Source organism: Oncorhynchus nerka, unplaced genomic scaffold (genome assembly GCF_034236695.1).
Source record: "Oncorhynchus nerka isolate Pitt River unplaced genomic scaffold, Oner_Uvic_2.0 unplaced_scaffold_1458, whole genome shotgun sequence".
Taxonomy (NCBI): Eukaryota; Metazoa; Chordata; class Actinopteri; order Salmoniformes; family Salmonidae; genus Oncorhynchus; species Oncorhynchus nerka.
Window position 1 is genome coordinate 1 of NW_027039857.1, and position 112290 is coordinate 112290.

The window sequence follows — 112290 nt, forward strand, 5'->3', positions numbered from 1 at the left end:
AACAGAGATCCAGCATGTTGGTTGTGTTTAACACAGTGACAACTAAACAGAGATCCAACATGTTGGTTGTGTTTAACACAGTGACAACTAAACAGAGATCCAACATGTTGGTTGTGGTTAACACAGTGACAACTAAACAGAGATCCAGCATGTTGGTTGTGGTTAACACAGTGACAACTAAACAGAGATCCAACATGTTGGTTGTGGTTAACACAGTGACAACTAAACAGAGATCCAACAGTAATTCTTGAAGATCAATTGTTTTCATTTATTCATTAACTGTTTGAGAAATAAAACGTTTACTAACAGACATAGAAACAGTCAGGTGATTTAATGCATCACATGAATATGTAGTTGTGACATTTCATCTCCATGGTAACTGTCTGTAATAATAATAAGTCACAATTTGTTAAGGTAGTTATAGACAGTACAGCAACAACAATAATAATAATAAGTCACTGTTTGTTAAGGTAGTTATAGACAGTACAGCAACAATAATAATAATAATAATAATAATAATAATAAGTCACTGTTTGTTAAGGTAGTTATAGACAGTACAGCAACAATAATAATAATAATAATAATAATAATAATAATAATAAGTCACTGTTTGTTAAGGTAGTTATAGACAGTACAGCAACAATAATAATAATAATAATAATAATAAGTCACTGTTTATTAAGGTAGTTATAGACAGTACAGCAACACAAGGCCATGTCTCACACTTGTTTTTATTCACTAACAGTAGGCTATTTATTGTCTTTCAATCTGTTATTTTCTAAATGTATCTGAGAATGTAGACAGAAGGGCTAAAACTGACATGATTGATTTGAGGGGGAAATCATTGATCCATTCAGAAAGGTTTCATATGTAAAGTAGACTAGGTTATAATGTATAGTAGTGGATTGTTAGTGATATGTAGATGTTATATTATGTAAAGTAGACTAGGTTATAATGTATAGTAGTGGGTTGTTAGTGATATGTAGATGTTATATTATGTAAAGTAGACTAGGTTATAATGTATAGTAGTGGGTTGTTAGTGATATGTTATATTATGTAAAGTGGACTAGGTTATAATGTATAGTAGTGGGTTGTTAGTCATATGTAGATGTTATATTATGTAAAGTAGACTAGGTTATAATGTATAGTAGTGGGTTGTTAGTGATATGTTATATTATGTAAAGTGGACTAGGTTATAATGTATAGTAGTGGGTTGTTAGTCATATGTAGATGTTATATTATGTAAAGTAGACTAGGTTATAATGTATAGTAGTGGGTTGTTAGTGATATGTAGATGTTATATTATGTAAAGTAGTCTAGGTTATAATGTATAGTAGTGGGTGGTTAGTGATATGTTATATTATGTAAAGTAGACTAGGTTATAATGTATAGTAGTGGGTGGTTAGTGATATATAGATGTTATATTATGTAAAGTAGACTAGGTTATAATGTATAGTAGTGGGTTGTTAGTGATATGTAGATGTTATATTATGTAAAGTAGATTAGGTTATAATGTATAGTAGTGGGTTGTTAGTGATATGTTATATTATGTAAAGTAGACTAGGTTATAATGTATAGTAGTGGGTTGTTAGTGATATGTAGATGTTATATTATGTAAAGTAGACTAGGTTATAATGTATAGTAGTGGGTTGTTAGTGATATGTAGATGTTATATTATGTAAAGTAGACTAGGTTATAATGTATAGTAGTGGGTTGTTAGTGATATGTAGATATTATGTAAAGTAGACTAGGTTATAATGTATAGTAGTGGGTTGTTAGCGATGTGGAGCGGCAGGGTAGCCTAGTGGTTAGAGCGTTGGACTAGTAACCGCAAGGTTGCAAGTTCAAATCCCTGAGCTGACAAAGTACAAATCTGTCATTCTGCCCCTGAACAGGCAGTTAACCCACTGTTCCTAGGCCGTCATTGAAAATAAGAATTTCTTCTTAACTAGTTAAATAAAGGTAAAATATAAAAATAAAAAATGTGTAGATGTTATATTATGTAAAGTAGCCTGAATTCACAACCAGAACATGTCAAGACATTGAGATATTTTCTGTTCTGTTCTGTATATTCTGATGGATGAGGCCTGAGCTGGAATGTGAAGCTAACTGAAGCTGGCTAACTTTAGAAAACCAGTATATCTAGCTAGTATCATAGTTTACCCCTCAGGCTACATTCAGGTTTCAGCATCAGGCAGGTATCAACATGCAGAGTCGTAGGCAACAACCTGGGTTGTAGTCATTAGTTTACTCCACAGCCAACAGTTTTAAAATGTTGCTGTCACGCCCTGACCACAGAGAGCCCTTGGTTCTCTATGGTGTTGTAGATCAGGGCATGACTAGGGGGGTGTTCTAGTTTTCCTATTTCTATGTTGGTGTGCTTGGTATGGTTCCCAATTAGAGGCAGCTGATTATTGTTGTCTCTAATTGGGGATCAGCTTCAGTTCTCCATTGTTGTTTTGTGTCTGTGTGTGTTGCACCACGTCGTCACGTTTTGTTGCTTGGTTATTGTTTTGTGAAGTAGTTTCACTTTAAATAAATATGTGGAACTCAACACACGCTGTGCCTTGGTCCGTCCATTACAACGACCGTGACAGTTGTAAACGCTGTACAATGAAAATGACCTAAATGACCTAAATGGGTTCTGTTGCCAGGTAGAACCCTTCAATGTGACCTAAACGGGTTCTGTTGCCAGGTAGAACCCTTCAATGTGACCTAAACGGGTTCTGTTGCCAGGTAGAACCCTTCAATGTGACCTAAACGGGTTCTGTTGTCAGGTAGAACCCTTCAATGTGACCTAAACGGGTTCTGTTGCCAGGTAGAACCCTTCAATGTGACCTAAACGGGTTCTGTTGCCAGGTAGAACCCTTCAATGTGACCTAAACGGGTTCTGTTGCCAGGTAGAACCCTTCAATGTGACCTAAACGGGTTCTGTTGCCAGGTAGAACCCTTCAATGTGACCTAAACGGGTTCTGTTGCCAGGTAGAACCCTTCAATGTGACCTAAACAGGTTCTGTTGCCAGGTAGAACCCTTCAATGTGACCTAAACGGGTTCTGTTGCCAGGTAGAACCCTTCTGGCTTCCATATAGAACCCTCTGTGGAAAGGATTCTTCATGGAACCCAAAAGGTACCAAAAAGGGTTCTACAAAGGGTTCTCCCTTGGGGACAGCCAAAGAACCCTTTTAGATTCTAGATAGTGTAGGAGTGATCACCTTGGGAAACACAGATGGGCACAGAACAAATTCACCCCACGCATCTAATTAATATAAAAAACATTTTAAGGAGAGTAGGACTATTATAACACTGTCCACCAGAAATATCATCAACTATATGAATACACATAACAATATCATCAACTATATGAATACACATAACAATATCATCAACTATATGAATACACATAACAATATCATCAACTATATGAATACACATAACAATATCATCAACTATATGAATATAACAATATCATCAACTATATGAATACACATAACAATCGTCGTCTTACCTTTTATCTCTCAATAGAAACAGAGTCTGAATGATCATCAGGTCGTCAAAAGTTACTTTCATTTGCTCTGCTCATTTACATATCAGGTTCTGCCTGTTCTCTCTCCCTCCCTCTCTCTTTATAGCTCTTACAATGTGTCTTGGAATACATTCTACAACTGTCTGGAACTCTATTCTTCTGTCTCTCTCCATCACTTTCTCTGTGTCGTCTGTTGCTGTCTCCGTGTCTTGTCTGGTGTCTCTCTCCATCACATCCTATTCCTCTGTTGCTGTCTGTGTCTTGTCTGTGTCTCACTCCATCACCAGAAAATGTTGAGGGTTAGGCCTGCTAGAATACAACATTCACAACATGACAACACAACTACATAACACCATTAAATACAGTTGAGGGTTACTACAATACAACATGACAACACAACTACATAACACCATTAAATACAGTTGAGGGTTACTACAATACAACATGACAACACAACTACATAACACCATTAAATACAGTTGGAATGTAGTTAGAACTCAAACTGTTTCCATCAAACAGAAAAACAACAATAAATCTGGATCAGCACATTTAGATTTCTAGATGCTGCACTTTGCTGTTTCATTACCCAGACAGCTGTTTAAGGTCAGACCAAGGCAGAGTGTAGTATCAGTACTTAGGGGTCATAGGTCAGACCAAGGCAGAGAGGTCAGACCAAGGCAGAGTGTAGTATCAGTACTTAGGGGTCATAGGTCATACCAAGGCAGAGTGCAGTATCAGTACTTAGGGGTCATAGGTCAGACCAAGGCAGAGAGGTCAGACCAAGGCAGAGTGTAGTATCAGTACTTAGGGGTCATAGGTCATACCAAGGCAGAGTGCAGTATCAGTACTTAGGGGTCATAGGTCATACCAAGGCAGAGTGCAGTATCAGTACTTAGGGGTCATAGGTCAGACCAAGGCAGAGTGTAGTATCAGTACTTAGGGGTCATAGGTCATACCAAGGCAGAGTGCAGTATCAGTACGTAGGGGTCATAGGTCAGACCAAGGCAGAGTGTAGTATCAGTACTTAGGGGTCATAGGTCATACCAAGGCAGAGTGTAGTATCAGTACTTAGGGGTCATAGGTCAGACCAAAGCAGAGTGTAGTGTCAGTACTTAGGGGTCATAGGTCATACCAAAGCAGAGTGTAGTATCAGTACTTAGGTGTCATAGGTCATACCAAGGCAGAGTGTAGTATCAGTACTTAGGGGTCACAGGTCAGACCAAGGCAGAGTGTAGTATCAGTACTTAGGGGTCATAGGTCATAACAAGGCAGAGTGCAGTATCAGTACTTAGGGGTCATAGGTCAGATCAGTGGTCATGGTTGATATGCATGGACTAGAAAACAAACTTTAAAGCCATTATTCTCAGATTCACTGTTTGTGTAGATGCTGTTTGTCTCTGTAGGACAGTAGTTCAGGTGGCTGTTTGTCTTTGTAGGACAGTAGTTCAGGTGGCTGATTGTCTTTGTAGGACAGTAGTTCAGGTGGCTGTTTGTGTAGATGCTGTTTGTCTTTGTAGGACAGTAGTTCAGGTGGCTGTTTGTGTAGATGCTGTTTGTCTTTGTAGGACAGTAGTTCCGGTGGCTGTTTGTGTAGATGCTGTTTTTCTTTGTAGGACAGTAGTTCAGGTGGCTGTTTGTGTAGATGCTGTTTGTCTTTTAGGACAGTAGTTCAGGTGGCTGTTTGTCTTTGTAAGACAGTAGTTCAGGTGGCTGTTTGTCTTTGTAAGACAGTAGTTCAGCTGGCTGTTTGTCTTTGTAGGACAGTAGTTCAGGTGGCTGTTTGTCTTTGTAGGACAGTAGTTCAGGTGGCTGTTTGTCTTTATAGGACAGTAGTTCAGGTGGCTTTTTGTCTTTGTAGGACAGTAGTTCAGGTGGCTTTTTGTCTTTGTAGGACAGTAGTTCAGGTGGCTGTTTGTGTAGATGCTGTTTGTCTTTGTCGGACTGTAGTTCAGGTGGCTGTTTGTGTAGATGCTGTTTGTCTTTTAGGACAGTAGTTCAGGTGGCTGTTTGTCTTTGTAGGGCAGTAGTTCAGGTGGCTGTTTGTCTTTGTAGGACAGTAGTTCAGGTTGCTGTTTGTCTTTGTAGGACAGTAGTTCAGGTGGCTTTTTGTCTTTGTAGGACAGTAGTTCAGGTGGCTGTTTGTGTAGATGCTGTTTGTCTTTGTTGGACAGTAGTTCAGGTGGCTGTTTTTGTCTTTGTAGGACAGTAGTTCAGGTGGCTGTTTGTGTAGAGGCTGTTTGTCTTTGTAGAACAGTAGTTCAGGTGGCTGTTTGTGTAGATGCTGTTTGTCTTTGTAGGACAGTAGTTCAGGTGGCTGTTTGTATAGATGCTGTTTGTTTTTGTAGGACAGTAGTTCATGTGGCTGTTTGTATAGATGCTGGTTGTCTCTGTAGGACAGTAGTTCAGGTGGCTGGTTGTCTTTGTAGGACAGTAGTTCAGGTGGCTGTTTGTCTTTGTAGAACAGTAGTTCAGGTGGCTGTTTGTCTTTGTAGGACAGTAGTTCATGTGGCTGTTTGTGTAGATGCTGTTTGTCTTTGTAGGACAGTAGTTCAGGTGGCTGTTTGTGTAGATGCTGTTTGTCTTTGTAGGACAGTAGTTCAGGTGGATTTTTGTCTTTGTAGGACAGTAGTTCAGGTGGCTGATTGTCTTTGTAGGACAGTAGTTCAGGTGGCTGTTTGTGTAGATGCTGTTTGTCTTTGTAGGACAGTAGTTCAGGTGGCTGTTTGTGTAGATGCTGTTTGTCTTTGTAGGACAGTAGTTCCGGTGGCTGTTTGTGTAGATGCTGTTTGTCTTTGTAGGGCAGTAGTTCAGGTGGCTGTTTGTCTTTGTAAGACAGTAGTTCAGGTGGCTGTTTGTCTTTGTAAGACAGTAGTTCAGCTGGCTGTTTGTCTTTGTAGGACAGTAGTTCAGGTGGCTGTTTGTCTTTGTAGGACAGTAGTTCAGGTGGTTTTTTGTCTTTGTAGGACAGTAGTTCAGGTGGCTTTTTGTCTTTGTAGGACAGTAGTTCAGGTGGCTGTTTGTGTAGATGCTGTTTGTCTTTGTAGGACTGTAGTTCAGGTGGCTGTTTGTCTTTGTAGGGCAGTAGTTCAGGTGGCTGTTTGTCTTTGTAGGACAGTAGTTCAGGTGGCTGTTTGTCTTTGTAGGACAGTAGTTCAGGTGGCTTTTTGTCTTTGTAGGACAGTAGTTCAGGTGGCTGTTTGTGTAGATGCTGTTTGTCTTTGTTGGACAGTAGTTCAGGTGGCTGTTTTTGTCTTTGTAGGACAGTAGTTCAGGTGGCTGTTTGTGTAGATGCTGTTTGTCTTTGTAGAACAGTAGTTCAGGTGGCGGTTTGTGTAGATGCTGTTTGTCTTTGTAGGACATCAGGTCAGGTGGCTCTTGTCTTTGTAGGACAGTAGTTCAGGTGGCTGGTTGTATTTGTAGGACAGTAGTTCAGGTGGCTGTTTGTATAGATGATGTTTGTTTTTGTAGGACAGTAGTTCATGTGGCTGTTTGTATAGATGCTGGTTGTCTCTGTAGGACAGTAGTTCAGGTGGCTGGTTGTCTTTGTAGGACAGTAGTTCAGGTGGCTGTTTGTCTTTGTAGAACAGTAGTTCAGGTGGCTGTTTGTCTTTGTAGGACAGTAGTTCATGTGGCTGTTTGTGTAGATGCTGTTTGTCTTTGTAGGACAGTAGTTCAGGTGGCTGTTTGTGTAGATGCTGTTTGTCTTTGTAGGACAGTAGTTCAGGTGGCTGTTTGTCTTTGTAGGACAGTAGTTCAGGTGGCTGATTGTCTTTGTAGGACAGTAGTTCAGGTGGCTGTTTGTGTATATGCTGTTTGTCTTTGTAGGACAGTAGTTCAGGTGGCTGTTTGTGTAGATGCTGTTTGTCTTTGTAGGACAGTAGTTCAGGTGGCTGTTTGTCTTTGTAGGACAGTAGTTCAGGTGGCTGTTTGTGTAGATGCTGTATGTCTTTTTAGGGCAGTAGTTCAGGTGGATGTTTGTCTTTGTAAGACAGTAGTTCAGGTGGCTGTTTGTCTTTGTAAGACAGTAGTTCAGGTGGCTGTTTGTCTTTGTAGGACAGTAGTTCAGGTGGCTGTTTGTGTAGATGCTGTTTGTCTTTGTAGGACAGTAGTTCAGGTGGCTGTTTGTCTTTGTAGGACAGTAGTTCAGGTGGCTGTTTGTCTTTGTAGGACAGTAGTTCAGGTGGCTGATTGTGTAGATGCTGTTTGTCTTTGTAGGACAGTAGTTCAGGTGGTTGTTTGTCTTTGTAGGACAGTAGTTCAGGTGGCTGTTCGTGTAGATGCTGTTTGCCTTTGTAGGACAGTAGTTCAGGTGGCTGTTTGTCTTTGTAGGACAGTAGTTCAGGTGGCTGTTTGTCTTTGTAGGACAGTAGTTCAGGTCGCTGATTGTCTCTGTAGGACAGTAGTTCAAGTGGCTGTTTGTCTCTGTAGGACAGTAGTTCAGGTGGCTGTTTGTGTAGATGCTGTTTGTCTTTGTAGGACAGTAGTTCAAGTGGCTGTTTGTGTAGACTGCTCTTTGTATTTGTAGGACAGTAGTTCAGGTGGCTGTTTGTGTAGATGCTGTTTGTCTTTGTAGGACAGTAGTTCAGGTGGCTGTTTGTATAGATGCTGTTTGTCTTTGTAGGACAGTAGTTCAGCTGGCTGTTTGTGTAGACTGCTCTTTGTATTTGTAGGACAGTAGTTCAGGTTGCTGTTTGTATAGATGCTGTTTGTCTTTGTAGGACAGTAGTTCAGGTGGCTCTTTGTATTTGTAGGACAGTAGTTCAGGTGGCTGTTTGTCTTTGTAGGACAGTAGTTCAGGTGGCTGTTTGTGTAGATGCTGTTTGTCTTTGTAGGACAGTAGTTCAGGTGGCTGCCCTTGCACTTAGTGTGCCTCCTGTCCCTCCTATCATCATGGTTACACCTTCCTGAAAACAATGACTCCATACTTTGCTGAAACCTGTTCTGCCAGTTCATGTCCTTCAAGACTAGAATGTTCCAATGTGGTTACCCAAAGAGATGACAAGATAGTTCACATGCATCTTTCATGGTAACTGTCAAACAGACATGTCACATTTCTGGTTGGTCCATAACTTGTTTCCTGCTTGTAGCAGGCCGTGTTAACAGGAATCCTCTTCTCTAACTAGAAGTCATGTGATTTCATGAGGATGTTGTTCTGCAGTGAGAGTGTAATGCAAGTCAAGGTGTCCTGGGATGAATGTCAACTAGATTCATAAACATCATTGTTAAATTTACTGTTGTAATAAAACAAATCTATGCTGTCATTTTCTTTATGTTGGTTCGCTTTTAAAGTGTTTGATTGTCACAGACATCAGATTGGTTCAGTGAACTGTGTTGTTTTACAGGGTCAGTCATAGTAGTATGATAGGTGTTGTTGTACAGGGTCAGTCATAGTAGTATGATAGGTGTTGTTTACAGGGTCAGTCATAGTAGTATGATAGGTGTTGTTTTACAGGGTCAGTCATAGTAGTATGATAGGTGTTGTTTTACAGGGTCAGTCATAGTAGTATGATAGGTGTTGTTTTACAGGGTCAGTCATAGTAGTATGATAGGTGTTGTCTATCTGACCATACCAGTTACTGACCCACCACTCTAACCACTAGTCTACCTGACCATACCAGTTACTGACCCACCACTCTAACCACTAGTCTATCTGACCATACCAGTTACTGACCCACCACTCTAACCACTAGTCTATCTGACCATACCAGTTACTGACCTACCACTCTAACCACTAGTCTATCTGACCATACCACTGACCATGTGGACACCTCCTAATGGTGGGGTTGTTAGGAGTGCTTATCAGACCATGTGGACACCTCCTAGTGGTGGGGTTGTTAGGAGTGTTTATCAGACCATGTGGACACCTCCTAGAGGTCTGGTTGTTAGGAGTGTTTATCAGACCATGTGGACATCTCCTAGAGGTCTGGTTGTTAGGAGTGTTCATCAGAACATGTGGACACCTCCTAGTGGTGGGGTTGTTAGGAGTGTTTATCAGACCATGTGGACACCTCCTAGTGGTGGGGTTGTTAGGAGTGTTTATCAGACCATGTGGACACCTCCTAATGGTGGGGTAGTTAGGAGTGTTAATCAGACCATGTGGACACCTCCTAGTGGTGGGGTTGTTAGGAGTGTTTATCAGACCATGTGGACACCTCTTAGTGGTCTGGTTGTTAGGAGTGTTAATCAGACCATGTGGACACCTCCTAGTGGTGGGGTTGTTAGGAGTGTTTATCAGACCATGTGGACACCTCCTAGTGGTGGGGTTGTTAGGAGTGTTTATCAGACCATGTGGACACCTCCTAGTGGTGGGGTTGTTAGGAGTGTTTATCAGACCATGTGGACTCCTCCTAGTGGTCCGGTTGTTTGGAGTGTTTATCAGACCATGTGGACACCTCCTAGTGGTGGGGTTGTTAGGAGTGTTAATCAGACCATGTGGACACCTCCTAGTGGTGGGGTTGTTAATAGAACTACCCCTCCCGGATCCGGGAGAATTGTCATCAACTTACACTAATTAGCATAACGCAACGGACAAAAAAATCTTACTAGAAAATATTCATATTCATGAAATCACAAGTGAAATATATTTAAACACAGCTTAGCCTTTTGTTAATCACCCTGTCATCTCAGATTTTGAAATTATGCTTTACAGCCAAAGCAAGACAAGCATTTGTGTAAGTTTATCGATAGCCTAGCATAGCATTATGCAAAGCTCATGTTGGTCACGAAAATCACAAATGCAATCAAATTAACAAGAAGGTATTTAAATGGTAATAACCAGACTTTTTTCCAACAGATAATATTGGCAAATGTATTCCAGTAAGTTGTGACATAAGGAATGGATACAATCTCCCTTTGAAATAAAGCAGGTATAGATCTGTTGTTCTGAGGGAGCAAGGAGAGAAACAGTTTCCCCATTGGAGAGTCAACTGGATCAACTGGCAGGTCAACAAGGTGAGGTCTGGTAACACATCTAAATAACATGAGAGTTCCAGATGGAACAGCCTCAAAGACTATGGAGAACTCTCTAGGAGGGCAGGTCAACAAGGTGAGGTCTGGTTACACATCTAAATAACATGAGAGTTCCAGATGGAATAGCATCAGAGACTATGGAGATCTCTCTAGGAGGGCAGGTCAACAAGGTGAGGTCTTGCTGCACCTCTAAACAACATGAGAGTTCCAGATGGAATAGCATCAGAGACTATGGAGAACTCTCTAGGAGGATAGGTCAACAAGGTGAGGTCTGGTTACACATCTAAATAACATGAGAGTTCCAGATGGAATATCATCAGAGACTATGGAGAACTCTCTAGGAGGGCAGGTCAACAAGGTGAGGTCTTGCTGCACCTCTAAACAACATGAGAGTTCCAGATGGAACAGCATCAGAGACTATGGAGAACTCTCTAGGAGGCTAGGTCAACAAGGTGAGGTCTGGTTACACCTCTAAGTAACATGAGTTCCAGATGGAATAGCATCAGAGACTATGGAGAACTCTCTAGGAGGGCAGGTCAACAAGGTGAGGTCTGGCTGCACCTCTAAATAACATGAGTTCCAGATGGAATAGTATCAGAGACTATGGCAAACTCTCTAGGTGTTACAGGGATATTGTAACAAGATAAAATGCCTCATAATTGAGTAACAATCCTTCTGCATTAAAAAGTTGACTTACCAGCAGGATATGATTATTAAACCAGTTCTTCAAAAATGAAGACTTGTTTCTATACAAAATATCCTTATTGTTCCAAATGAAATACCTATGCGGGATTTAAAAATATATTAACGAGCACGCTAAGAATACTGTTGTAGGAATCTTATCGGTGTTGTAGTTACAAAGTAACACAAAATTGAAGTCACCAAAACGGGAGAAGATATAATGAGGGATGAAATTCCAAATTGAAGTTGGATTCTTTAAGAAATGTTTTTCCCAATGTATCTTTAAAGTATTATTAGTATTATTTATAGTAAAATCAACTAAATGTTCATAACGACAGATGTCCTTATATAATGTGTGTGATTTTCCCAGATGAAGTTGAAAAGCATCTGGTCAACCTCTTTCCCTATTTTGTGGTCAAGATGTAGTGACTGGGCTGCAAACAGCTTCTGTATGACTGAAGCCTTTAGTGATTTAGTCTAATGCTTTAATATATAACATTCTGCATCCGAATTCATATCTAACGGGCATTTTTCATTAGTGCAAATCTGTTCTGTGAGAATATCTAATAATAATAATAATAACTGTGTAAATCAGGATGCATTATGAAAGGACAATAAGAGACGGTGGTAATATGTTTCCTTTTAGAGACTATAATACATGACAACCAGGTCATTTTAGTTTCTCTTAGAATCACAACCTCAGTGGAACAACAGTTTGTCATTTCCCACAGGTACAGTTCTCCTGAACAAACAAGTGCAGGACAGAGGAATATCAATTCTTACCTTGTTCTAAATTCAATCACCTTCTTCATCCTCATCATTCAGTTCATTGAAATACAGTTTTGAAGTTGTGGCACAATTATCAGTTTCTGTTTGGTTTATGCAGCCCATTCATTCACTGTCAGCTACATCAGCCCATTCATTCACTGTCAGCTACATCAGTCCATTCATTCACTGTCAGCTACATCAGCCCATTCATTCACTGTCAGCTACATCAGTCCATTCATTCACTGTCACATCAGCCCATTCATTCACTGTCAGCTACATCAGCCCATTCATTCACTGTCAGCTACATTAGCCCATTCATTCACTGTCAGCTGGAATCAGCCCATAGTCAGTCAGCCCATCACTGGTCAGCTGTGGAACAAAGTCCAATATCAGTCAAGCCCATTCATTCACTAAACCACAAATTACCTCTAAGTCCAGCATTCTCAAAACTTAATTCAGGAACTAAGTGTCAGATCTGAAAGTAGATCTGTAAGTAGATCTGGAAGTAGATCTGGAAGTAGATCTGTAAATAACTTCATCTTTAGAAAGCAACACTCACCTTTCAAGGATAAATCCCTCTGCAACCATTGGTTCAAGTTCAGTTTTCTTCAATACTGTACACAGATTGAATGAGCATATTTTCTGTTGATCCTTAGATCAGCTAATCCCAGTCCATTCATTTTCCAGTGGTGATCTGGGATCACTACATCAGATCACACAGTCTGTAACATATTCATTCACTGTCATGTCTATCACACAGTCTGTAACCATGTCATCTGTCACATATGTCTGTTCCTCATGAAGACAGATTGGGTCTCCTCTATAATTGAGTCAATATTGCTTTCATTCTTTTGCAAATAAGAGGCATATTTGTAGTCATTGAGTGACAGACTGGACACCAATTATCGAGGAGAAACAAGTCTTTCTTGGGTGGATGAATGTAATCAGAGCTTGATTCAAACTGCATTATTTACAATGTAATCAGACCTGGAGTCAAACTGGAAAGCATTATTTACAATGTAATCAGACCTGAGTCATAGGGATCATTCAGACCTTCAAAATTAATCAGACCTGGAGTCAACTGGGAGGGAGAGCATTATTTACAATGTAATCAGAGTCTGGAGTCAGACCAGACTGGGAGGGAGAGCATTTTTACAATGTAATCAGACCTGTGGGAGTCAAACTGTAATCAGACCTGGAGTCAAACTGGGAGAGCATTATTTACAATGTAATCAGACCTGGAGTCAAACTGGGAGGGAGAGCATTTTTACAATGTAATCAGACCTCTGGAGTCAAACTGGGAGGATTGCATTATTTACAATGTAATCAGACCTGGAGTCAAACTGGGAGGGAGAGCATTATTTACAATGTAATCAGACCTGGAGTCAAACTGGGAGGAGAGCATTATTTACAATGTAATCAGACCTGGAGTCAGACTGGGAGGAAGAGCATTATTTACAATGCTTTCAGAAAAGACCAACAGAAAAGGGACTAACTGTTCTGTAAACAGTTGTGTAAAACTCAGCAGATACACCATCAGTCCCAGGAGACCTCCAACAGAAAAGGGACTAACTGTTCTGTAATCAGTTGTGTAAAACTCAGCAGATACACCATCAAGGAGACCTCCAACAGAAAAGGGACTAACTGTTCTGTAAACAGTTGTGTAAAAACTCTATCAGATACACCATCAGTGAGACCTCCAACAGAAAAGGGACTAACTGTTCTGTAAACAGTTGTGTCTAAACTCAGCAGATACACCATCAGTCCCAGGAGACCTCCAACAGAAAAGGGACTAACTGTTCTGTAATCAGTTGTGTAAAACTCAGCAGATACACCATCAGTCCCAGGAGACGTATTCTTTTAAGTTGTTCAATAGAATAAATGATGTGTTCAACTATAACAGGGTTTCATCACACTGTTCCCTGTCAGCCTCACCAACTGATTTCACATCCCCCAGACAATCACAACAAAGAGTTGAGGACAATATTGCTTTCACACCTCACAATACAGAAGATACTGTAGAAGATGAGGACACCTCACAATACTGTAGAAGATGAGGACTTTTTTGAGGACACCTCATGGATACTGTAGAAGATGAGGACTGATTCAAACTCAGAGGATGAGGACACCTCAGATACTGTAGAAGATGTCAGGACACCTCACAATACTGAGAAGATGTAATCACCTCACAATACTGGAGAAGATGAGGATACTGTAGAAGATCAGACACCCAATACTGTCAAACTGGGACACCTCACATTATTCACAATGTAATCAGACACCTGGAGTCAAACTGGGAGATGAGGACACCATCACATTTACAATGAAATCAGACAATACTGTCAGAAGATGAGGACACCTCACAATACTTAGAAGTTGAGGACACCTCACAATCACTGTAGAAGATGAGGACACCTCACAATACTGTAGAAGATGACACCTCAATACTGTAGAAGATGAGGAATACAGATGAGGACACCTCACTACTGTAGAAGATGAGGACACCTCACAATGAGGACACTGTAGAAATCAGGACACCTCATTCAATACTGTAGAAGATGAGGACACCTCACAAACTGTAGAAGACCTGGACACCTCACAATACTGGGAAGATGAGGACACCTCACAATACTGTAGAAGATCAGGACACCTCACAATCAGATGAGGACACCTCACAATACTGTAGAAGATGAGGACACCTCACAATAGAAGATGAGGACACCTCACAATACTGTAGAAGATCAGGACACCTCACAATACTGCAGAAGATGAGGACACCTCACAATACTGTAGAAGATGCAACTAAAGATGGAGATTAATGTGGGATCATCTGTGATGAGACCAGTCATATTTATTGCTGAATTGTATTATTTTACAGTGGTATTTTTCTAACCTGAAAAAAAAAATCTGTTATATTTTGTTCACCCTCCTCCATTTCTACCTACATCTGACAAAGGTTCTGTCTGCTTTCAGTTTATACATATCATCCAACTGGTGTTGTAGATCAAACAGAACAGATGTATCCTCCTCTGAAAGACTTTCAACAGGCTTTTAAACAAGACAGGTGATCTTTTAATTGACACATTCTTCTTCAGTTCTCCTGGTCTTGCACAATACTCTCATGTTTTCTTGCATATTTTCCAACCTTAAAAAGCTCCCAGTTATTACTGTATGAATTGTAATTCAGCGTTGTTCCTGAAGTGTGTAATTACATTGTTTATCTCCATCTGGACCAACTCATGTTTTAATATAGAGCTATTAAGCTTCCAATAGGATGCTCTGCCAGGGCCATTATCAGAGATAAACAGTGTAATGTCAGTATAAACAGCTCTATGATCAGTAAGGGCCATTATCAGAGATCAACAGTGTAATGTCAATATAAACAGCTCTATGATCAGTAAGGGCCATTATCAGAGATAAACAGTGTAATGTCAATATAAACAGCTCTATGATCAGTAAGGGCCATTATCAGAGATAAACAGTGTAATGTCAATATAAACAGCTCTATGATCAGTAAGGGCCATTATCAGAGATAAACAGTGTAATGTCAATATAATCAGCTCTATGATCAGTAAGGGCCATTATCAGAGATACACAGTGTAATGTCAATATAAACAGCTCTATGATCAGTAAGGGCCATTATCAGAGATAAACAGTGTAATGTCAATATAAACAATATAAATGATTCATCTGGACAACATGATTAATGTTTCCACTGTCCATACCTGCCTACTCCTTTAACACCAGAGACAACATGATTAATGTTTCCACTGTCCATACCTGCCTACTCCTTTAACACCAGAGACAACATGATTAATGTGTCCACTGTCCATACCTGCCTACTCCTTTAACACCAGAGACAACATGATTAATGTTTCCACTGTCCATACCTGCCTACTCCTTTAACACCAGAGACAACATGATTAATGTTTCCACTGTCCATACCTGCCTACTCCTTTAACACCAGAGACAACATGATTAATGTTTCCACTGTCCATACCTGCCTACTCCTTTAACACCAGAGACAACATGATTAATGTTTCCACTGTCCATACCTGCCTACTCCTTTAACACCAGAGACAACATGATTAATGTTTCCACTGTCCATACCTGCCTACTCCTTTAACACCAGAGACAACATGATTAATGTTTCCACTGTCCATACCTGCCTACTCCTTTAACACCAGAGACAACATGATTAATGTTTCCACTGTCCATACCTGCCTACTCCTTTAACACCAGAGACAACATGATTAATGTTTCCACTGTCCATACCTGCCTACTCCTTTAACACCAGAGACAATATGTTTCCACTGTCCATACCTGCCTACTCCTTTAACACCACAGACAACATGATTAATGTTTCCACTGTCCATACCTGCCTACTCCTTTAACACCAGAGACAACATGATTAATGTGTCCACTGTCCATACCTGCCTACTCCTTTAACACCAGAGACAACATGATTAATGTTTCCACTGTCCATACCTGCCTACTCCTTTAACACCAGAGACAACATGATTAATGTTTCCACTGTCCATACCTGCCTACTCCTTTAACACCAGAGACAACATGATTAATGTTTCCACTGTCCATACCTGCCTACTCCTTTAACACCAGAGACAACATGATTAATGTTTCCACTGTCCATACCTGCCTACTCCTTTAACACCAGAGACAACATGATTAATGTTTCCACTGTCCATACCTGCCTACTCCTTTAACACCAGAGACAACATGATTAATGTTTCCACTGTCCATACCTGCCTACTCCTTTAACTCCAGAGACAACATGATTAATGTTTCCACTGTCCATACCTGCCTACTCCTTTAACACCAGAGACAACATGATTAATGTTTCCACTGTCCATACCTGCCTACTCCTTTAACACCAGAGACAACATGATTAATGTTTCCACTGTCCATACCTGCCTACTCCTTTAACACCAGAGACAACATGATTAATGTGTCCACTGTCCATACCTGCCTACTCCTTTAACACCAGAGACAACATGATTAATGTTTCCACTATCCAACCTGCCTACTCCTTTAACACCAGAGACAACATGATTAATGTTAAACACTGTCCATACCTGCCTACTCCTTTAACACCAGAGACAACATGATTAATGTTTCCACTGTCCATACCTGCCTATTAACACCAGAGACAACATGATTAATGTTTCCACTGTCCATACCTGCCTACTCCTTTAACACCAGAGACAACATGATTAATGTTTCCACTGTCCATACCTGCCTACTCCTTTAACACCAGAGACAACATGATTAATGTTTCCACTGTCCATACCTGCCTACTCCTTTAACACCAGAGACAACATGATTCATGTTTCCACTGTCCATACCTGCCTACTCCTTTAACACCACAGACAACATGATTAATGTTTCCACTGTCCATACCTGCCTACTCCTTTAACACCAGAGACAACATGATTAATGTGTCCACTGTCCATACCTGCCTACTCCTTTAACACCAGAGACAACATGATTAATGTTTCCACTGTCCATACCTGCCTACTCCTTTAACACCAGAGACAACATGATTAATGTGTCCATACCTGCCTACTCCTTTCAGAGACAACTGTCCATACCTGCCTACTCCTTTAACACCAGAGACAACATGATTAATGTTTCCACTGTCCATACCTGCCTACTCCTTTAACACCAGAGACAACATGATTGCCATCCTTTAACACCAGAGACAACATGATTAATGTTTCCACTGTCCATACCTGCCTACTCCTTTAACACCAGAGACAACATGATTAATGTTTCCACTGTCCATACCTGCCTACTCCTTTAACACCACAGACAACATGATTAATGTTTCCACTGTCCATACCTGCCTACTCCTTTAACACCAGAGACAACATGATTAATGTTTCCACTGTCCATACCTGCCTACTCCTTTAACACCAGAGACAACATGATTAATGTTTCCACTGTCCATACCTGCCTACTCCTTTAACACCAGAGACAACATGATTAATGTTTCCACTGTCCATACCTGCCTACTCCTTTAACACCAGAGACAACATGATTAATGTTTCCACTGTCCATACCTGCCTACTCCTTTAACACCAGAGACAACATGATTAATGTTTCCACTGTCCATACCTGCCTACTCCTTTAACACCAGAGACAACATGATTAATGTTTCCACTGTCCATACCTGCCTACTCCTTTAACACCAGAGACAACATGATTAATGTTTCCACTGTCCATACCTGCCTACTCCTTTAACACCAGAGACAACATGATTAATGTTTCCACTGTCCATACCTGCCTACTCCTTTAACACCAGAGACAACATGATTAATGTTTCCACTGTCCATACCTGCCTACTCCTTTAACACCAGAGACAACATGATTAATGTTTCCACTGTCCATACCTGCCTACTCCTTTAACACCAGAGACAACATGATTAATGTTTCCACTGTCCATACCTGCCTACTCCTTTAACACCAGAGACAACATGATTAATGTTTCCACTGTCCATACCTGCCTACTCCTTTAACACCAGAGACAACATGATTAATGTTTCCACTGTCCATACCTGCCTACTCCTTTAACACCAGAGACAACATGATTAATGTTTCCACTGTCCATACCTGCCTACTCCTTTAACACCAGAGACAACATGATTAATGTTTCCACTGTCCATACCTGCCTACTCCTTTAACACCAGAGACAACATGATTAATGTTTCCACTGTCCATACCTGCCTACTCCTTTAACACCAGAGACAACATGATTAATGTTTCCACTGTCCATACCTGCCTACTCCTTTAACACCAGAGACAACATGATTAATGTTTCCACTGTCCATACCTGCCTACTCCTTTAACACCAGAGACAACATGATTAATGTTTCCACTGTCCATACCTGCCTACTCCTTTAACACCAGAGACAACATGATTAATGTTTCCACTGTCCATACCTGCCTACTCCTTTAACACCAGAGACAACATGATTAATGTTTCCACTGTCCATACCTACCTACTCCTTTAACACCAGAGACAACATGATTCATCTGGACTATTAAAAGGACCAGGATGAACCAAACTAGTTTACAGACAAAGACTTAGAAGGGAGGATTAAAGCTCCCCAACATGTAATTATATCAAGAAGACTCTATAACTGCCCTGATAGGCTCTTTACTGACAACTCTAATAGGACAATTATATCAAGAAGACTTTATAACTGCCCTGATAGGCTCTTTATTGACAACTCTAATAGGACAATTATATCAAGAAGACTTTATAACTGCCCTGATAGGCTCTTTACTGACAACTCTAATAGGACAATTATATCAAGAAGACTTTATAACTGTCCTGATAGGCTCTTTACTGACAACTCTAATAGGACAATTATATCAAGAAGACTTTATAACTGCCCTGATAGGCTCTTTACTGACAACTCTAATAGGACAATTATATCAAGAAGAGATTATAACTGCCCTGATAGGCTCTTTACTGACAACTCTAATAGGACAATTATATCAAGAAGACTTTATAACTGCCCTGATAGGCTCTTTATTGACAACTCTATTAGGACAATTATATCAAGAAGACTGTATAACTGTCCTGATAGGCTCTTTACTGACAACTCTAATAGGACAATTATATCAAGAAGACTTTATAACTGCCCTGATAGGCTCTTTACTGACAACTCTAATAGGACAATTATATCAAGAAGAGATTATAACTGCCCTGATAGGCTCTTTACCTACAACTCTAACAGGACAATTATATCAAGAAGACTTTATAACCGCCCTGATAGGCTCTTTACCTACAACTCTAACAGGACAATTTGGGTCGACATGGAAGAAGAACTTAATGCCCCATTTGGAGCATCATATTATCTGAGTCAACACTTAAATGCGGGACTGCAGAATCCCATAATGTCCCAAACTAAGAAATATGGAGTCAGATAAATAAGAGACAGACATCTTCACCTTTCCTGACAAGCTCTGCTTCGATATGGAACAACCATGAATACTAATTAGGAGGAAAGGTGGTTGTCTGGAGAGAGTGGGATAGGTTTTGTTTTAGCCTCAACACTAATACATTTCACTTCTGCTTTTAGTGTCAACTTGAATTAGAGTGGCTGTGGAAGACTGGTCCCTTGATGATGTCTGCAAGTGTCTGAGTACCAATGATCTCCATGATTCCATCCCATCATTCCAAGGTTCACAATCTTTCTGAAGAATGCCAACTCTATTCAATTGTCCACTTTGCAACGAGCAAACATTATCTGTGTCCAGACTACTCACACATATTGGCCTCTATCACCAGCATGAACCACATGTTCTAACTACCTGTGGAGTTAATTGGTGTGGAAAAACAAATAGATGTTTCAGCTTCTATCGGTCACACATCTAACAAAACCACACAGAGCTTTTAAGCGGCAACTTAGATGAGAATTGCCCCCATGATGAATTTGAGACTGGGACTGATCCCATTGAAGGTGACATGAGACTGGGACTGATCCCATTGAAGATGACATGAGACTGGGACTGATCCCATTGAAGATGACATGAGACTGGGACTGAAGTACTGCTGAGAAACAAAGAAGGTTATAAAACAAGGTGATTTCAATACAGCTACATTTCCCCCAGGCTACATGAATATAAAGAGACATGAGACAAAACAATCATAATGAATCAGATTACATGGAGAGGAGGGACATGATCCTAGATCATAATGAATCAGATTACATGGAGGGGAGACCTGATCCTAGATCACCACTCCAACTCTGGGACACTACCTGTATGAAACAGAACACAGAGTTGTAAAGTCTAGTTACAGCAGGTGTTTACTGCCATCTAGTGGAAGATACCAATATAACACTTTATTATCAGGGTGGGGAGGCGGCTGAGCTGAAACAGAAAGTAAAGTTGTTCTTTTGTTCAGGATCCATTTTGAGACGACAGAGCAGAAAACACTATATGGAGATTATTGAAAAATAAAGTAAGTATTTCTGAACAATAATCTATTCTAATGGACAGAATAAGATAATTAATACCTGGAATGAGATATTACTAGTTAGTAGAACTGCTACTTGAGCTGAGTTGCTGACAGACAGCAGTTTTCAAAGTGTAAACTAATCAGTAGTCCGACATGTTATCAGTAAAACGTCTGGTAAAGATGGTGGAGGAGCTTTTCAATGATATGGTTTAATGTTTATCTCAGGGTTTCTCCATCCTTTTGTTCTTACCAGCACTTACACACCTGATTCAACTAATCATCAAATATTTTAAGACAGTTTAATATTTGAGGCAAACAAATGAACATTCTCAAATTAAAACCTTTTGAGTTTGTAGGACTGCTTACAATTATTAAAGTCCTACAGTAACTCACATTTTGGAGGAAATAAACACAGCTAAACTTGGTTTCGAGTAAATTATATGTTTATCAAAAATAATGTAAGAGAGATGTCTTGAAGAAACTCGTCTGGGATTAGAACTCTGTGTCACTGCGACAGTGGGAAGTTTGTTTTGCATGGCCCGGTGCTACAGGTGGGTGGACATATATTTTATGGACCAATGGAATGATGTAAAATGCTTAAACTCTGCTTCCCCGGGGAGCCGGGCAATGCAAAACTAATTCACCCAGTGACCGTTACTTTATTTACTGATATGAAATTGAAAGTAACTTTGTAGCCGACGCAGTTCCAGAATGTCTGTTGAAACTGTGTCTCATATGGAACGTTAGAACAGTGGTGGAAACAGAACTCAGTTCCAGAATGTCTGTTGAAACTGTGTCTCATATGGAACGTTAGAACAGTGGTGGAAACAGAACTCAGTTCCAGAATTTCTGTTGAAACTGTGTCTCATATGGAACGTTAGAACAGTGGTGGAAACAGAACTCAGTTCCAGAATGTCTGTTGAAACTGTGTCTCATATGGAACGTTAGAACAGTGGTGGAAACAGAACTCAGTTCCAGAATGTCTGTTGAAACTGTGTCTCATATGGAACGTTAGAACAGTGGTGGAAACAGAACTCAGTCCCAGATTGTCTGTTGAAACTGTCTCTCATATGGAACGTTAGAACAGTGATGGAAACAGAACTCAGTCCCAGATTGTCTGTTGAAACTGTCTCTCATATGGAACGTTAGAACAGTGGTGGAAACAGAACTCAGTTCCAGAATGTCTGTTGAAACTGTGTCTTATATGGAACGTTAGAACAGTGGTGGAAACAGAACTCAGTTCCAGAATGTCTGTTGAAACTGTGTCTCATATGGAACGTTAGAACAGTGGTGGAAACAGAACTCAGTTCCAGAATGTCTGTTGAAACTGTGTCTCATATGGAACGTTAGAACAGTGGTGGAAAAAGTACTTTCATACTTTTTACTCATAAAAGTAAAGATACCTTTTTTTATTTGTTTTATCCATTGTTTTACCAGGTAAGTTGACTGAGAACGTTCTCATTTGCAGCAACGACCTGGGGAATAGTTACAGGGGAGAGGAGGGGGATGAATGAGCCAATTGTTACCTGGGGATTATTAGGTGACCGTGATGGTTTGAGGGCCAGATTGGGAATTTAGCCAGGACACCGGGGTTAACACCCCTACTCTTAGGATAAGTGCCATGGGATCTTTAATGACCTCAGAGAGTCAGGACACCCGTTTAACGTCCCATCCGAAAGACAGCACCCTACACAGGGCAGTGTCCGCAATCACTCCAATCACGCCCTCCAATACCACTTCCAGCAGCATCTGGTCTCCCATCCAGGAACTGACCAAGACCAACCCTGCTTAGCTTCAGAAGCAAGCCAGCAGTGGTATGCAGGGTGGTATGCAGGGTGGTATGCTGCTGGCGAAAATAGAAAATAATAGAAAATGACTCAAGTAAAAGTGAAAGTCACCCAGTAAAATACTACTTTAGTAAAAGTCTAAAAGTATTTGGTTTGAAATATAATTAAATATCAAAAGTAAAATTAAAGTTGTAATAATTGAAAATTCCTATTAATCAATCCAGACTGCACAATGTTCTTGTTATTTTAATTTACGGATAGCCAGGGTCACACTCCAACACTCAGACATCATTTAAAAACAAAGCATTTGTGTTTAGTGAGTCTGCCAGATAAGAGGCAGTAGGGAGGACCAGGGATGTTCTCTGTTTAGTGAGTCTGCCAGATAAGAGGCAGTAGGGAGGACCAGGGATGTTCTCTGTTTAGTGAGTCTGCCAGATAAGAGGCAGTAGGGATGACCAGGGATGTTCTCTGTTTAGTGAGTCTGCCAGATAAGAGGCAGTAGGGAGGACCAGGGATGTTCTCTGTTTAGTGAGTCTGCCAGATCAGAGGCAGTAGGGATGACCAGGGATGTTCTCTGTTTAGTGAGTCTGCCAGATAAGAGGCAGTAGGGAGGACCAGGGATGTTCTCTGTTTAGTGAGTCTGCCAGATAAGAGGTAGTAGGGATGACCAGGGATGTTCTCTGTTTAGTGAGTCTGCCAGATAAGAGGCAGTAGGGATGATCAGGGATGTTCTCTGGTTAGTGAGTCTGCCAGATAAGAGGCAGTAGGGATGATCAGGGATGTTCTCTGTTTAGTGAGTCTGCCAGATAAGAGGCAGTAGGGATGATCAGGGATGTTCTCTGTTTAGTGAGTCTGCCAGATAAGAGGCAGTAGGGATGATCAGGGTTGTTCTCTGTTTAGTGAGTCTGCCAGATCAGAGGCAGTAGGGATGATCAGGGTTGTTCTCTGTTTAGTGAGTCTGCCAGATCAGAGGCAGTAGGGATGATCAGGGTTGTTCTCTGTTTAGTGAGTCTGCCAGATCAGAGGCAGTAGGGATGATCAGGGTTGTTCTCTGTTTAGTGAGTCTGCCAGATCAGAGGCAGTAGGGATGATCAGGGTTGTTCTCTGTTTAGTGAGTCTGCCAGATCAGAGGCAGTAGGGATGATCAGGGTTGTTCTCTGTTTAGTGAGTCTGCCAGATCAGAGGCAGTAGGGATGATCAGGGTTGTTCTCTGTTTAGTGAGTCTGCCAGATCAGAGGCAGTAGGGATGATCAGGGTTGTTCTCTGTTTAGTGAGTCTGCCAGATCAGAGGCAGTAGGGATGATCAGGGTTGTTCTCTGTTTAGTGAGTCTGCCAGATCAGAGGCAGTAGGGATGATCAGGGTTGTTCTCTGTTTAGTGAGTCTGCCAGATCAGAGGCAGTAGGGATGATCAGGGTTGTTCTCTGTTTAGTGAGTCTGCCAGATCAGAGGCAGTAGGGATGATCAGGGTTGTTCTCTGTTTAGTGAGTCTGCCAGATCAGAGGCAGTAGGGATGATCAGGGATGTTGTCTGTTTAGTGAGTCTGCCAGATCAGAGGCAGTAGGGATGATCAGGGTTGTTCTCTGTTTAGTGAGTCTGTCAGATCAGAGGCAGTAGGGATGATCAGGGTTGTTCTCTGTTTAGTGAGTCTGCCAGATCAGAGGCAGTAGGGATGATCAGGGTTGTTCTCTGTTTAGTGAGTCTGCCAGATCAGAGGCAGTAGGGATGATCAGGGATGTTGTCTGTTTAGTGAGTCTGCCAGATCAGAGGCAGTAGGGATGATCAGGGTTGTTCTCTTGATAATTCTGCAAATTGAACAATTTTCTGTCCTGCTAAACATTCAAAATGTGACGACAACTTTTGGGTGTCGGGGATAATGTCTGGAGTAAAAAGTACATAATTTTCTTTATGAATGTAGTGAAGTAAAAGTAAAAGTTGTTAAAAATATAAATATGTAAAGGACAGATACCCACAAAACAACTTAAATTACAAGAAGTATTTTTACTCACTGACTTTACACCACTGCATTAGAAGACAGATTAATGTGTTGATTTTTTATTTCATTTTAACTTTATTTAACTAGCCAAGTCAGTTTACAACAAATTCTTATTTTCAGTGACGGCCTCTAGGATCAGTGGGTTAACTGCCTTGTTCAGGAGTAGAAGAGCAGATTTTTACCTTGTCAGCTCGGGGATTGGATCTTGTATATACTGTATTCTATACTATTCTACTGTACCTTAGTCTATGTATTACTCATCTCATATGTATATACTGTATTCTATACTATTCTACTGTACCTTAGTCTATGTATTACTCATCTCATATGTATATACTGTATTCTATACTATTCTACTGTATCTTAGTCTATGCATTACTCATCTCATATGTAGATATTCTGTATTCTATACTATCTCTACTGTATTCTATACTATTCTACTGTACCTTAGTCTATGCATTACTCATCTCATATGTATATACTGTATTCTATACTATTCTACTGTATCTTAGTCTATGCATTACTCATCTCATATGTATATACTGTATTCTATACTATTCTACTGTATCTTAGTCTATGCATTACTCATCTCATATGTATATACTGTATTCTATACTATTCTACTGTATCTTAGTCTATGCATTACTCATCTCATATGTATATACTGTATTCTATACTATTCTACTGTATCTTAGTCTATGTATTACTCATCTCATATGTATATACTGTATTCTATACTATTCTACTGTATCTTAGTCTATGCATTACTCATCTCATATGTATATACTGTATTCTATACTATTCTACTGTACCTTAGTCTATGCATTACTCATCTCATATATATGTACTGTATTCTATACTATTCTACTGTATCTTAGTCTATGCATTACTCATCTCATATGTATATACTGTATTCTATACTATTCTACTGTATCTTAGTCTATGTATTACTCATCTCATATGTATATACTGTATTCTATACTATTATACTGTATCTTAGTCTATGCTGCTCAGACATTGTGACCAATAACATTTGACTTGATTTAGATTACACTATATTATATTATTTAGATTAGGCTATATATACAACATGACCAAAAGTATGTGGACACCTGCTAGTCGAACATATCATTCCAAAATCATAGGCGTTCCTATGGAGTTGGTCCCCCCTTTGCTGCAAGAACAGCCTCCACTCTTCTGGGAAGGCTTTCCAGTAGATGTTGGAACATTGCTGCGGGGACTTGCTTCCGTTCAGCCACAAGAGCATTAGGGAGGTTGGGCACTGATGTTGGGTGATTAGGCCTGGCTCGAAGTCAGCGTTCCAATTCATCCCAAAGGTGTTCGATGGGGTTGAGGTCAGGGCTCTGTGCAGGCCAGTCAAGTTCTTCCACACCGATCTCGACAAGCCATTTCTGTATGGACCTGGCTTTGTGCACGGGGACATTGTCATGCTGAAACTGGAAAGGGCCTTTCCCAAACTGTTGCCACCAAGTTGGAAGCACAGAATCGTCTAGAATGTAATTTTATACTGTAGCGTTAAGATTTATCTTCACTAGCACTAAGGAAAAACAGCCCCAGACCATTATTCCTCCTCCACCAAACTTTACAGTTGGCACTATGCATTCGGGCAGGTAGCGTTTTCGAGGCATCCGCCAAACCCAGATTCTTCTGTCGGACTGCCAGATGGTGAAGTGTGATTCATAACTCCAAAGAATCTTTACACCAATCAAGCCGATGCTTGGCATTGCACATGGTTATCTTGTATGTGGCTGCTCGGCGATGGAAACTCATTTCATGAAGCTTCCGACGAAACAGTTATTTTGCTGACGTTGCAGAACTTGGTATTGAGTGTTGCAACCGAGGACAGACCGTTTTTCTGTGCCTCTGCACTCGGTGGTCCCGTTCTGTGAACTTGTGTGGCCTACCACTTCACGGTTGAGCCGTTGTTGCTCCTAAATGTTTCCACTTCACTTCACATCCTATTTCTTCACAGTTGAGCCGTTGTAGATGTAGATTGCATGGCGGTCTGCTCGATTTTATACACCTGTCTGCAACGGGTGTGGCTGAAATAGCCGAATCCACTAATTTGAAGGGGTGTCCACATACTTTTGTATATATAGTGGACATTCTCTGTCCTGCTACTGGAAGGACTATAACATTATGTGAACTGATCTGAACAGGTTTAGGCTGGTTATTTATGATATGTAGGCTATAGCTGAGGTATAGACCTTGATCTGCATATCACTAACAAACTGCTACTATACATTATAACCTAGTCTACTTTACATAATATAACATATATATATCACTAACAACCCACTGCTATACATTATAACCTAGTCTACTTTACATAATATAACATCTACATATCACTACCAACCCACTACTATACATTATAACCTAGTCTACTTTACATAATATAACATCTACATATCACTACCAACCCACATCTATGTATTATAACTTAGTCTACTTTACATAATATAACATCTACATATCACTAACAACCCACTACTATACATTATAACCTAGTCTACTTTACATAATATAACATATCAATAACAACCCACTACTATACATTATAACCTAGTCTACTTTACATAATATAACATATCACTAACAACCCACTACTATACATTATAACCTAGTCTACTTTACATAATATAACATCTACACATCACTAACAACCCACTACTATACATTATAACCTAGTCTACTTTACATAATATAACATCTACATATCACTAACAACCCACTACTATACATTATAACCTAGTCTACTTTACATAATATAACATCTACATAACACTAACAACCCACTACTATGCATTATAACCTAGTCTACTTTACATAATATAACATATCACTAACAACCCACTACTATACATTATAACCTAGTCTACTTTACATAATATAACATCTACATATCACTAACAAACCACTACTATACATTATAACCTAGTCTACTTTAGAGAGTAATAGGATACGGCATGTGTCAAAATTGATTGATTGCTGACCTTATGACCTGATGACGTGTACTGAATATGTGCCCCCGCCCCGCCCCCCCTGTTCGTGTGGTCATGTGTTAGAGGGTGTTTGAACTTTTGGGGCCCATGCCCCCCCTCCACCCCCCAGTTTTATCTCCCTTATGGTTGTTATCTATGAAGCAGGAATGTCTGGGGCTATAGATAGCGCTGGGACATAGGCATTATAAATGTCCAGAACAAGCCATTTTTAAGACCTGAATATGTGTGTGTGTGTGTGTGGGTGTGTGTGAGAAACAAGGAATATGTGTGGGTGTGTGTGTGTGTGTTAGAAACAAGGTCCCTTGGGCATTGTGTCCATTTCAGGCTTTAAACAACAATTAAACAGCCATCTAAATAATGTTTCTCAGCCTAGTTTCCTATTTAGTTCTCTTTATATGTACAGGCACAGAGCTTCCAGATGGCTCCAGCCTAAGGATTTTCAGTGCATGTACACACGGGGAGATTAGAACCCCAAAGAAAAGATCCTAAAGGTACTTTCAGATTCAGGTTTATCATGACAGCCGCTTTATGAAAGGCCTTTACTTATGGCTAAACAGCTTCTACACAGCTTATTAATTAATGTTGTGGGATGAAATTAGGTGTTTCTAGGAGGTCTTAAACAGATCTACAGTGAAACAAACATGTACACTTTACACACATATTTATTGACATTTAAAAAGACCACAGTAACATGACAGAATTTGTGCAAAGGCAACGAAATCTGCTAGGGGATATTAAATGTACAACAGTAGTATTCTGTAATAAGCAATACGTGTTAAACATGAGGCACATGCAATCATGACCGCCTCTTTATGAAAGGCCTTTAATTAGGTGTTTCTAGGAGGTCTTAAACAGATCTACAGTGAAACAAACATGTACACTCTACACACATATTTATTGACTTTTAAAAAGACCACAGTAACATGACAGAATTTGTGCAAATGCGACGAAATCTGCTAGTAGATATTAAATGTACAACAGTAGTATTCGGTAACAAGCAATACGTGTTAAACATGAGGCACAGGCAATCATGACAGGCTCTTTATGAAAGGCCTTTAACTATGGCTAAACAGTTTTCTACACATCTTATTCATTAATGATGTGGGCATACCCAGGATTTACAGGCAGGACGTTTGATCTACACAGGGAGGGAAAACTTACGGAGTTATGATGGAGCGGGCAAGCGTCTTTGAGTTGGTGAATTCGAAACGAATAATGGTCTTGTAGCTCCCTTCAGTAACCACGAGCACAACCGTTCCATGATTTTAACTGGCGGCTTTATTCTGTAGTTTCAGTGAGAATTATCCCCTTCAGTGAGAACTATAAAGTAAATTAAAAATACAGTTAAGCACACTCTTACAACATTATCTTAGGAGTGACTTATTAGCTTGGTATAACTCTGAAGTGCTTACATACATAACAGTTTAACCGGCGTTATAACGGGTTCAGATTAAACACATGAATAAAGGAAAAAATACCTCATTGGCTGCTTATTACAGAAGGGAGGAAATCAAACTTCACACTTATTATTCCTGGCATGAATTCACACTTCATCCTAACATACACTCTTCAACCTTTATGAACTACACCCGATGACATGAAAACTTAGCTAACGCAGCGCAGGATTGCCTTCCCTACAAAAGTGTGTTGCTACAATAAGGATCCCCAGTTACAACAGTATTAGCTACGTAGTTCCGCTTGTATTATCATTTTCCGCACAGCGGACACATAAACAATACAAACAAAAGACAACGACATAACCTGTAAGTCTAACTGTCAGTTACAGGTCGGGGCTAACAGGACCCTTTATCTGTAAGAAATACTAAACATTTTGGAATTATAACATGTGTTAAAATGTAGGTACTAAATATTTTGAATTAAATCACTGGTTTTAAAAATGTATCTCACGCTTTAACGATAGGGGAAGAGGTCATTTCATATTTCGTTTTAGGGGGGGTTATTAACTTTATGGAAAACAATATTCACACAAACAACACCGCTTAGAGCAGCTTGGAGATTATTAGCCATGTAAACGGGGAGCAAAAGAGCGGATTTAACCAACTCTGTACAAACCCCGACACGGGGTATGATAACTCTGACGCGTACGTCTAATGATTATTGTAGATGTTTACAACTGAGGGAGTTGACAGTAGGTCAATGAGATGTATAAAGGCAAATTGACATAACGGACCTCAAAGACCAACAGCCTACTTAATAATATAGAATGCAGGGGTGTGTACTGAACATGTAACCATTATAAAACTAAAACAAAAAAAAATGTCTCGAAACACACCCATAGTTAGGGACAGAACGTGGAGCATATACTTTAACACTGTTACCACAGCTTTAGCGCAAACCCACAGCCCCGAATATTTAGCTGCCAGGACAGATTAAAAAAGAGATGTGAATAAGGGAATCCCTCCTAATAGATATTTCTGAAGGCTACTGGACATAGGTGATTGGGAAGCGACTGTTAGACGTAGATTCTCAGAAGCAATTTATAGTCTTTCCTACAATGGTATGTTATAAAGTTTGTAATAATGTACAACTGTAGGTCTCCAATATTTTTACATAAAAACACTAATGATGCATGTTTAAATAGTAGTACAATTTGCTAATTAATTCGAACATGTCTTTAAAAAGTTAGTACTATATATTTTGGGTCTTAAATCAATTGTTTTAAAACAGTATCTCACCCTTTAACGAAGGGAAAATGTCCTTTCCAGCCATCAACCACGTCTGTCACGAAGAAAAAATACAGAAAATCCGGGGGTGCGTGCGTGAGTGTGCGGTACAACTGTAGGCCTCCAATGTTTTTACATAAAATACTAATGATTCTTGTTTAAATAGTAGTACAATTTGGTCATTAATTCTAACACGTCTTTAAAACGTATGTACTAAATATTTTGGAATTAAATCACTGGTTTAAAAAATGTATCTCACCCTTTAACGATAGGAAAATGTCCTTTCACGACATCACCCCGGTCTGTCACGAAGAAAAAGACACGGAAAATCAGGGTGCGTGCATGAGTGTGCGTGTGACGGAGCAGCAGGAGTGTGTGTGTGTGTGTTTGTTTCAAAAACAAAGGGTGGGGTGTGTGTTCAACAGGGGCCCAAGCATGTAGCCCCATTCTATCTGTAGAGAATCGTTTGAAACCAAGGTGTGCACTATCATGCATAAGGCATGTCGAGATATCAGCCGACCACCGGGGTTAAACATAGATACCTCTAATCTGCGGCCGGTGACCCCCCAACCCGGTTGCAGACAGAATGTCACGACATCCCCTCCTGTTGTTTGAATTCATAGCCTTTGTTCTCTAAACCAAATATCCTGTATCGGAGGAACCGATGAAACAGACAGTATTAGGTCTTTTTTGTATGAAAGGTCTACTTAACGTTGGAACATCTACAACTATTGAAGATGCAAAAAGGGGTTTTCAGAAAACATTTGGTTTGCAGATATGTATTATTATAAAAATAATATAACATTATTATCATAATCTAAAACACTTTAAAGGAGCTCTAATTCAAACATGCAAGGATATATATATATATATATATATATATATATATATATATGATACGATTACCCACTTTAAAACTGTTGCTGCAAAATCACTTCTCAATAGGTGTACATTTCAAGCTTTCAACAACAATAAACCAACCAGCTCAATAATGTTTCTCAGACTTACACACTGTTGAGTTTTCCTAGTTAGTAAAGAAACAACCACTAAGTCAAAACTACACGAATTGCCATTATTTTAGTTAACAGCCACCCATGGTTGACTTTGGTACTTTTTCTTTGTACTTGCACCAAGCCTCCAAGGGGTGTCAAAATTGATTGATTGCTGACCTTATGACCTGATGACATGTACAGAATATGTGCCCCCGCCCCGCCCCCCTGTTCGTGTGGTCATGTGTTAGAGGGTGTTTGAACTTTTGGGGCCCATGCCCCCTCCACCCCCAGTTTTATCTCCCTTATGGTTGTTATCTATGAAGCAGGAATGTCTGGGGCTATAGATAGCGCTGTGGCCTCAGCATTATAAATGTCCAGAGCAAGCCATTTTTTAAAGACCTGAATATGTGTGTGTGTGGGTGTGTGTGGGTGTGTGTGAGAAACAAGGAATGTGTGTTGTTGTGTGTGTGTGTTAGAAACAAGGTCCCTTGGGCATTGTGTCCATTTCAGGCTTTAAACAACAATTAAACAGCCATCTAAATAATGTTTCTCAGCCTAGTTTCCTATTGAGTTCTCTTTATATGTACAGGCACAGAGCTTCCAGATGGCTCCAGCCTAAGGATTTTCAGTGCATGTACACCTGGGGAGATTAGAACCCCAAAGAAAAGATCCTAAAGGTACTTTCAGATTCAGGTTTATCACGACAGCCGCTTTATGAAAGGCCTTTACTTATGGCTAAACAGCTTCTACACAGCTTATTAATTAATGCTGTGGGATGAAATTAGGTGTTTCTAGGAGGTCTTAAACAGATCTACAGTGAAACAAACATGTACACTTTACACACATATTTATTGACTTTTAAAAAGACCACAGTAACATGACAGAATTTGTGCAAATGCGACGAAATCTGCTAGTGGATATTAAATGTACAACAGTAGTATTCGGTAACAAGCAATACGTGTTAAACATGTGGCACAGGCAATCATGACAGGCTCTTTATGAAAGGCCTTTAACTATGGCTAAACAGTTTTCTTTATCTGTAAGAAATAGTAAACATTTTGAATTATAACATGTGTTAAAATGTATGTACTAAATATTTTGAATTAAATCACTTAAAAATGTATCTCACGCAACTCTGTACAAACCCGACACGGGGTATGATAACTCTGACGCGTCTAATGATTATTGGAGATGTTTACAACTGAGGGAGTTGACAGTAGGTCAATGAGATGTATAAAGGCAAATTGACATAACGGACCTCAAAGACCAACAGCCTACTTTATAATATAGAATGCAGGGGTGTGTACTGAACATGTAACCATTATAAAACAAAACATGTCTCGAAACACCTCCTAGTTAGGGACAGAACGTGGAGCATATACTTTAACACTGTTACCACAGCTTTAGCGCAAACCCACAGCCCCGAATATTTAGCTGCCAGGACAGATTAAAAAAGAGATGTGAATAAGGGAATCCCTCCTAATAGATATTTCTGAAGGCTACTGGACATAGGTGATTGGGAAGCGACTGTTAGACGTAGATTCTCAGAAGCAATTTATAGTCTTTCCTACAATGGTATGTTATAAAGTTTGTAATAATGTACAACTGTAGACCTCCAATGTTTTTACATAAAAACACTAATGATGCATGTTTAAATAGTAGTACAATTTGCTAATTAATTCGAACATGTCTTTAAAAAGTTAGTACTATATATTTTGGGTCTTAAATCTATTGTTTTAAAACAGTATCTCACCCTTTAACGAAGGGAAAATGTCCTTTCCAGCCATCAACCACGTCTGTCACGAAGAAAAAAATACAGAAAATCCGGGTGCGTGCGTGCGTGAGTGTGCGGTACAACTGTAGGCCTCCAATGTTTTTACATAAAATACTAATGATTCTTGTTTAAATAGTAGTACAATTTGGTCATTAATTCTAACACGTCTTTAAAACGTATGTACTAAATATTTTGGAATTAAATCACTGGTTTAAAAAATGTATCTCACCCTTTAACGATAGGAAAATGTCCTTTCACGACATCACCCCGGTCTGTCACGAAGAAAAAAGACACGGAAAATCAGGGTGCGTGCATGAGTGTGCGTGTGACGGAGCAGCAGGAGTGTGTGTGTGTGTGTGTGTGTTTGTTTCAAAAACAAAGGGTGGGGGTGTGTGTTCAACAGGGGCCCAAGCATGTAGCCCCATTCTATCTGTAGAGAATCGTTTGAAACCAAGGTGTGCACTATCATGCATAAGGCATGTCGAGATATCAGCCGACCACCCGGGGTTAAACATAGATACCTCTAATCTGCGGCCGGTGACCCCCCCCAACCCGGTTGCAGACAGAATGTCACGACATCCCCTCCTGTTGTTTGAATTCATAGCCTTTGTTCTCTAAACCAAATATCCTGTATCGGAGGAACCGATGAAACAGACAGTATTAGGTCTTTTTGTATGAAAGGTCTACGAACGTTGGAACATCTACAACTATTGAAGATGCAAAAAGGGGTTTTCAGAAATACATTTGGTTTGCAGATATGTATTATTATAAAAATAATATAACATTATTATCATCATCTAAAACACTTTAAAGGAGCTCTAATTCAAACATGCAAGGATATATATATATATATATATATGATACGATTACCCACTTTAAAACTGTTGCTGCAAAATCACTTCTCAATGTGTGTACATTTCAAGCTTTCAACAACAATAAACCAACCAGCTCAATAATGTTTCTCAGACTTACACACTGTTGAGTTTTCCTAGTTAGTAAAGAAACAACCACTAAGTCAAAACTACACGAATTGCCATTATTTTAGTTAACAGCCACCCATGGTTGACTTTGGTACTTTTTCTTTGTACTTGCACCAAGCCTCCAAGGGGTGTCAAAATTGATTGATTGCTGACCTTATGACCTGATGACATGTACAGAATATGTGCCCCCGCCCCGCCCCCCTGTTCGTGTGGTCATGTGTTAGAGGGTGTTTGAACTTTGGGGCCCATGCCCCCTCCACCCCCAGTTTTATCTCCCTTATGGTTGTTATCTATGAAGCAGGAATGTATAGATGCGCTGTGGCCTGCATTATAAATGTCCAGAGCAAGCCATTTTTAAAGACCTGAATATGTGTGTGTGTGTGTGTGGGTGTGTTGAGAAACAAGGAATGTGTGTTGTTGTGTGTGTGTGTTAGAAACAAGGTCCCTTGGGCATTGTGTCCATTTCAGGCTTTAAACAACAATTAAACAGCCATCTAAATAATGTTTCTCAGCCTAGTTTCCTATTGAGTTCTCTTTATATGTACAGGCACAGAGCTTCCAGATGGCTCCAGCCTAAGGATTTTCAGTGCATGTACACACGGGGAGATTAGAACCCCAAAGAAAAGATCCTAAAGGTACTTTCAGATTCAGGTTTATCATGACAGCCGCTTTATGAAAGGCCTTTACTTATGGCTAAACAGCTTCTACACAGCTTATTAATTAATGCTGTGGGATGAAATGAGGTGTTTCTAGGAGGTCTTAAACAGATCTACAGTGAAACAAACATGTACACTTTACACACATATTTATTGACTTTTAAAAAGACCACAGTAACATGACAGAATTTTTGCAAATGCGACTAAATCTGCTAGTGGATATTAAATGTACAACAGTAGTATTCGGTAACAAGCAATACGTGTTAAACATGTGGCACAGGCAATCATGACAGCCTCTTTATGAAAGGCCTTTAACTATGGCTAAACAGTTTTCTTTATCTGTAAGAAATAGTAAACATTTTGAATTATAACATGTGTTAAAATGTATGTACTAAATATTTTGAATTAAATCACTTAAAAATGTATCTCACGCAACTCTGTACAAACCCGACACGGGGTATGATAACTCTGACGCGTCTAATGATTATTGGAGATGTTTACAACTGAGGGAGTTGACAGTAGGTCAATGAGATGTATAAAGGCAAATTGACATAACGGACCTCAAAGACCAACAGCCTACTTTATAATATAGAATGCAGGGGTGTGTACTGAACATGTAACCATTATAAAACAAAACATGTCTCGAAACACCTCCTAGTTAGGGACAGAACGTGGAGCATATACTTTAACACTATGTTACCACAGCTTTAGCGCAAACCCACAGCCCCGAATATTTAGCTGCCAGGACAGATTAAAAAAGAGATGTGAATAAGTGAACTGTTCCTAGGCCGTCATTGAAAATAAGAATTTGTTCTTAACTGACTTGCCTAGTAAAATAAAGGTAAAATTAAAAATAAATAAAAATCCCTCCAAATAGATATTTCTGAAGGCTACTGGACATAGGTGATTGGGAAGCGACTGTTAGACGTAGATTCTCAGAAACTATTTATAGTCTTTCCTACAATGGTATGTTATAAAGTCTGTAATAATGTACAACTGTAGACCTCCAATGTTTTTACATAAAAACACTAATGATGCATGTTTAAATAGTAGTACAATTTGGTAATTAATTCTAACACGTCTTTAAAACATTTGTACTAAATATTTTGTAATTAAATCACTGGTTTTAAAAATGTATCTCACCCTTTAACAATAGGAACATGTACTTTCCAAAATATATATATATTTTTCGGCTTTCTTGTGGAGAAGGAGAGTCGGTCCAAAATGCAGCGTGATGATGATTCATGATATTTTAATGAAGGGAAAAACTATACATGAAGAAACTACAAAATAATGAAATGTGAAAACTGAAACAGCCCTATCTGGTGCAAACACAAAGACAGGAACAATCACCCACAAAACACTCAAAGAATATGGCTGCCTAAATATGGTTCCCAATCAGAGACAACGATACACACCTGCCTCTGATTGAGAACCACTCCAGACAGCCATAGACTTAGCTAGATAACCCCACTAAGCCACACACCCAACACCCCACAAAACCCCAAGACAAAACACACCACAATAAACCCATGTCACACCCTGGCCTGACCAAATAACTGAAGACAAACACAATATATTACGACCAGGGCGTGACAGAACCCCCCCCCCTAAGGTGCGGACTCCCGGACGCACAGCAAAACAATAGGGGAGGGTCCGGGTGGGCGTCTGTCCATGGTGGCGGCTCCGGCGCGGGACGTGGACTCCACTCAATCAATGTCTTAGTCCCTCCTCCTCGCGTCCTAGGATAGTCCACCCTCGCCGCCGACCATGGCCTAGTAGTCCTCACCCAGAACCCCACTGGACTGAGCGGCAGCTCGGGACTGAGGGGCAGCTCGGGACTGAGGGGCAGCTCGGGACTGAGGGGCAGCTCGGGACTGAGGGGAAGCTCGGGACTGAGGGGAAGCTCGGGACTGAGGGGAAGCCCAGCACTGAGAGGAAGCCCAGCACTGAGAGGAAGCCCAGGCAGGTAGTTAGCTCCGGCAGATCCTGGCTGGCTGGCGGATCTGGAAGAGTCTGGTTGACTGGCGGATCTGGAAGAGTCTGGTTGACTGGCGGATCCTGGCTGCCTGGCGGATCTGGAAGATCATGGCTGCCTGGCGGATCTGGAAGATCATGGCTGACTGGCGGATCTGGAAGAGTCTGGTTGACTGGAGGATCTGGAAGAGTCTGGTTGACTGGCGGATCCTGGCTGCCTGGCGGATCTGGAAGATCATGGCTGACTGGCGGATCTGGAAGATCATGCCTGACTGGCGGATCCTGGCTGACTGGCTGCTCCATGCAGACTGGCAGCTCTGGCTGCTCCATGCAGACTGGCAGCTCTGGCTGCTCCGTGCAGACTGGCAGCTCCGTGCAGACTGGCAGCTCTGGCTGCTCCGTGCAGACTGGCAGCTCCGTGCAGACTGGCAGCTCCGTGCAGACTGGCAGCTCCGTGCAGACTGGCAGCTCTGGCTGCTCCATGCAAACTGGCAGCTCTGGCTGCTCCATGCAAACTGGCAGCTCTGGCTGCTCCATGAAAACTGGCAGCTCTGGCTGCTCCATGCAGACTGGCAGCTCTGGCTGCTCCATGCAGACTGGCAGCTCTGGCTGCCCCATGCAGACTGGCAGCTCCATGCAGACTGGCAGCTCTGGCTGCTCCATGCAGACTGGCAGCTCTGGCTGCTCCATGCAGGCTGGCAGCTCTGGCTGCTCCATGCAGGCTGGCAGCTCAGGCTGCTCCATGCAGGCTGGCAGCTCAGGCTGCTCCATGCAGGTTGGCAGCTCTGGCAGCGCTGAACAGGCGGGAGACTCCGGCAGCACAGGTGAGGAGGAAGGCTCTGGCTGTGCTAAACAGGCGGGAGACTCCAGCAGCGCTGTAGAGGAGGAAGGCTCTGGCTGCGCTGAACAGGCGGGAGACTCCAGCAGCGTTGTAGAGTGTACTCCTCTTTGGGCTGCTCCTGTTGCCTCTTCTCCTGCTGCACCTTGGGGCGGCTACACTCCCCTGGTTTAGCCCAGGGTCCTCTCCCGTCGAGGATTTCCTCCCATGTCCAGAATTCCTTATTACGTATCTCGAGCTGCACCTTGGGGCGGCTACACTCCCCTGGTTTAGCCCAGGGTCCTCTCCCGTCGAGGATTTCCTCCCATGTCCAGAATTCCTTATTACGTATCTCCTGCTGCCGCTGTTGCTTCACCTGCTGCTCCTGCCTGTTGACACGCCGCTTGGTCCAGTTGTGGTGGGTGATTCTGTAACGGCTTTCTTGTGGTGAAGGAGAGTTGGACCAAAATGCAGCGTGATGATGATTCATGATATTTTAATGAAGGGAAAAACTATACATGAAAAAACTACAAAATGAAATTTGAAAACCGAAACAGCCCTATCTGATGCAAACACAAAGACAGGAACAATCACCCACAAAACACTCAAAGAATATGGCTGCCTAAATATGGTTCCCAATCAGAGACAACGATAAACACCTGCCTCTGATTGAGAACCACTCCAGACAGCCATAGACTTTGCTAGATAACCCCACTATGCCACACACCCAACACCCCACAAAACCCCAAGACAAAACACACCACAATAAACCCATGTCACACCCTGGCCTGACCAAATAAATGAAGACAAACACAATATATTACGACCAGGCGTGACAGTCACGAAGAAAAGTCTTGGAAAATCAGGGTGCGTGCATGAGTGTGCGTGTGACGGAGCAGCAGGAGTGTGTGTGTGTGTGTGTGTGTGTGTGTGCGTTTCAAAAACAAAGGGGGTGTGTGTGTTCAACACGGGCCCAAACATGTAGCCCCATTCTATCTGTAGAGAATTGTTTGAAACCAAGGTGTGCACTATCATGCATAAGGCATGTCGAGATATCTGCCGACCACCCGGGGTTAAACATTGATATCTCTAAGCAGAGCCCGGTGCCCCCCACCCCGGGGTTAAACATTGATATCTCTAAGCAGAGCCCGGTGCCCCCACCCCAGGGTTAAACATTGATATCTCTAAGCAGAGCCCCGGTGCCCCCACCCCAGGGTTAAACATTGATATCTCTAAGCAGAGCCCCGGTGCCCCCCACCCCAGGGTTAAACATTGATATCTCTAAGCAGAGCCCCGGTCCCCCCCCCCCCCACCCCAGGGTTAAACATTGATATCTCTAAGCAGAGCCCGGTGCCCCCCACCCCAGGGTTAAACATTGATATCTCTAAGCAGAGCCCGGTGCCCCCCACCCCAGGGTTAAACATTGATATCTCTAAGCAGAGCCCGGTGCCCCCCACCCCGGTTGTAGACAGAATGTCTCGACATCCCCTCCTGTTGTTTGAATTCACAGCCATTGTTCTCTAAACCAAATATACAGGGTGTTGCATACAGGATATCTCCCGAAACTCATTCCGTGCTTTCGATAGTTAGGGACAGAACATGGAGCATATACTTTAACACTATGTTACCACAGCTTTAGCGCAAACCCACAGGCCCGAATATTTAGCTGCCAGGACAGATTAAAAAAGAGATGTGAATAAGTGAATCCCTCCTAATAGATATTTCTGAAGGCTACTGGACATAAGTGATTGGGAAGCGACTGTACACAAGTTATTTGTGTTTTAAACAGGGGGGGGGACAACGTTTAATATTTTATTTTTATTATTATCACAACTGTGGACCAAGTGCATTGCGCAGAATCACCAGAGGTATTAATTCTAGGCATTTACATGTATGTTTTTAAAAATGAAGACTATTTATACAATGAAACAACTTTTTTTTATTCACACTGTTTGTAAACAATAACTTCTGCCCTCTTAGGGTCAACTTGACCCACTTATTGATTAGAAAGTATGATTAGAAACCAAGGCTGTGGAATATATTCTCTCTCACAGGCTATGAAAAAGACTAGGACATTGACTCCTGAGTGTTGAACCCACTCTACAACAACCCAGGTTGTTATAAGCCCACTCTACAACAACCCAGGTTGTTATAAGCCCACTCTACAACATCCCAGGTTGTTATAAACCCACTCTACAACAACCCAGGTTGTTATAAGCCCACTCTACAACAACCCAGGTTGTTATAAGCCCACTCTACAACATCCCAGGTTGTTATAAGCCCACTCTACAACAACCCAGGTTGTTATAAACCCACTCTACAACAACCCAGGTTGTTATAAACCCACTCTACAACAACCCAGGTTGTTATAAACCCACTCTACAACAACCCAGGTTGTTATAAGCCCACTCTACAACAACCCAGGTTGTTATAAGCCCACTCTACAACAACCCAGGTTGTTATAAGCCCACTCTACAACAACCCAGGTTGTTATAAGCCCACTCTACAACAACCCAGGTTGTTATAAGCCCACTCTACAACATCCCAGGTTGTTATAAGCCCACTCTACAACAACCCAGGTTGTTATGTTGTTATAAGCCCACTCTACAACAACCCAGGTTGTTATAAGCCCACTCTACAACAACCCAGGTTGTTATAAGCCCACTCTACAACAACCCAGGTTGTTATAAACCCACTCTACAACAACCCAGGTTGTTATATGCCCACTCTACAACAACCCAGGTTGTTATAAGCCCACTCTACAACAACCCAGGTTGTTATAAGCCCACTCTACAACAACCCAGGTTGTTATAAACCCACTCTACAACAACCCAGGTTGTTATAAACCCACTCTACAACAACCCAGGTTGTTATAAACCCACTCTACAACAACCCAGGTTGTTATAAGCCCACTCTACAACAACCCAGGTTGTTATAAGCCCACTCTACAACAACCCAGGTTGTTATAAACCCACTCTACAACAACCCAGGTTGTTATAAGCCCACTCTACAACAACCCAGGTTGTTATAAGCCCACTCTACAACAACCCAGGTTGTTAGATGCCCACTCTACAACAACCCAGGTTGTTATAAGCCCACTCTACAACAACCCAGGTTGTTATAAACCCACTCTACAACAACCCAGGTTGTTAGATGCCCACTCTACAACAACCCAGGTTGTTATAAGCCCACTCTACAGCAACCCAGGTTGTTATAAACCCACTCTACAACAACCCAGGTTGTTATAAACCCACTCTACAACAACCCAGGTTGTTATAAACCCACTCTACAACAACCCAGGTTGTTAGATGCCCCTGAGGATCATCTACGAACGTTGGAACATCTACAACTATTGAAGATGCAAAAAGGGCTTTTCAGAAATACATTTGGTTTGCAGATATGTATTATTATAAAAATAATATAACATTATTATCATAATCTAAAACACTTTAAAGGAGCTCTAATTCAAACATGCATTTATATATATATATATGATAAGATTACCCACTTTAAAACTGTTGCTGCAATATCACTTCTCAATGTGTGTACATTTCAAGCTTTCAACAACAATAAACCAACCAGCTCAATAATGTTTCTCAGACTTACACACTGTTGAGTTTTCCTAGTTAGTAAAGAAACAACCACTAAGTCAAAACACAAAAAGTTGTAATATAATCTGTATACAAGTCATTCTATACGGAAAACAGGTACATTTTGATTGATCAAGAATTCCCAATAGGTTTGTGTCACGCCCTGACCATAGTTTGCTATGTATGTTTATAGGGTTTGGTTGGTATGGGTGTGTCAGGCCCTGACCATAGTTTACTATGTATGTTTATAGGTTTTGGTTGGTATGGGGGTGTCACACCCTGACCATAGTTTACTATGTATGTTTATAGGTTTTGGTTGGTATGGGTGTGTCAGGCCCTGACCATAGTTTGCTATGTATGTTTATAGGTTTTGGTTGGTATGGGGGTGATCTGAGTGAACATTCTATGCTGTATGTCTAGTTTGTCTTTTCTGTGTTTGGCCTGATATGGTTTTCAATCAGAGGCCGGTGTTAGTCGTTGTCTCTGATTGGGAACCATATTTAGGTAGCCTGTGTTGTCATTGTTGGGTGATTGTCTATGTTAGGTGCTTGTGTCAGCACATTTGGTATATAGCGTCACGGTCGTTGTTCATTTATACATACAAAATACAGATGGAGTTAAGGAAGAGAAAGAAGCGAGATCAGGCGATGGCAATTTCCTCATTTTATGGAGTTGAGATCTGTCGGACATTTCCACCTGACCTAATTAAAGCGCCACTGGCCCAGCTGAGTAAATGGACATGAATTAAAGGATTATTCCACCAACTCCATTGGCCTTTTCTACATAAATATTCTTGGGTATGTGATTATTATGTATTTGGGATTGTAGCTAGTGGGGTTATCTAGCAAAGTCTATGGCTGTCTGGAGTGGTTCTCAATCAGAGGCAGGTGCTTATCGTTGTCTCTGATTGGGAACCATATTTAGGCAACCATATTCTTTGAGTTTGTCGTGGGTGATTGTCCTTAGTGTCCTGATGTCCTTGTTCTGTGTTAGTTGACACAAGTATAGGCTGTTTTCGGTTTTCGTTACATTTATTTGTTTCTGTAGTGTTTTGTATTGATTCGTGTTTACGTGTGTTTTTTCCATTAAACATGGATCGCAATCTACACGCTGCGTTTTGGTCCGACTCTCCTTCACCACACCTAGAAAACCGTTACAGAATCACCCACCACCAACGGACCAAGCAGCGTGTTAACAGGCAGGAGCCACAGGAGAGGCAACAGAGGCAGCAGCAGCAGGAGCAGCAGCAGCTGCAGTGGGAGAGGCTGCACCACCTGGAGAAATGGACATGGGAGGAAGAACTGGACGGTAAAGGACCCTGGGCTCAGCCTGGAGAATATCGCCGCCCCAAGGAAGAACTGGAGGCGGCGAAAGCTGAGAGGCGCAGATATGAGGAGGCAGCACGGCGTAGCGGATGGAAGCTTGAGAATCAGCCCCAAAAATGTCTTGGGGGGGAGGCTCAGGGAGAGTGTGGCAGAGTCAGGGGTCAGACCTGAGCCAACTCTCCCTGTTTATCGTGAGGAGCCAAGGAGGAGACCAGAACCAGAGCCGGTGTTGGAGGTGAGCGAAACCGAGACTGTGAAGGAGTTAATGGGGAAATTGGAGGAGAGAGAAATGAGGGAGTTGCTGTGTTGGTGCTTTTTGCATGGAATTCGCCCGACGGAACGTGTTGGGGATTTGATGGCACCTGGGTTAGCGCTCCATACTCGTCCTGAGGTGCGTGTTAGTCGGCTGGTGAAGTTGGTGCCAGCCTCACGCACCAGGCCTCCTGTGCACATCCCTAGCCTTGTGCACGTCCTGTGCCAACACTGCTCTCAAGATCTCCAGTACGCCTTCACGGTCTAGCCCATCCTGTGCCACCTCCACACTCCAGTCCTCCGGTAGCAGCTCCCCGCACCAGGCTTCCTGTGCGTGTCCTCGATCCAGTACCACCAGTTCCAGCACCACGCACCAGGCCTTCAGTGCGCCTCGCCTGTTCAGCGCAGCCAGCGCTTTTCTCCTCTCCTGCGCTGCTGGAGTCTCCCGCCTGTTTAGCGCAGCCAGAGCCTTTCTCCTCTACAGCGCTGCCGGAGCCTCCCGCCTGTTCAGTGCAGCCAGAGCCTTCCTCCTCTACAGCGCTGCCGGAGCCTCCCGCCTGTTTAGCGCAGCCAGAGCCTTTCTCCTCTCCTGCGCTGCCGGAGCCTCCCGCCTGTTCAGCGCAGCCAGAGCTTCCAGTCTGCATGAAGCAGCCAGTCTGCATGGAGCAGCCAGAGCTGTCAGTCTACATGGAGCAGCCAGAGCTGCCAGTCTGCAAGGAGCTGCCAGTCTGCATGGAGCAGCCAGTCTGCAAGGAGCAGCCAGAGCTGTCAGTCAACATGAAGCAGCCAGAGCTGTCAGTCTGCAAAGAGCTGTCAGTCTGCAAGGAGCTGTCAGTCTGCAAGGAGCTGTCAGTCTGCAAGGAGCCGCCAGTCTGCCCAGCGCCGCCAGTGCCGCCAGTCTGCCCAGTGCCGCCAGTCTGCCCAGTGCCCAGTCTGCCCAGTGCCGCCAGTCTGCCCAGCGCCGCCAGTGCCACCAGTCTGCCCAGCACCGCCAGTGCCGCCAGTCTGCCCAGCACCGCCAGTGCCACCAGTCTGCCCAGCGCCGCCAGTGCCCCCAGTCTGCCCAGCGCCGCCAGTCTGCCCAGCGTCGCCAGTGCTCCCAGTCTGCCCAGCGTCGCCAGTCTGCCCAGCGTCGCCAGTCTGCCCAGCGCCGCCAGTCTGCCCAGCGCCGCCAGTCTGCCCAGCGCCGCCAGTCTGCCCAGCGTCGCCAGTCTGTCAGGATCAGTTAGATCCACCAGTCAGCCAGGATCCACCAGTCTGCCAGGATCTGCCAGTAGTGCCAGTCGGCCAGGATCTGCCAGTAGTGCCAGTCGGCCAGGATCTGCCAGTCGGCCAGGATCTGCCAGTCGGCCAGGATCTGCCAGGATCCGCCAGTCGGCCAGGATCCACCAGTCAGCCAGGATCCACCAGTCAGCCAGGATCCACCAGTCAGCCAGGATCCACCAGTCAGCCAGGATCCGCCAGTCGGCCAGGATCCGCCAGTCAGCCAGGATCCGCCAGGATCTGCCAGATCTGCTAGACAGCCAGGATCCGCCAGTCAGCCAGGATCTGCCGGAACCATCAACCTGCCTGAGCTTCTTCTCACTCCCGAGCTTTCTCTCACTCCCGAGCTTTCTCTCACTCCCGAGCTTTCTCTCACTCCCGAGCTTCCCCTCAGTCCCGAGCTGCCTCAGTCCCGAGCTGTCCTTCAGTCCCGATCTGCTCCTCAGTCCAGTGGGGTTCTGGGTGAGGACTACTAGGCCATGGTCGGCGGCGAGGGTGGTCTATCCAGGGACGCGAGGAGAGGGGACTAAGACATTGACTGAGTGGGTTCCACGTCCCGCGCCGGAGCCGCCACCATGGACAGACGCCCACCCGGACCCTCCCTATTGTTTTGAGGTGCGTTCGGGAGTCCGCACCTTAGGGGGGGGTTCTGTCACGCCCTGGTCTAAGTATTTTGTGTTTTTTTCTTCATGTATTGGGTCAGGCCAGGGTGTGGCATGGAGTTTTTGTATTGTGGTGTGTTTTGTCTTGGGATTTTGGAGTGTATGTATTTGGGATTGTAGCTAGTGGGGTTATCTCTCTCCACTGGCTTCCAGTTGAAGCTCGCATCCACTACAAGACCATGGTGCTTGCCTACGGAGCTGTGAGGGGAACGGCACCTCACTACCTCCAGGCTCTGATCAGGCCCTACACCCAAACAAGGGCACTGCGTTCATCCACCTCTGGCCTGCTCGCCTCCCTACCACTGAGGAAGTACAGTTCCCGCTCAGCCCAGTCAAAACTGTTCGCTGCTCTGGCCCCCCAATGGTGGAACAAACTCCCTCACGACGCCAGGACAGCGGAGTCAATCACCTTCCGGAGACACCTGAAACCCCACCTCTTTAAGGAATACCTAGGATAGGATAAAGTAATCCTTCCCACCCCCTCACCCCCTTAAAAGATTTAGATGCACTATTGTAAAGTGGCAGTTCCACTGGATGTCATAAGGTGAACGCACCAATTTGTAAGTCGCTCTGGATAAGAGCGTCTGCTAAATGACTTAAATGTAAATGTAAATCTAGGAAAGTCTATGGCTGTCTGGAGTGGTTCTCAATCAGAGGCAGGTGCTTATCGTTGTCTCTGATTGGGAACCATATTTAGGCAGCCATATTCTTTGAGTTTGTCGTGGGTGATTGTCCTTAGTGTCCTGATGTCCTTGTTCTGTGTTAGTTGACACAAGTATAGGCTGTTTTCGGTTTTCGTTACATTTATTTGTTTCTGTAGTGTTTTGTATTGATTCGTGTTTACGTGTGTTTTTTCCATTAAACATGGATCGCAATCTACAAGCTGCGTTTTGGTCCGACTCTCCTTCACCACACCTAGAAAACCGTTACACATGTTCATTACACACCCCTGCATTCTATATTATTAAGTAGGCTGTTGGTCTTTGAGGTCCGTTATGTCAATTTGCCTTTATACATCTCATTGACCTACTGTCAACTCCCTCAGTTGTAAACATCTACAATAATCATTAGACGTACGCGACAGAGTTATCATACCCCGTGTCGGGGTTTGTACAGAGTTGGTTAAATCAGCTCTTTGCTCCCCCCTTACATGGGTAATAATCTCCAAGCTGCTCTAAACGGTGATGTTTTTGGTGTCTCTAGGTTCATCTCTAGACTGTTGAATGAGGCCTGTTACAACTTTCTTACAAAACCTTTAAAGGTAGTTTGTGAAACCATTCAGTCGTGGATGTATGTAAAACATATTTAACACGTATTGCAGGTTACAGAAGCCTCCTGTTGTACTATGAATCGCCCCACATCCCTGTTAGATCTTGATGTGTTGGTTCTCTATGTATGTACATGTTTATAATCCACATAGTGTGAATATTGTTTTCCATAACGTTAATAACTCCCCTAAACCCCCTCTTCCCCTATCGTTAAAGCGTGAGATACATTTTTAAAACCCGTGATTTAATTCAAAATATTTAGTACCTACATTTTAACACATGTTATAATTCCAAAATGTTTACTATTTCTTACAGATAAAGGGTCCGGTTAGCCCTGACCATTATCCGTTTCCAATTCACCAACTCAAAGACGCCCGCTCCATCATAACTCCGTAAGTTTTCCCTCCCTGTGTAGATCAACCATCCTGCCTGTAAATCCTGGGTACATCATTAATTAATAAGATGTGTAGAAAACTGTTTAGCCATAGTTAAAGGCCTTTCATAAAGAGGCTGTCATGATTGCCTGTGCCACATGTTTAACACGTATTGCTTGTTACAGAATACTACTGTTGTACATTTAATATCCACTAGCAGATTTAGTCGCATTTGCACAAATTCTGTCCTGTTACTGTGGTCTTTTTAAAAGTCAATAAATATGTGTGTAGAGTGTACATGTTTGTTTCACTGTAGATCTGTTTAAGACCTCCTAGAAACACCTAATTTCATCCCACAGCATTAATTAATGAGCTGTGTAGAAGCTGTTTAGCCATAAGTAAAGGCCTTTCATAAAGCGGCTGTCATGATAAACCTGAATCTGAAAGTACCTTTAGGATCTTTTCTTTGGGGTTCTAATCTCCCCGTGTGTACATGCACTGAAAATCCTTAGGCTGGAGCCATCTGGAAGCTCTGTGCCTGTACATATAAAGAGAACTAAATAGGAAACTAGGCTGAGAAACATTATTTAGATGGCTGTTTAATTGTTGTTTAAAGCCTGAAATGGACACAATGCCAAGGGACCTTGTTTCACACACACACACACACACACACACACACACACACACACACACACACACACACACACACACACACACACACACACACACACACACACACACACCCACACACACACACATATTCAGGTCTTAAAAATGGCTTGTTCTGGACATTTATAATGCTGAGGCCCCAGCGCTATCTATAGCCCCAGACATTCCTGCTTCATAGATAACAACCATAAGGGAGATAAAACTGGGGGGTGGAGGGGGCATGGGCCCCAAAGTTCAAACACCCTCTAACACATGACCACACGAACAGGGGGGGGGGGGGCACATATTCAGTACATGTCATCAGGTCATAAGGTCAGCAATCAATCATTTTTGACACCTGTCAGCATTCAATCAATTTTGACACATGCCGTATCCTATTACTCTCTTCTAGGTATTTGAGGTAATATATACATGTAGGTAAAGTTAGTGATTTGGGTAGTGGGTAGTGATTTGATTAGATGTAGCAGAACAGATGGAAAGAGAGAGAGGGAGGGGAGAGAGTCAGAACAGATGGAAAGAGCGAGAGGGAGGGTAGAGAGTCAGAACAGAGGGAAGAGCGAGAGAGGGAGGGTAGAGAGTCAGAACAGAGGGAAAGAGAGAGAGAGGGAGGGTAGAGAGTCAGAACAGAGGGAGGGTAGAGAGTCAGAACAGATGGAAAGAGAGAGAGGGTAGAGAGTCCGAACAGAGGGAAAGAGAGAGAGAGTGAGGGTAGAGAGTCAGAACAGAGGGAAAGAGAGAGAGAGGGAGGGTAGAGAGTCAGAACAGAGGGACAGAGAGAGAGAGGGAAGGTAGAGAGTCAGTACAGAGGGAAGAGCGAGAGAGGGAGGGTAGAGAGTCCGAACAGAGGGAAGAGCGAGAGAGGGAGGGTAGAGAGTCAGAACAGAGGGAAAGAGAGAGAGAGGGAGGGTAGAGAGTCCGTACAGAGGGAAGAGCGAGAGAGGGAGGGTAGAGAGTCAGTACAGAGGGAAGAGCGAGAGAGGGAGGGTAGAGAGTCAGAACAGAGGGAAAGAGAGAGAGAGGGAGGGTAGAGAGTCAGAACAGAGGGAATAGCGAGAGAGGGAGGGTAGAGAGTCAGAACAGAGGGAAAGAGAGAGAGGGTGTGTGGAAGTTGCTTTATATTTGGTAATTGGGGGCCTTTGAGCCCTGATGGGCTGGGTGACATCAGTGACTCTCTGAGAGATATGAGTTGCTGTGGAGGGAGAGCAAAAGAGAGAGAGGGAGGAAGAGAGAGAGGGAGGGAGAGATTAGTCTGCAGAAATGATTCAGGACGACGTTTGTCTTCAAATGTCATTTCTCTCTTTCCCCACTGAGGAAGATAAAGGACACACACACAGACACACACACACACACACACACACACATAGACAGACAGACAGACAGACAGACACGGGGGCTAGGTAATCAGGAATTCCTCCCATGGTGTGTATATTGATTTTAGTCCCCTTCTCATTAACTAGCTACTGACAGTGACCAGAGATGGCTAGATTGAGCTCGAGGTGTGTGTGTGTGTGTGTGTGTGTGTGTGTGTGTGTGTGTGTGTGTGTGTGTGTGTTTTGTGAGAGAGAATGAGAATGACACACACAGCTCTGATTCCATTTTCTGCTTTGTGTTTCAATTAGGTCTTATTGGAATAGTGACTCTGAGAGATACGAGTTGCTGTGTAAACTTTTGTTATTGACCAAATACTTATTTTCCACCATAATTTGCAAATAAATTGATTAAAAATGTGATTTTCTGGATTTTTTTCCCCTCAATTTGTCTGTCATAGTTGAAGTGTACCTATGATGAAAATTACAGGCCTCTCTCATCTTTTTAAGTGGGAGAACTTGCACAATTGGTGGCTGACTAAATACTTTTTTGCCCCACTGTAGTTGGTCACACCTGTGTTAACACAATGTGTTGTGACGATAGTTGGCCAAGCCTGTTGTGATGATAGTTGGCCCAGCCTGTGTTAACACAATGTGTTGTGATGATAGTTTGCCCAGCCTGTGTTAACACAATGTGTTGTGATGATAGTTGGCCCAGCTTGTGTTCACACAATGTGTTGTGATGATAGTTGGCCAAGCCTGTGTTAACACAATGTGTTGTGATGATAGTTGGCCCAGCTTGTGTTCACACAATGTGTTGTGATGATAGTTGGCCAAGCCTGTGTTAACACAATGTGTTGTGATGATAGTTGGCCCAGCTTGTGTTCACACAATGTGTTGTGATGATAGTTGGCCAAGCCTGTTGTGATGATAGTTGGCCCAGCCTGTGTTAACACAATGTGTTGTGATGATAGTTGGCCAAGCTTGTGTTAACACAATGTGTTGTGATGATAGTTGGCCCAGCTTGTGTTAACACAATGTGTTGTGATGATAGTTGGCCCAGCCTGTGTTAACACAATGTGTTGTGATGATAGTTGGCCAAGCCTGTTTTGATGATAGTTGGCCCAGCCTGTTTTGATGATAGTTGGCCAAGCCTGTTGTGATGATAGTTGGCCCAGCCTGTGTTAACACAATGTGTTGTGATGATAGTTGGCCCAGCCTGTGTTAACGCAATGTGTTGTGATGATAGTTGGCCCAGCCTGTTGTGATGATAGTTGGCCCAGCCTGTGTTAACACAATGTGTTGTGATGATAGTTGGCCAAGCCTGTTTTGATGATAGTTGGCCCAGCCTGTGTCAACACAATGTGTTGTGATGATAGTTGGCCCAGCCTGTGTTAACGCAATGTGTTGTGATGATAGTTGGCCCAGCCTGTGTTAACACAATGTGTTGTGATGATAGTTGGCCAAGCCTGTGTTAACACAATGTGTTGGGCCTCATTATGAATGGTTAAGGTTTGGGATAGAGTTTAAACATTAAGATTAGGGCCTCATTATGAATGGTTAAGGTTTGGGATAGAGTTTAAACATTAAGATTAGGGCCTCATTATGAATGGTTCAGGTTTGGGATAGAGTTTAAACATTAAGATTAGGGCCTCATTATGAATGGTTAAGGTTTGGGATAGAGTTTAAACATTAAGTTTAGGGCCTCATTATGAATGGTTAAGGTTTGGGTGTAATGGCTTTCTTCCAAAACACAGCATGGTTGAAGTTCATGGTTCTTTAATAAGAGACACTTAACATGAACAAACTACAAAACAATAAACATGGCAAAACCGAAACAGCCCCATCTGGTGCAGCAAACACAAAGACAGGAAACAACCACCCACAAAACCCAACACAAAACAGGCTACCTAAATATGGTTCCCAATCAGAGACAATGACTAACACCTGCCTCTGATTGAGAACCATAACATAGAATGCCCACCCAGCTCACGTCCTGACCAATACTAAAACAAGGAAAGCACAAAATAACTATGGTCAGAACGTGACAGCCCCCCCCCCCAAGGTGCGGACTCCGCACAAGCTAAACCTATAGGGGAGGGTCTGAGTGGGCATTGTGGGAGAAAGATGTACATATAGGGAGAAACATAATACTGTAACACAAGAGAAAGATACACTTAGAGTGCATTTGCCATTCTGGTAAAATGCATTGTCTATTGTATAGGACAGGAGGCCAGAGTAAGGCCATGAGAGCATAGGACAGCTGGACAAACCAAATTCAGAGGGACATACAAAGGAGGGGGTCAGCCAAATGACCAATGGATGGACTATAGACATAGGGCATATATTTTTAGGACATGAAGAGAAGAGACACATAGTCTATGAGTCCTAATAATGACAGACATACCAAACAACACACCAGGCTGAACGTAAGGGGGCCCATAGGATAAGATGGGCATGTATTATTTTTGGGACATGAAGAGGTCCTGTCACCATTATAACTTGACTGAAAGCAGATATGGGCGTTATCGAGCTGAACAAGCAGGAAGCACATATTGAAAGATAATGGTGGCAGATGGACTGAGGGAAGTAACTTCATTTGCATGTGGGATGGACTCATATGTTGTATGTGTATAAATCAGAGCCAGTGCTCTAGAAAAGTGTGTGTTCCGCGGACCATCTAGGCTTCTGATATGTTTGTATTAAAAGCCTATATTGAATTCACAAGTTCTTGTAAGTGTTATATTTTGAAATGATTCTCCACAACATAATTTGGCGAGCTTTTTGCCAGGAGACCAAGGGATCGCAAAGAGTGACGTTCCGGGCTGGTGATAGTTCCTTTGGACAATCTTGCAAACAAATGTGGCCACACAACTATTAAAAGGTAAGCTTGTTCTTACGTAGTTGAAATGTATAGATTGCTTCAGAGATCCTGTCTCAGCGAGAAGGGCGTCACGTAGGTCTCTCTTTAAAATTTCCTAAAAACCCAGTAAATGTTGAAGAACTTTTGAATTCAATGAATTGCATGCATGTGTGATTTTGGGGGTTGTTAAAAATAGATAAATAAACAGATGTGCAGGTGTAAGGACTAAGTGACTAGGGGCTGTGAAACTTGCGGGTGTCGGGCGTTTAGCGGAGGGGGCATGCACTCGTTCTGATCGGTCGGTTCGAACGGACCCACGTGTTTGGGTTGGTTGAGGGAGTTGTTCCGTCTGATTCTGCTCGACTGTCTCGGGATTTGTTTTGGGATGTGTGTACAACGCAGCCCAATCAACCTGAGCGGGCGACCTGTGTTGGGGTGTGTGATTCAGACTGCCCCTCTCACCGAGCCATTCATTTGGGGACCTTGTGTGGTTTGACTAGGTGCGGTTGTTTGCGCTCTCTGGCTGAGCTGCCTGGCCTGGTGTGGGGCAGCTGCTGCCTGCTCATAGGGTCATAAACGTATCAAAAAATAAGTAGAAAAGTCCACGAATACCGCCCTTTAAGAAAAAGATTAGAAAGGGGTCTGCTTGGGTGGTGTATTCACGGCTACCGCTCCTGTTGAAAAGAGGGGGACTGAACGGGTGAATAAATAGGAAGTGGAAGAACTCTGACCCGATTTGGCTGGGTTCAACTGCAAAATAAATCCTGCGGATAAAAACGCTCCATCTAGCTAAACGGGGGTCTGTAAATCGGTAGGTCACGCCACGATATTGCTCTAATACGAAATAGAGGCCAGTATTGGGTAGGTGAAGTATGGGTATGAAGACAGACTGACCCGGTTAGGCAGTAGTCTCGTCATATCGTGGAAAATCCTGTAGGATAATACCGGCTTATGTAGAGGAAGTGAATTAAGTCAGTAGGTAAGAAACTATAGGTCGTTCTAGGTAAAACGAAAGGTGTGTATGAATGAATGAAAAATAAACTAATGAATGACAATTCTTTGTGAAGAATGAGCAGATTAGAAAAAAGAGGAAGAACAGGCTGTGTGTCTGTGACCAACTGGTAGGAAGAGGAATGCGCAGGCCTCTCTGACAGTTAACTGAGTGTAATTTGAGAAAGAGAGTGCATTTAACTGTCACTGGGAAGAGGAACGGAATCGATAAATATTGGGCAAAATAACTTATAAATAAGGATAAAACATTGACGTGATAACGTGTTAAACAACCATTGTACCTGTACCTGTAGTTAGTACTACATCCACCCGGGTCATTGTCACCAACACTACAGCTGTACCTGTAGTTAGTACTACATCCACCCGGGTCTCTGTCACCAACACTACAGCTGTACCTGTAGTTAGTACTACATCCACCCGGGTCTCTGTCACCAACACTACAGCTGTACCTGTAGTTAGTACTACATCCACCCAGGTCTCTGTCACCAACACTACAGCTGTACCTGTAGTTAGTACTACATCCACCCGGGTCTCTGTCACCAACACTACAGCTGTACCTGTAGTACATCCAGTACTACTGGTACTATTGTATTAAACAAGGCATGGATAGTATATAACGGATGCGAAGTAGGGAGAAAGCATTTAAAAATATCACCACGAGCCCTGTAACAAAATAGGAGGAAAACAGCAGGCGACTCTGGCACTCTGTAGCAAACAGCTGCTGCAATTTAAAAATAGCCTGAAGGACAGGAGAGACTTTGTTTCACTAAAACTATGAATCAGGAATTAAACAGTAAAATAGGCTAAGAGAGAATATAGCAGTAGCGGATAAATAAAGTCTCTGATAAGAAAGTGTAGACATTATAAAGTAGGCTTTGATTGGAGAAATTAAGTGATGTGACTAATAAATTATTATTTGGGAAAGTGGGTAGCTCTACCTTGGAAAATAGTAAATAAAAGGTGTATAATGCGATGGGAGTGTTTAGGAAAAATAAATAGTGGCATGACAACAAACGGACTGTTTCTCGCCAGCATATAGAGATAGCGGAATTTAATAAAGCCATGGAGTCACTGAAAGAAGAGCGCGTGAATTCTACCAAATTCAGCTTGAATATGAAAGAGCAAACTGGATAATGGAGGACAACATTACCCGGTAATCAGGATAAATAAAATAAACGATTCAGGGAGGCAATTAGGAATTGGAACAATCACATAAAACCATAATAAGAAGCTCAATTTACCAGCGTTCTGATGTCAACATTCTATCATCAGAAAATACATTACGATGGGGACAGATATGATTCTGCTTGCCCTCGCAGACGTGCGAGTGGTTAGCAGAGCTATAGAAAATATCTAAGCGTAAGAAGTGGTAGATGAGGAGCTAACAAGTATGGGGAAAATGAGTGTAAGGTGACACTGGAACTTAGTGCGGTAGCAGAGAATGCCGCTATACAGGAGTTTGCATCTTTTTCAAAAGAGCAACAACTAATCGTTTTGAGGTTAGTAAGAATGGAATTTTCACCAAGCGGTGTATAGTCTCTGATCGATCAATAAGTGGTTCAAAGAGATTACAGTTTATAAGTGATGAAATAGGTACTAGATCACATTTTACCTAACTTCTAGGAAGGTACCGATGGGATTTACAAATAGCCCCACTTGGAATCATTTTGCATTGAAACAACAGTTTCAGTGGTGATAAAATACGTGGAGAAGTTGTTATTAGCGTCAAAAGACGGAAAATAAACGTATATGAGAAATCACCAACTTGGTAAAATTAGTTAGAAGAAAAGCAAAATGTAACATATTGGTGTTATCAATATCTGAGGGCAAGAATCAGACAACCTGGGATCAGGAAGAAACTATGCGTTCTGTGCATGGCTAAAAAAATTTATCGCATTCTCAGGAAAAGTAAGGGGATTTTAGTTTTGTTAGACATTCTCTACCGTCATTCTCTGAAACTGCTAAGATGCTTATAGAATAAAATCAATATATATGTAATACTATTGGCTTGCTGATTAAAAGGTAACATTGTGAATGTTAACGAAATGTACATTTCTTTTCCAGAAAAAAAAGGGTTACATTTTCTCTGGTCAAAATGTAATTGGAGAGGAAAGCAGTTAGAGATATTCGGCCACTTTAAAAGTCTTAGTATCTGGATAAGGCTATAACTGGAGTTCCGGATAAGTGAGGCCAGCTCCTGTGTGTTCTTGGCCTATGGTTCACTAGTAACCAATACACCTTATACCGTGAATGAATATGCGATAGTGGATTTCCTTTGGAAGGGTTTTTTCAATTCAGTTTCAAATTGGGTATGCAGAAGGATGGAAATGTTTTTGAAAATGTATTTAAGTTGTTTCTAAAGAAAAGGAAGTGGAAACATTTTAATGGTGTCAAATGCCCTGAACCCTAAGAATTTCCCGTGAAGACTGATCAACTTCACTAGAAATTGTTGGAACAGGTGGGATTTAATTATAAAATGATTGAGAAACACCAGTCTCTATTCAAAGTGTACAATCACTTTGAAATTCTATTATTTCCTTGGGAAAATGATGAAGAGTTGTAATCTTAAATAGTCTAGTTATTCAAATAGGTTTATTTTCTATTTAACATGGGTTCATAGGAGAAATTATCACTTCCCTGGGGTTATGGTCTTTGGGTAAATACACAAATGTGCTTTGTTCATTCTGCATATGAAAGGGAAATATATGTTAACAAGGGATGAGTTACTCCAAATGGTTTATTGGAGTGGGAGTCTCTGCGAGGGTTATTTTGATAACGACATAATCTGTAACTCGTCTGAGAGACCGCCAGTAGAATAAGGGAGTTATCATGGAAGGTGACGTCAGAATGCTTTAATGCATGGGAGAGATTATCACCACAACAAGTGTGTGTGAAACTCACACCCACCCTACTGGCTGAATAGTGAGGGACAACTGTGTCTGATGACCTGTGAACTGTATCTAAAATAGACATGCGGGAATGATATGTGCTGGGAGAAGAAAGACTAAAGGGGATTGGGGTAATGACCTTTTCTTACCAGGCCACTCATGACAGAAAAACAGAGACAAAAGGGCGTATTGGAAAATAGATATTACTGGTACTAAAAGTTTTTAGTATAATGTTAATTATTAAAGGGATGATGCATTGTTTTCCCCAGGTTTAATTACATTACAAATAGTGGTAATTTATTGCAAATATGCAGTTATTATATTTATTGAGAAGGTCAAATTTGAGTTAAAGTAAGCACTAAGGACTGTTATCCTGAATATTGGGTTGGACAATTTATAAACATTTAGTTATGATTTAGATATAGGACTGTTTAAATCTACTAGGCCTAGGGAAGCTCTGGAAACTAATCCTGAGACAGGTTGATTGACAGAACTTGCAGAATATTAGATTAAAGGTTTTTGTTTCTTTTGTTTTACAATGTCATTGTAATTGGAGTGATAAATTGTAATGATATTATAAGTAATTGAATAAAAGGTATAGTCTGTTGTGCGATAACACCCAAGGATGAAGAAGAAAGAGACCAACATAACATGTGCATAGAACTAAACGGATGGACGTTTTCCCCAGGTTTAATTACATTACAAATAGTGGTAATTTATTGCAAATATGCAGTTATTATAATTTACTTGGTCAATTTATTTTTGTTTTGAGGAAAATAAGTGTGTATATTGTTCCTGAGGAGGGACTGATATAAATTGACTAAAAATGATTTGAGAATGTTTAAGTATGTATCAAACTATGGAAGGAAATTAGGAGTAGTGACTTATGTGTTATGGGTTAGGAAAAACTGCAACTACATTAGGGGCTCATACATGAAGGTTATGGTAGCGGAGGGGTGTTATTCTAAAGTAAATAGAACAATACACATACCTAGATTATGGTAAAAGTAACAAGTAGGGGCATTTTGAACACTAGAGCAAAAGTTTAAGAAACGTATGACTTAGTTTTGTTAGGATTGGCTATTCTTTCAACTGAAAGACACTTGACTGATTACATGTTATTCTTACAGCAGTTGCTGTAGGGACCATAATTTGGCTATCATTATGAATATTTTTGTGGCAGGAGGCCAGGTATTTGAGACAGAATGTTTACATAGGGCTGTTATTTAAAAATTAAGATTTAGTGATCTTGCTATAAGAAGAAAGTTTGTTGTCAGGAAATAACCCATGTGTTAGTGTATGTCCCCAGGAAAAGACAGCACATAAGAGGCCAGATGGAAAGGCATGGGCTGAATTCTGGAGACTGAGTGTACATCAAGATACATCAGGCTGGGGGTATACTTCTTACAGCACCTGCAGTGTTAAAGATCGTCATGTCTCTCTTTGATGGGTGCATAAGTTTCACAAGAAGTAAGGTCCAGCTGAATAATGGGTGAGCTTGAAAACACCATGACAGAGGACGTGAAACAAGAGAGAGAGAGAGAGAGAGAGACAAGACTGTAGACATACTGGGTTGAGTTTGGGGTTACTTGTTTTATTTGTTAATGCATCATGTGAAAAAGGATAGATGTTAGGGTAGTTGTACTCTAAACAACATGTTGAAGGCTTGATGTGAAAGCAGATTCAGTGTTGAATTACTTCAAGAAGAAATCATGTTGATTAAGGTTATGCACATGCTTATCAGTTGAAATAGAGCAGATGGGGAACTAAGTAAAAAATGACATGATTTGGGAACACCTCTCAGAACCTGGGGCGAAAGGGGAAGACTGGGTGAAAGCACGAGGAAGCTTTTCAGGGCTTTCATTTTTGTGGAGTCCAGCAGAAAAGTATCCTGGAGGCATAGAGTCAGGTGAAGAGAGAGTGGGAATTGTCATGGTCTCAGATTTAAGTATTCATGAATATATTCATGCATAACACATAACATTGTCAATACTGTTATGTTTTGTCCTTTGCTTTCCAAGTCTTATGTTTAGGAAACCAGATGGAGAAGGGTTCGCCAGCTTCAGCTGGCATGTCAGTTTGTTGTGTGATGAGTGATGGAAGTAAGAGGATGTATGGTGTAATCATAGAACAGAGGCCATAAGTCTCTAAGTCTGAATGCCTCACAGAAAGAAGGCAGAAACCTGAACCAGGACGAGAGGTTCCATGTCTGATGATCCAATGGGACCAGAAGGACCTCTCCCAGTGATACCAGGAGATCTAGTCTATGTTCGAGTGTTCCCGGAGGAAGTGGGATCAACCGAGGAGAGAAGGACTCTACGTGGAGGCCGCAGCAACAAACACGGCTGTCCAAGTGAAAGGAAGCAAGATGTGGTACCATGGTACCATCTGAAGCACTGCACTTGAGTCCCAACAGAAAGAAGGACACAACCATATAGAGATGAGGACACGGAGGATGCTGATCCACCAGGAAGGAGCCCGGAAGGAGCAGGAACAGCGAAAGCAATCGAGATGCCAGGGAGGAGCCAAGAGAACAGCAGACCAAGTGAAAGCCAAAATACGACAGGTGCATTGCCTAATGCACCCAGAAGAAGACGAAGGAGAGACAACACTGAAGAGAGAACCTGCGAATAACCAGAATTCACTCCTGTGGGGCCAGAGAGTCCAGGGATGGGAGGGAGTAACATGCCTGATACTCCTAATGACATACCTGTTGTGGCAGACCTCTTTGACAGAAGCCTTCCACAGTGGGACCCCGAAGTATCACCTACAGAATGGGAACATCTCTTCCCTAAAATTGACACCCTTCCAGATGGAAGCCCAGTCCGGCCTGAGGAGGGAGCCTCATGGGAAGAAAGAGGAGGAGAGGCCTCACAAGGAACAGAAGGAGAGACCCCACAAAGAGGAGGAAAAGTCCAGCAAGCTGAAGAAAATGGGGATTTCCCCACAATTGACTTTTCAGCTCTTGAATGGTCTTAACATTTACTTGAAGTTAGAACCACAGAAGAACAATGACATTGACATAACAGAAGTAACAGTGAACGCTAGTATAGAAACAACAGACTCACGCACAATCAAGATGTAGGGTGGAAACAGGAAGAGAAGAGAGGAACCAGCCAAACAATCTAGAAAGACTGACAAGGTTAGAATCTCTGTTCCACCTCAACACATAACTGAAACAGGAGAACAGAAGACAAAAGGATCAAGCCTCTACCTGAGATTGCATTCTGTGGATGGACACATCATCAAACGAAGGGCATTTGGGACTCAAAAGGATGTGACCTGACGTTAACCAAAGACGTGGACGAGTGGGTGCTCACCTTGAATCAGATTGAACCAGTTGAAGGTGAAGAATTAATAGTTGAAATAACGAGAAGATTGACCGAAGGGAGTAGCACCTCAGTCATTAGAATTGGTCCTACGCCAATACCCAAACAGGAAGAGCCTGTGGTAGCTAGAACGACAACAACAGTGGAAGCTGCTGTGAAGACCACAGTAGCTACCACTAAGATAACATCAACTGCCCTTACCAAGCAGTCCACTGTACCCACAAAGAAACCTGAAGCATCAGAACCAGGAGGGTTCTTTACTGACATTTGGAACTTTTTGACAAACTCTAATGATATACCTCAAGACAAAAACATTGTAAAAGTGACATATATCTCAGAATCAGAACAACTCAAGGACACCACACAAGAAGAAGTAGTGAAGAATGAGTAGTATGAATTGGTTAAGTATACAGCAAACAAACAGGATGGACAATTGTATTTTGTGTAGCAGATCACCTTTGTCTGATCTTTTGATAGTGGCTGAACTTGCATCATTTGAAGAATGTGTTAAATGTAAAATGTTCAATGTATTCAGAGAAAATACTACATTCCTTTGTGTAACATAGAATGCAGTTTGGCACTAGGTAACACTAAAGGCAGAAGTGAATTAAATAAAGATATGCTGGGAGAACATGAATGTGCAACATAAGAACTGAATTGAATGATCCTCATAATGATGGGTTTACTATTGTAAAAGAAAAGAAGGGGGAAATAATGAATGTTTCTACAGCTATGGAGATAATGGGATGTGGGAAACACTATAGTTAATTGGAGATAATGGGATGTGGGAAATACTATAGTTAATTGGAGATAATGGGATGGATGTGGGAAATACTATAGTTAATTGGAGATAATGGGATGGATGTGGGAAATACTATAGTTAATTGGAGATAATGGGATGTGGGAAATACTATAGTTAATTGGAGATAATGGGATGGATGTGGGAAACACTATAGTTAATTGGAGATAATGGGATGGATATGGGAAATACTATAGTTAATTGGAGATAATGGGATGGATGTGGGAAACACTATAGTTAATTGGAGATAATGGGATGTGGGAAAACTATAGTTAATTGGAGATAATGGGATGGATGTGGGAAATACTATAGTTAATTGGAGATAATGGGATGGATGTGGGAAACACTATAGTTAATTGGAGTAATGGGATGGATATGGGAAATACTATAGTTAATTGGAGATAATGGGATGGATGTGGGAAACACTATAGTTAATTGGAGATAATGGGATGTGGGAAACACTATAGTTAATTGGAGATAATGGGATGGATGTGGGAAACACTATAGTTAATTGGAGTAATGGGATGGGATGGGAAATACTATAGTTAATTGGAGATAATGGGATGGATGTGGGAAACACTATAGTTAATTGGAGATAATGGGATGTGGGAAACACTATAGTTAATTGGAGATAATGGGATGGATGTGGAAACACTATAGTTAATTGGAGATAATGGGATAGATGTGGGAAATACTATAGTTAATTGGAGATAATGGGATGTGGGAAACACTATAGTTAATTGGAGATAATGGGATGGATGTGGGAAATACTATAGTTAATTGGAGATAATGGGATGGATGTGGGAAACACTATAGTTAATTGGAGATAATGGGATGTGGGAAACACTATAGTTAATTGGAGATAATGGGATGGATGTGGGAAATACTATAGTTAATTGGAGATAATGGGATGGATGTGGGAAACACTATAGTTAATTGGAGATAATGGGATGGATGTGGGAAATACTATAGTTAATTGGAGATAATGGGATGGATGTGGGAAATACTATAGTTAATTGGAGATAATGGGATGGATGTGGGAAACACTATAGTTAATTGGAGATAATGGGATGTGGGAAACACTATAGTTAATTGGAGATAATGGGATGGATGTGGGAAATACTATAGTTAATTGGAGATAATGGGATGTGGGAAATACTATAGTTAATTGGAGATAATGGGATGTGGGAAATACTATAGTTAATTGGAGATAATGGGATGGATGTGGGAAATACTATAGTTAATTGGAGATAATGGGATGGATGTGGGAAACACTATAGTTAATTGGAGATAATGGGATGGATGTGGGAAACACTATAGTTAATTGGAGATAATGGGATGTGGGAAACACTATAGTTAATTGGAGATAATGGGATGGATGTGGGAAACACTATAGTTAATTGGAGATAATGGGATGGATGTGGGAAATACTATAGTTAATTGAGATAATGGGATGGATGTGGGAAACACTATAGTTAATTGGAGATAATGGGATGGATGTGGGAAACACTATAGTTAATTGGAGATAAATGTGGGAAACACTATAGTTAATTGGAGATAATGGGATGGATGTGGGAAACACTATAGTTAATTGGAGATAATGGGATGGATGTGGGAAATACTATAGTTAATTCCTGGGATGGATGTGGGAAACACTATAGTTAATTGGAGATAATGGGATGGATGGGAAACACTATAGTTAATTGGAGATAATGGGGATGTTATAGTTAATTGGAGATAATGGGATGGATTGGGAAACACTATAGTTAATTGGAGATAATGGGTAATATGGGAAACACTATAGTTATTGGAGATAATGGGATATCTGGGAAACAATGTTAATTGGAGATAATGGGATGGATGTAAGGAAAGCTGATAGTTTGGAGATAATGATGTGGGAAAACTATAGTTGCTGGAGATGATTTGGAAAATATAATTGGAGATTGGGATTAAAAGTGTTTTAGTTAATTTTGGGATCTTTGGGAAAATCTATAGTTAATTTGGAGATGTTTGGTCTGATTGGGTTTTGTAAGTGTTTTATGTTTCAAATAGGATCTGGAGATGTTTGGAAACCAGGTGATTTGTAAGCTTTATTTTTGATAATGTTTTTGTCAGCTGTTGGTATTGGTCTCCACCCTATATGTCCTTTTAGTGTAGTTTTTGGTGCTAAATTAGCACCAGAGGAGGGATTTGTGGGAGCAAGATGTACATATAGGGAGAAACTTAATACTGTACCACAAGAGAAAGATACACTTAGAGTGCATTTGCCATTCTGGTCAAATGCATTGTCTATTGTATAGGACAGGAGGCCAGAGTAAGGCCATGAGAGCATAGGACAGCTGGACATACCAAGGTCAGAGGGACATACAAAGGAGGGGTCAGCCCTCCTATCAGCCAAATGACCTATGGATGGACTATAGACATAGGGCATATATTTTTAGGACATGAAGAGAAGAGACACATAGTCTACGAGTCCTAATAAGGACAGACATACCAAAGACCACACCAAGCTGAACATAAGGGGCCCATAGGATAAGATGGGCATGTATATTTTTGGGACATGAAGAGGTCCTGTCACCATTATAACTTGACTGGAAGCAGATATGGGCGTTATTGGGCGTGAACAAGCAGGAAGCACATATTGAAAGATAATGGTGGCAGATGGACTGAGGGAAGTAACTTCATTTGCATGTGGGATGGACTCATATGTTATATGTGTATAAATCAGAGCCAGTGCTCTGGAAAAGTGTGTGTTCCGCAGACCATCTAGGCTTCTGATATGTTTGTATTAAAAGCCTATATTGAATTCACACGTTCTTGTAAGTGTTATATTTTGTAACGATCCTCCATGACAACACACACACACTGGACACACACACACACACATACACAACACATACTGGACACACACACACACACACACACACTGGACATTCAGTCACACACTAGACACACACACACACACACACACACACACTGGACAGACACTACACAAACACACTACACACACACACACTGGACCCTCACACACACACTGGAAACATACACACACTGGACTCACACACACACTGGAAACACACACACACTGGACACACACACACTGGACTCACACACACACACACACACACACACACACACATACTGGAAATTCATACTTCAACACATCATATCCTCACTCAACACATCATCCTCATCAACACATCATCCTCATCAACACATCATCCCCATCAACACATCATCCTCATCATATCTCAACACATCATCCTCATCAACACATCATCCTCATCATATCTCAACACATTATCCTCATCAACACATCATCCTCATCAACACATCATCCTCATCATATCTCAACACATTATCCTCATCATATCTCAACACATCATCCTCATCATACCTCAACACATCATCCTCATCATAACTCAACACATCATCCTCATCATAACTCAACACATCATCCTCATCAACACATCATCCTCATCATATCTCAACACATCATCCTCATCATACCTCAACACATCATCCTCATCATAACTCAACACATCATCCTCATCATATCTCAACACATCATCCTCATCAACACATCATCCTCATCATATCTCAACACATTATCCTCATCAACACATCATCATCATCAACACATCATCCTCATCATACATCAACACATCATCCTCATCATATCTCAACACATCATCCTCATCATAACTCAACACATCATCCTCATCACTCAACACATCATCCTCATCATAACTCAACACATCATCCTCATCAACACATCATCCTCTCAACACATCATCCTCATCATAACTCAACACATCATCCTCATCACTCAACACATCATCCTCATCAACACATCATCCTCATCATAACTCAACACATCATCCTCATCATAACTCAACACATCATCCTCATCATAACTCAACACATCATCCTCATCAACACATCACTCATCATAACATCATCCTCATCATAACTCAACACATCATCCTCATCATAACTCAACACATCATCCTCATCATAACTCAACACATCATCCTCATCAACTCAACACATCATCCTCATCATAACTCAACACATCATCCTCATCATCAAAACATCATCCTCATCACATCATCATCCTCACTCAACACATCATCCTCATCATAACTCAACACATCATCCTCATCAACACATCATCTTCATCATAACTCAACACATCATCATCTCATCAACACATCATCCTCATCATATCATCAACACATCATCCTCATCATAACTCAACACATCATCCTCATCATACTCAACACATCATCCTCATCATAACTCAACACATCATCCTCATCAAACTAAACATATCCTCATCATACATCATCCTCATCATATCATCAACACATCATCCTCATCAACACATCATCACATCATCAACTCATCATCCCCTCAACACATCATCCTCATCATATCTCAACACATCATCCTCATCAACACATCATCCTCATCATATCTCAACACATTATCCTCATCAACACATCATCCTCATCAACACATCATCCTCATCATACATCAACACATCATCCTCATCATATCTCAACACATCATCCTCATCATACCTCAACACATCATCCTCATCATAACTCAACACATCATCCTCATCATAACTCAACACATCATCCTCATCAACACATCATCCTCATCAACACATCATCCTCATCATACTTCAACACATCATCCTCATCATACCTCAACACATCATCCTAATCATAACTCAACATATCATCCTCATAAACACATCATCCTCCTCATACCTCAACACATCATCCTCGTCATACCTCAACACATCTTCCTCATCATAACTCAACACATCATCCTCATCATATCTCAATATATCATCCTCATCATACATCATCCTCATCATAACTCAACACATCATCTCATCATAACTCAACACATCATCCTCATCAACACATCATCCTCATCATACCTCAACACATCATCCTCATCATACCTCAACACATCATCCTCATCATACATCAACACATCATCCTCCTCATACCTCAACACATCATCCTCGTCATACCTCAACACATCTTCCTCATCATAACTCAACACATCATCCTCATCATATCTCAACACATCATCCTCATCATACCTCAACACATCATCCTCTCATCATCCTCATCATATCTCAACACATCATCCTCATCATATCCTCAACACATCATCCTCATCATAACTCAACACATCATCCTCATCAACATCATCCTCATCATATCTCAACACATCATCCTCATCAACACATCATCCTCATCATACATCAACACATCATCCTCATCATACCTCAACACATCATCCTCATCAACACATCATCCTCATCATACCTCAACACATCATCCTCATCAACACATCATCCTCATCATATCTCAACACATCATCCTCATCAACACATCATCCTCATCATACATCAACACATCATCTCATCATACATCAACACATCATCCTCATCAACACATCATCCTCATCATACCTCAACATATCATCCTCATCAAACATCATCCTCATCATAACTCAACACATCATCCTCATCATACATCATCCTCATCATAACTCAACACATCATCCTCTCATATCTCAACACATCATCCTCATCATAACTCAACACATCATCCTCATCATAACTCAACACATCATCCTCATCATAACTCAACACATCATCCTCATCAACACATCATCTCAACACATCATCATCAACTCACATCATCCTCATCATAACTCAACACATCATCCTCATCATCATCCTCATCTCAACACATCATCCTCATCAACACATCATCCTCATCAACACATCATCCTCATCATAACTCAACACATCATCCTCATCATAACTCAACACATCATCCTCATCATAACCTCAACACATCATCCTCATCATAACTCAAACATCATCCTCATCATAACTCAACACATCATCCTCATCACACACTCATCAAACATCATCCTCATCATCCTAACTCAACACATCATCCTCATCATAACTCAACACATCATCCTCATCATAACTCAACATATCATCCTCATCAACACATCATCCTCCTCATCAACACATCATCTCTCATCAACACATCCTCATCACTCAACACATCATCCTCATCATAATCTCAACACATCATCATCCTCATCATAACTCAACACATCATCATAAACACATCATCCTCATCAACACATCATCCTCATCAACTCAACACATCATCCTCATCATACCTCAACACATCATCCTCATCATAACTCAAACATCATCCTCCTCATACCTCAACACATCATCCTCATCAACACATCTTCCTCATCATAACTCAACACATCATCTCATCATATCTCAACACATCATCCTCATCATAACTCAACACATCATCCTCATCAACACATCATCCTCATCATCAACACATCATCCTCATCAACACATCAATCACTCAACACATCATCCTCATCATACCTCAACACATCATCCTCATCATACATCAATCCTCATCATCATCTACAACACATCATCCTCATCAACACATCATCCTCATCATACTCAACACATCATCCTACCTCAACACATCATCCTCATCAACACATCATCCTCATCATAACTCAACACATCATCCTCATCATAACTCAACACATCATCCTCATCATAACTCAACACATCATCCTCATCAACACATCATCCTCATCATACATCAACACATCATCCATCATAACTCAACACATCATCCTCAACACATCATCCTCATCATAACTCAACACATCATCCTCATCTCAACACATCATCCTCATCATAACTCAACACATCATCCTCATCATCAACACATCATCCTCATCATAACTCAACACATCATCCTCATCATTCTCAACACATCATCCTCATCACTCAACACATCATCCTCATCATAACTCAACACATCATCCTCATCATAACTCAACACATCATCCTCATCAACACATCATCCTCATCAACACATCATCCCCATCAACACATCATCCTCATCATATCTCAACACATCATCCTCATCAACACATCATCCTCATCATATCTCAACACATTATCCTCATCAACACATCATCCTCATCAACACATCATCCTCATCATACATCAACACATCATCCTCATCATATCTCAACACATCATCCTCATCATACCTCAACACATCATCCTCATCATAACTCAACACATCATCCTCATCATAACTCAACACATCATCCTCATCAACACATCATCCTCATCAACACATCATCCTCATCATACTCAACACATCATCCTCATCATACTCAACACATCATCCTCATCATAACTCAACACATCATCCTCATCAACACATCATCCTTTACCTCAACACATCATCCTCATCATAACTCAACACATCATCCTCATCATAACTCAACACATCATCCTCATCATATCTCAACACATCATCCTCATCATACATCATCCTCATCAACACATCATCTTCATCATAACTCAACACATCATCCTCATCAACACATCATCTCATCATACCTCAACACATCATCCTCATCATACCTCAACATCATCCTCATCATACATCAACACATCATCCTCATCATACCTCAACACATGACTCAACACATCATCCTCATCATAACTCAACACATCATCCTCATCATATCTCAACACATCATCCTCATCATAACTCAACACATCATCATCATACTCAACACATCATCCTCATCATACTCAACACATCATCCTCATCACATCATCCTCATCAACACATCATCCTCATCATACCTCAACACATCATCCTCATCAACACATCATCCTCATCATAACTCAACACATCATCCTCATCAACACATCATCCTCATCATAACTCAACACATCATCCTCATCATAACTCAACACATCATCCTCATCATACATCCTCATCATCCTCATCATCCTCAACACAATCCTCATCAACACATCATCCTCATCATATCTCAACACATCATCCTCATCAACACATCATCCTCATCATACATCAACACATCATCCTCATCATACTCAACACATCATCCTCATCACATCCATCACCTCATCATCCTCATCAACACATCATCCTCATCACTAACATCAACACATCATCCTCATCATAACTCAACACATCATCCTCTTCATACCTCAACACATCATCTCATCATAACTCAACACATCATCCTCATCATAACTCAACACATCATCCTCATCATAACTCAACACATCATCCTCATCATCAACACATCATCTCATCACTCAACACATCATCCTCATCATAACTCAACACATCATCCTCATCATAACTCAACACATCATCCTCATCAACACATCATCCATCATAATCAACATATCATCCTCATCATACTTCAACACATCATCCTCATCATACACATCATCCTCATCATCCTCATCAACACATCATCTTCATCATAACTCAACACATCATCCTCATCATATCTCAACACATCATCCTCATCATACCTCAACACATCATCCTCATCAACACATCATCCTCATCATAACTCAACACATCATCCTCATCATAACTCAACATATCATCCTCATAAACATCATCCTTCATCATACTCATCAACACATCATCCTCATCATACCTCAACACATCATCCTCATCATAACTCAACATATCATCCTCATAAACACATCATCCTCATCATACATCAACACATCATCCTAGTCATACCTCAACACATCTTCCTCATCATAACTCAACACATCATCCTCATCATATCTCAACACATCATCCTCATCATACCTCAACACATCATCCTCATCATACATCATCCTCATCATAACTCAACACATCATCTTCATCATAACTCAACACATCATCCTCATCAACACATCATCCTCATCATAACTCAACACATCATCCTCATCATACCTCAACACATCATCCTCATCATACCTCAACACATCATCCTCATCATACATCAACACATCATCCTCCTCATACCTCAACGCATCTTCCTCATCATACCTCAACACATCATCCTCATCATAACTCAACACATCATCCTCATCATACCTCAACACATCATCCTCATCAACACATCATCCTCATCATACTCAAACATCATCCTCATCATCCTCAATCATCATCCTCTCAACACATCATCCTCATCATAACTCAACACATCATCCTCATCAAACATCAACTCATCATCCTCATCATAACTCAACACATCATCCTCATCATCTCAACACATCATCCTCATCATAACTCACATCATCTCTCATAACTCAACACATCATCCTCATCATAACTCAACACATCATCCTCATCATAACTCAACACATCATCCTCATCAACACATCATCTTCATCATAACTCAACATATCATCCTCATCAACATCAACTCATCATCCTCATCAACACATCATCTTCATCATAACTCAACACATCATCCTCATCATACCATCATCCACATCATCCTCATCAACACATCATCCTCATCAACACATCATCCTCATCAACACATCATCCTCATCATACCTCAACACATCATCTCTCATCAACATATCATCCTCATAAACACATCATCCTCATCATACCTCAACACATCATCCTAATCATAACTCAACATATCATCCTCATAAACACATCATCCTCCTCATACCTCAAAACATCATCCTCATCATACCTCAACACATCTTCCTCATCATAACTCAACACATCATCCTCATCATATCTCAACACATCATCCTCATCATACCTCAACACATCATCCTCATCATACATCATCCTCATCATAACTCAACACGTCATCTTCATCATAACTCAACACATCATCCTCATCAACACATCATCCTCATCATAACTCAACACATCATCCTCATCAACACATCATCCTCATCATACCTCAACACATCATCCTCATCATACATCAACACATCATCCTCATCATACATCAACACATCATCCTCCTCATACCTCAACACATCATCCTCATCATACATCAACATATCATCCTCCTCATACCTCAACACATCATCCTCGTCATACCTCAACACATCTTCCTCATCATAACTCAACACATCATCCTCATCATATCTCAACACATCATCCTCATCATACCTCAACACATCATCCTCATCAACACATCATCCTCATCATATCTCAACACATCATCCTCATCAACACATCATCCTCATCATACATCAACACATCATCCTCATCATACCTCAACACATCATCCTCATCAACACATCATCCTCATCATACCTCAACTGTTCGCTGCTCTGGCCCCCAATGGTGGAACAAACTCCCTCACGACGCCAGGACAGCGGAGTCAATCACCACCTTCCGGAGACACCTGAAACCCCACCTCTTTAAGGAATACCTAGGATAGGATAAAGTAATCCTTCTCACCCCCCTTAAAAGATTTAGATGCACTATTGTAAAGTGGCTGTTCCACTGGATGTCATAAGGTGAAAGCACCAATTTGTAAGTCGCTCTGGATAAGAGCGTCTGCTAAATGACTTAAATGTAAATGTAAACACATCATCCTCATCATACCTCAACACATCATCCTCATCAACACATCATCCTCATCATATCTCAACACATCATCCTCATCAACACATCATCCTCATCATACATCAACACATCATCCTCATCAACACATCATCCTCATCATAGCTCAACACATCATCCTCATCAACACATCATCCTCATCATACCTCAACATATCATCCTCATCAACACATCATCCTCATCATAGATCATCACATCATCCTCATCAACACATCATCCTCATCATAGATCATCACATCATCCTCATCAACACATCATCCTCATCATATCTCAACACATCATCCTCATCAACACATCATCCTCATCAACACATCATCCTCATCATAGATCATCACATCATCCTCATCAACACATCATCCTCATCATAGCTCAACACATCATCCTCATCATCACATCATCCTCATCAACACATCATCCTCATCAAACCTCAACACATCATCCTCATCATATCTCAACACATCATCCTCATCAACACATCATCCTCATCATACCTCAACATATCATCCTCATCAACACATCATCCTCATCATAGATCATCACATCATCTTTATCACCAACATCATTGACATCATCATCATTGAATGTATAAACCTGTTCAGATGCAGTAATCAGTATATGATCATCGTCCTCTGACTTATCCTCTTCCTCCTCTTCCTCTTGTTGTATTGGGTCTGCCATGCTTGGAGGAGTCAAAAATATATATAAAAATAATTGTGTATATAAAAATTAAATAAATACATTGTAATAATATAAAATCATATTTTAAAAATGTATTAATAATAAAAACTAAAAATCTTTTTTAAACATCATGTATAATATATTAACATATTTCCTGTTTCTTTTTCTCAGTTTACTTTAGGGAAATGGGTGTCTGTTGCTTGTTGACTAAAACTGTTTTCCTGCAGAGTCATGGACTTTAGGGAAATGGGTGTCTGTTGCTTGTTGACTAAAACTGTTTTCCTGCAGAGTCATGGACTTTAGGGAAATGGGTGTCTGTTGCTTGTTGACTAAAACTGTTTTCCTGCAGAGTCATGGACTTTAGGGAAATGGGTGTCTGTTGCTTGTTGACTAAAACTGTTTTCCTGCAGAGTCATGGACTTTAGGGAAATGGGTGTCTGTTGCTTGTGACTAAACTGTTTTCCTGCAATCATGGACTTTAGGGAAATGGGTGTTGTTCTTTTGACTAAAACTGTTTTCCTGCAGAGTCATGGACTTTGGGGAAATGGTTCTGTTACCCTTGTTGACTAAAACTGTTTTCCTGCAGAGTCATGGACTTTAGGGAAATGGGTGTCTGTTGCTTGTTGACTAAAACTAACAAGTCATGGACTTTAGGGAAATGGGGTGTCTGTTCTTTGACTAAAACTGTTTTCCTGCAGAGTCATGGACTTTAGGGAAATGGGTGTCTGTTTGTTGACTAAAACTGTTTTCCTGCAAGTCATGGACTTTGAAATGGGTGTCTGTTCTTGTTGACTAAAACTGTTTTCCTGCAGAGTCATGGACTTTAGGTAAATGGGTGTCTGTTGCTTGTTGACTAAAACTGTTTTCCTGCAGAGTCATGGACTTTAGGGAAATGGGTGTCTGTTCTTGTTGACTAAAACTGTTTTCCTGCAGAGTCATGGACTTTGGAAATGGGTGTCTGTTGCTTGTTGACTAAAACTGTTTTCCTGCAGAGTCATGGACTTTAGGGAAATGGGTGTCTGACTTGTTGACTAAAACTGTTTTCCTGCAGAGTCATGGACTTTAGGGAAATGGGTGTCTGTTCTTGTTGACTAAAACTGTTTTCCTGCAGAGTCATGGACTTTAGGGAAATGGGTGTCTGCTTGTTGACTAAAACTGTTTTCCTGCAGAGTCATGGACTTTAGGGAAATGGGTGTCTGTTGCTTGTTGACTAAAACTGTTTTCCTGCAGAGTCATGGACTTTAGGGAAATGGGTGTCTGTTGCTTGTTGACTAAAACTGTTTTCCTGCAGAGTCATGGACTTTAGGGAAATGGGTGTCTATTGCTTGTTGACTAAAACTGTTTTCCTGCAGAGTCATGGACTTTAGGGAAATGGGTGTCAACTTGTTGACTAAAACTGTTTTCCTGCAGAGTCATGGACTTTAGGGAAATGGGTGTCTGTTGCTTGTTTAAAACTGTTTTCCTGCAGAGTCATGGACTTTAGGGAAATGGGTGTCTGTTCTTGTTGACTAAAACTGTTTAAAAGAGTCATGGACTTTAAATGTTGCTTGTTGACTAAAACTGTTTTCCTGCAGAGTCATGGACTTTAGGGAAATGGGTGTCTGTTGCTTGTTGACAAAAAACTGTTTTCCTGCAGAGTCATGGACTTTAGGGAAATGGGTGTCTGTTCTTGTTGACTAAAACTGTTTTATGCAGAGTCATGGACTTTAGGGAAATGGGTGTCTGTTGCTTGTTGATAAAACTGTTTTCCTGCAGAGTCATGGACTTTAGGGAAATGGGTGTCTGTTGCATCCTAAAACTGTTTTCCTGCAGAGTCATGGTCTTTGGAAATCCATCTGTTTTGTTGACTAAAACTGTTTTCATCTCAGAGTCATCTTAGGGAAATGGGTGTCTGTTCTTGTTGACTAAAACTGTTTTCCTCAGAGTCATCTTTAGGAAATGGGTGTCTGTTGCTTGTTGACCTGTTTTCCTAGTCATGGACTTTAGGGAAATGGGTGTCTGTTCCTTGTTGACTAAAACTGTTTTCCTAGTCATGGGGGAAATGGGTGTCTGTTGAGTTGACTAAAACTGTTTTCCTGCAGAGTCATGGACTTTAGGGAAATGGGTGTCTGTTGCTTGTTGACTAAAACTGTTTTCCTGCAGATCATGGAGCAGGGAAATGGGTGTCTGTTGCTTGTTGACACATCATGTTTTCCTGCAGAGTCATGGACTTTAGGGAAAGTGTCTTTGAGGGGAAAACTGTTTTCCTGCAGAGTCATGGACTTTAGGGAAACTTTTGACTAAAACTGTTTTCCTGCAGAGTCATGGACTTTACATGGGCCTTGTTTAAAACTGTTTTCCTGAGAGTCATGGACATCAAATGGGGTCTGTTGCTTGTTGACTCTGTTTTCCTCAGTCATGGTCTAAGGGTTTCCTCTATAACAATCACTTCTGTTGGGGTGTTGGTTCTTTACCCTCTATAACAATCACTTCTGTTGGGGTGTTGGTTCTTTATCCTCTATAACAGTCTTTCTGTTGGGGTGTTGGTTCTTTATCTATAACAATCACTTCTGTTGGGGTGTTGGTTCTTTACCTCTATAACAATCACAGTTGGTTCTTTACCCTCTATAACAATCACTTCTGTTGGGGTGTTGGTTCTTTATCCTCTATAACAATCACTTCTGTTGGGGTGTTGGTTCTTTATCCTCTATAACAATCACTTCTGTTGGGGTGTTGGTTCTTTATCCTCTATAACAATCACTTCTGTTGGGGTGTTGGTTCTTTATCCTCTATAACAATCACTTCTGTTGGGGTGTTGGTTCTTTATCCTCTATAACAATCACTTCTGTTGGGGTGTTGGTTCTTGATCCTCATAACAATCACTTCTGTTGGGGTGTTGGTTCTTTATCCTCTATAACAATCACTTCTGTTGGGGTGTTGGTTCTTTATCCTCTATAACAATCACTTCTGTTGGGGTGTTGGTTCTTTATCCTCTATAACAATCACTTCTGTTGGGGTGTTGGTTCTTTATCTATAACAATCTCTTCTGTTGGGCTGTTGGTTCTTGATCCACATCCATTACTTCAGGTAGCTCCTTTGTAAATGTAGGATAACCTTTATAGATTGACATAATATTACAATATACATTTTACTTAAAAATGCAGATCATTTACATGAATTTTCACATTGTATGTAGTCATTCAATCTAAAAAAAAAGTCTGCAGAAACCAAATATTTGAACATGTTAAATATTTGTCTTATAAATTGAAAGAGGGATAACATCAGATACAGTCCACACACACACACTATAAAATGTCAAGTCATTGTTTTCTATAACTGTGAACATCCACTAGGTGGAGCCAGGGATCTTGACAGCCTTTCATGTAGTTCTGAGTCACTTTGAGACATAAAACTGGGTTTGGTTAAAACAGTCATGGAGGGATAAATACATAATGGATTGAGTCCATTCTTGTGAAGAAAATTAAATAATAATCACATCATTAAATATATACTATATCATTTGCTATAATACATTAGTAAAAACATTAATTTATAATGTACATCATAAAAAGTATAATAAATCACATCATGTTAGATAAAAATGGATGGGATCAATCTTCAAATCTCTGCAGGGGATCACATCATGTAGTCTTTAGATGGAGGGGATCCATCATGTTTTAGTGGTGGAATGGAGGGGATCTCATCATGTAGTCTCATGGAGGGGATCACATCATGTAGTTTAATGGAGGGGATCACATCATGTAGTCTAGATGGAGGGGATCATCATGTAGTCTGTTTTAATGGACTGAGACATCTCTGGAGTCTAATGGAGGGGATCACATCATGTGTTTAATGGGACTGAGACATCTCAATGGATGGGGTCAAATTGATCTGTTTAGGTCAGCATTTTAAAAGGGGTCCACATCATGTAATGGAATATCACATCATGTAGTCTAATGGAGGGGATCACATCACTGACAGTCCATCCCCGGATATCCTAGGATGACCCCCTGAGGACTCCTTTTAAAAGGTTAAAGGTTAGACAGGATAAAACATGTTAGTCAATGGAGGGGACACACATCACACACACCCCAACAAATCATTGTTTCTTGAGTAGATAAATGGAGGATCACATCATGTAGTCAGACATGGAGGGGATCACATCATGTAGTCTAATGGAGGGGATCACATCATGTAGTCTAATGGAGGGGATCACATCATGTAGTCTAATGGAGGGGATCACATCATGTAGTCCCATGGAGGGGATCACATCATGTAGTCTAATGGAGGGGATCACATCATGTAGTCTAATGGAGGGGATCACATCATGTAGTCCCATGGAGGGGATCACATCATGTAGTCTAATGGAGGGGATCACATCATGTAGTCCTAATGGAGGGGATCACATCATGTAGTCTAATGGAGGGGATCACATCATGTAGTCTAATGGAGGGGATCACATCATGTAGTCATAATGGAGGGGATCACATCATGTAGTCTAATGGAGGGGATCACATCATGTAGTCTAATGGAGGGGATCACATCATGTAGTCTAATGGAGGGGATCACATCATGTAGTCTAATGGAGGGGATCACATCATGTAGTCTAATGGAGGGGATCACATCATGTAGTCTAATGGAGGGGATCACATCATGTAGTCTAATGGAGGGATCACATCATGTAGTCCCATGGAGGGGATCACATCATGTAGTCCCATGGAGGGGATCACATCATGTAGTCTAATGGAGGGGATCACATCATGTAGTCCCATGGAGGGGATCACATCATGTAGTCCCATGGAGGGGATCACATCATGTAGTCCCATGGAGGGATCACATCATGTAGTCTAATGGAGGGGATCACATCATGTAGTCTAATGGAGGGGATCACATCATGTAGTCCCATGGAGGGGATCACATCATGTAGTCCCATGGAGGGGATCACATCATGTAGTCTAATGGAGGGGATCACATCATGTAGTCCCATGGAGGGATCACATCATGTAGTCCCATGGAGGGAATCACTAGTCCATCAAAGAAATATAAAATACTTTTTAATCAGACATTTTCAAGTCAAATGACAAAAATGTAACTGTAAAAAATGGTGAATGACCGTCACAGCCTCTAATAAACAGTTACTGATCAGAATGTTTTCTTGCTGACATCACAACACAGGCTGTCATTGGAAAATACATACAATGAAAAGGAAACCAGTAAATGTGGGATCACATGGCTGCAGGCTGGAAATAGAGTGTCTTCACAGACCTTCTGGAAGTGGTGACCTGGGACAACTGGGGAAATCACATGTTCAGACACAGCAGCAATGATCCAACCCTGAGATCGGATTGAGAGAAAACCACTCAGCATTGAGGAGAGAGGTATTTATATATATACATATAGAGGTATTTATATATATACATATAGAGGTATTTAACACGTTATGGGCTTATCTTTGAAAGACTGTCCCTTACAGCAGCTAGGGGTCTTATCATTGAAAGACTGTCCCCTTACAGCACCTAGGGGTCTTATCATTGAAAGACTGTCCCCATACAGCAACTAGGGGTCTTATAATTTTAAGACTGTCCCCTTACAGCAGCTAGGGGGTCTTATCATTGAAAGACTGTCCCTTACAGCAGCTGGGGGTCTTATCATTGAAAGACTGTCCCCTTACAGCACCTAGGGGTCTTATCATTGAAAGACTGTCCCTTCAGCAGCTAGGGGTCTTATCATTGAAAGACTGTCCCATGTACAGCAGCTAGGGGTCTTATCATTGAAAGACTGTCCCCTTACAGCAGCTAGGGGTCTTATCATTGAAAGACTGTCCCCTTACAGCAGCTAGGGGTCTTATCATTGAAAGACTGTCCCATACAGCAGCTAGGGGGTCTTATCATTGAAAGACTGTCCCCGTCACATCAGCAGCTAGGGGGTCTTATCATTGAAAGACTGTCCATACAGCAGCTAGGGGTCTTATCATTGAAAGACTGTCCTAATGGACAGCAGCTAGGGGTCTTATCATTGAAAGACTGTCACATCACAGCAGCTATGGGGGTCTTATCATTGAAAGACTGTGGAGGATCACAGCAGCTAGGGGTCTTATCATTGAAAGACTGTCCCCTTACAGCAGCTAGGGGTCTTATCATTGAAAGACTGTCCCCTTACAGCAGGAGGGGTCTTATCATTGAAAGACTGGATCACCCTTACAGCAATGGGGTCATCATTGAAAGACTGTCCCCTGTACAGCAGCTGGAGGGGTCTTATCATTGAAAGACTGTCCCCATACAGCAGCTAGGGGTCTTATAATACTAAGACTGTCATCTTACAGCAAGGGGGTCTGATCATTGAAAGACTGTCCACTTACACAGCTAGGGTAGTCTTATCATTGAAAGACTGTCCCCTTACAGCAGCTAATGGGGGTCGACATCACTACATGCAGCTATGGGGATCATCATTGAAAGAGTCGTACAGCAGCTAGGGGATCACATCATTGAAAGACTGATCATCACTGCACAATGGAGGGGATGTATCATGGAAAGACTGTACAGCACCTAGGGGTCTTATCATTGAAAGACTGTAATACAGCAGTCCTATGGGGGTCTTATGACAAGACTGTCCCACACAGCAGCTGGTCTTATCATTGAAACACAAGTGTCCATTGAAGGATGCAGCTATTAGTCTTAGTCAGGGGCCTGGAAAGACTGTCCCCTTACAGCAGCTAGGGGGTCTTATCATTGAAAGACTGTTCCCTTACAGCATGGGGGTCTTATCATTGAAAGACTGTCCCCATACAGCAGCTATGGGGTCTTATCATGTGTCCCAAAGGGGGTCCCCATACAGCAGCTATGGGGGTCTTATCATTGAAAGACTGTCCATTTACAGCAGCTGGGGGTCTTATCATTGAAAGACTGTCCCATACAGCAGCTAATGGGTGTCTTATCATTGAAAGACTGTCCCCATACAGCAGCTATGGGGTCTTATCATTGAAAGACTGTCCCTGTACAGCAGCTAGGGGACCTTATCATGGGGAAAGACTGTCCCCTTACAGCAGCTAGGGGTCTTATCATTGAAAGACTGTCCCATACAGCAGCTGGGGGTCTTATCATTGAAAGACTGTAGAGGTACAGCAGCTAGGGGTCTTATCATTGAAAGACTGTCCCCTTACAGCAGCTATGGGGGTCTTATCATTGAAAGACTGTCCCCTTACACAGCTAGGGGGTCTTATCATTGAAAGACTGTCCCCTTTACAGCAGCTAGGGGTCTTATCATTGAAAGACTGTCCCCATACAGCAGCTAGGGGGTCTTATCATTGAAAGACTGTCCCCATACAGCAGCTAGGGGGTCTTATCATGTTAAGACTGTCACAGCAGCTAGGGGTCTTATCATTGAAAGACTTACAGCAGCTAGGGGTCCTGTCTTATCATTGAAAGACTGTCCCCTTACAGCAGCTAGGGGGTCTTATCATTGAAAGACTGTCCCCTTACAGCAGCTAGGGGTCTTATCATTGAAAGACTGTCCCTTACAGCAGCTAGGGGGTCTTATCATTGAAAGACTGTCCCCTTACAGCAGCTGGGGTCTTATCATTGAAAGACTGTCCCCTTACAGCAGCTAGGGGTCTTATGTGGGGAAAGACTGTCCCCATACAGCAGCTAGGTGTCTTATCATTGAAAGACTGTCCCCACAGCAGCTAGGTGGGGTCTTATCATTGAAAGACTGTCCCCCAGCAGCTAGGGGTCTTATCATTGAAAGACTGTCCCCTTACAGCAGCTAGGGGTCTTATCATTGAAAGACTGTCCCCATACAGCAGCTGGGGGGTCTTATCATTGAAAGACTGTCCCCATACAGCAGCTAGGGGTCTTATCATTGAAAGACTGTCCCCATACAGCAGCTGGGGTCTTATCATTGAAAGACTGTCCCCTTACAGCAGCTAGGGGTCTTATCATTGAAAGACTGTCCCCTTACAGCAGCTGGGGGTCTTATCATTGAAAGACTGTCCCACAGCAGCTGTGGGGTCTTATCATTGAAAGACTGTCCCCTTACAGCAGCTAGGGGGTCTTATCATTGAAAGACTGTATACACACCTTTGGGTGTCCTGATGGTGGACATCTTGGATGGCTCATCTTGACTGCACTGCACAGGGGGGAACATATTACACGGAACGTAATTTCACATAATACTGGGAGTACCTTCATCTTGACAAATTGACACAAACAATGTACTGAACACAGTACCGGTTTCTCAACTCACAATAACGTTGGATACCAGCCGCCACCGATAAACCAACAGAAGAAGGTGCTGGAGTGACAGCGGTAGCTAGCTAGCCGGGGGTCCGGTATACAGTGTCCTTTGTCCACGCCTGTTGGGCATTGTTTTCCCACAGTTCTGTTAATGAAGCAAGTAGGCGGAATTGAAGGATGATGTCTTTTACTTAAATCAAACTCAGTCAGGGGCCTGGAAGATGGGGTCCTGTCCCCATACAGCAGGTGGGGGTCCTGTTCCCATACACCAGGTGGGGGTCCTGTTCCCATACACCAGGTGGGGTCCTGTCCCCATACACCATGTGGGGGTCCTGTCCCCATACACCAGGTGGGGTCCTGTCCCCATACAGCAGGTGGGGGTCCTGTCCCCATACACCATGTGGGGTCCTGTCCCCATACACCATGTGGGGTCCTGTCCCCATACACCATGTGGGGGTCCTGTCCCCATACACCATGTGGGGTCCTGTCCCCATACACCATGTGGGGGTCCTGTCCCCATACACCATGTGGGGGTCCTGTTCCCATACACCATGTGGGGTCCTGTCCCCATACAGCAGGTGGGGGTCCTGTCCCCATACAGCAGGTGGGGGTCCTGTCCCCATACACCATGGGGGTCCTGTTCCCATACACCATGTGGGGTCCTGTCCCCATACACCATGTGGGGTCCTGTCCCCATACAGCATGGGGTCCTGTTCCCATACACCAGGTGGGGTCCTGTCCCCATACACCATGGGGGTCCTGTCCCCATACACCATGTGGGGGTCCTGTCCCATACAGCAGGTGGGGGTCCTGTCCCCATACACCAGGTGGGGGTCCTGTCCCCATACACCATGTGGGGTCCTGTCCCCATACACCATGTGGGGTCCTGTCCCCATACACCATGTGGGGGTCCTGCCCCCATACAGCAGGTGGGGGTCCTGTCCCCATACAGCAGGTGGGGGTCCTGTTCCCATACACCATGTGGGGTCCTGTCCCCATACACCATGTGGGGTCCTGTCCCCATACACCTGTGGGGTCCTGTCCCCATACACCATGTGGGGGTCCTGTCCCCATACAGCAGGTGGGGGTCCTGTTCCCATACCATGTGGGGGTCCTGTTCCCATACACCATGTGGGGGTCCTGTCCCCATACAGGCTGTTCCCAGAACCATGTGGGGGTGGTCCCCAGTAGCAGGTGGGGTCCTGTTCCCATACAGCAGGTGGGGGTGTCCCCATACACCATGGGGTCCTGTCCCCATACACCATGTGGGGGTCCTGTTCCCATACAGCAGGTGGAGGTCCTGTTCCCATACACCATGTGGGGTCCTGTCCCCATACACCATGTGGGGTCCTGTCCCCATACACCATGTGGGTTCCTGTCCCCATACACCATGTGGGGTCCTGTGCCCCCATACAGCAGGTGGGGTCCTGTCCCCATACAGCAGGTGGGGGTCCTGTTCCCATACACCATGTGGGGTCCTGTCCCATACACCATGTGGGGTCCTGTCCCCATACACCATGTGGGGGTCCTGTTCCCATACACCATGTGGGGGTCCTGTCCCCATACACCATGTGGGGGTCCTGTTCCCATACAGCAGTTGGGGGTCCTGTTCCCATACAGCAGTTGGGGGTCCTGTCCCCATACAGCAGGTGGGGGTCCTGTCCCCGTACAGCAGGTGGGGGTTCTGTTCCCATACACCATGTGGGGGTCCTGTTCCCATACAGCAGGTGGGGTCCTGTTCCCCATACACCATGTGGGGTCCTGTCCCCATACAGCAGGTGGGGGTCCTGTTCCCATACAGCAGTTTGGGGGTCCTGTTCCCATACACCATGTGGGGTCCTGTTCCCATACAGCAGGTGGGGGTCCTGTTCCCATACAGCAGGTGGGGGTCATGTCCCCATACAGCAGGTTGGGGTCCTGTTCCCATACAGCTTACTAAAAACTGAGCGCTGGTTTAAACTCTGGTTTGGAACCAATCGGGTCAAAACATTGGCTAGCTACAACATGTAATAATTGACCAGAGGTAATTGACATTAGCTAGCTACAACATGTAATCATTGACCAGAGGTAATTGACATTAGCTAGCTGAAATTAGCCAGTTAGCTAGCAAACATTCCTTGACATTCTTCTCCCTAATGAATTCAGAACAGGGACTACGACTTAGCAGGAGTTTGTTGTGTACATTTCGAGAAACTGTAGTTGTTTTCCAGTAAGTGTTGTTGTGTAGCTACCAGTCTGTCCTGGAATGGAATGTTGATGTGGGTGGTAGTAGCTGTTCAGAACCGTTCCAGAACGGAATGTTGACGTGGATAGAAGAAGCTGTTCAGAGAACGTTCCAGAATGGAATGTGGATGTGGGTGGTAGTAGTCATGCTGAAGTTATTGATACAAATAGGGCACCAGTTCCTCCAGGAACCATTTATGATAAGGATGTTTAAAATATGAACCCATTGATTAGTAAAGGTTAAAATATGAAACCATAGATTAGGAAAGGTTAAAATATGAAACCATTGATTAGGAAAGGTTAAAATAGGAACCCATTGATTAGTAAAGGTTAAAATATGAACCCATTGATTAGTAAAGGTTAAAATAGGAACCCATTGATTAGTAAAGGTTAAAATATGAAACCATTGATTAGGAAAGGTTTAAAATAGGGAACCATTGATTAGTAAAGGTTAAAATATTGATTAGGAAAGGTTAAAATATGAAACCATTGATTAGGTTAAAAAGGTTAAAATAAAATATGAAACCACATTTATATTGTATTATTTTATAGTAGAAAAATATAATTGAATTTAGCAGAATAAAATAGAAAGGATATTTTTCTCATTCTGGTGTGTTCAGATGAAGTGTTGTGTGTTTTATGTTGAGCATAAGAGTGATCATTTGAAACAGTTAAAATAGGAACCCATTGATTAGTAAAGGTTAAAATAGGAACCCATTGATTAGTAAAGGTTAAAATATGAAACCATTGATCATTTGAAACAGTTAAAATATGAACCCATTGATTAGTAAAGGTTAAAATAGGAACCCATTGATTAGTAAAGGTTAAAATATGAAACCATTGATTAGTAAAGGTTAAAATATGAACCCATTGATTAGTAAAGGTTAAAATATGAAACCATTGATTAGTAAAGGTTAAAATATGAACCCATTGATTAGTAAAGGTTAAAATAGGAACCCATTGATTAGTAAAGGTTAAAATATGAAACCATTGATTAGTAAAGGTTAAAATAGGAACCCATTGATTAGTAAAGGTTAAAATATGAAACCATTGATTAGTAAAGGTTAAAATATGAACCCATTGATTGGTAAAGGTTAAAATAGGAACCCATTGATTAGTAAAGGTTAAAATAGGAACCCATTGATTAGAAAAGGTTAAAATATGAAACCATTGATTAGGAAAGGTTAAAATATGAAACCATTGATTAGGAAGGTTAAAATATGAAACCATAGATTAGGAAAGGTTAAAATATGAAACCATTGATTATGAAAGGTTAAAATATGAAACCATTGATTAGGAAAGGTTAAAATATGAAACCATTGATTAGGAAAGGTTAAAATATGAAACCATTGATTAGGAAAGGTTAAAAGAGCAACTCTAAAGATGAAAAGTTTCTTGTTAGAAGTTTTTTTTACATTTCAACAAATTAAATCCCAAATTATTTTTTTCTCCTAAAAAAATGGTAACCTTTATTTAACTAGGCAAGTCCGTTTTAAGAACACATTCTTATTTACAATGACGGCCTACCACGGCCAAACCTGGACGACGCTGGGCCAATTGTGCACTGCCCTATGGGACTCCCAGTCACGGCCGGTTGGGATACAGCCTGGATTCTTAGTGTGTTCTTCTGAAATAGATTTTCCTCATGTCATGTTTCTTTACACCTGTCTAAAATAAATAATATAGTTATTGTGATGGTGTAGAATTTATTACATGGATTTATTAGACTTTTTAAAATGTAAAACAAAGGTCTGTGTATCAGCTTGTAGGATATGAGTGGAATCCAGGAGATGCTTCATGTGTTGATGTTGATTAAGGGTCAATTACCATGAGACTGTCAGTCTGCATGACAATGACCGGCTGACAAAATGTCATGATCGACACAGCCCTAGGTGACATCAATAAGGGATCATAGCTTTCACCTGGATTCACCTGGTCAGTCTGTTATGGAAAAAACAGGTTTTCCTAATGTTTTGTACACAGTGTATATCATGTGTATATAATAAACAAACTTGAACTGAGAAGGGAAGGGGGAGGGCAGCCAGAAAGGGAGGGAAGGGGGAGGGCAGCCAGAAAGGGAGGGAAGGGGAGGGGAGGGCAGCCAGAAAGGGAGGGAAGGGGGAGGGCAGCCAGAAAGGGAGGGAAGGGGAGGGCAGCCAGAAAGGGAGGGAAGGGGAGGGCAGCCAGAAAGGGAGGGAAGGGGAGGGGCCAGGAGGGCAGCCAGAAAGGTAGGGAAGGGGGAGGGCAGCCAGGAAGGGAGGGAAGGGGGAGGGCAGCCAGAAAGGGAGGGAAGGGGAGGGCAGCCAGAAAGGTAGGGAAGGGGAGGGCAGCCAGAAAGGTAGGGAAGGGGAGGGCAGCCAGAAAGGGAGGGGGGGAGGGCAGCCAGAAAGGGAGGGAAGGGGAGGGCAGCCAGAAAGGTAGGGAAGGGGAGGGCAGCCAGAAAGGGAGGGAAGGGGGAGGGCAGCCAGAAAGGTAGGGAAGGGGGAGGACAGCCAGAAAGGTAGGGAAGGGGAGGGCAGCCAGAAAGGTTGGGAAGGGGGAGGGCAGCCAGGAAGGGAGGGAAGGGGAGGGCAGCCAGAAAGTGAGGGAAGGGGGAGGACAGCCAGAAAGGTAGGGAAGGGGGAGGGCAGCCAGAAAGGTAGGGAAGGGGGAGGGCAGCCAGGAAGGGAGGGAAGGGGAGGGCAGCCAGGAAGGGAGGGAAGGGGGAGGGCAGCCAGGAAGGGAGGGAAGGGGGAGGGCAGCCAGGAAGGGAGGGAAGGGGGAGGGCAGCCAGGAAGGGAGGGAAGGGGGAGGGCAGCCAGAAAGGGAGGGGAAATGAATGAACAACAGATTTGTGGTTAGATTGTAGGTGAACAAAACATGAAAATTACATAGGCCCTTAAATGATGTGTCCTCAAATATTATGTCATCTAAAAATCTCACATCAACTGGTAGAACTGACCAATGAAATTAATCATAGAGGTTGTATAACTAATTTCATTCTACAGGTCCATTGTTCTACAGAACTGATATGGCAGGCGAAAACCTGAGGTGGGATATTTTTGATGTGGGGTACTTTTCTATTGAATGCCTATACAGTATGTATTTGGACCATATTGCTGTTCCTATGGCTTCCACTATATGTCAACAGTCTTTAGACATTGTTTCAGGCTTGTATTATGAAAAATGAGGAAGAATGAGACCATTCTTTCAGTGGACTCTAGAATGAACAAGAGCTGTTTTGAGCGCATGACCGATTGTGCGCCGTTCGTTCTTCTCCTTTCTATTGAAGACCCGATTGTCCGGTTGAAATATTATCGATTATTTAGACAATAGACAACCTGCGGATTAATTATAAACATTGTTTGACATGTTTCAATGAACTTTACTGGTACTATTTGGATGTATGCGTCTGCATGTCGTGACCACCTTTGAGCCAGTGGATTACTGAACAAAACGCGCCAATAAATCTGAGTTTTTGGGACATAAAGAGGAACTTTTTCGAACATAACAAACATTTATTGTGTAACGGGAACTCTTGTGAGTGCAACCATATGAAGATCATCAAAGTTAAGTGATTAATTTTATCGCTATTTCTGACTTTTATCGTTCCTTTACTTGGTTAAATGTTTGTATGCTTTAGTAAGCAGGGCGCTGTCCTCAGATAATCGCATGGTGTGCTTTCGCCGTAAAGCCTTTTTGAAATCTGACAAAGCGGCTGGATTAACAAGAAGTTCATCTTTAAGCCGATGTATAACACTTGTATTTCTATTAATATTTAATTGGACTATTTTTGTATTTTGCATCTACTGAGGCATTTCAACAGTGGCAGAGCAACAGGTAGTCAGGGAGACATGCACTTAAACACATCCCCTACATTCATCTAGAAATATAACAGGATTTATTCAATTCTTTTTTACTTCATTCAAAATATAAATTTGGAGTTTATTCTCAAAATATTGCCACTTTTTAAAGCACTATCAAAAATGTTTGACTTCATTATCAAAATTATATTTCAAGTTCATTCTTAAAATATTGTCATTTTATTTTCAAAATATTGCCACTTTCTTCACATATTGTAACTTTTTAAAGTCCTATCATGCAAAGAATTATAATTCAAGTTCCACTACCTTTCCCTGTTAATTTAATTTTCGCTTCACGTCGGCCTAATACTCCTCTAGAGCTTAGAATGTCTTATCAAAATCTATATGGGCTGCATGATGCATAAGAAGAGATTACCATGACTCAAAAGTCTTGTGAAATTTGACTCCGGTGTGGCAGTAATAAAGTCACCACTACAGCCCAACACAGGCCCAAAATAAGTCACCACAACACCACAACAGCCCAACACAGGCCCAAAATAAGTTAAGCTACCACAGTATCCCCTTGACCTTTTTGGATTGGAAAACTAAAGCGATACACCAGACAAGGCACAGAGACAGCAACAGAAGAATAGGATATGATAGAGAGAGACACCAGACAAGACACAGAGACAGCAACAGAAGAATAGGATATGATAGAGAGAGACACCAGACAAGACACAGAGACAGCAACAGAATAGGATATGATGGAGAGAGACACCAGACAAGACACGGAGACAGCAACAGAAGAATAGGATATGATAGAGAGAGACACCAGACAAGACACAGAGACAGCAACAGAAGAATAGGATAGAGAGAGACACCAGACAAGACACAGAGACAGCAACAGAAGAATAGGATATGATAGAGAGAGACACCAGACAAGACACAGAGACAGCAACAGAATAGGATATGATGGAGAGAAACACCAGACAAGACACGGAGACAGCAACAGAAGAATAGGATGTGATGGAGAGAGAAAGTTTGGCTCATTGGACAGGTCAGAGTCCATGTTTGAAGTTGTTGAGGGTTTTTGACAAAACACTGGTGTTATATTCATGGATTAAGCTGTTGAAATTCCATCCCGGACCCCCCTACTGCCTATGGGCTAAGCCACCAATGTCTTCAAATCCTAGGGGAAAGAGGAGCTGCTTCCCCCAGAGAGAGAGGAGCTGCTATCCATGGGGAGAGAGGAGCTGCTACCCCTGGTGGGAGAGGAACTGCTACTCCTGGTTAGAGAGGAGCTGCTACCCCTGGGGTGAGAGGAGCTGGGAGGAGCTGCTACCCCTGGGGAGAGAGGAGCTGCTACTCCTGGTGAGAGAGAGGAGCTGCTACCCCTGGGGAGAGAGGAGCTGCAACCAGGAGAGACTGCGACCCTGCTCGGGAAGAGCTTAACGATTGGTGTTTGCTGGGGCACATTTGGCAGGACCTTCAGTGATGAAGACTGCTGAACATATGTTTCACAATATGCCATGGCCGTCTCAGTCACCAGGTCTCAACACAATTGAACACAACCATCAACAAAACACCAAATGATGGAATTTCTTGTGGAATAATGATGTCACATCCCTCCAATAGAGTTCCAGACAGTTGTAGAATGTATTCCAAGGCACATTGTAAGAGCTGTAAAAAGAGAGGGAGGGAGAGAGAACAGGCAGAACCTGATATGTAAATGAGCAGAGCAAACAAAAGCAACTTTCGACGACCGAATGATCATTCAGACTCTGTTTCTATTGAGAGATAAAAGGTAAGACAACGATTGTTATGTGTATTCATATAGTTGATGATATTGTTATGTGTATTCATATAGTTGATGATATTGTTGTGTGTATTCATATAGTTGATGATATTGTTATTGTATTCATATAGTTGATGATATTGTTATGTGTATTCATATAGTTGATGATATTGTTATGTATTCATATATATAGTTGTTATGTGTATTCATATAGTTGATGATATTGTTATGTGTATTCATATAGTTGATGATATTGTTATGTGTATTCATATAGTTGATGATATTGTTATGTGTATTCATATAGTTGATGATATTGTTATGTGTATTCATAGTTATGTTGATGATATTGATTATGTGTATTCATATACTTGATAATATTTCTGGTGGACAGTGTTATAATAGTCCTACTCTCCTTAAATGTTTTTGATATAAATTAGATGCGTGGGGTGAATTTGTTCTGTGCCCATCTGTGTTTCCCAGGGTGATCGCTCCTACACTATATAGAATCTAAAAGGGTTCTTTGGCTGTCCCCATAGGAGAACCCTTTGTAGAACACTTTTTGGTACTAGGTAGAACCCTTTTGGGTTCAATGAAGAACCCTTTCCACAGAGTGTTCTACATGGAAGCCAGAAGGGTTCTCCTGGAACCCAAAATAATCTCCTATGGGGACAGACGGAGGACCTGTTTGGAACCCTTTAGTCTAAGAGTGTCTATAGACCAGGGTGATCTCCTACTGTATCATAGGTCTATAGACCAGGGTGATCTCCTACTGTATCATAGGTCTATAGACCAGGGTGATCTCCTACTGTATCATAGGTCTATAGACCAGGGTGATCTCCTACTGTATCATAGGTCTATAGACCAGGGTGATCTCCTACTGTATCATAGGTCTATAGACCAGGGTGATCTCCTACTGTATCATAGGTCTATAGACCAGGGTGATCTCCTACTGTATCATAGGTCTATAGACCAGGGTGATCTCCTACTGTATCATAGGTCTATAGACCAGGGTGATCTCCTACTGTATCATAGGTCTATAGACCAGGGTGATCTCCTACTGGATCATAGGTCTATGGACCAGGGTGATCTCCTACTGTATCATAGGTCTATAGACCAGGGTGATCTCCTACTGGATCATAGGTCTATGGACCAGGGTGATCTCCTACTGTATCATAGGTCTATAGACCAGGGTGATCTCCTACTGTATCATAGGTCTATAGACCAGGGTGATCTCCTACTGTATCATAGGTCTATGGACCAGGGTGATCTCCTACTGTATCATAGGTCTATAGACCAGGGTGATCTCCTACTGTATCATAGGTCTATAGACCAGGGTGATCTCCTACTGTATCATAGGTCTATAGACCAGGGTGATCTCCTACTGTATCATAGGTCTATAGACCAGGGTGATCTCCTACTGTATCATAGGTCTATAGACCAGGGTGATCTCCTACTGTATCATAGGTCTATAGACCAGGGTGATCTCCTACTGTATCATAGGTCTATGGACCAGGGTGATCTCCTACTGTATCATAGGTCTATAGACCAGGGTGATCTCCTACTGTATCATAGGTCTATAGACCAGGGTGATCTCCTACTGTATCATAGGTCTATAGACCAGGGTGATCTCCTACTGTATCATAGGTCTATGGACCAGGGTGATCTCCTACTGTATCATAGGTCTATAGACCAGGGTGATCTCCTACTGTATCATAGGTCTATAGACCAGGGTGATCTCCTACTGTATCATAGGTCTATAGACCAGGGTGATCTCCTACTGTATCATAGGTCTATAGACCAGGGTGATCTCCTACTGTATCATAGGTCTATAGACCAGGGTGATCTCCTACTGTATCATAGGTCTATAGACCAGGGTGATCTCCTACTGTATCATAGGTCTATAGACCAGGGTGATCTCCTACTGTATCATAGGTCTATAGACCAGGGTGATCTCCTACTGTATCATAGGTCTATAGACCAGGGTGATCTCCTACTGTATCATAGGTCTATAGACCAGGGTGATCTCCTACTGTATCATAGGTCTATGGACCAGGGTGATCTCCTACTGTATCATAGGTCTATAGACCAGGGTGATCTCCTACTGTATCATAGGTCTATAGACCAGGGTGATCTCCAACTGTATCATAGGTCTATAGACCAGGGTGATCTCCTACTGTATCATAGGTCTATAGACCAGGGTGATCTCCTACTGTATCATAGGTCTATAGACCAGGGTGATCTCCTACTGTATCATAGGTCTATAGACCAGGGTGATCTCCTACTGTATCATAGGTCTATAGACCAGGGTGATCTCCTACTGTATCATAGGTCTATAGACCAGGGTGATCTCCTACTGTATCATAGGTCTATAGACCAGGGTGATCTCCTACTGTATCATAGGTCTATAGACCAGGGTGATCTCCTACTGTATCATAGGTCTATAGACCAGGGTGATCTCCTACTGTATCATAGGTCTATAGACCAGGGTGATCTCCTACTGTATCATAGGTCTATAGACCAGGGTGATCTCCTACTGTATCATAGGTCTATAGACCAGGGTGATCTCCTACTGTATCATAGGTCTATAGACCAGGGTGATCTCCTACTGTATCATAGGTCTATAGACCAGGGTGATCTCCTACTGTATCATAGGTCTATAGACCAGGGTGATCTCCTACTGTATCATAGGTCTATAGACCAGGGTGATCTCCTACTGTATCATAGGTCTATAGACCAGGGTGATCTCCTACTGTATCATAGGTCTATAGACCAGGGTGATCTCCTACTGTATCATAGGTCTATAGACCAGGGTGATCTCCTACTGTATCATAGGTCTATAGACCAGGGTGATCTCCTACTGTATCATAGGTCTATAGACCAGGGTGATCTCCTACTGTATCATAGGTCTATAGACCAGGGTGATCTCCTACTGTATCATAGGTCTATAGACCAGGGTGATCTCCTACTGTATCATAGGTCTATAGACCAGGGTGATCTCCTACTGTATCATAGGTCTATAGACCAGGGTGATCTCCTACTGTATCATAGGTCTATAGACCAGGGTGATCTCCTACTGTATCATAGGTCTATAGACCAGGGTGATCTCCTACTGTATCATAGGTCTATAGACCAGGGTGATCTCCTACTGTATCATAGGTCTATAGACCAGGGTGATCTCCTACTGTATCATAGGTCTATAGACCAGGGTGATCTCCTACTGTATCATAGGTCTATAGACCAGGGTGATCTCCTACTGTATCATAGGTCTATAGACCAGGGTGATCTCCTACTGTATCATAGGTCTATAGACCAGGGTGATCTCCTACTGTATCATAGGTCTATAGACCAGGGTGATCTCCTACTGTATCATAGGTCTATAGACCAGGGTGATCTCCTACTGTATCATAGGTCTATAGACCAGGGTGATCTCCTACTGTATCATAGGTCTATAGACCAGGGTGATCTCCTACTGTATCATAGGTCTATAGACCAGGGTGATCTCCTACTGTATCATAGGTCTATAGACCAGGGTGATCTCCTACTGTATCATAGGTCTATAGACCAGGGTGATCTCCTACTGTATCATAGGTCTATAGACCAGGGTGATCTCCTACTGTATCATAGGTCTATAGACCAGGGTGATCTCCTACTGTATCATAGGTCTATAGACCAGGGTGATCTCCTACTGTATCATAGGTCTATAGACCAGGGTGATCTCCTACTGTATCATAGGTCTATAGACCAGGGTGATCTCCTACTGTATCATAGGTCTATAGACCAGGGTGATCTCCTACTGTATCATAGGTCTATAGACCAGGGTGATCTCCTACTGTATCATAGGTCTATAGACCAGGGTGATCTCCTACTGTATCATAGGTCTATAGACCAGGGTGATCTCCTACTGTATCATAGGTCTATAGACCAGGGTGATCTCCTACTGTATCATAGGTCTATAGACCAGGGTGATCTCCTACTGTATCATAGGTCTATAGACCAGGGTGATCTCCTACTGTATCATAGGTCTATAGACCAGGGTGATCTCCTACTGTATCATAGGTCTATAGACCAGGGTGATCTCCTACTGTATCATAGGTCTATAGACCAGGGTGATCTCCTACTGTATCATAGGTCTATAGACCAGGGTGATCTCCTACTGTATCATAGGTCTATAGACCAGGGTGATCTCCTACTGTATCATAGGTCTATAGACCAGGGTGATCTCCTACTGTATCATAGGTCTATAGACCAGGGTGATCTCCTACTGTATCATAGGTCTATAGACCAGGGTGATCTCCTACTGTATCATAGGTCTATAGACCAGGGTGATCTCCTACTGTATCATAGGTCTATAGACCAGGGTGATCTCCTACTGTATCATAGGTCTATAGACCAGGGTGATCTCCTACTGTATCATAGGTCTATAGACCAGGGTGATCTCCTACTGTATCATAGGTCTATAGACCAGGGTGATCTCCTACTGTATCATAGGTCTATAGACCAGGGTGATCTCCTACTGTATCATAGGTCTATAGACCAGGGTGATCTCCTACTGTATCATAGGTCTATAGACCAGGGTGATCTCCTACTGTATCATAGGTCTATAGACCAGGGTGATCTCCTACTGTATCATAGGTCTATAGACCAGGGTGATCTCCTACTGTATCATAGGTCTATAGACCAGGGTGATCTCCTACTGTATCATAGGTCTATAGACCAGGGTGATCTCCTACTGTATCATAGGTCTATAGACCAGGGTGATCTCCTACTGTATCATAGGTCTATAGACCAGGGTGATCTCCTACTGTATCATAGGTCTATAGACCAGGGTGATCTCCTACTGTATCATAGGTCTATAGACCAGGGTGATCTCCTACTGTATCATAGGTCTATAGACCAGGGTGATCTCCTACTGTATCATAGGTCTATAGACCAGGGTGATCTCCTACTGTATCATAGGTCTATAGACCAGGGTGATCTCCTACTGTATCATAGGTCTATAGACCAGGGTGATCTCCTACTGTATCATAGGTCTATAGACCAGGGTGATCTCCTACTGTATCATAGGTCTATAGACCAGGGTGATCTCCTACTGTATCATAGGTCTATAGACCAGGGTGATCTCCTACTGTATCATAGGTCTATAGACCAGGGTGATCTCCTACTGTATCATAGGTCTATAGACCATGTTTTTTCTTGTTATTATTCTTTTCACTCAGTGTGAAAGAGAGACAAATACATATTGTGGAAAGTGATCTCCTCAAAACAGGTTGTGTGTATCATAGCAAAAAGTTTGGCAACTCCATTTAGGACCATTTGGGTAAACTGTTTATGCAACATTTTAAAACCTACTGTAAACTAATGAATACAACCCAAGCTGTTCATGAACGTCTAAGACTATTTATACTGATACTGGGTGATCTCCTACTGTATCATAGATTTATCTGATACTGGGTTAACACCTGATACTGGGTTAACCCTATTGATCTCCTACTGTATCATTAGGTCTATAGACCAGGGTGATCTCCTATTTATACTGATATTGGGTTAACCCTATTGATACATAGGTTAACACTATTGATACTGATACTGGGTTAACACTATTTATACTGATACTGGCTTCACTATTGATACTGATACTGGGTTAACACTGTTTATACTGATAGTTAACACAATTTATACTCATACTGGGATAACACTATTTATACTGATACTGGGTTAACACTGTTTAAACTGGGTTAACCCTGTTTATACTGATACTGGGTTAACCCTATTTATACTGATACTGGGTTAACACTATTGATACTGATACTGGGTTAACCCTATTTATACTGATACTGGGTTAACACTATTTATACTGATACTGGGTTAACACTATTCATACTAACCCTGTTTATACTGATACTGGGTTAACCAATTTATACTCTGGGTTAACATTATTTATACTAGGTTAACACTATTTATACTGATACTGGGATTTAAACTGATACTGAGTTAACCCTGTTTATACTGATACTGATACTGGGTTAACACTATTTATACTGATACTGTGTTAACACTATTGATACTGATACTGTTAACACTATTTATACTGATACTGGGTTAACACTGTTTATTTACTGGGTTAACATTGATACTGATACTGGGTTAACACTGTTTATACTGATACTGGGTTAACACTATTGATACTGATACTGGGTTAACACTATTTAAACTGATACTGAGTTTACCCTATTGATACTGATACTGGGTTAACCCTATTGATACTGATACTGGGTTAACCCTATTGATACTGATACTGATACTGGGTTAACACTATTTATACTGATACTGGGTTAACACTATTGATACTGATACTGGGTTAACCCTATTGATACTGATACTGGGTTAACAGTATTTATACTGTATTATTGATACTGATACTGGGTTAACCTATTGATACTGATACTGGGTTAACACTATTTATACTGATACTGATACTGGGTTAACACTATTTATACTGATACTGATACTGGGTTAACCCTATTGATACTGATACTGGGTTAACCCTATTGATACTGATACTGGGTTAACACTATTTATACTGATACTGATACTGGGTTAACCCTATTGATACTGATACTGCGTTAACCCTGTTTATACTGATACTGGGTTAACACTATTGATGTGATGCTTGGGGTGTTTTCCTTTTACTGGGTTCACTGCCCCGCTGTTTGCTACAATGTTAATACCACAGGCTGTTTATACTGATACTGGGTTAACACTACTATTAATACCACAGGCTGTTTATACTGATACTGGGTTAACACTACAATATTAATACCACAGGCTGTTTATACTGATACTGTGGTTATACCACAGGCTGTTTATACTGATACTGTAATCAATATTAATACCACAGGCTGTTTATACTGATACTGGGTTAACACTACAATATTAATACCACAGGCTGTTTATACTGATACTGGGTTAACACTACAATATTAATACCACAGGCTGTTTATACTGATACTGGGTTAACACTACTATTGACCAGGCTGTTTATACTGATACTGGGTTAACACTACAATATTAATACCACAGGCTGTTTATACTGATACTGGGTTAACACTACAATATTATCACAGGCTGTTTATACTGATACTGGGTTAACAATATTAATAGAAACAGGCTGTTTATACTGATACTGGGTTAACACTACAATATTAATACCACAGGCTGTTTATACTGATACTGGGTTATACCCCTGTTTATACTGATACTGGGTTAACACCTATTTACCACAGGCTGTTTATACTGATACTGGGTTAACACTACAATATTAATATTTATACTGATACTGGGTTACCACAGGCTGTTTATACTGATACTGGGTTAACACTAAATATTAATACCAAATACTGATAGGTTTACAGGCTGTTTATACTGATACTGGGTTACTACAATATTAATACCCAGGCTGTTTATACTGATACTGGGTTAACAGGCTGTTTATACTGATTTATAACACTACAATATTAATGACCATACTGGGTTAACACTACTATTAATACCACAGGCTGTTTATACTGATACTGGGTTAACACTACAATATCTTAATACCACAGGCTGTTTATACTGATACTGGGTTAACACTACAATATTAATACCACAGGCTGTTTATACTGATACTGGGTTAACACTACAATATTAACACCACAGGCTGTTTATACTGATACTGGGTTAACACACAATATTAACACCACAGGCTGTTTATACTGATACTGGGTTAACAACTATTAATACCACAGGCTGTTTATACTGATACTGGGTTAACACACAATATTAATACCACAGGCTGTTTATACTGATACTGGGTTAACACTACAATATTAATACCACAGGCTGTTTATACTGATACTGGGTTAACACTACAATATTAATACCACAGGCTGTTTATACTGATACTGGGTTAACACTACAATATTAATACCACAGGCTGTTTATACTGATACTGGGTTAACACTACAATATTAATACCACAGGCTGTTTATACTGATACTGGGTTAACACTACAATATTAATACCACAGGCTGTTTATACTGATACTGGGTTAACACTACAATATTAATACCACAGGCTGTTTATACTGATACTGGGTTAACACTACAATATTAATACCACAGGCTGTTTATACTGATACTGGGTTAACACTACAATATTAATACCACAGGCTGTTTATACTGATACTGGGTTAACACTACAATATTAATACCACAGGCTGTTTATACTGATACTGGGTTAACACTACAATATTAATACCACAGGCTGTTTATACTGATACTGGGTTAACACTACAATATTAATAACAGGCTGTTTATACTGATACTGGGTTAACACTACAATATTAATACCACAGGCTGTTTGATACTGATACTGGGTTAACACTACAATATTAATACCACAGGCTGTTTATACTGATACTGGGTTAACAATACAATATTAATACCACAGGCTGTTTATACTGATACTGGGTTAACACTACAATATTAACACCACAGGCTGTTTATACTGATACTGGGTTAACACTACAATGTTAATACCACAGGCTGTTTATACTGATACTGGGTTAACACTACAATATTAATACCACAGGCTGTTTATACTGATACTGGGTTAACACTACAATATTAATACCACAGGCTGTTTATACTGATACTGGGTTAACAACAATATTAATACCACAGGCTGTTTATACTGATACTGGGTTAACACTACAATATTAATACCACAGGCTGTTTATACTGATACTGGGTTAACACTACAATATTAATACCACAGGCTGTTTATACTGATACTGGGTTAACACTACAATATTAATACCACAGGCTGTTTATACTGATACTGGGTTAACACTACAATGTTAATACCACAGGCTGTTTATACTGATACTGGGTTAACACTACAATATTAATACCACAGGCTGTTTATACTGATACTGGGTTAACACTACAATATTAATACCACAGGCTGTTTATACTGATACTGGGTTAACACTACAATATTAACACCACAGGCTGTTTATACTGATACTGGGTTAACACTACAATATTAATACCACAGGCTGTTTATACTGATACTGGGTTAACACTACAATATTAATACCACAGGCTGTTTATACTGATACTGGGTTAACACTACAATATTAATACCACAGGCTGTTTATACTGATAATGGGTTAACACTACAATATTAATACCACAGGCTGTTTATACTGATACTGGGTTAACACTACAATGTTAATACCACAGGCTGTTTATACTGATACTGGGTTAACACTACAATATTAATACCGCAGGCTGTTTATACTGATACTGGGTACAATATTACCACAGGCTGTTTATACTGATACTGGGTTAACACTACAATGTTAATACCACAGGCTGTTTATACTGATACTGGGTTAACACTACAATATTAATACCACAGGCTGTTTATACTGATACTGGGTTAACACTACAATGTTAATACCACAGGCTGCCCAACATCTATTGAACATAGAGACATAATAATATGATGGAAAGTGTTTTTGTATAATATCAGTAAGAGTTGATTTAGAGTTTTCTTCTGGGTTCAGAGTTGGGAGATAACCAGTCCCTGTCTTAGAGTTGGGAGATAACCAGTCCCTGTCTCAGAGTTGGGAGATAACCAGTCCCTGTCTCAGAGTTGGGAGATAACCAGTCCCTGTCTCAGAGTTGGGAGATAACCAGTCCCTGTCTCAGAGTTGGGAGATTACCAGTCCCAGTTTAAATCACCATGACAACCATGTCATTATTTCTCCAGAGCAGCAAGGGAATCTAGAGACTCAACCTTTGTAGAATCACAATCACCTTTATTCACCAAGTACATTTGCATATACAGATGTAGGATCTCAATTTGAGCCAGTTTACTACAGCAGGAAAATATTCCTGCAGCAAAAGGAAATGTGAATTATTATGTGAATTATAATTAAAGGACACTTTCGTAGGGTTTGATACATTTTTTGTTAGGGAAACTCAAGTCTGAAATTTCTAAATGGAAATTACAAACTTCAGAAGCCTTTTTAAATCTCAAATACACTACAAGTTGATATGGTGCTGCTAGTGATAGTTCAGAGATACACTACAAGTTGATATGGTGCTGCTAATGATAGTTCAGAGATACATTACAAGTTGATATGGTGCTGCTAGTGATAGTTCAGAGATACATTACAAGTTGATATGGTGCTGCTAGTGATATTTCAGAGATACATTACAAGTTAATATGGTGCTGCTAGTGATAGTTCAGAGATACACTACAAGTTACTGGGAAGACGCTATCCGATGCGGTGCAGCCAACGGGTTTCTCCACGCATCGCGCCGACAGAAACAAACATCTTTCTGGTAAGAAGAGTGGCGGGGGCGTATGCCTCATGACTAACGAGACATGGTGTGATGAAAGAAACATACAGGAACTCAAATCCTTCTGTTCACCTGATTTAGAATTCCTCACAATCAAATGTAGACCGCATTATCTTCCAAGAGAATTCTCTTCGATTATAATCACAGCCGTATATATCCCCCCCCCCAAGCAGACACATCGATGGCTCTGAACGAACTTTATTTAACTCTTTGCAAACTGGAAACCATTTATCCGGAGGCTGCATTCATTGTAGCTGGGGATTTTAACAAAGCTAATCTGAAAACAAGACTCCCTAAATTTTATCATCATATCGATTGCGCAACCAGGGGTGGTAAAACCTTGGATCATTGTTACTCTAACTTCCGCGACGCATATAAGGCCCTGCCCCGCCCCCCTTTCGGAAAAGCTGACCACGACTCCATTTTGTTGATCCCTGCCTACAGGCAGAAACTAAAACAAGACGCTCCCACGCTGAGGTCTGTCCAACGCTGGTCCGACCAAGCTGATTCCACACTCCAAGACTGCTTCCATCACGTGGACTGGGACATGTTTCGTATTGCGTCAGATAACAATATTGACGAATACGCTGATTCGGTGTGCGAGTTCATTAGAACGCGCGTTGAAGATGTCATTCCCATAGCAACGATAAAAACATTCCCTAACCAGAAACCGTGGATTGATAGCAGCATTCGCGTGAAACTGAAAGCGCAAACCACTGCTTTTAATCAGGGCAAGGTGTCTGGCAACATGACCGATTACAAACAGTGCAGCTATTCCCTCCGCGAGGCTATTAAACAAGCTAAGCGTCAGTACAGAGACAAAGTAGAATCTCAATTCAACGGCTCAGACACAAGAGGCATGTGGCAGGGTCTAAAGTCAATCACGGACTACAAGAAGAAGCCCAGTCACAGACCAGGATGTCTTGCTCCCAGGCAGACTAAATAACTTTTTGCCCGCTTTGAGGACAATACAGTGCCACTGACACGGCCTGCAACGAAAACATGCGGCCTCTCCTTCACTGCAGCCGAGGTGAGTAAGACATTTAAACGTGTTAACCCTCGCAAGGCTGCAGGCCCAGATGGCATCCCCAGCCGCGCCCTCAGAGCATGCGCAGACCAGCTGGCCGGGGTGTTTACGGACATATTCAATCAATCCCTATACCAGTCTGCTGTTCCCACATGCTTCAAGAGGGCCACCATTGTTCCTGTTCCCAAGAAAGCTAAGGTAACTGAGCTAAACGACTACCGCCCCGTAGCACTCACTTCAGTCATCATGAAGTGCTTTGAGAGACTAGTCAAGGACCATATCACCTCCACCCTACCTGACACCCTAGACCCACTCCAATTTGCTTACCGCCCAAATAGGTCCACAGACGATGCAATCTCAACCACACTGCACACTGCCCTAACCCACCTGGACAAGAGGAATACCTATGTGAGAATGCTGTTCATCGACTACAGCTCGGCATTCAACACCATAGTACCCTCCAAGCTCGTCATCAAGCTCGAGACCCTGGGTCTCGGCCCCGCCCTGTGCAACTGGGTACTGGACTTCCTGACGGGCCGCCCCAGGTGGTGAGGGTAGGCAACAACATCTCCTCCCCGCTGATCCTCAACACGGGGCCCCACAAGGGTGCGTTCTGAGCCCTCTCCTGTACTCCCTGTTCACCCACGACTGCGTGGCCACGCACGCTCCAACTCAATCATCAAGTTTGCGGACGACACAACAGTGGTAGGCTTGATTACCAACAACGACGAGACGGCCTACAGGGAGGAGGTGAGGGCCCTCGGAGTGTGGTGTCAGGAGAATAACCTCACACTCAACGTCAACAAAACTAAGGAGATGATTGTGGACTTCAGGAAACAGCAGAGGGAACACCCCTATCCACATCGATGGAACAGTAGTGGAGAGGGTAGCAAGTTTTAAGTTCCTCGGCATACACATCACAGACAAACTGAATTGGTCCACTCACACTGACAGTGTCGTGAAGAAGGCGCAGCAGCGCCTCTTCAACCTCAGGAGGCTGAAGAAATTTGGCTTGTCACCAAAAGCACTCACAAACTTCTACAGATGCACAATCGAGAGCATCCTGGCGGGCTGTATCACCGCCTGGTACGGCAACTGCTCCGCCCTCAACCGTAAGGCTCTCCAGAGGGTAGTGAGGTCTGCACAACGCATCACCGGGGCAAACTACCTGCCCTCCAGGACACCTACACCACCCGATGTTACAGGAAGGCCATAAAGATCATCAAGGACATCAACCACCCGAGCCACTGCCTGTTTACCCCGCTATCATCCAGAAGGCGAGGTCAGTACAGGTGCATCAAAGCTGGGACCGAGAGACTGAAAAACAGCTTCTATCTCAAGGCCATCAGACTGTTAAACAGCCACCACTAACATTGAATGGCTGCTGCCAACACACTGTCATTGACACTGACCCAACTCCAGCCACTTTAATAATGGGAATTGATGGGAAATGATGTAAATATATCACTAGCCACTTTAAACAATGCTACCTTATATAATGTTACTTACCCTACATTATTCATCTCATATGCATACGTATATACTGTACTCTACATCATCGACTGCATCCTTATGTAATACATGTATCACTAGCCACTTTAACTATGCCACTTTGTTTACTTTGTTTACTTGTCTACATACTCATCTCATATGTATATACTGTACCCGATACCATCTACTGTATGCTGCTCTGTACCATCACTCATTCATATATCCTTATGTACATATTCTTTATCCCCTTACACTGTGTATAAGAAAGTAGTTTTGGAATTGTTAGTTAGATAACTTGTTGGTTATCACTGCATTGTCGGAACTAGAAGCACAAGCATTTCGCTACACTCGCATTAACATCTGCTAACCATGTGTATGTGACAAATAAAATTTGATTTGATTTTATTTGAAAGTTGATATGGTGCTGCTAGTGATAGTTCAGAGATACACTACAAGTTGATATGGTGCTGCTAGTGATAGTTCAGAGATACATTACAAGTTTTACATTTCCTGTAAAGTAAGTTATTCTGCAGTGTGGGGAGATCAAATGAAGATCTTACATCTGTACACAACTTTACATGGTGACATGGTGCTGTTAGTGATAGACAACATTTAGAGACATAATACAGACAGGAGAGTTTACACTAAGTTTCCCTACAACATTATACACAACTAGATAGTGAGCATAGAGCTATAAGAGAATGAACAGTGGATATACACAACTAGGTAGTGAGCATAGAGCTATAAGAGAATGAACAGTGGATATACACAACTAGGTAGTGAGCATAGAGATATAAGAGAATGAACAGTGGATATACACATATACAGTACAGTGGCTATACAGTTGATATACAGTACAGTGGATATACAGTTGATATACAGTACAGTGGATATCCACAACTAGGTAGAGTGAGCATAGAGCTATAAGAGAATGAACAGTGGATATACACAACTAGGTAGAGTGAGCATAGAGCTATAAGACAATGAACAGTGGATATACACATATACAGTACAGTGGATATACACAACTAGGTAGTGAGCATAGAGCTATAAGACAATGAACAGTGGATATCCACAACTAGGTAGTGAGCATAGAGCTATAAGACAATGAACAGTGGATATACACAACTAGGCAGTGAGCATAGAGCTATAAGACAATGAACAGTGGATATACACATATACAGTACAGTGGATATACACAACTAGGTAGTGAGCATAGAGCTATAAGAGAATGAACAGTGGATATACACATATACAGTACAGTGGATATACACAACTAGGTAGTGAGCATAGAGCTATAAGACAATGAACAGTGGATATACACAACTAGGTAGTGAGCATAGAGCTATAAGACAATGAACAGTGGATATACACAACTAGGCAGTGAGCATAGAGATATAAGAGAATGAACAGTGGATATACACAACTAGGTAGTGATGTTGTGCACGTGAGGGTCGCCTGATTTAAAGATGGCCGTTATTATGGCCGACTTCCATACCCTTGGAAACACACCGAGACCAATAGATGTGTTGGTGACCTTAGTAATGGAGCCAATGAGTGACTCTTTGTAGTTTTTAAGAAAGGTAGAGTCCATCCCAAACACATCTTTGGCTTTAGAGTTCTTTAGTGAGCTAATCACCTTGTTCACCTTTGACTCAGAAACCTCCCTTATGATGAAGACAGGTTGAGTGTCATTCACTAGCACTGAGCCATAGACACCAGTGGAGGGGTTCTGTGTCAGTACCCTGACAGTGTTATGCAGGTGAGTGAGGACCCAAAAGCGGTTTAACAAAAACAGAGTCCTTTAATGTCAAAACACAGGGAAGACATAGATCCTCTTCAGATGTATATAATGGCAAAATAGACAACCCGCAGAGAGGGCGACAAATGAATCATAAAGTCCTTCTGATATTTACAGAAGAGTCCCCTTCTTAGCAGCAGAGGAGAATAGCTGGGTTAGAGTCCCCTTCTTAGCAGCAGAGGAGAATAGCTGGGTTAGAGTCCCCTTCTTAGCAGCAGAGGAGAATAGCTGGGTTAGAGTCCCCTTCTTAGCAGCTGAGGAGAATAGCAGGGTTAGAGTCCCCTTCTTAGCAGCAGAGGAGAATAGCTGGGTTAGAGTCCCCTTCTTAGCAGCAGAGGAGAATAGCAGGGTTAGAGTCCCCTTCTTAGCAGCAGAGGAGAATAGCAGGGTTAGAGTCCCCTTCTTAGCAGCAGAGGAGAATAGCTGGGTTAGAGTCCCCTTCTTAGCAGCAGAGGAGAATAGCAGGGTTAGAGTCCCCTTCTTAGCAGCAGAGGAGAATAGCAGGGTTAGCGGCGACAGACTGCTGGTCTCTCTGGGTAGGCGCGGGTCGTAGAGGACAGAGGTACCTGATCACACGTAGCATCAGATGAACAGGCAGATTCCGACAGGACGGGACAAGGGTGAAGCAAACGAGACGATAGTTTGGTTCTGGCATGAGAAACTCAAACGAGAATCTGACAAAGACAGAAGCAGGAACAGAGAGAGAAATAGAGACCTAATCAGAGGGAAAAAGGGAACAGGTGGGAAAAGGGTGAACGAGGTAGTTAGAGAACATGAGGAACAGCTGGGGGAAGGAGAGGAAGAGAAGGTAACCTAATACGACCAGCAGAGGGAGACGAAGTGAAGAGAAAGAACAGGAACAAGACATAATATGACAATACATGACAAGTGAGCATAGAGCTATAAGAGAATGAACAGTGGATATACACAACTAGGTAGAGTGAGCATAGAGATATAAGAGAATGAACAGTGGATATACACACATATAGACAGAGAATGAACAGTGGATATACACAACTAGGTAGTGAGCATAGAGCTATAAGAGAATGAAGAATGAACAGTGGATATACACAACTAGGTAGTGAGCATAGAGCTATAAGAGAATGAACAGTGGATATACACAACTAGGTAGTGAGCATAGAGCTATAAGATAATGAACAGTGGATATACACATATACAGTACAGTGGATATACACAACTAGGTAGTGAGCATAGAGATATAAGACAATGAACAGTGGATATACACAACTAGGTAGTGAGCATAGAGCTATAAGAGAATGAACAGTGGATATACACATATACAGTACAGTGGATATACACATATACAGTACAGTGGCTATAGAGTTGATATACAGTACAGTATAAATATATTTAAGATATACAGTTGATAAACAGTCGATAAACAGTACAGTGGCTATACAGTCGATAAACAGTACAGTCGATAAACAGTACAGTCGATAAACAGTACAGTCGATATACAGTTGATATACAGTAGATGTCCACATTTACAATATCAGTATAAATATATCTAAGAGAGATGAACAGAGAGCTAATGCAGTTAAGTTCAGTTATTTAGTGTCCAGTTCAGAGATGGCTTGATGTGGTTTGCAGCATAGAGTGTATAGTCCTTTAGTCTTTATGGACCAGATGGCCAGTTGGTGAGGGCCACAGCATAGTCCTTTAGTCTCTATGGGCCACAGCATAGTCCTTTAGTCTCTATGGGCCAGGTGGTCAGTTGGTGAGGGCCACAGCATAGTCCTTTAGTCTCTATGGGCCACAGCATAGTCCTTTAGTCTCTATGGGCCAGATGGCCAGTTGGTGAGGGCCACAGCATAGTCCTTTAGTATCTATGGGCCAGATGGCCAGTTGGTGAGGTCCACAGCATAGTCCTTGAGTCTCTATGGGCCAGATGGACAGTTGGTGAGGGCCACAGGATAGTCCTTTAGTCTCTATGGGCCAGATGGCCAGTTGGTGAGGGCCACAGCATAGTCCTTTAGTCTCTATGGGCCAGATGGCCAGTTGGTGAGAGCCACAGCATAGTCCTTTAGTCTCTATGGGCCAGATGGCCAGTTGGTGAGGGCCACAGCATAGTCCTTTAGTCTCTATGGGCCAGATGGCCAGTTGGTGAGGGCCACAGCATAGTCCTTTAGTATCTATGGGCCAGATGGCCAGTTGGTGAGGTCCACAGCATAGTCCTTGAGTCTCTATGGGCCAGATGGACAGTTGGTGAGGGCCACAGGATAGTCCTTTAGTCTCTATGGGCCAGATGGCCAGTTGGTGAGGGCCACAGCATAGTCCTTTAGTCTCTATGGGCCAGGTGGCCAGTTGGTGAGGGCCACAGCATAGTCCTTTAGTATCTATGGGCCAGGTGGCCAGTTGGTGAGGGCCACAGCATAGTCCTTTAGTCTCTATGGGCCAGATGGCCAGTTGGTGAGGGCCACAGCATAGTCCTTTAGTCTCTATGGGCCAGTTGGCCAGTTGGTGAGGGCCACAGCATAGTCCTTTAGTCTCTATGGGCCAGGTGGCCAGTTGGTGAGGGCCACAGCACAGTCCTTTAGTCTCTATGGGCCAGTTGGCCAGTTGGTGAGGGCCACAGCATAGTCCTTTAGTCTCTATGGGCCAGGTGGCCAGTTGGTGAGGGCCACAGCATAGTCCTTTAGTATCTATGGGCCAGGTGGCCAGTTGGTGAGGGCCACAGCATAGTCCTTTAGTCTCTATGGGCCAGATGGCCAGTTGGTGAGGGCCACAGCATAGTCCTTTAGTCTCTATGGGCCAGTTGGCCAGTTGGTGAGGGACACAGCATAGTCCTTTAGTCTCTATGGGCCAGGTGGCCAGTTGGTGAGGGCCACAGCACAGTCTTTAGCTGTACTGTCTCTATGGGCCAGTTGGCCAGTTGGTGAGGGCCACAGCATAGTCCTTTAGTCTCTATGGGCCAGTTGGCCAGTTGGTGAGGGCCACAGCATAGCCCTTTAGTATCTATGGGCCAGATGGCCAGTTGGTGAGGGCCACAGCATAGCCCTCACCAACTGTCCATTATTATTATTATTATTATTGTTGCTGTACTGTCTATAACTACCTTAACAAACAGTGACTTATTATTATTATTATTATTATTGTTGCTGTACTGTCTATAACTACCTTAACAAACAGTGACTTATTATTATTATTATTGTTGGTGTACTGTCTATAACTACCTTAACAAACAGTGACTTATTATTATTATTATTATTGTTGCTGTACTGTCTATAACTACCTTAACAAACAGTGACTTATTATTATTATTATTGTTGCTGTACTGTCTATAACTACCTTAACAAACAGTGACTTATTATTATTATTATTATTATTGTTGCTGTACTGTCTATAACTACCTTAACAGACAGTGACTTATTATTATTATTATTATTGTTGCTGTACTGTCTATAACTACCTTAACAAACAGTGACTTATTATTATTATTATTATTATTATTGTTGCTGTACTGTCTATAACTACCTTAACAAACAGTGACTTATTATTATTATTATTGTTGTTGCTGTACTGTCTAGAACTACCTTAACAAACAGTGACTTATTATTATTATTATTATTATTATTATTATTATTGTTGATGTACTGTCTATAACTACCTTAACAAACAGTGACTTATTATTATTATTGTTATTGTTGCTGTACTGTCTATAACTACCTTAACAAACAGTGACTTATTATTATTATTATTATTGTTGATGTACTGTCTATAACTACCTTAACAAACAGTGACTTATTATTATTATTATTGTTGCTGTACTGTCTATAACTACCTTAACAAACAGTGACTTATTATTATTATTGTTATTATTGTTGCTGTACTGTCTATAACTACCTTAACAAACAGTGACTTATTATTATTATTATTATTATTGTTGTTGCTGTACTGTCTATAACTACCTTAACAAACAGTGACTTATTATTATTATTATTATTATTATTATTATTATTATTATTGTTGCTGTACTGTCTATAACTACCTTAACAAACAGTGACTTATTATTATTATTATTATTGTTGATGTACTGTCTATAACTACCTTAACAAACAGTGACTTATTATTATTATTATTGTTGATGTACTGTCTATAACTACCTTAACAAACAGTGACTTATTATATTATCCTTAACAGACATTATTATTATTGTTGACAGTTACCATGGAGATGAGATGTCACAACTACAAATATAAATCACAACTACATGTCCATGTGATGCATTAAATAACCTGACTGTTTTAATATGTCTGTTATTAAATGTTTTATTAGAGATAAATAATAAATGATAACAATTGACATTCAAGAATTATTGTGTTAACCACAACCAACATGTTGGATCTCTGTTTAGTTGTCACTGTGTTAACCACAACCAACATGTTGGATCTCTGTTTAGTTGTCACTGTGTTAACCACAACCAACATGTTGGATCTCTGTTTAGTTGTCACTGTGTTAAACACAACCAATATGTTGGATCTCTGTTTAGTTGTCACTGTGTTAAACACAACCAACATGTTGGATCTCTGTTTAGTTGTCACTGTGTTAACCACAACCAACATGTTGGATCTCTGTTTAGTTGTCACTGTGTTAACCACAACCAACATGTTGGATCTCTGTTTAGTTGTCACTGTGTTAATAACCACAACCAACATGTTGGATCTCTGTTTAGTTGTCACTGTGTTAACCACAACCAACATGTTGGATCTCTGTTTAGTTGTCACTGTGTTAACCACAACCAACATGTTGGATCTCTGTTTAGTTGTCACTGTGTTAACCACAACCAACATGCTGGATCTCTGTTTAGTTGTCACTGTGTTAACCACAACCAACATGTTGGATCTCTGTTTAGTTGTCACTGTGTTAACCACAACCAACATGTTGGATCTCTGTTTAGTTGTCACTGTGTTAACCACAACCAACATGTTGGGTCTCTGTTTAGTTGTTACTGTGTTAACCACAACCAACATGTTGGGTCTCTGTTTAGTTGTTACTGTGTTAACCACAACCAACATGTTGGGTCTCTGTTTAGTTGTCACTGTGTTAACCACAACCAACATGTTGGATCTCTGTTTAGTTGTCACTGTGTTAAACACAACCAACATGTTGGATCTCTGTTTAGTTGTCACTGTGTTAAACACAACCAACATGTTGGATCTCTGTTTAGTTGTCACTGTGTTAAACACAACCAACATGTTGGATCTCTGTTTAGTTGTCACTGTGTTAAACACAACCAACATGCTGGATCTCTGTTTAGTTGTCACTGTGTTAACCACAACCAACATGTTGGATCTCTGTTTAGTTGTCACTGTGTTAACCACAACCAACATGTTGGATCTCTGTTTAGTTGTCACTGTGTTAACCACAACCAACATGTTGGATCTCTGTTTAGTTGTCACTGTGTTAAACACAACCAACATGTTGGATCTCTGTTTAGTTGTCACTGTGTTAAACACAACCAACATGTTGGATCTCTGTTTAGTTGTCACTGTGTTAAACACAACCAACATGCTGGATCTCTGTTTAGTTGTCACTGTGTTAACCACAACCAACATGTTGGATCTCTGTTTAGTTGTCACTGTGTTAAACACAACCAACATGTTGGATCTCTGTTTAGTTGTCACTGTGTTAAACACAACCAACATGCTGGATCTCTGTTTAGTTGTCACTGTGTTAACCACAACCAACATGTTGGATCTCTGTTTAGTTGTCACTGTGTTAACCACAACCAACATGTTGGATCTCTGTTTAGTTGTCACTGTGTTAAACACAACCAACATGTTGGATCTCTGTTTAGTTGTCACTGTGTTAAACACAACCAACATGCTGGATCTCTGTTTAGTTGTCACTGTGTTAACCACAACCAACATGTTGGATCTCTGTTTAGTTGTCACTGTGTTAACCACAACCAACATGTTGGATCTCTGTTTAGTTGTCACTGTGTTAACCACAACCAACATGTTGGATCTCTGTTTAGTTGTCACTGTGTTAACCACAACCAACATGTTGGATCTCTGTTTAGTTGTTACTGTGTTAACCACAACCAACATGTTGGATCTCTGTTTAGTTGTCACTGTGTTAACCACAACCAACATGTTGGATCTCTGGTTAGTTGTCACTGTGTTAACCACAACCAACATGTTGGATCTCTGTTTAGTTGTCACTGTGTTAACCACAACCAACATGTTGGATCTATGTTTAGTTGTCACTGTGTTAACCACAACCAACATGTTGGATCTCTGTTTAGTTGTCACTGTGTTAACCACAACCAACATGTTGGATCTCTGTTTAGTTGTCTCTGTGTTAACCACAACCAACATGTTGGATCTCTGTTTAGTTGTCACTGTGTTAACCACAACCAACATGTTGGATCTCTGTTTAGTTGTCTCTGTGTTAACCACAACCAACATGTTGGATCTCTGTTTAGTTGTCACTGTGTTAACCACAACCAACATGTTGGATCTCTGTTTAGTTGTCATTGTGTTAACCACAACCAACATGTTGGATCTCTGTTTAGTTGTCACTGTGTTAACCACAACCAACATGCTGGATCTCTGTTTAGGGGTCAGTGCTCTAAAATGAGTCTCTCTGGGGAGAGAGAGGAGGGGGGCCCTGCCTCTAAAATGAGCCTCTCTGGAGAGAGAGAAGAGGGACCTTCCTCTAAAATTAGTCTCTCGGGAGAGAGAGAAGATGGACCTGCCTCTAAAATTAGTCTCTCTGGGGAGAGAGAGGAGGGGGTCCCTGCCTCTAAAAGGTGTCTCTCTGGGGAACATCACACCAAAGCTAACAGGTGAGATAACACTTTTTAAAATAATTTATATGAGTTTATTTCCAAAATGTTCACAGTTGTTTTTAATCAGAAATGGTTGCTTATGGTTAACTTAAATATTACTTTTCTCAGATGACCAGTTAATAGATTTTAGTATATCTTTATTAAATTATTATTATTATTATTATCAGTTAATAGATTTTAGATGGGTATATCTTTATTAAATTACTATTATTATCAGTTAATAGATTTTAGATGGGTATATCTTTATTAAATTATTATTATTATCAGTTAATAGATTTTAGATGGGTATATCTTTATTAAATTACTATTATTATCAGTTAATATATTATAGATGGGTATATCTTTATTAAATTATTATTATTATTATTATCAGTTAATAGATTTTAGATGGGTATATCTTTATTAAATTATTATTACTATTATTATCAGTTAATAGATTTTAGATGGGTATATCTTTATTAAATTATTAATTACCAGTTAATAGATTTTAGATGGGTATATCTTTATTAAATTACTATTATAGATAGATTTTAGATGGGTATATCTTTATTAAATTATTATTACTATTATTACAGTCCTCTATTTCAAGATGTGGCCGAATATAAAACAGACAGAATACATTTTTAAAAGAAGATTATACATTTTCTGACATTTTGTTTCTAAATGGCTGCTGGGTAATATGATAAGCATTGAAATCTTCGTTGGTAGACATCGGATTGAGTGAAAGATGCGCAGTTTCACTGAGTTAGAAAACAAATGGACAGGTGTAGCTCATTGATTTGTAGATCTGACGCAGTTGCTACTTCAGATTATGAGCCTAGCAGGTAACTTATTTGTTATTTTCTTACTTAATATCTCATATTGGTACAAAACAGCCTCGGAATAGAGAAGACAAAAGTGCGTTTTCCAGCCCGCCAATTAATTACATCATGAATCCCTCGCGGTTAGAAAATTTATCTCAACATGCCCCTCACTTTCGAGAGAAGGAAGGATGCTCGCTGCTGCTGACGACACAATGTTTTTAGTGGGGCTGAGTTGGCTACTTTAGTGAGAAGGCAGAGTGGGTCTATGCTGGTTGATGAATTTGACAATGACAAGGAAAATAAGTTTTTCTCAGCAAGAAGTGACTGAATTAATGTTCAGGATTATTAATAATCATTATAGTAATGAAGTATAACAATAATTCAAAACATGACCATAAAAACAGATCATAATAAACATGAATCATCATTATATTACTTCACAGTAATCTGTTAAATGCTTTTTCAGTCCTTCCTCTTGTGTTAGCAGTGTGAAAAGGGACAGAAAGAAGCACACAGGAGTTTTCCTGTGAGGGGGAGTGGTGGTGTATCCAGGGAGAAAACTAAACTAATCTTCTGAAATGTCATTTGTAGTCTTATGCTGCCATCTATTGGAATTATGTAGTAACTAAAGTAGTACTGAATAATGTGTAATTCCTTACTAAAGTAGTAATTACTCAGAATTGCAAAATATAACATTTTCTAGTTAATTTTCCCACTAACAACAATAAAATAACCATGTATAGTATAACAAACAATGCAACTGACAAACCAAAAACACCATACATTAGGTAATTATATATATAATTATTTATTTAGATGGGTGACATTATCTGCCAAAGTAACAGCCCTGTAGACAAAGAAGAGCTCTCCAGTAGATACCAAAACTTTCAACTGACATTTTCTCAAAAGTGAGGTTACAAGTTTATCAACGTTCAAAGCAGAATTACTTTCCCATTGTTCCTCAACTGTAGTGTATGATATACTATTATCTAGCCCTCAGTCTCTACTTTTATCCAATCTGGAAACAACATTTCAAATGTTGCTAAATGAGACCGAATTGAGCCGACCGGTCACATTTGAGAATGAGACAGATATTTAGCTATTTCAATATGAATGAGGTAGATATTTCAGCAAAACCACATGATTATTTCTCTCTTTGAATTGATATCATCAAGTGATAGATTTTAAACAAATACATGTCTGTCATTGAACAACCCCATGATTAGATAGTGAACAACCCCATGATTAGATAGTGAACAACCCCATGATTAGATAGTGAACAACCCCATGATTAGATAGTGAAAAACCCCATGCCATGATTAGATAGTGAACAACCCCATGATTAGATAGTGAACAACAACCCCATGATTAGATAGTGAACAACCCCATGCCATGATTAGATAGTGAACAACCCATGAACAACCCCATGATTAGATAGTGAACAACCCCATGATTAGATAGTGAACAACCCCATGATTAGATAGTGAACAACCCCATGATTAGATAGTGAACAACCCCATGCCATGATTAGATAGTGAACAACCCCATGATTAGATAGTGAACAACCCCATGATTAGATAGTGAACAACCCCATGCCATGATTAGATAGTAAACAACCCCATGCCATGTGATTAGATAGTGAACAACCCCATGCCATGATTAGATAGTGAACAACCCCATGATTAGATAGTGAACAACCCCATGATTAGATAGTGAACAACCCCATGATTAGATAGTGAACAACCCCATGCCATGACTAGATAGTGAACAACCCCATGATTAGATAGTGAACAACCCCATGAACAACCCCATGATTAGATAGTGAACAACCCCATGATTAGATAGTGAACAACCCCATGCCATGATTAGATAGTGAACAACCCCATGCCATGATTAGATAGTGAACAACCCCATGATTAGATAGTGAACAACCCCATGTCATGATTAGATAGTGAACAACCCCATGCCATGATTAGATAGTGAACAACCCCATGATTAGATAGTGAACAACCCCATGATTAGATAGTGAACAACCCCATGTCATGATTAGATAGTGAACAACCCCATGATTAGATAGTGAACAACCCCATGATTAGATAGTGAACAACCCCATGATTAGATAGTGAACAACCCCATGCCATGATTAGATAGTGAACAACCCCATGATTAGATAGTGAACAACCCCATGCCATGATTAGATAGTGAACAACCCCATGATTAGATAGTGAACAACCCATGCCATGATTAGATAGTGAACAACCCCATGATTAGATAGTGAACAACCCCATGATTAGATAGTGAACAACCCCATGCCATGATTAGATAGTGAACAACCCCATGCCTGATTAGATAGTGAACAACCCCATGCCATGATTAGATAGTGAACAACCCCATGATTAGATAGTGAACAACCATGCCATGATTAGATAGTGAACAACCCCATGATTAGATAGTGAACAACCCCATGCCATGATTAGATAGTGAACAACCCCATGATTAGATAGTGAACAACCCCATGCCATGATTAGATAGTGAACAACCCCATGATTAGATAGTGAACAACCCCATGCCATGATTAGATAGTGAACAACCCCATGATTAGATAGTGAACAACCCCATGCCATGATTAGATAGTGAACAACCCCATGATTAGATAGTGAACAACCCCATGCCATGACTAGATAGTGAACAACCCCATGATTAGATAGTGAACAACCCCATGCCATGATTAGATAGTGAACAACCCCATGATTAGATAGTGAACAACCCCATGCCATGATTAGATAGTGAACAACCCCATGCCATGATTAGATAGTGAACAACCCCATGATTAGATAGTGAACAACCCCATGCCATGATTAGATAGTGAACAACCCCATGATTAGATAGTGAACAACCCCATGATTAGATAGTGAACAACCCCATGATTAGATAGTGAACAACCCCATGATTAGATAGTGAACAACCCCATGATTAGATAGTGAAGCCATGATTAGATAGTGAACAACCCCATGATTAGATAGTGAACAACCCCATGCCATGATTAGATAGTGAACAACCCCATGATTAGATAGTGAACAACCCATGCCATGATTAGATAGTGAACAACCCCATGATTAGATAGTGAACAACCCCATGATTAGATAGTGAACAACCCCATGATTAGATAGTGAACAACCCCATGCCATGATTAGATTAGATGAGTGAACAACCCCATGCCATGATTGATTAGATAGTGAACAACCCCATGCCATGATTAGATAGTGAACAACCCCATGATTAGATAGTGAACAACCCCATGATTAGATAGTGAACAACCCCATGATTAGATAGTGAACAACCCCATGCCATGATTAGATAGTGAACAACCCCATGCCATGATTAGATAGTGAACAACCCCATGCCATGATTAGATAGTGAACAACCCCATGATTAGATAGTGAACAACCCCATGCCATGATTAGATAGTGAACAACCCCATGCCAT

At 41.5% G+C, this 112290-nt stretch overlaps 2 long non-coding RNA genes across 3 annotated transcripts; one reads left to right on the top strand and one right to left on the bottom strand.

Annotated features, from left to right (window-relative positions):
- Positions 1-20746: 20746 nt before the first annotated feature.
- Positions 20747-86547, top strand: LOC135568592 (uncharacterized). Of its 2 annotated transcripts, none has more exons than XR_010462695.1 (3): positions 20747-20934; positions 46294-46370; positions 85852-86547. It is a non-coding gene; the product is annotated as an uncharacterized LOC135568592 (long non-coding RNA). The 2 variants fall into 2 exon arrangements; XR_010462694.1 differs by lacking the exon at positions 85852-86547 and adding an exon at positions 51120-51514 and having other exon boundaries at positions 20750-20934.
- On the bottom strand, positions 28383-30727 carry LOC135568593 (uncharacterized). Its single transcript, XR_010462696.1, has 3 exons — positions 30682-30727; positions 30435-30477; positions 28383-29058 (listed from the first exon to the last, which is right to left on the bottom strand). It is a non-coding gene; the product is annotated as an uncharacterized LOC135568593 (long non-coding RNA).
- Positions 86548-112290: the final 25743 nt, after the last annotated feature.